The 131,519-nt window shown below is 46.9% G+C and overlaps 3 protein-coding genes across 20 annotated transcripts; 1 reads left to right on the plus strand and 2 right to left on the minus strand.

The window, feature by feature from the left end:
* Nucleotides 1–15,494: 15,494 nt before the first annotated feature.
* Tcf7 (transcription factor 7) lies at nucleotides 15,495–40,784 on the plus strand. Of its 17 annotated transcripts, none has more exons than XM_069993748.1 (13): nucleotides 15,495–15,853; nucleotides 15,935–16,001; nucleotides 16,523–16,647; nucleotides 31,510–31,618; nucleotides 32,506–32,593; nucleotides 34,141–34,233; nucleotides 35,158–35,277; nucleotides 36,062–36,224; nucleotides 36,334–36,441; nucleotides 36,882–36,930; nucleotides 37,622–37,694; nucleotides 39,291–39,311; nucleotides 39,880–39,942. In XM_069993748.1, exons 1-13 carry the CDS (start codon nucleotides 15,605–15,607, stop codon nucleotides 39,884–39,886), a joined length of 1,272 nt encoding a protein of 423 aa, XP_069849849.1. In that variant the 5' UTR covers nucleotides 15,495–15,604; the 3' UTR covers nucleotides 39,887–39,942. The 17 variants fall into 17 exon arrangements, with proteins under 17 accessions (XP_069849849.1, XP_069849846.1, XP_069849855.1 ...); XM_069993745.1 differs by lacking the exon at nucleotides 39,880–39,942 and adding an exon at nucleotides 39,947–40,784 and having other exon boundaries at nucleotides 15,496–15,853; XM_069993754.1 differs by lacking the exon at nucleotides 39,291–39,311 and having other exon boundaries at nucleotides 15,496–15,853; nucleotides 39,880–39,959.
* An 8,016-nt stretch (nucleotides 40,785–48,800) lies between these two features.
* Skp1 (S-phase kinase associated protein 1) lies at nucleotides 48,801–75,337 on the minus strand. 2 transcript variants are annotated; one of them, XM_069993762.1, is made up of 7 exons: nucleotides 75,157–75,337; nucleotides 73,276–73,355; nucleotides 63,024–63,120; nucleotides 57,819–57,892; nucleotides 52,187–52,330; nucleotides 50,595–50,735; nucleotides 48,801–49,079 (listed from the first exon to the last, which is right to left on the minus strand). In XM_069993762.1, the coding sequence occupies exons 3-7, from the start codon at nucleotides 63,118–63,120 to the stop codon at nucleotides 49,044–49,046; spliced, it is 492 nt and encodes a 163-aa protein (XP_069849863.1). In that variant the 5' UTR covers nucleotides 73,276–73,355; nucleotides 75,157–75,337; the 3' UTR covers nucleotides 48,801–49,043. The 2 variants fall into 2 exon arrangements, with proteins under 2 accessions (XP_069849863.1, XP_069849862.1); XM_069993761.1 differs by lacking the exons at nucleotides 73,276–73,355; nucleotides 75,157–75,337 and adding an exon at nucleotides 66,113–66,219.
* Nucleotides 75,338–86,177: 10,840 nt separating this feature from the next.
* Nucleotides 86,178–115,409, minus strand: Ppp2ca (protein phosphatase 2 catalytic subunit alpha). Its single transcript, XM_069993764.1, has 7 exons — nucleotides 115,055–115,409; nucleotides 100,355–100,564; nucleotides 96,102–96,275; nucleotides 94,498–94,587; nucleotides 93,835–93,996; nucleotides 89,938–90,056; nucleotides 86,178–87,670 (listed from the first exon to the last, which is right to left on the minus strand). Exons 1-7 carry the CDS (start codon nucleotides 115,154–115,156, stop codon nucleotides 87,598–87,600), a joined length of 930 nt encoding a protein of 309 aa, XP_069849865.1. The 5' UTR covers nucleotides 115,157–115,409; the 3' UTR covers nucleotides 86,178–87,597.
* Nucleotides 115,410–131,519: the final 16,110 nt, after the last annotated feature.

Consider the following 131,519-nt stretch of genomic DNA (forward strand, 5'->3'; position numbering starts at 1 on the left):
CTCCAGTCCATCACAGGCAAATGACTGTGTCCCAGCCCACTACAACTGAGGAACCCCCCATGCAAACCTGGGGTTGGGGGGGGTGTGGATTTCAGAAAGGGAGTTTTCAACCACAGAAGCCGTCCCACAATGAATCAGGACGAGCAGAGGACCCCAGCCTTCATCTTGTGTCTGCTGTGTGTACCACACTCAGCAGGTGTAGGATGCTAGAAGCTTCCCCCACCAGCAGTGAGACAGGGAGGGAGTTGAGAAGGAGATTGGAGTGCACCCACTTGGAGCAAGGGAAGAACCCCCAGTTTACCAAGGTGTGCTGTCTCCCTCAGATGTGCCAGGAACAGGGACAGGCAAACAAAGTAAGGCCTTTTTGTTGGTTGGTCGTTGAACTCACAGCCTGGACGCTGTCCCTGAGCTCCTTTTTGCTCAAGGCTAGTGCACCGCTTCTGGTTTTCTGATGGTGAATTGGAGATAATTGTCTCAGGGACTTTCCTGCCCGGGCTGGCTTTGAACCATGATCCTCAGATCTCAGCCAAGATTACAGGCATGAGCCACCAAGCAGCACCTGTCAAGTGAGGTCTTTTTGAAAAGCAGCTCCACCGTCTCTTTCCCAAACGATAGGTTCAGAGGTGGAAGAGGAGGAAATAGGGTGGGTGGGGTGGAGAGGACAGACCTTTAAAATCATTGAAACAAAAGGCAAGACTTGACCAGAAGGGGGAAAACCTTTCTTGCGTCAGTAACTAATGACTGAGCAGTGAACTGAGTGAAATGCATGCGGTGGTGCAGACGAGGAAAACCACACCGTCAGTGGAGGCCACCCGTGACCCCAAATGAAAGTGTCCCTTTCACCGTGAGAGCAAACACTGCTCTCGGGACCACTCCCCCGCCCCCCACCCCACCCCCAGACAGAGCCACCCGGAAACTGGAGGCTTGAGGGCCAGGAGAATAGGATGTGATCTCCCCAAAAATTGAAGTCCTGGAGGCTGAGACTCTGTGCCCCTAGCAGCCAAACACATCCCCTCCCCCAGAGAAGCCCTGGGTTGGGGGTCCCTCCACTGACTGAGGACCGCTGCCCCCCCCCCTTCATCTGCATACAAGGAAGGGAGACACTTCTGCAGGATATAGAGCCAGGGATGATTGGAAGCCCAAAAGACCAAGGTTCAAGCTGGATGACATCATCGGGGCAAGTTATTTCCTCTTTCGGAGCCGTGGTTTCCTCATCTGTAAAATGGGGTTAAAACTGTTCGTTCTGTAGGGATGAAGTGAGATCACAGACAGGAAGGCGATGGTAAACTTAAGTGGTGTGCGCACGTCTGGAGTCCTCCTTGGGACCAACAAATATTGACTGGCCATGTGTCCCCTGCTAGGTCCTGGTTCTGCTTAATGATGCAGACATTGAAGAGATGTAAGAACATACTGGAGAGGAATAGAAAACAGGGTGAGCAGGATCCCTTAGACCCACAGTCCAGAGAGACCAGGTAAGGAACCCAAGTCTCCTGTTTCCAAGTTCTGTTGGTGTTGGGACCCACAGCCAGTCCTCCATCCAGCCTTGGGACAGCCCAGCCCTGGAACTTTCTCTCTGCTGGTCCTCCTGGCTCCATCCTCACTGGGCAGGTAATTGTCACTCAGCAAGATTTCCCCAAACTGAAGCACTTGCTCCAGCCCAAGGGGAAAGAGAAGAGGGCTTGCCCTGACCCCTGGCTAGCTTCTGTGTCATCAGCCAATTCTGGGGGACACTTTACCTCCTTTCAGAGGCTGCCAAGCCCTGAAATACAGAACGAGGGTAAGGAGCAGGCACACGGCCCTTGGCTTAGAACTTAGCTCTGCTTTCTACCAGCTGTGTGACCTTGGGCAAAGAACTTGACCTTCCTGATTCACTGTTCCTAATCTTAGTCATTCGGACCTCATTAGGCTGTTATGAAGACGAAATAGATGATTGATGTCAAGTTTTGTATATCTACAGTACTGGGTCTAGCTGAGTTGTGTAATTAATTTTTATCTATTTAGCAAACACAAGACTACAAACTCTTCCAAGTAGTTACATAAAATAGCTCCTTTTTTTTTTTTTTTTTTCAGAAGGGAGGCAGTCACAGGGCTTGAACTCAGGGCCTGGGCACTGTCATGTTTATGTGGTACTGAAGAATGGAACCCAGGCCTTCCTGCATGCTAGGCAAGTGCTCTACCATTAAGCCACATTCCCAGCCCCATAAAATAACTTCCTAAACTGGGCCCCAGTGGCTCACACCTGTAATCCTTAACTCAGGAGGCTGAGATCTGAGAATCAGTTTGAAACCAGGCCAGGCAGGGAGACGCTTATATCCAAAAAAACTAGCAAAAGGTCAGAAGTAGAGCTGTGTCTCAAGTGGCATAATGCTAGCCTTAAGCAAAATAAAGAAGCTAAGGGACAGCACCCAAGGCCAGAGTTCAAGGCCTAGTACCACTCTCCTCCCCATTAGGAAAAAACAACAACAACAACAAACCTCTTTTTTTTTTTTTGTGGGTCATGGGGCCTGAACTCAGGGCCTGGGTATTTTCCCTGAGCTCTTTCACTCAAGGCTAGTGCTCTACCACTTTGAGCTACTGTGCCACCTCCGGTTTTCTTGTGGTTAATTGGAGATAAGAGTCTCATAAACATTTCTGCCTGGACTGATTTTGAATCACAGTCCTCGGATCTCAGCTTCCTGAGTAAGTAGGATTACAGGCGTGAGCCATGGGTGCCCAGCTCTCTCTTATTTTAATGCTCGAAAACCCAGGGTGGTCTGGGTGCCCGTGGCTCCCACCTGTCATCCTAGCTATTCAAGAGGCTGAGATCTGAGGATCACAGTTCAAAGCCAGTCTGGGTAGGAAAGTCTGTGAGACTCTTCTCACCAACTAAGCACCAGAAAACCAGAAGTGGCGCTGTGGCTCAAGTGGTAGAGCGCTAGCCTTGAGCTGAAGAGCTTGGGGACAGTGCCAGGCCCAGAGTTCAAGACCCATGACTGACCAAAAAAAAAAAAAAATGTGAGAGAGGCTGATTGAATGACTCTCCCTCCCCCCCCCCCCACTACTTTCTGCCCTCCCTGACTCCAGGAGGTCTGAGGGAGGTGGAGAGACTCAGGCTTCATGCTGTGGGACATTGCATTGAGCTCTTCTCCCTGAAAAGGTGCCATGACCCATTAAGCCCCCTTGTGGTCAGCCTCCTATCAGAACCACCCTCATGCCAGCCCCTGATTGGACACCTCCAGAGACTCCTACACTTTGGTGCTCACCTTCAGCTGGGAGCTAGACACTCCTAAGGCCAAAGAAAGGACAGAACCACCCAGAAAGTTTAAGGGACCACTGTAAGCCCTGGAGGGTCCGGTAGGGTAGAGACCCTCTCAGCAGCTTCCCTCCTTGAGCCGTGTCACACACCTCTGGGGACAGGTAACTAACTCACTGCCTCAGCCACAGTGGCGGGCCCCAGTGAGTCAGCCACCGCTGGCCAGCTCTGACTGGTCCACTGGCTTCCTCAAGCTTAGATGATGAAATCTCTCATGTAATTTCCTCCCATTAGCCCTGTCTCTGCCCTCGGGCCTTACAGGGCCTGTACTCTTCTAGTCGGTAAACATCTGGAGTTGACCATCCCTTGCTCTCGGCAGGTAGAGCCTCCAGTCAGCCCAACGTGCTGGAAGCCTTAGCCCTGGCTGCGCAAGCAGGGTTCCTGGTGCCTTTCCACCTGCTCTCCGTACCCTCCCCCAGGAGAGAGAAAGAAAAAAGATTCTACAAGGGAGTGACTTGCAATGAGAATCATACACAGGCTGGGATTTTCAAGCCCAGCTCTTGGGCTGGGAAGGTGGCTCAGTGGTAGAGTGCTTGCCTTGCATGCATGAGGCTCTGGGTTCGATTCCTCAGCACCACATAAGCAGAAAAAGCTGAAAGTGGCACTGTGGCTCAAGTGGTAGAGCGCTAGCCTTGAGCTGAAGAGCTGAGGGACAGCGCCCAGGCCCAGAGTTCAAGCCCCACGACCAACAACAATAACAAAAAAAGATATCAAGCCCAGCTTTTGACTACCAACAGACCAAAGACACAGCATCAAGGGACAAGTAGACTCAGGTACAGGACCAGCTCAGGAGAAGCTGTGTGGCTTTAGTGCTCAGGGCAGTGGAGCCTGGGAGGGAGGAAAGACCCTGTGGGTCCCAGGGAAAATCTTCTGGTTAGGGAGAGACCAGAGATGACCTTAGAAATACAAAGTCCCACAGGAATCTCCCACCCCAGTAGCTTACTGTACTGGGCTTTTATGCAACATCTGGGTGGCGAGCAGTTATTAAATGTCACTATGCCGAGTTCCTGCTCTACTCAGCTGGGGACTGATGATTGTTCCATGATCCCCAGAATCTAAGACCCTAGGAGAGAGAGAGAGAGAGTAAGACCCTAAGAGAGAGAGAGAGAGAGACAGACAGACAGACAGACAGACAAACAGACAGACAGACAGACAGACAGACAGACAGACAGACAGACAGAACTGTGACAAGCATTTTGCTGATTTCCTCCAGGTTCAGGATATCCATTAGCAGCATCTTCCCTGGGATGCCTGGGTATTTTGCATAAGGAGTGTGTCTCACCGCTCCAGGCAACTAGGGACCCCAGCACCCCTCCACCCCCAAAAGCCATATTGTTCATAATTGGAAAAAGAGTAGTGTGGTCAAAACAAAACAAAACAGAAACAGTAGAAGCAAGCCAGGTACAAGTAGCTCATTTCTGTAAATCCTAAAATCTGAGTTCAAAGCTAGCCTGGGCAGGAAAGTCTGTGAGGCTCTTATCTTCAGTCAGACGTGGAGGTGGGATTCAAGTGGTAGAGCTTTGAGCACAAAAGCTAAGGGATAGCCTCCAGGCCCTGAGTTCAAGGCCCAGTGTGCGCACACACACACACACACACACACACACACACACACACACACACACACACACACACACACACACACACACACACACACACACACACAGAGTGAGAGGACTTGGCTAATGGAGGCTCAATAGGAATCTCTGCTCCAGTAGGTCTCCTTGGCTGTGTGTCCCAGAACTGGTGGTACCTGGACATTTTTCTCTTTCCCCTAACATCCTAGCTGCCCTGGACCAAAGAGGTGAATCTCAGTGCTGTCCACTGGGCTCTAGGCTAGGAAAATCTTGAGGCTTTCTATGAGAAGCCAGGCTGGGCCATATAGCTGCGAGGTGGCCGTATTTGATAGGAGGTGGACTATTCCAAATGAGGGGTAAACATGAGAGAGCCAGTGTCCTGGGGAGAGGGTGTATGGAAGGATTTTCCCCCCATGGACACGGGCTGGGAACGCATGAGGGTCCAAGATCTGAGACTCAATGGAAGGCCAAATTCTACTCAAGGATTCTGATCACTGGTATCCTGGGGCACTGTGGAGTGAGAGTCTACCAGAAATCAGAGACTGGGCCACTGTCTCCCTTATAGAAATCCCTGTCCTCTTCATCCCACTTGCCTTCCGCCAAGATGTCTTCCTGGACTTCCACATTGTATAGCATGGTCTGAGTCCTCCAGGACTTCTGTTTGTCCTGGTATCTCTCACAAGATGGCAAGATCCTGACTGCAGGTACTGCACCTAAGTGATCCCTACCAAGAATGATCTATACGCCCATCTATCCCCCCCACCAAAAATTTCTGAGCGCTGCAGTTTGTCAGCTCTGGGGCCTAGGGAGAAGCAAAACTCTTTATAGGCCTGTGTCAAGAAAAGAGACCTAGCCGGGTGCTGGTGGCTCACGCCTGTAATCCTAGCTACTCAGGAGGCTGAGATCTGAGGATCACGGTTCAAAGCCAGCCCAGGCAGGAGAGACCGTGAGACTCCTATCTCCAATAAACCACCAGAAAACCGGAAGTGGCGCTGTAGCTCAAGTGGTAGAGCGCTCGCCTTGAGCTGAAGAGCTGAGGGACAGCGCCCAGGCCCAGAGTTCAAGCCCCACGACCGACAAAAAAAAAAAAAAAAAAAAAAAGAAAAGAGACCTAAGACAGGCAGAGTGGCTCATGTGCAGAATCCTAGTTACTCAGGAGGCTGAAATCAGAAGGATCAGAGTTTGAGGATAACCCAAGTGAATAGTTAGTGAGATGTCCCCATCTCAACAGAAAAGCTAGGTATGGTGGTATGACTGGTCATCCCAGCTGTGGTAGGAATTGTAAATAGAGGAATGATGGTACAAGTCAGCCCGGGGCCTGAAATATAAACAAGATCCTATCTCAAAAATAACCAGAACAGAGCTGGGAAGTTGGCTCAGTGGTAGAGTGCTTGCCTTGCATGCCTGAGGCCCTGGGTTCGATTCCCCAGCACCACATAAGCAAAAAGGAAAAAAAGCCGGAAGTAGTGCTCTGGCTCAAGTGGTAGAGCGCTAGCCTTGAGCTGAAGAGCTGAGGGACAGCACCCAGGCCCAGAGTTCAGGCCCCACGACCAGACTCCCCCCCCCAAAAAAAAAATAACCAGAACAGAGCTGGGAAGGTGGCTTAGTGGTAGAGTGCTTGTCTAGCATGCATGAAACCTGGGTTTGATTCCCAGAACCATATACACAGAAAAGACTGGAAGTGGTGCTGTGACTCAAGTGGTAGATGCTAGCCTTGAGCAAAAGAAGCTCAGGGACAGTGCCTAGGCCCTGTATTCAAGCCCCAGGACCAGCAAAAAACAAAACAAAACAAAAAATTACAACAGCTGAGAGATCTGAGAGGATTATGGTTCAAAGTCAGCCCAGGCAGCAGTCTGTGAGACTCTTTTTGCTTGTCTTGAGGCTTGAACTCTGGGCCTGGGAGCTGTTTCTGAGCTCTTTTGCTCAAGGCTAGTGCTCTACCACTTGAGCCATAGTGTACTTTCAGCTTTTTCTGTGATTAAATGGCAGTGAGAGTCTCACAAACTTTCTTGCCTTGGTTGGCTTTGAACTGCAGTCCTCAGATCTCAGCCTCCTGAGTAGCTAGGATTACAGGCATGAGCCACGGGTGGCAGGCCATGAAACTCATACCTCCAATTAATCACCAGAAAACTGGAAGTGGCACTGTGACTTAAAGTGGTAGAGTGCTAGCCTTGAGCAAAAGAGCTCAGAAACAGCCCCCAGGCCACATGTTCAAGTCCCACAATCGACAAAAATCAACCAAAAAAAAAACAACCCAGAGCAAAAAGGACTTGGGGGTGTGGCTTAGCAGTAGAGCACCTGTTTAGCAAAGATGAAGCTCTGAGTTCAAATCCCAGTGCACGAAGTAGAGATCTAATGACATTTCTTTCTTAGACATTTCTACCTCAAGAGCCCTGGGCAGCCAAACCGGGGTTAATGTGGGCCACATTCTTCTGTGAAGCTGCAGGCAGATCCCACATCAAGGCTGGCACTTGGCGCACCCCACCTACTTTTGTGTTTGTGATGTCTCTTGGCATGAGCTCCCCATTGCACCCCATATGGAAATACCTAGAGTTAGCCGGGTGCCGGTAGCTCACACTGTAATCCTAGCAACTCAGAAGGCTGAGATGTGAGGATCACAGTTTCTGCCAGTCCAGGCAGGAAAGCCCATGAGACTCTTATCTCCGCTTAACCACCAGAAAAACCAGAAGTGGTGCTGTGGCTCAAAGTGGCAGAGTGTTCACAAAGAGGCTCAGGGACAGGCTCCCAGGCCCTGAGTTCAAGCCCCATGACTGACTAAAAAAAAGAAAAGAAGAAAGAAAGAAAGAAAGAAAGAAAGAAAGAAAGAAAGAAAGAAAGAAAAGAAAGAAAGAAAAGAAATACCTAGAACCTAGAGTTTCTAGATGATTCAGGCCCAGAGAATTCAGAGGATTTACTTGAGTTTGTTCAACAAGCCAATGGTGGCGGAGTAGGGATGGAGACATGGAGCAGGTCTACAAGCTCAAGAGTAACCAAGCACATTGAATACTGAGTGACACTGCTGAAGTCACCGTGGTGTGGCAGACTCCAGACTCTTCCTCTAGAGAACCAGGGTGAAGTTTTTCTTCTGACAAGCCAGTCCTAGCTTTAGCCATTGGGAACTCATACATCACCAATCCTCCGAACCCACAGGACAGAGCTGCTCTATAAGAACACAAGCCAGGGGGCTGGGAAGGTGGCTCAGTGGTAGAGTGCTTGCCTTGCATGCCTGAGGCCCTGGGTTCGATTCCTCAGCACCACATAAGCAAAAAGAAAAAAAAGCTGGAAGTGGCGCTGTGGCTCAAGTGGTAGAGCGCTAGCCTTGAGCTGAAGAGCTGAGGGACAGCGCCCAGGCCCAGAGTTCAGGCCCCACGACCGGACCAAAAAAAACACAAAAAAAAACAATAAAAGAACACAAGCCAACCTGGCCAAACTTCCTTTGGGTTTCATCAAGAAACAATAAATGTTAGCTTTGTTTTTCAGTTTTTAATCTTGATAATAATTCTTGGTATTGCATAAAATCTGAGAGATGGGGAGGAAGAGGAAAACCTACAGAAGATTCTTTGCTTTTCTTTGGGGTGGGCGAGCAGGGCTAGTGGTGGTAGTAGAATGAATTCAAGGTTTCATGCTTGCTAAGGAATTGCCCAGCCACCTGAGTCAGACTCTCAGCCCTTTTCACATTGGCTATTTGGTTTTTGGGTTTTTTTGAATAGGATCTCACACTTTTTTTTTTTTTAGAGTCGTTCATGGGGCTTGAACTCAGGGCCTAGACAGTCACTGAGCTTTTATGCTTAAAGCTAGCACTCTATCACTTTGAGCCACATCTCCACTTTGGGTTTTCCCATGCTTAATTCGAGATAAGAGTCTCAAGGAGCCAGGCGCTGGTGGCTCACACCTGTAATCCTAACTATTCAGGAGGTTGAGATCTGAGGATCACGGTTCAAAGCCAGCCCCAGCAGTGAAGAACATGAGACTCTGATCTCCAATAAACCACTAGAAAACTGGAAGTGGCGCTTTGGCTCAAGTGGTAGAGCACTCGCCTTGAGCTGAAGAGCTGAGGGACAGCGCCCAGGCTGAGTTCAAGCCTCATGACTGAAATTTAAAAAAAAAAAAAAAAAAGTCTCACAGACTTTCTCTTTTTTTGGGTCCAGTCGTGGGGCCTGAACTCTGGGCCTGGGCGCTGTCCCTCAGCTCTTCAGCTCAAGGCTAGCGCTCTACCACTTGAGCCACAGCGCCACTTCTGGCTTTTTTTTTCTTTTTGCTTATGTGGTGCTGAGGAATCGAACCCAGGGCCTCATGCATGCAAGGCAAGCGCTTTACCACTGAGCCACCTTCCCAGCCCCTCTCACAGACTTTCCTACGGAGGCTGGCTTCAAACCACAATCTTCACAGCTCAGCCTCCTGAGTAGCTAGGATTAGTGGTGTGAAACACTAGGGCCCGACAGGACTCACACTTTTTACCTGGCCTGGTCTTAGACTGTGACTTTCCAACCTATTCCTCTTACACAGTTAGGACGATAGGCGCACATCACCACAGCTGGCTTGTTGATTGCCATGGGAATCTCATTACCCTTTCACCTTTTGACCTGGCCTGGAACCCCATTCCTCTCACTTCTGGAGTGGCTGGGGTTACAGATGTGAGCCACCAACCGTGTGGATCCGGCCTCCTTCCCTGTGTATGAAGGAAGAAATGACTCCTAAACCCTTCTTGCTTCCTTTCCAGGAAGCCACCTCATGGCCATTTTACGTTTTGATCATGATGCAGGGTCACAACCCACCCTGACCACCCTCCCCTCCCCTGCAGACACCCAAGCTTGGACGCACTGTGCAACTACAATTTCCCAAGTGGGTTTTTGTTTTTTTCTAGGAACAAGCTACAGTCTGCCTTGGGGACATGTGACCCAGCTCTGCCCTGAGCAGACCCTCCGGGGCAGGCCCTGCTGCTGGAGAAGGTTCCAGGAGCCCGCAGCCAGCCCGCCTGCAAGCAGCTTTTTGGCAAGTCCTAACAGGATGCCAGGCGGGCTGGGGGCAGGAAGGGAGCTGCCGGCTGCTGGCTGTGGAACCTCTCCCTGCTGTAATTTACTAAATCCATCTGGGACTCCTTTGAGACATTTTCTGGAAATACCACATTTCAAGGGTCTCCCTGTTAAGAAAGGTCAGAGGGTTCACGCAGGCCTTTCATGTTAAAGGCACTTGAAAGGAAAGGAAAGGAAATGTATCTTTGCAGCTTTAGCTGTGATTAAGTAGGCTCAGGCCATGAGAACATTCAGATGATTTACATGACGTTACACGAAAAGCCAATTAGTCTAACAACTTCCGAAAAAAAAAAAATCTAGCTCAAGAGCACCCATTTATTAGAGCGCTTGGAATGCACCAGGCATTGTGCTAAGTTCTTTACTGGGGTAGTGATTTTTCCCTATCTCCCTGGCAGGCCCAGAGTTGGTACCCAGTTCACCCAACAGGAAGCTGCCACTCAAGGTTGTTTGCCTGGAATGCCAACGGCAGGTGGAAGGTCCAACAGGATGGAGATTCAGGTCTGCCCAAATCACTAAAGATTTTTTTTTTTGTTTTGGTTGATCATGGGGCTTGAACTTAGGACCTGGGTGCTGTCCCTGTCCCTTTTTGCTTAAGGCTAGCACTCTACCTCTTTGAACCTCAGCTCCACTTCCTTAAAAAGTTAAAAAAAATTGTATTGTCATTATAAATGTTTTGTATAGAGGAGTCAGGTAAATTAGCACATTTCTTGTTTTGGTAGGTTATGTAGGGCTTGAACTCAGGACCTGGGCACTGTCCCTTAAGCTCTTTCATTCAAGGCTAGTGCTTGAATGAAAGTACTTTGAACTAAAGCTCTACTTCCAGTTTGGAGAGGGTTATTTGGAGATAGGAGTCTCACAGAGTTTTCTACCCAGGCTGGCTTTGAACCATGTTTCTTAAATCTCAGCTTCCTGAGTAGCTAGGAATACAGGTGTAAGCCACCAGAGCCTGGCTCTTCTTCTTCTTTCTCCTTCTTTTTTGAGAGTGTCACCCCTTCCTTTGTTTTCCCAGTCCCCCCCCATTCCTGCCCACATGCATAGGTCATTTTCCACATAGTGTCTACTGCATAGCCTGAGCATGATTACATTTGTTCACCTTTCCTCTCTTCCTTTCTGTACTCCCTTCTTTGCCCCCCTAAAAAAGAAAAAAAAAAGCAGACATAAACATCACCACCACCATCAACAAGAACAAGGGGGAAAAAAACACCATGTTTCCCTTTCCTAGATGGAGATTTTTCTTGTATGTGTATATATATGTTAGTATTAGGACTTGAACTCAGGACCTTGTGTTCTTGCTTGCCTTTTTTGCTCATGGCTGGCACTCTACCACCTGAGCCATACTTCCACTTCTGGGTTGTTGGGGGGGGGGTTTGCTGGTTAATTGGGAAATTCATCTCATAGACTTTCATCTTAAGCTTTTTTTTTTTTTTTTTTTTTTTTTTTTGGTCTGTCATGGGGCTTGAACTCGGCCTGGCACTGTCCCTCAGCTCTTCAGCTCAAGGCAAGCGCTCTACCATTTGAGCCACAGCGCCACTTCTGGTTTTCTAGTGGTTTAATGGAGATAAGAGTCTCCTGGACTTTCCTACCTGGGCTGGCTTTAAACCACAATATCCTCAGACCTCAGCCTCTTGAGTAGCTATGATTACAGGCATGAACCACCAGTGCCCAGCTCAAGCTGACTTTTAACGGTGATCCTCAGCTCTCAGCCTCCTGAGTAGGATTATAGGCTGGAGATTTCTTGTTTTTAAGCCTCAAGTCTTGAGGTTCTTGACTTGGCCCTGACTGCATCAAGAATCTAAGGACAGGGGCTGGGAAGGTGGCTCAGTGGTAGAGTGCTTGCCTTGCATGCATGAGGCCCTGGGTTCGATTCCTCAGCACCACATAAGCAGAAAATGCTGGAAGTGGCTCTGTGGCTCAAGTGGTAGAGCGCTAGCCTTGAGCTGAAGAGCTGAGGGACAGCGCCCACGCCCCAAAGTTCAGGCCCATGACCAACAACAACAACAAAATCTAAGGACAATCAAATTCAGTTGCATGAAAGTGAAACCTAGTTGCCACTTCTAATTTGGCTGCATAAGTTCAGAAGATTCTGGGGCTCCCTGCGTTTGGTTCTATCCTGAGACTCATTAGGCCTCTCTAGAGTGGAGCAGGCACAATAGATCAACACTCCTTATCCCGTGGATGGGACCTCCAGAGCCCGAGGTTGTGGTACAGAATCTGAGTCAGAGCCTGACAGCTTACAGCAGGCTCAGGTCTGGCTGGCTCTAGGGAGAAGCTCTGAGTCTCCTATAGAGTGCCCAGCAAAGGGCTTGCACTACTTTATAAGGGCTATCTGGGGAGACGCCCCAGTCCTCTTAGTGGACCCTCTGTGCAACAAGAGCCACCCAGAAAGCCAGGACCCTGTCTTGTGACAGCTCATTCATTACCACCTAGCTGTAGGGCTCCTGATCATAATGGAACACTGGAATGTGCAGTTAGCATTCTGACACTCTCATTTTTAAGCTGTGAGACGTTGGGTGGCTTACTTAACCTCTCCGAGCTTTAGTTTCTTTATTAGTAAGATGTGGATAAGCCCCATGTCACAGGGTTGGTGTGATGATTAAATGAGATAATGTATGTGAAGCAGCTAACAAGGCTCTGGTATACAGTAATACTATGATGAGAGTCTCATTATATACCCCTGGGCTGGCCCTGAACTCATGATCTTCCTGCCTCAGCTTTCCCAGTGCTAGAATTATAGGCCTATACTACTCCCAGTACTTGCCTGCTAGTTGGAAAACTGATTCCTTTCTATTCCTTCAAGCCCTCCTTGGCATTTCCCAGGCTCACATGAAGTCCACTTCCTTCAGGAAGCCACCCTAAGTACTCGAAGGCTATTTGATCTCACTGTATCTGAGCTCCTTCTACCCACTGCCTATATATCTGGGCTCTAACAATTTCTCAGCTTCTCAAAGCAGTCCTACTGGGCAGGACACCTCTGCCCCTCCCACCTCCACAGAGCGAGCTAGGGGCCAGTCCCTGCATATGGCATGCCTCCAGCCTGGATTCAGTGTGGGTATGGAGGCTTGCCACTCAACTTCTCCCTCCTTCCCTCCCTCCATCGCTCCCTCCCTCCCTTCCTCTCTTTTTTTCTTTCTTTCTTTCCTTTTATTTTGTTTAGCCATGGGGCTTGAATTTAGGGCCTGGGTGCTACCCCTGAGCTCTTTTGCTCAAGGATAGTGCTCTACCACATGGAGCCACAGCTTCATTTCTGGTTTTCTGGTGGTTAATTGGAGATAAGAGTTTCCAGGACTTTCCTGCTCAGGCTGGATTTGAACTCTAATCCTCAGATCTCAGCCTCCTAGTGTAGTTAGAATTACAGGCGTGGCCACCAAGCCCCAGCTTCTCCTCCTTTTCCTGCCCCCTCTTCAAGCTCCTATTCTCTCCCCTCACCGCAAGGAGTTGACTGCATGGGGGATTTCACAGCCCTATAATAAATGTGGAAAGAAATGAGAGTGAATGAACCGATTAGACAAAATATCCTTATTTTCTTTTTACCAAATAAGGATACTTAAGAAAACAAAAAGATTCTCACCATTTGAATAAAGAAAGGTGACTTTCACACCAATAAAGACGAAGACCATAGTCTTTAATTAAAGGCTAATACCAATCTGGGAGGAAAAATTGAGAAAACAAAAGTGCATCTGAGTGTCCTGACTTTTCCCCTTCCTTCTTGGACTGGAGAAGACTTCAGCCTCTACTGGCCTGTGCCCCCCAAGACTTCATGGTCTTCCAACTGTTCCGAAGATGGTTGTCTGAGCTGAGTCACTGGTAAATATAGTAGGACATCTTCCCCGCCCCCCATGAATCCTCATGCTAGTTCAACTCTCAAGAGGAGGTTCATTCCAAAGTGCCAGACCCTCCAACCTCAGGGGCTGAGACTGGGGAGGCCCCTGGCCCTGGTCCAATTCTGGAAGGGCCACATTTGGCTGGACTCCCCCCCCCCCCCCAATCAAGAGGGAAGAGGAGGTGGGTGTCAAGGTCCCACTTCAGGGAAGGAGATGGGAGAGACCCAAGGACACTGGCCCTGGGAAGAGAGGAAAATCAGGCACCCTAGGCCGGAGGTGAGGGGCCGAGGCGCCCCGCTGGGCTGGCGCAGATAGGATCTGAACACACAGAAGCCCCGGCCCTGGCTCTTTGATCCGCGGCCAGCCAGGCTGAGCCTGGACCGGGAGGGGTGGCGCGGCTGTCTTCCGGCCGGCTTTGCGCTTCTGCCAAGGGGTCCTGTGGGGCCCAGGGCTGGAAAGGCATCCAATACCGCCCCCCATACCTTCTGTCCCAATTGCCCTCGGAGGAGGGGGGGACACCTACGGCAACCTGTTGCCCGGTGAGGAGTGGCAGGGGCAGGGGGCGGGGGGGGGGGGGAGTGGTGGGGGAGGATTGGAAGGTGAGGGAGGGAGACGACATTTGCACTGCCAACCAAAGGCCCACGGTGTCTTTTGTAGACGCCATGGCTTGGCTGGGGCCGAGGCCAAGTTTGTCCTGGAGGCCCGCGAGCCGACCAAGCAGATGCACGAGACGTGGCCTGCGCGAGCCATCGGAATCCACCCCCCTGGATGAAGTCGCTGCGGCCCCAGGACCCTGGCCTCGGAATTCCTAGCGGCCCACGTGGCTGCGCAGGCTCGCGCGTCCCGGGGCCGCGGGTTCCCAGGCTGGGGGCGGGGTGGAGGCGGGAGGCTGGAGGACCCGCAGGGGTGGATCCTCCTTCTCCCCGCCCGGGAGCTGCACAGCACTGGTCACGGTTGAGTGCTGGAGGGGCCGAGCGTGCAGAGCCTGCTCCGTGTGAGCCTCTTGTTACCACGTGGGCGGGCGGCCTGGAAGGGATGAAGGAGTGGGGCAGACAATGGGGGCATTGGGGAGTCCTTCACCCTGGGGCCCCAGGGCACCCAGTTCTTTTTAACGGGTGGCGGGGCTTGAACTCAGGTCCTGGGCACTGTCCCTGAGCGCTTTCGCCCACTTGGAGCCACAGCGCCACTTCCGGTTTTCTGGTGGACTGAACCTGCAGGGCCGGCTTTGAACCCTGCCCCTCAGATCTCAAGCCTCCTGAGAAGTTAGGGTTACACAGGCGTAAGCCACGGGTGCCTTTGAGTGCAGCTTTGAGTATAGCCTCGAACGCTAGTGAGACCCCAGGCGCGCTGGGCTTAGGAAGCAGACACACTTCCTCCTACGCTGCCCCTAAGTCCCATCAACAGGCTAGAGGAGAAGCCTAGGCCCAGGGTAGGAATGTCTCCTAGGTGAGGAAGCAGGGTCAGGACTTTCCTTGAGAGTTCCAGCATCTTGGGACGTGATGGCTGGCAGGTTTGTCAGCACCTCTCTCGCGCCGGCAGAGCGAGCCCTTTAAGACTCTGCCCAGTGAGCGCGTCCCAGACTCTCCCCCCCCGAAGAGGAGGGGCGGGCCCGGACCTCCCGGCCCCGCCCACCCGCACAGACCACGCCCACCCGCGACAGGCCCCGCCCCCGGCACTCCGCCGGCGGCGCCTTTGATGTTCCGCCCCGCCGGCTCCCGGAGCGGCCGAGCCCGGCGCCCTCGCCCCGCGCCCACCGCCCGCCCAGGCGGAGCCAGCCCGCGCTCCGCCCGCCGCGCTCCGGGCTCGGAGGTCCACACTCCGGGCTCGCCGCTTCCCGGGCCGGCTCCCCGCACGCCCCCACGTCCCGCGCGTCCGGAGCGCACCATGCCGCAGCTGGACGCCGGCGGAGGCGGCGCGGGTGGCGGCGGCGGCGGCGACGACCTCGGCGCGCCCGACGAGCTGCTGGCCTTCCAGGATGAGGGCGAGGAGCCGGACGACAAGAGCCGGGACAGCGCCGCGGGCCCCGAGCGGGACCTGGCCGAGCTCAAGTCGTCGCTCGTGAATGAGTCCGAGGGCGCGGGGGGCGCGGGCGCCGACGCCGGGGCCCGCGGCGAGGCGGAGGCCGGCGCCGAGGTGAGCGCGCCGCGGTGCGCGGGGTCCCCGCGCCCCCGCCCGGCCCCCGCCCCTCACCGCCCCGACGCCCTCTCCCCGCAGGCGCTCGGGCGGGAACACACTTCGCAGAGACTTTTCCCGGACAAACTTGGGGAGTCTCTGGAGGACGGTGAGTTCGTTCTGCGCGGCCCGGTACGGGGGGGTGCCTCCTTCCCCCCCTCCCTCTCCCTCCCTCCCCCTCCCCCAGCAGCTGCGGCTCCCTAACCCCGGGGGTGGGGGCGGGGGCGGGTTTCCCGGGCTCGGTGGGGCCCCAGTCACTTCCGGTGCCCTGACCTTTATAGGAGTAAACAGACCCCCGCCATCTCCGCCTCTCCCCTGCAGCCCAGGTGACTGACTGATTTCCCCCCCCCCATCGCCTCGGGGAGCCCGCGTTGTTCCTCCCCCCCCCACCTCCCCAGCCCTGCTCCCCAGCGGGAGGGCTGAGGTGGGGAGGCCTGGACACGCGGGGTTCTTCTCCCAACCACTTGGCACCTGGCAACACCCTCCGCCGGCTCCCTAGCCAGGCACGGACTTGAAGGGGATCCCTTGGCAATCCTCGTTTCGATGATGATTTTTCTTTCAAGAGCAGACCACAGCCTGCAGCTCCGCAGCTGCCCGGGCTGGTGTCTGACCCAGCTGTGGTTTTTCCAGGCCTGAAGGCCCCTGAGTGCTCCAGCGGCATGTACAAAGAGACCGTCTACTCCGCCTTCAATCTGCTCATGCACTACCCACCGCACTCGGGAGCCGGGCAGCCCCCCCAGCCGCAGCCCCCGCTGGTAAGTGACCACCCCCCCCCCCAGCAGCCTGCGCCCTGCTACAGGCCGAAACTTGGGCAAGAAAGTGACTTCTGCCTAAGAGGATGACAATTCCGTGCTGTTCCCCTCACCCCTCAGCTAAAAACCCAAAGAACGCTGTTACTGCGGGAAGGAGGGGCTCTGCCTGGGGTCATCACCTCTTGCTCACTGGCTGTTGGCTTTTGTCTTCCCAGCTTGCTCACAAGCAGGTTTGGGGCCCTGGGTTCTGGGGTGGACCCTCTCCGTCCTGAGAGGAAGGTTGTCTGTAGAGTTAGCTTTCTCAGCCTGGGTCTTGGAGGAAGAGGCAGGAGAGTTTGCTCCTCTGTTTGGTTCCTAGTTGTGTAGGAGTAGAGAGTTCCCCTTACCTGTGTCATTACTGGCTTGAGTGTGTCCTTGTGGCAGAAGGACCCAGAGTACCAAGTGGGTTCTGCGCAGGCTGGCTTGCTCTCATAGGCATCAGGAATGGGTCAGTCAATGCTGTCTATTGTCAAGGGCCATCTCATAGAACAGGAGTTGATTAATTTTTATTTTTATTTTTTGTCCATCATGGGGCTTGAACTCTGGGCCTGGGCGCTGCCCCCCAGCTCTTCAGCTCAAGATGAGTGCGCTACCACTTGAGCCACAACACCACTTCCAGTTTTCTGGTGGTTAATTAGAGATCAGAGTCTCATGGTCTTTTCTTCCCCAGGCTGGTGTTGAATCACAATCCTCAGATCTCAGCCTCCTGAGTAGCTAGGATTACAGGCGTGAGCCACCAGCGCCCGGCTAGTTGAATCTTTTTAACTACCCAGAACGTTGGGATCTTTGCACCATCACCACAAGTCAGGCCTCTTTGCTCCCGGGTGTAGATAAAGTGGGATGAGGCCGAGTGAGAACATCATAGCTGCACAGCATTTCAGACTGTCTAAAGGTGGCCCGAGTTAAGGGTGAGGGCAGGCTTGGAGGTTTCTGATGAGTAACTGCTGGTGTAATGTAAGCCCAGTACAGGTGGGGCCATGGGCAGCTCATGATGGGGTCCACCCAGACTGAGGAAAGGGGATCTGTGAGGCTGTTTCAGATGAGGAGTGAGCACTGTGGTGAGAGCCATTTCCTGCCAAAGCTGGTAGGAGGTAAGAAAGCAGACATAGGCTGCTCTCCAGAAGCCTGAGTGGAAAACCTGGTAGACAGCTGACTTAGCAGTGGACTCATCCTCTGGACCCCGTTTCTTCATCTGTTATCCAAGTACGTTGGTTGGCCTGACTTGCTGCCCTGGGGTGTCTGGGCTCATGAGGTGGTTCCCTTCTAAGCCTGTGGGGAGGGGGCTCCCCAACCCTGAGGCCTACCCCCTGCCCCAGCAGATGTTTCACAAGAGATTTTAGGGTCCCCTGTAAGGTCTAAACCCATAGATTTAGAGCCAGTTGACACAACTGTAAAATGCTGGCAGGTGTTGCTTGGACTGAGCGTAGGGTCACTGTGGTCATGGTAACTAGTTAAAAACCTAGGTCCAGCTGGGCACTGATGGCTTACGCCTATAATCCTAGCTACTCAGGAGGCTGAGATCCGAGGATCATGGTTCAAAGTCAGCCCAGGCAGGAAAGTCTGTGTGACTCTTATCTCCAGTTAACCACCAGAAAACTGGAAGTGGCACTGTGGCTCAAAGTGGTAGAGTGCTAGCCTTGAACAAAAGCTCAAGGACAGTGTCCAGGCCCTGAGTTCAAGCCCCACAACTGACAAAAACCCAAACAACTAGGCCCCAGGAGTTTCCTGGCAGGGGGCAGGCAGCAATTCAGAGTTCCTCTTACAGCCTTGGGCTAGCAGCAAGAGAATACCCAGAGACAGAGAGCCTCCTTCTGTTAAGGGTGTGGGTGATGGGACCATTCAGTATTCAGTCCAAGAGTGGGTGGACACTAGACTCCCACAGTCAGGATCAGCCCTATGGCCTGGCCGCCACCATGTAGAAAAACACAAGTTTCAGCAGTTCCTGGCTGTGTGTCACATGTGTCCTGCCTGGTGCTCCTCCCTGTGTCCCCTAGTTGCTGCTCCCACTACTGGCCTCGTCCTAGCCTCTGCTGCTCCGCGGGGCTGGGATGAAGACAGGCCTGTGGTAGGGGGACCCTGGGTAGGAGAGAGGTCCATGAATAGAGGGGCGCCTCTTTTGAGCAAACCCCATAGTTACATCGCATAGCAGGTAAAAGTAGCGTGGCCTGGTTTTTGTTTTGTCTTCTCTGCTTTGAGACCTGGGGGGGGGGGGGGGCGGCGCTATGCACTGGTCGTAGGCCGGACTTGGGGATTCTGGGGCCTGTAAGGCAATATTCCTTAGGGAGAAGCCGGCTGTTGCATGGGCAGCATTGCTCCTGTGTGGCTGGGGCTGAGCCTTTTGCCATTCACATGAAATGGCCAGGACAGACAAAGGCGGAAAGTCGATTAGTGATTGCCAGGGCTGCGAGGAGGAGGAGGAGGAGGAGGAGGAGGAGGAGGAGGAGGAGGAGGAGGAGGATGAAGACGACGACGATGATGTTGATGACGCCATCGTCATCAACCGTTAGTGGGCAATGGGGCTTCTTTTGGGGATTCCGAATTACAGAGATGGCAGTTATACAGCCTTAAACGAAAAGCCACTAAATGGTGCATTTTAACATGGCGTCTTTTGGGGGTATGAATTATACATTTCCTTGTCCCTGTGTTGGGGGGGGGGGCTTGTCAGGAGCAACAAGCAGCAGCCCCCATGTGGGGAGCCTGGGGGAGGCGGGGGCTCATGCTGGGGTCTCGCCTGTGCGTCGCTGCGGTGAGGTTCGGGTGAGGGCTGTGTGAAGGAGCCCTGGGCACGCAGGGGCTGAGGCCATGTGTGGCGCCCCTGTCCCCCAGAAGGGGTCTTGCTGGCAGGGAGCGGAGGCTGAGCACCACTCAGGGTGGAGTAGGCCTGTGAAGAAGGCATCTGGCAGCAGGCCATTCCCTAGATTTTGGGGAGTCTCCAGCTAAGTGGTGAGTAGACCCCAGCGAGGCGAACTATCAAAGAGGCTCGGCTGCAGGTGTCCCGCGCAGAGCTGGCTCCAGCCCCGGCTGTGAGGAAGGGTGACCTGAGCCGCACCGTCTAGGCTGCTGCTTGTCCAACAGGTGAAGATGATGAAGGTCTGGCACGGGCCTGAGCTTCCCTCCAGACAAATCTGTTGTTGTTATGGCTTGAACTCTGGGCCTGGGCCCGGGCCCTATCCCACAGCTCTTCAGCGCTCTACCACTTGAGCCACAGCGCCACTTCTGGTTTTCTGGTGGCTCATTGGAGATAATAGTCTCACGGGCTTTCCTACCCAGGCTGGCTTTGAACCATGATCCTCAGATCTCAGCCTCCTGAGTAGCTAGGATGACAGGCGGGAGCCACCAGCGCCCAGCCCCTCCAGACAAACCTTAAGGTTACCCCTCTAGTGCCTTCCGTTGTCCAAACCGTTCACCCCTGCCTGACCGTCCCCCTCTCTCTCCTGGTAGGTTTCTGACCTCAGGACCTTAGCCCCTTCTCTTTGAGCTTCCCACTGTCTTCCACAGCTCTTCACCAAAGTGCCACCTTTTCATTCCCCCTTTGGAGCTTTCTTCAGATGTCACCCTCCCAGGAAGCGTTCTGTGACCCCCTCCTGTGCCCCGCCCCGCGGGCCCCAGCTTGTCTTGCGCACCCCAGCAGCCCTTCAGGGCAAGGTAATCGCATCGCTTTACGAGACACTTACCATGCTGAGGGTGTCCAGGCCCTGGTTTCCTCGTCTGAGCAAATGGGCTACTGAGCCGCCCTCCTCTGCTTAAGCTTTGCCAGAGAGGCACCCTGGGGCCCTGAGCTGGGGTCCGGTTGGCTTTCTCCTGTGCTGTTTTGACTCTGCTGGCGCTGGCTTGGGGACAAGGCCCGCCTGGAATCCGTCTAGACGCTGTCGCTCTCCACGTTCTCAGAGACTGCGTGGCTGGACCTTGGGCTCAGGTGCACCAGCCCTCGCTTGCTGCCTGACCTCGCCCACAGATTCTTTTTTTAGTGATGAGGCAATACTAGGAGTTGAACTCAGGCCGTAACTTGCTAGCCCTTAAGCAGTGCCTCTAGGCCATTTTGCCTTAGGCTATTTTTCATCTCTGAAGCTTTTCCCCAGGCTGGCCTCAGTCTGTCATCCTCCTACCTATATGCCTCCTGCTTAGCTGGGATTACAGACCTGTACCACCACGTCCAGCTTGTTTACTGAGATAGGGTCTTGATAACTTTTTTTTTCCCCCCCAGGTTGGCTTTGAACTGAGACCCTCCAGATCTCTACTTCCCAAGTAGGTGGGATTATAAACTTGAGCCACTGTGCCTGTCCTTCACCCAGATGGTTGGGAAAAGTACTTATTCCTAAGCCACAGTGGGAGCCATAGCTGCTCCTCCATCCTGAGAATTCTTTCTCATCCCAAAGATTTATTTCAAAAGTAACTCCCCTTCCTCACCCACGTAAAACCCTTGTGCGGAATGTAAGGAAACGAGAGGGAGCCCGTCAGCAGGTGGCTCTTTTTGTAAGTTGAGATCTGAGGATCATGGTTCAAAGCCAGCCTGGGCAGGAAAGCCCGTGAGGTTCTTATCTCCAGTTAACCACCAGAAAACCGGAAGTGGGGCTGTGGTTCAAAGTGGTAGAGCGCTAGCCTTGAGCCAAAGAGCCTAGGAACAGTATCCAGGCCCTGAGTTCAAGCCCCACAACCAACAACAGCAATAACAATATAAAAGGCCTTAGACGTCTCTTAGGGCTTGCTCTGCTGGCCCTCTGGTGTCCAGTCAGGCTGTAATGCTTCTTGGTTTCCATTGAGGTGATTTTCCTGGAGCATAATGTGAGAGAATCGGGGCTGAGGAAGTGAGAGGAAGCAGGGCCAGAATTCTGCTGCCTCAATTGCCTGTGGGTTTGGGCCTGTGCGGTGGGCTCGCCCTGGCAGGGCCCTGGCAGCAGGGATGAGTCTTGGTTGCTCTTTACTCCTTAGCTTTGTGCTGCGTGATGGGACCTAAGGGATCTTATCTTTATTTATTTTTTTGCCAGTCCTGGGACTTGAACCCAGGGCCTGGGCACTGTCCCTGGGCTTCATTTGTTCAAGGCTAACACCCTCCCACTTGAGCCACAGTGCCATTTCTGGTCTTTTCTGTGTATGTGGTACTGAGGAATCGAACCCAGGGCTTCATGCATGCTAGGCAAGCACTCTACCACTTAGCCACCTTCCCAGAGCTCCTTAAGTGATCTTAAATGGCTCTTCTTTGTTGACTCGGGAAGCAGTGGCATTTGGGCAGTCTGCAGCCTTGCTCCCGAGTTGGGACTCTGCTTTGAGCTGGCTTCCTGCCCCGCTCCGTTCTGGGGATAGGGTGGCATGGCTGCAGTTTTGGGGTGCGCAGATGGGCATTCCTCAGGCCAACAAAGAGCCTGGTTGTGTTGGTCGGATCTGCTACGGTGTGTGTGCAGGTGCGCTTTTGCTTAAGATGAATTCTCTACCACTTGCGCTACGGCTCCACGCCTGGCTATTTGGTGGTTCGTTGGAGATGAGTCTCATGGCTTTCTTGCACTGGGCTGGTTTTGAGCTGCAATCCTTAGATCGCAGCCTCCTGTGCAGCTAGGATTACAGGCCTGAGCCGCCGGTGCCTGGCTCACTAGGACTTTGTATCTCAGCTCCACCAGGATTCCCTCAAGGTGGTTTCTCCAGCCAACACCTAAGGCATTCATTTCGGCTCGGCCTCTACCACGTCGAGCTGAGCCGTGGGTGTTAAAGGAGGGAGCCAGGGGTGAGGGGCCCTGTGGTCTCCTGAGGCCTCAGCCCACCCTCTGCCCCCTGCAGGAAGGGGGTGGCCGGGACTCCAGGGTACTGGTGCAAAGTCACATCACTGCTGAGGCCAGGGTGGGCCCAGAGCCCCCTGGGGGAGAAGGGGCAACATTGAGCCGCTGTCCCCCAGCCTCCTCCCTGCGGTCCCCTAGCCAGGGGCACACCCCACGCGCCTGAGACTGCGCTTCCTGTCCCTGTGTACAAACAAGGCCGTGCTGAAGGAAACAGGTGTTTTGTGGGGGTCACAGGAACGCCCTTCCCCTCCCGCAGTAAGGTGCTGTGCTCTCTGGGGCCCTCCTATCGATGGGGCCGGCCGGCCCAGAAGAGGCCCCTCCACTGCCGCAGCTGCCTGTGCGCGCGGCCCCACCTGCTCCCCACCAGAAGGTGAAGTGTCGCCCGCCCTCCCTGGCTGCCGGGGCGTGGAACGGCACAGTGGATGTGGGGTGTCTGGCTGGCGCCCACACTCTCCAAGCTGGGTTGGAGGCCTCCCATTGTACAGGCCTCTGGAAAGGAAGCTTAGGGCTGGACTGCTGTCCTTGGCACCTCACACCCCCCCCCCCCCCGCCTCGGAGGTGACCCTCAGAATCCCTCCTGTGTTCTCGGCCTGGTTTGGCCAAGCCAAACCTCTGCCCACCCAGAACTCGGCGCTAGCAAGGCAGAATGCTTCGGGGGTGGGGGAGAGAGAGGCTGGGGGACAGCTGGCGAGGCTTCTGGAAAGGAGCCTGGGGAAGGGGGAGCAGGAGGACGCTGGGGTGGGGTACAGCGCAGCCGAGGAGAGAGACGCCCCGAGGAGCGTGGGCTCTGACCCAAGCCCAGGGCACGAGGCGAGGCTGGAGAGTCGCCAGCACGCAGCCTTGGTGCCCAGGCAGCGCTGGTTCTAGAGCCCAGGAAGGCTGGCAGTATGTGGGGCGAGTTGGCAGCGGGGACGGCCAGGGCGGTGCCCACCGCAGATGGTTTGAGTTGGACATGCAGGGGCGGGGCGGGGCGGGCTGGAGGTGGGGAGGGCAGCTGGCTGGAGGAATGCGAGCAGACCAAGGGCCGAGGGCAGGCCTCGCGCTGGGGGGACCCTAGGGCGCTGGCCAGTGCGGGCCCAGGACCCACCCCAAGGTGGGCAGTGCTGGTTTCCTCTCACTGCAGCCCAAGCGCCCCTGGCCAGCCCTTCCTCTCCCGGGACCCCCAGGGCTGGCCTCTTCCTTAGGCAGTTCACCGCCTTCTGCCTCGGGGAGAGCAGCCCGGGGTGCAGACCCCCACAGCCCCAGCCCGGGGGCGCTTGCTCCCCCACACCTCTGGGCCCCAGTTGTGTCAGCTGGGGGGGGGGGGTCCCCGGCCTATTCTGCCTGCCTGGTCTGCACCCAGTGCCGCAGCCCGGAGGCAGCCTGGTGACACAGGCTTCACCCCGCAGCCGCGTCTCCCCAGCCAGCACGCCCCGGAGATCAGAGGAAGCGGCCTGGCTGCCAAATGCGCTTCCTCCCGGCCCGGCTCCCGGCGAGGAGCTGTCTGCCCCACACCGTCTGCTTCCAGATGACGTGTGCAGCCGAGGCCGCGGGCATGGGCGGGCAGACAGGGCCCTAGGAGCAGGGGGTGCGGGCTGGCCCCCCCCCACGTTGTCTGAGCTAGCCTGGGTGCCAGTGGTGGCAAATGGCCTCCTGCTAGAAAAGCCAGATTTCCCAGCAGGGGCTGGGGCTGGGGGTGGGGGAGAAGGAAGCGTCCCATGTGACCCTCTAGCAAATCTGTCACCAGTGATGGAGGGGGGGAGATGAGGGGGTGAGCTAGTTAAGGCTTGTGAGGTCCAGATTGGATAGACAGACCTGCCGGTTGGGTGGGCCTGGTGCGGGGGGGTGAGGGGGGGACTGGCTGGGTCTGGCTGCCGTCGAGTGGAAGGGTGGTCAGGAGTGGGGGGAGCAGGTGATGGAGCCCCGGCTTGGGACTCGGAGTAACTCTGCCTTGGCCGTGGTGGCTGCGGCCCAGCCTCCTGGTGTGCCGGGCCCGCCATCTGAGACGCATTACTGATGCTTTGTAAACTCCACATCATGCGGCCACATGAAAGCCTGGGAACCTAAAAATAGCCACGCCCGGAGCACGCCCCGCACTGGCGGGGCCCAGCTGACCTCTGCACGCACGCACACGCACGCATGCACACCCACCCACCGCCAGGCCGCCGCCGCCGCCGCCGCCTCTCCCGGGGAGCCAGGACTGGCAGTGCCACACCCACGCAGCAGCGTGGGCAGCCCCTGCCCCAGGCGCTATCTAGGCACAGATCTCCTGGCTGAGTCTGGGCTTCGGGCCTTGAGGCCTCACCAGAGGCAGAAGAATGTCAGCAGGAGCCAGGAAGCGGCCTGAGCGCGGAGCGTAGCCTCAGGGCCTCTGCCTGGAGTTGTCGGGGCAAGCTCCTAGCGAAGCCACCAAGCCCCAGCAAGGTGGAAGGGGACCCCGGAAGAGGCTCCCCCACCCCCCATTGACCACCGGCAGGGTGGGGGAGAAGGGCAGGTCTGCGGGGCCCTGGGCTTGGGTGAGGAGCAGGAGCCGCTCTCCTGCCCGGCTTTCTGTGCGTTCCCTATGGTCTCCGTGACCAACTGCAAAACCACTCTTTTCCCTAAAAATAAACATGCTTATGGGATCGGGAGCAGCTTTGTAGCTATCAAAGGAAATCATAGGGTGCTTAAGAAAATTACATTGTGTTTTCAGAAAGCAGCATGAAAGTCATTAAGTTGGAGGCTTCATTCAGATCAGATGGCTCTGTGGCCAGCCTGGTGGCCAGGCAGGCAGAGGGTGGGTGGCCTCAGATGCTGAGACACAGCCAGGGTCCAGGCGGGGCTGGCCTCCCGCGGCAGCCACCCCCGAGCCAGCTGGCTGGCTTTGAAGCAGTGTGCGGCCCTGGGAGCCGCCCAGCTGCCCGTGGCCAGCAGCCCTGCGCGAGGGGCTAGCGGAAGCAGCAAGGCCCGAGGCCGCGAATGCTGGAGGCCAGGTTGAGGTGTGGAAGCTTCCAGGGATGGTATGGTAGTTTGGATCCAAAAGGTCTAGTGAAGCTCTAGAAGGTCCAGGCCACATGTGGCCCTTTTCCACAGCTCGGAGTCCGGCCCAGAGTAAGTGCTCAGCGAACAGTTGTTGAAAGAACAGCAGCTACAACATATCTAGAGCTACCCCAGAGCCAGGCCTGTGCAGAAGCTGAGCAAGTAGGTGCTACTGTTGCCCCATTCTCCAGACGGGGAAAACTGAGGCTCAGACAGGTTGAAGAACATGCTAGCAGCCCACAAATCAGGAGCTGGAACCTCCTGCGCTCCTTGCTGTCCTGCCCGGTTTGTTCTAGAATGTGTGGGGCTGGATGCGGTGCAGGCCAGGAAGAGGGCCGAGTTGGTTGGGGGAACAGCACTTAGGCTCTGCGGAAGAAATGCCATGTGGGAAAGAGTCGCGAATGTCCTTGAAGGCTGGCTGGGAACGGTCCACAGCAAACGCTCTGAGCAGCTTGGTGTGGATCGCTGGGAGTGGCTCCCAGAGTGTCTGCAGCCTCACAGGGGGCGTCTACTGCCTCACTCTGGTCACCCCACTTCATGAGAGGTTCAGCAGTCTAGCCTGATGGTCCCAAGGAAGTGGACGGCCAGCATCTTGACTTGGCACAGAGCTGGCTTTCCTGGAAAGTCTTTGAGCAAGGACACACTTGCTTTGGGCTTTTTTTTCGGGTCGGTCGTGGGGCTTAACTCAGGTCCTGGGCGCTGTCCCCGAGCTCTTCAGCTCAAGGCAAGCGCTCTACCACTTGGAGCCACAGTGCCACTTCTGGTTTTCTGGTGGTTCATTGGCGATGAGTCTCACTCCTGCCTGGGCTGGCTTCAGCTCGTCCACAGTGCTCCCTTGCCCCCTGGGCAGCACGTGTTTGCTAGAGAGCTGCAGCCTCCTGGCTCCCTGTACCATCCCTTTCCCTCCTCAGCCCGCGGGAGTTGGGCTGCGCCCGCACTGTTATGCCCCACCTCAGCCTTGCTCAGGCCTCTGCTTCCAAGGGCCCTGCTGGCCGTGGGTGCAGCCCCGCCCCCTTCCCGTGCCACACTGGGGTGGGGGCGAGGGTGGGAGCCTCCAGCAGCTGTTGGCTGGGCCTCGTCTTGTTTGCTTGTGGATAAACGGCCAGACACAGACCGCACAGAGCCCAAGGCCTCGCCTGGCTGTCCATAGCTGGGAAGTGGAACCCGGGCAGAAAGGTTTCGCACCACCAGCTGTTGCCCGGCCCTCCTGGCCTTCCGGGGTAGTGTGTCCACCCTTCCAGCCCCGGCCCTCATGGAGGGTTCAGGCCAGACCTGTGTCACCGTGCACACGAGGGTGAGTTCAGGTGGGGAGGTCGAGGCACGCAGCCGGCCAGCTTGTTTCTAGGTTGGTTTTTGACAGCTGCTGCCAGCCACAGGGGTGCCTGTGAGGCCTGTGGCTGAAGTGGGGAGTCTGGTCAAGAACCCCAAAGGATGCTGCTGGACACCTGGCCCTCCTCGGCTAGGCCCTGCCTTCTTTTCCCGAAGCGCCACACCCTCGCCACGCTCCCTCCAGAGCCTGGCTCTCCTCTTCCGTCAGCCGGGCTCCGGAGGCCTTGTCCCGCCTGCCTTGGTCCACGGGGGAGCTGGGTGAGGAAGCACCAGGGCCTGGGCGAACGGGATGCCTGGCCAGGAGCAGCAGCTTGCTGATGTCAACCAGCAGCTTGCTGCAGCAGCTCCGGAAGCGTCTTATTTTCCTCCTAAAAACATCCTGTCCCAGGGGCGTCCCCACACGGGAGGAGGGGCTGTGCAAGTGAGCGAAGGCTGGCCCTCCGCAGGGGTGTGGCTTGCCAGGCTGCATGGGGGTGGGGGGACCTTTAGTCCCCACCAGTGCCCTGCAGGGCCTGTTATCTGATGTCAGGCCAGGTGCTGGGGGACTGCCGCAGGCAGTGGCGCAGTGGCTTTGTGGCCAGCAGGTGGGATGAAGCTCCTGGTCCACAAGGGTTGTGGCCCGGCCATTCCCAGCCTCTGGCCATGGCCAACACTCTAGGCCGGTCCTCTGGAGAGCACCGTGTCCTGGGCTGAGGATGAAGGGCCTGAGCAGGGCTCCGACTTGCCCTCTCTGTGTGTTGGGGCATGCGTACCTGCATGGATCAAGGCTGGCGCATCCTTAGGGAAAGCCCAGGAGCCGGCCTGTCCCTGGGCATTTCTTCCCCGGGGCTAGCCAAAGTCCTGAGCATCTGTGCAGTGCCACCCAGTGTCCCCCCCCAGGGCTGCCTGATGGGGCTCCCAGGGCTGATGAGGGCCAATATTGGCTCCTGCAAAGTGGGGGAAAGAAGACCCCCAAGGCGGCTTTTTTTTTTTTGGATGGTCTGGGGCTTGAACTCTGGGCCTGGGCGCTGTCCCTCAGCTCTTCAGCTCAAGGTGAGCGCTCTACCACTTGAGCCACAGAACCACTTCCAGTTTTCTGGTGGTTTATTGGAGATAAGAGTCTCATGGACTTTCCTTGCCCAGGCTGGCTTTGAACTGTGATGCTCAGATCTCAGCCTCCTGAGTAGCTAGGATGACAGGCGTGAGCCACCATTTCAGTTGTTCGGGGAGTTGTGCTGAGGGAGAAACCAGCTGGCACTCACTGTGTCCAATGTGGGCCTAGTGTTTTTCCAGAAAGGGTGAGTGGCAACCCAGATTTTCCCAAGCTGCTCCTCCTGACTCAGACCTGCAGGCAGGAGAGGGTGGGGGTGGGGGGAGGTGTCTCAGGTGGTAGGCAGGCTGACCCTGGATGCTCCAGGCTCTGGCTTGCTGCGACCCTGGGCCTGGCCCTCACTTGCTCCGGGCCTGCCATGTTCTCCCTGAGTCCCCACTTCGAGGGCCTGGTCTATGCAGTGAAAAGCAATTCAGGGCACAACCCCAGACACAGGAAGGGCGGGAGGCACACAGGCAACTATGGCATGTTGGGGTCAGTATATTGGGGTATCACCTTGGAGGGAACACAGGGTTTAAGGGGTGGCTCTGCCATTGTGCCCACAGGGAGCTCCTCATGTGAGGAGGGGTGCGGGTGGCAGCCGAGCCGGGTGGGCGTGCGGAGGCTCCGGGGAGTCTCTTTGGTGTGTGCTGAGGACAAAGATGACCACGAGAACCACACTCCCCCGGGGACCCCAAGCAGATCTGGCTGCTCTGTGGCCCATGACTTAATTTCACTGCCAGGCAGGCTCCTGCCAGGCAGAACCCCCTGGTCCTGGAGGTCCCAGAGGGGATCTGAGAAGCGCTGGCACAGATGAGCCAGGCTAGCGAAGGGAGAGACTGAGCTTAGGACTGGCACAGCCTTGCGCTGTTCTGCCCACGGGGCCCATAGGGTCTTGGTGGCATAGAGGGTGGCATCCCAGAGGAGCCGTGCCTCAGTCTCCCCATCTGTCAGTGGGGCTAGTAACTGCCCCTCACCGGTTGGGTTAAGGAATGTCTGATGCTCGGTGGCTGTTGGCAGACTTGCAGACATTCCTTGGCTGGTACTCGGCAGCTCGGTCACGCACCCCGATGGCTTGCGCCTGCTGGTGGACCCCGCCGTATTTTGCAGGGGGTGCTTATCCCCGGGAAGGCGTTCATATAGAAGGGCCTGGTTGGGCCTCACAGGCTCTCCCACGCTTCAGGCTGGAGCCGAGAGGAAGCAGCAACTTTCTTGGCTGGGAAAGTGTTGTGGGGCTCAGGCACTTGGGGGTTTTCAGAGTCAACTGTCAGCGGCGAGGGGGTTTCTCTGCTGGCGGCGGGGCGGGAACTGGGCGCTCACCGGCCGCTCTGCGTGGAGCACAGCAGCCCCTGTGGGTCTGCAGGGAAAATGCCCACTCTGTTCATTTTGCACCTGAGCCTGCATAAGTGGAGGGGGGAAGCCCGGCCCAACCTGAGGGCCAAGAAGCAGGAGACCTGTCAGGAGAGCCCCACGTTCACCTCCTGCTGCCTGCCTCCAGCCTGCCGAGAGGCCCCAGGGTGGGGAATTCTTAGCGGGGAGCTAGAGTTGGGGTCACGGACCTGGGTGAGTAGCGGCAGGAGGGGCCAGCCCTGCTGGGCAGGGCCTATCACCTGGCCACTGGGTGGAGTCTAGACAATAACTGACTAGAACAGCAGCGGCTCAGCCCTGGAGTCTGAATGAATCCTGGACCTGTCCTGGTGGGGCCACAGGCTGGTGGGAGAGCAGGGGTTTTGGGGTCTCCTGATCTGAACAGTCCACTAGGAGTCATCCACGCATCTGTGAGCACGCTGCATGCCCCACTCTGAGCTCACTCCTCTGCCCTGTTGAGGTGCTCGGGGCCTGGTGGGGACAGTCACCCCAGGCCTGCCTCCCCACCGTGTTGTCTGGGAGGTCCTGGAACAACCCTGCGCCGGAGCTCTGGAGCAGGACGTTCCGCCGGCTTCAGGGGGCCAGAGGTCCTATGCCAGACGGTTCCCCTGGCTACCACTACTAGGCATGGGGGGAGGGGGGGCTGGGCCAGGCCCAGCCACAGCCTGTGTGACCGTGGGAAGGACTGGCCAGGCCTCAGTGCCTTCCCCGGCGGCCTGGCCTCCCGAGGGCCTCGAGCTGCGGGTGGGTTCTCTGAATCCCCCGCCAGCACCCCTCCTGCGCTTGGTGGCAGACTCCCAGCCCACGGCTCGCCCTCAGCACCCACATAGCAGTCATGGGCACATAGCAGTCATGGGCTGAGCTGCACTGCAGCCTTGCCTCGGCCAGCCTGAGCCGTCCTGCACCCTGCATGAGTCGTGGGGTGCTTTCCCGCGGGTCACAAGGCCTGCTATCTGTCCAGCCGGCGATGGCCTGTGTCCTAGCAGATAACAAGGCCTTCAAGATTCCCAGTAAGTTCCCTACTTTTGTTGCCCCGCAGCAATCGATGGCTCCCCCAAACTCTAGCTGGACTTCCCACCTGTGCCCAGTGAGGTGGAGGGCACTGATATTCCCTCTCGGGGACGAGAGGCCCTGAGCTGAGGAAGACAGGGCCTGTATATGATATGAGCAGAAAGCTTAAGGGGGTTCTGGTTTGGCTCTGTTGAGTTTGAGGGGGGTCCACTGAGAGTGGAATCATTAGGTGAGCATGTTTGAACCCAGGGCCTGGAAGGGAAGTTGGGAAAGTGACAAAGGCCAAGAGTGGCTCAAGGAGGGAGCCAGCAACTGCCTGATGCCAGGGTGGGTAAAATGAAAACAATTGCCCACTGGGTCCAGGATGGTGGACATCGCTGGGAACCTTGACAAGTTGGCTGACGGCTGGGGAAGGATCCCAGACGGGAGAAATGGCAGCCTCTTGGTAGCCTAATGAATGGGGGTGAGATAGGCAAGATTCAGAAGGTGTTTGACGCAGCACGTGAAGGGCCTCAGGCGTCCACACTGCCTGTGCTTGCCAGCTGCAAGCGGCCTGGGAGCTGAGGGGAAGGCGCAGCTCACCACTGGAGGCAGGAACACAGAAGAGGATGGCAGACCAGGGCTGGCGCTTGAGGTGTGTGAGCTTTGTGTCCCGCCTCAAGTTGGGCTCGGACCCAACTTAACCTTTTTTCTCCTTGCCCGGAGCCCCCAGTAGCCAGGTTGCAATTTATTCTAGCTGGGAAGCAGAGCTTGATTGTAGTAGGTATATACGCCCTGAGCACTCGGGTCTGGCAGTGTCTCCCTGTGGCCAGGTTGTGTGTGGAGCCCTCCTCTTCCCAGCCTCTTTCCCCATCAACAGATGACTGACTCATCTCTTGACTGAGAACCAACCTCTCAACTGTGTGAAAAGTAAGAGTCCTGTGGTATTAAGAAAACCAGAAGAGTGGGGGCTGGGCAGCACCGGTGGTCCTGCAGGGAGCCGGGCCTCACACCTTCCAAGTGACAGGGCCCAGAGGTCCTTTCCTAGAGGAAAGAGTGCCAGGCGCTGCTGCCTGGGAATGGTGGCTGTGTGCAGTCTTGCAGATGATCCACTGGCCTCCCACATCGAGCACCCGGGACCTGGGTATGCCTGCTCAGGCAGAGTCGGGGCGGGGGCCAAGTGCACTGGAGAACACCACAACACAGGATGGAGTGGCGCCCTCCACCTTGAGCAGCCCACATCCTGCCTCCCGGCCCCCTTCCCCCTCCGCCTCTCCAGGCTCATTTCCCCTCCTTATTTTTCAGCACAAAGCCAGTCAGCCCCACCATGGAGTCCCCCAACTCTCTCCTCTCTACGAGCATTTCAGCAGTCCACACCCCACGCCCACCCCTACAGACATCAGCCAGAAGCAAGGTATGTTGGGCCTGGCGTGGGGAAGGGGGCCTGATGAGGCCCAAGGTCTGACTTCTGAGACTGGGTAGCTTGGCCCGCTTTGTAACTGGCCATGCAAACCCAGGGCCTGTCTTAAGAATGTGAAGGCTGGGGCTGGGAATGTGGCTTGGTGGTAGAGTGCTTGTCAAAAGAAAAAAGCCGGAAGTGGCGCTGTGGCTCAAGTGGCGCTGTGGCTCAAGTGGTAGAGTGCTAGCCTTGCGCTGATGAGCTGAGGGACAGCTCCCAGGCCCAGAGTTTAGGCCCCATGACCGGACCCCAAAAAAAAGAATGCGAAGGCTTCAGCTGGGGTGGGAGGTTCGTGTGAGTGACCCCCAGCCATGCAGCATCTGAGCGGCCACCATCTGTGCACCTCTGATAACTCAGAGCTGCAGCCTCCTCCTCCCCCAGCAAGAAAATGGAAAGTGGTGGTTGTGATGGCTGATTCACCTCAGTCCCAGCCCAAGTCATTCTGAAATCTACCATTGTCAGCTGTGGGAAAGCTGCTGACTCAACCCCGGGGCTGGGTGGAGCCCTGGCTCCCCAGGCCAGGTTCCTGCAGGCCTTCTGCTCAGAAAGCCAGGCTGGAGCCTGCAGCAGGACACATCCAGCTGCAGATCAGCAGGGGGCCCAGGAGAGTGACACCTAGCCTCCCACTCTTGAGGGGTTCCATAGACAAGTCACCCCACTGCCTTGCCCTTGGTCCCCTTACCTCTTAGGCCACTGCCTGTGCGAGGATAGCCCTGAACAAATCATGATGTGTAAAGCCCTCGCAGAGAGAGGTGGGGTCTTAGAATGAGCCATCAGAAACTCTAGTATGCTGCTGAAATCACCACCAGCCAGGCTTAGCACTTACCTGGTTCTTTCTATAGTTCATAGGCCGCTGCAGACCCCTGACCTCTCTGGATTCTACTCTCTGACCTCAGGCAGCATGGGACAGCTCCCCCACACCGTGAGCTGGTGAGTGTGGGCCCCATGGGAAAGGAGCACTGCAGGCTGGATGGACTAGACCTGCCCTTCCGTGCCCATCCTTCTACACCAAGTGTGCTGCAGGTGTAGACAGCACAGGCTGGCCAGCAGCTCTGCTCCACCCAGCTCTGCGAGGGGCCTTGTGGTCCTCTCACCTCTGGGCATTCCCCAGTTGGCTTGGAGACCTCTAGAGCCGTGCAAGTTTGAGAGAAAATGAAGGTAGGCCAGAGCAGGGAGAGGACAGAATGGACAGCCATCAGAGGCTGGTGGTTCTGGAGTTGCTTGAGGCATCAGCCCTGTTTCTGTGGTGACCAGCCCCTTTGGCTCCTATTACAAGGCCAGGACAAAGGAGCCTAACCCCCCCCCGTTGGGCCTGACTGGGCCCAAGGGTGTTTCTCAGCTGGAATCTGCCCTCTGCGAGCTACAGGGTCTTTAACTCCTTGGCCTGTGTGACCAAGGCAGATCTCTAACCACTCTCCTGGCCACGCAGTCACCCAAGGAGAACAGGAAAGACTGACTTCCCAGGAAGGCAGGGAAGGCCACAAGCGTGCCTGCCCCTTCCCACTTGCTTTTCATGATCGGCACACTGCTCCTTTGGACAGAGCTCCACTTTAAATACAAGGCAGGACTCTCTCCAAGCACCCTCGGGAGCACGATGGGGCAAGAGTGCTCAGCGCGCAAACGACCCCCCCCCCCAAAAAAAATCCTTGAGATTCGTCAATTAACCATCAGAAAACTGGAAGTGGCACTGTGGCTCAAGTGGTAGAACGCTAGCTTTACGCTGCGCCCAGGCCCAGAGTTCAAGACCCACAACTGACAAAACAAAAACCAAGAGCCTTGAGCCTGCAGAGGAAGTTTAGCCACTAAAGCTTTAAGCACAGGAGGAGCAGCCCTGTGTCCTGGGGTCCCGCTGGGCAGCCCTTGGCTGCCAGGCGAGGAGTGGGTTAGCTCTCTCTGCAGTGAGCCTTGCAGTAGGCCACACAGGGTTCTGGATGCAAAGAAGCACTACTTAAAGCTGATTGATACTTAGGTTTCTGCCTGCTCAGAACTGGTTTGCCAGGTGGGTGACCCAGGCAAGAAGCCAGACAATGACAGGGCACTGTTAGTATTGCTTTGCCAGGGATGATAGGGACCCAGAGGGGTCTCATTCCACTTGGGATGGATGGATGACCAGGAGTGGAGCAGGCAAGTTGGGGGTGGAAAAGCAGTTCAGACATCTGCAAAGGCTCTGGCATAGGTTATCAGCCTAAACTGTCAAGGAAACTTAGGAAGGCAGCTGGGAGGCCCAGGAAGTCTGTGGAACTGGCTCCTGGGAGGAGACTAACAGGCTAATCCAAGGCTGGGAACGCTAGTACAGCTGGTAGGAAGAAATAGGTGCCGCGGAAGTTTCCCACTGGTGGCAGAGGTTTGAAGGGCATCTGAGGAAGGAGGTCCATTTGTCTTGAAGACTGTATTGGTCAGGCCCAGTAAGGTGTGAAAGTCCCTCCTCATGGCTGGCTGGCTGCCAGGCTCCTAACAGCTGTCTCTCCCAAACACAGGCCCAGCCCTCCTCTCTACCCCCTGTCCCCTTCCTGCGGATATAGACAGCACTTCCCTGCCCCTCCCGCAGCCCCTGGCGCCCCCTACCCCAGGTGAGTTCCCTGCTGGTAGCCAGGCTCCTGCTTCCTGTCTCCCAGGCTTCAGTGCCCACACAGGGCTGTGCTTACCCTGTGTCCATCTGTCCGTCTGCTACTCTGTGCCTGAAAACAAAGGTAGTGGGAGTCTGAGGCCTCTGCAGAGCCAGGCAACAGTGCACGCACACGATTAACTTCACTAGAGTTCTGTACCCTGACTGGGGCAATGCCTTTTACACCCCCCCCCCCCAGTGCTGCCCTTCAAGGGATCGCACACCTGTGCAAGCAGCAAGGGACAGGACAGTTCTCCCCCACAGCACAGTGAGGTGAGGGGGAGTGGGCTCAGACAAGGAATGGCAGCTGCCACTTGCAGCTCAGCGCAGGGAGCAAAGTGCGGACACACGCTGCTGGGGAACACTCAGAGACCCCAGCCCTGCAGTCCAGTTTGGGAAAGGATCATGGGAATGGTGGTTTCCTTAGAGAGGCAGGGAGAATTACACTAGCTGGAGCTGGCTGGGAGTGAAAGGAAGCAGCAGATGGAGAGATCTCAGCAAGGAGCTCAGGCAGGATTTGAGTCTGGGTTTGATTCTGTGAACGGTGGGGGAAAGTTCAGCAGGAGTGAGCCAGGAACATTCTAGGCCATGAGGAGAGGGGCTTAGGGTTAGAGCGTGGAGGCCCATGGGACCACTGTAGGCTCCCGAACCCCATCCATGGGGGCAAGTGGCAAGGAGGGGACAGACTCAGTGCTGTTTGGGACTCAGCAACTCTGAACAGCAGCCGTACAGTTTTGCAGCGTCTGCAGTGTGTCGAGAGCAGGGTTTGTGTATCGCCTGTGTGTCAAGCCAGCGGGGTGGGTATCTGTTCACCTGTGTCTTCGGACACTGTGCAGGACCTTGGTATGCCCGAAGTCTGGCTCAGTGTTAACCCCCCTCCTGCCGCCAGGTTCACTCACCCATCCCTGATGCTGGGCTCAGGTGTTCCGGGTCATCCGGCAGCCATCCCTCACCCGGCCATTGTGCCACCCTCAGGGAAGCAGGAGCTGCAGCCCTATGACCGAACTCTGTGAGTAAGAACACCCCAGGATGTGTGTGTGTGGGGGGGGGGAGGTGTGGACAGGCAGTCAGCAGATCTATTTGATCACTCAATATCTATGCCTTCACGCCCAAGACGGACTTCCTGGCAGCTACCAACAGGCCCCTGGCTCTGCCATCTTGTGGCATGAGCTACTGCCAGGCTGGTTTTTTTTTCTTCCCTATGATGATCACGGCCTTATACTAGTGCTCTTCCACTTGAGCCATAGCCTCACGTACAGCTTTTTGCTGGTTTAATAAAAAGAATCCTCACAGATGTTCCTGCCCTGGACTGGCTTCCTAGGATGACAAGACACGCACTGGGACTGGGGCTTTCAGTAGCGGGAAAGGATGGATAGGAGGAGAGGGGCTAGCTGCAGTGGTGGCTCACACCTAGAATCCTAGTTATTCAGGAGGCTGAGATGAGAGGATCCTTCATTTGAGAACTTGGTCAGGAAAATCCCATGAGACTCCTCTCCAATTAACTACCAAAAAAGCCAGAAATGGAGATGTGCAGCTCAAGTGGTGGAGCGCTAGCCTTGAGCATAAAAGCTCAGGGATGGCATCCAGGCCCTTAAATTCAAGCCCCAGGACCAGTACAAAAGAAAACAGATGGGTGAAGTCTATATGCCTGCTTCTCCCTGGCTATAGTCTCTGTGGCACCTTAGTGCTGTCATTTGTAAACCTTGGTACACACTTCACACCAGAGGAGGGTGAGGCGCTATGGGATGGCCACCAGGGGCAGAGGGCAGCTCTTCAGCAATCTGTATCCTCAGGAAAACACAGGCAGAGTCTAAGGCAGAGAAGGAGGCTAAGAAGCCAACCATCAAGAAGCCCTTGAACGCCTTCATGCTGTACATGAAGGAGATGCGAGCCAAGGTCATTGCAGAATGCACACTCAAGGAGAGTGCCGCCATCAATCAGATCCTGGGCCGCAGGGTGAGGCCATGGGCAGGTGGGCTGGCAAGGATGACCCCCGAATCCCTTCACCATGGTGTAGCCTGGACTCCCTGATGTACCCCCATCTTGCCCCTCTTTCCTACTGCAGTGGCATGCACTGTCTCGAGAAGAGCAAGCTAAGTATTATGAGCTGGCCCGCAAGGAAAGGCAGCTTCACATGCAGCTATACCCAGGATGGTCGGCACGGGACAATTATGTGAGTGACTAAAGATAGGCCACAGGCTGGGTTGGGGAGCCTTCTGAGATACTGTATGCCAGGCTGTACAATCAAGAGAGCAGAACTGCTGTCCTAATGAGACACATGAGGTAGAGCACCCAGGGGCTCCATGGTTTTACTGGAAGAGGCACAGCAGCGGCTGCGAAGGCAAGCCCACACATCCTGTCCCCTGCGTGGGGTTGGGCCACATGGGCAGATGAGGGAACATCTGGAGCTCGTTTGCTCCAACTTGATCAGATTGGGAGAGGAAGAATTCTCCAAGTGTAACCCCCACAACAGCCTGGCAAGAGCCACAATCAGAAAAACACGGAGGCCTCAAGATAGGCGGGACTCTGCCCAAGTTCCAGGAGCAGCTGGCTAAGCAGCAGGCCGGGGCACTTTCTCCATCCCACATCTGAGCATCTTTTCATTCCCTTCAGGGAAAGAAGAAGAGGCGGTCAAGAGAAAAGCATCAAGAGTCCAACACAGGTGAGGTCTTGCCGCAGCAACAGAATGTCCTCCCCATGTCCCCCTTTCCAAAGAACCATGAGGGGAGGGGCAGAGCACCCAGCCTCGAGCCTTCTGGACACAGGTCCTTGTAGCCAAGTGCACCTTCAAGTCTCCATGCCCCAGGGATCACCAGCAGAAGCAATGTGTGTAAGCAGGTGGTGCGCTGAGAGGCAGGGAGCCCTCCCAAAGCCCTTTGGTGACAGGAATGGCCCTGATGTCCATCTCAAGTGTGGAGTGCAGGCACAGCAAATGGCCTTATCCCTCCAGGGAATGTGGGTGGCAGTAACAAATGGATAAAGTGGGCAGGTAGTTGCGGTGGATGGACTTCCCCACAGGCATTTTCTGGGCTCTTGTGGAGCCTCCATGCTGCAAGGGGCCCTGGAAGCCTGCTTGAGTAGACCACCTTGCCACTTCATTCTTCCCACTGACTTTTCTGCCCAGCTGGGTGATACCTTTTCTGTATCTTGCTCTAGGCCCCCCAGATCCCCACTGAGGCTAGCTGTGCCATGGAAATGTCCATTCTTTCTGTGGGGGCTCTGGGGTATCTGTAACTGGCTAACACTGATATTACCTCTTCGTTCTGGGCCCTGCTCTGCCCTGCTGCCTGCCTGCTCGCCCTCTGCTCTGCCCTGCCCTGCCCCGCCCGCCCCTCTGCCATGGCTGTGAGCAGACCCTGGCTCGCCTAAGAAGTGTCGTGCTCGCTTTGGCCTCAACCAGCAGATGGATTGGTGTGGCCCCTGCAGGTGGGTTTGTCCCCACCGTCACTCTCCCTTTGCTTCAAGCTGCTTCCCCAACTGCCTATGTTCTGCTGGGCCTGCAGTTCCCTCCTTTGGCCCCTCAGGCCCCTCCCCAGGCACCCCCAATGAATGAGACCACCACACACCTTGTGGAGATCACATGGATCTAGATCTTACAAGTGGAGGGACAAAATATTCTAAACAGTGGAGGGACAAAATATTCTAAACAGAAGGAAAGGCAGGTGGCTCTGGTGCCAGCCAGATCTAGCAAGTCCTTAGCAAATACACAACTCAGGTGGCATGGGCCTCTGAAAAGGGATCCCTGCTGATAAAGTGCGCTAAGAAAAGCAAGGCAAGAACACTAAGACTGTCCAAATAACCTGGCTGCCTGTCATGTGACTTGCTATCTTAGACCAGAGGGCTAAGTGGGGAGCAGCGGTATCCCTGGGCTGTTGTAACTAATGGGTCCCATGGTGCCCAACTTGTATGCTTTAAGAAATAACGTGGAGTCAGGCACCAGTGGCTCATGCCTATCATCCTAGCTACTTAGGAGGCTGAGATCTGAGGATCACGGTTCAAAGCCAGCCCGGGCAGGAAAGTCCGTGAGACTCTCATCTCCAATAAACCACTAGAAAACTGGAAGTGGCGCTGTGGCTCAAGCAATAGAGCGCTTGCTTTGAGCTGGAGAGTGCAAGGATGGTGCCCAAGCCCAGAGTTCAAGCCCCATGACTGACAAAAAGAAAAAGAAAAGGTACTGTGGGTATGAAAAATACCCACTAAGTGCATAGTTATCACATTTAGGTCAGGCAAGGCCTAGCAGGACTGAGACCAGAGGCAGTCAACCATGTAGTGAACTAAGCCAAGTAAGGGCTAGACCTTGAGTTCAAACCACAGCACTTGAGGAAAAAACAAACAAAGCCAGGCACCCCGGGCTCAGGCTTATAATCCTAACCACTCAGGAGACAGATCTGAGGATCATGGTTTGAAGCCAGCCCAGGCAGAAAAATCTGTGAGACTTCTCTCCAATTAACCACCAGAAAACCAGAAGTGGTGCTAGGGCTCAAAGTGATAGAGTGCTAACCTTGAGTCAAAAACTCAGGAACAGCACTAGACTTGAGTTCAAGCTTTGCAACCAACTAAACCAGTTTATGCTTAAAGACAAACTGGCCTAGAGAATTCTTAAGTTGGCAACAGGCGAGAGCCATTACCCATTTCTAATTCTCTTAAGCCTAGTTCTAGGGACTGGAGACTAGTCAGCCAAGAAGCCACAGGCACTGCAGATCAGAATCCCACAAACACATGAAGCAGATGCTAGAAAGATCTATACTAGGGGATGCTCTCTGGAAAAGCAGAGACAGTTAGCATGCGGGCCCATTCAAGTTCCCTCTGCCACCTAGTGGTGGTCATGAGAATTGCACATGCCCTGGGTCAGTCCATGAGGTAGATGCAAGTCTGAGGGTACGAGCATGTCACTCAAGCCATGGGGGAGGGCAGACAAAAGAGCAGCAGCCAGACCTGAGCAAGATCAGCAATTTTTTTGGTTGTGGTGTATGACTATGAATTCACCCTCTATTTACAGATAACTCTCTTCACTATTCCTAGGAGGAAAAAGAAATGCATTCGGTACTTACCCGGAGAAGGCCGCTACCCCAGCCCCGTTCCTTCCGATGACAGTGCTCTAGGCTGCCCCGGGTCCCCCGTTCCCCAGGACTCACCCTCATACCTTCTGCTGCCCCGCTTCCCCACAGAACTGCTTGCTGGCCCTATGGAGTCAGCACCAACATCCTCAGGCCTCTCTGCTGCTCTCAGCCTCCCAGGCCCCGAGCCCTCCCAGGTCCCCAGCCACAGCACCTTTCCGTGTACACAAGTACAGCAGCAGGAGTCTCTGAGACAGGCGGCTTAGTATGCACAGAGTGCACCCCAAACCTGGGAGGAAGCTGCAGAGATCCAAATCACATGGAAACCAGACAAGGACTTGTCAGGTTCCAGCTCGGAAGCTTTCAGAAGCTTCACATCTGCCTGAACCTGACCTGGGCTATCAATTCAAACTGCTCAAGCAGTTGGGATCAGATCTGTGTTGTCATCTCATTCAGGGCATTCTGGGGCCTATAGCAGCCCACATCTCTTCTTATCACCCGCTATGCTAGCCAGATGCCCTTGCCTCCCCCCCCCTTTTTTTTTTTTGCTGTAGGACATAGATGGGCTGGACCTTCTCTACAAATGACTCATGTCCCTTCTGCCACACCCTCCTATGCCAGACACTTCATGGACCAAGAATGACCTGTTAATAGCAAACACATGCAGTGTCAACCACAAAGCTCAAGATGACAATGCTTCTCATGGGGATTGAGAAGCTGTTTACAACAAACCAGCTGCTACTCCTAAGCTGGACCAGAAGAAGCCTCTCACCGTGTTCTCAAGCTTACAAGAAGTGGAGCAAATGGAATTAGGCCTATGAGTCCAGGCAACAGGAATAACCCCCCCCCTCCCCCAGCAAGCAAATGTGGGTATAGAGGGTGTCTGGTTTTATTTCAAATTACACATCTCCGCTTACTAATCTTTTCACTTCCACGTCCACCTCATCCCCATCAGTTAGTTGAGCCAGCTTCTGGGCAGCTATGAGCAAACAAACACTGGCCCTACGCCTGCAAGGCCTATCCAGCATGCAGACTAGGCCAGCTTGCATTTCCTTACGGGGCTGCAGGAAGAACCAGCACAACTAAAACCAAGGAGCCCAGAAACCTCTAGTGGTGGACATGATTTTCACCACAAGCCACTTTAACATTTTTGAGCCAAGCTTCAATCCTGAGCCTTAAATTTTTTTTGTTGCATTTTTCACTGTACCTAGTCTGAATCCAAAGAAAACTGGCTGTCTATTCCAAACGCCCCTCAAGAAAAAACTTTTAGTTCCTACTTTAGCCACTGGTTTTTCAGAATCCAAAGATCACATATTCTAGCGTAGTGTTACAAGAAGTCTTGGGGGGGAAGAAGACCAATGTAGTATTCAAAGTATTTTTGTATTATTAATGTGTCATCATAGAGAAACTTTTTTAAACATAATAAAGATACTTTTTACTGGGTTTTTTCAAAGCCTGACACTGAGGACTAAGCTATTTTGGGTAACAGAACTGAACACTTCCCTCTTAACAATAAAACTTGGGTGGTTCTGTATAATTACTAAGGCTCCGGCCTATAGACTCACTCTCCCACTCAGGGGTTACTCTCATCTTGTTTCACCCTGAGAACAAAGATCATACTAGCTGTTAAGTTCCCTTTCCACAGGGTGCTGTTAAGCCCAAGCCAGCCTGCTTCCCAGTGTTTTTAGGAAATTTAGTTGGAACTGCCATCCATAGACACATGACATTACTCCAGGCAGACAAAAGACATGCTTCACAAGAACACATTTAAAGCAAAGATCAAGAGGGTTGTTGCTTTTTTGGTACCAGGGTTTGGTTCTGGACCTGGCATTGTTCAGCTTGCTTGCTCTACTTGAGTCACGCTTCCAGGTGGCTTTCTCCGCTTTTTATTTTGGAATGCTGCTCTTACAGATTTATGCCTGGCCAGTTTTTTATCACTTGATGTCATCTTACATGATTTTAATGTCATTCTTTCCTTCCAAAGGCCTGTGTTAAAGACATAATTTTTCCTATTTTTATTTAAGACCTATAAGGTGAGTGATAATTTACTCTTTACATGGCAGACATGCAAAGTATACTGCTACTGGGTGCCTGGTGGCTCATGCCTTTTTTTTTTTTTTTTTTTGGGGGGGGGGGTCCGGTCGTGGGGCCTGAACTCTGGGCCTGGGCACTGTCCCTCAGCTTTTCAGCTCAAGGCTAGCGCTCTACCACTTGAGCCACAGCGCCATTTCTGGCTTTTTTTCTTTTTGCTTATGTGGTGCTGGGGAATCGAACCCAGAGCCTCATGCATGCAAGGCAAGTGCTCTACCACTGAGCCACCTTCCCAGCCCGTCATGCCTTTAATTCTTGGCACTCAGGAGACTCAGACCTGAAGACTACATTTGAAAGCCAGCCCAGGCAAAAAAGTCTGAAGACTCATCTGCAATTAATTACCAAAACAAAGAGCCAAAAGTGGAGCTATGGCTCCTGTAGTAAACACTGCTCTCATAAACGTGAAAGATACCATAAAGCCACCAGTAGGTTAATCAGCCATTAAATAACGTTAAGAAATGTGTCACAAAGGACTGCGTACCAAGCCACCATCATGTACTTTATCTTCGCCCCCAGATTTGACTTTTTTGAAAATACAAAAATCATCTTTATGAATAAAGGCCACTAGACTGGGCCAGAAGTATACATCTGTAATCCTAGCAGTTGAGAAGCTGAAGCAGGAGGATCTCAAGTTCAAGGTCAGGCAGGGCCACACAGTGAGAGTGTCTCAAAAAAGTAGGCCACTTGTAATCCCAGACCTGCTTCTTCCTGGGAACGTGGTAGAGGACACCAGCCATTCTCTGGACATCTGTCCCATTTTAAAGAATTCCACTCTAGCTACTGGCCTACTTGTTTCCAAAAACTACATCCCAATAGGGCTTGTGCAAGGCTGGGTGGTTTCATCTGATCTGGAGTCATTTACAGCACAATGGTTACAGGAACAAAGTGCCCTTTGTATAGTTGGTACAGGGCAGTCTTTGGCAACTTTGTTAGACCAGATCTCTAAGGAGAAAAAAAATAAGCCCTTGCCCTTCACTTCAAAAACAAAATCTGAATCCTCCCAAATCACACCACAACACTCCTATGAGGCCAGAAGGTGACGAGGTTATAAACACAAATTGAACTTCAAAAGCTATTCCAGTCCCCAATCATAGGCAGCCAAGAACCAACCCAGTTTTCTGAGCACAGAAACAGGATCCTGGTCTGATGTTCTAATTCTAGATATCAGACTGTATTTACTACCCTTCTACAACAGCTGCACTCCATCCTGTGCAGAGGGAATACGGTAGAGGTTCAGTCTGGCAAGTCTTCCAATTAGAACTTGTTTTCCTTTTCTAAGAAGAGGTCTAGAACTGATTTCTGAATGGCTCCCATGGTCTCAAGTTTCTTTTGACTGTAACAAGTAGGGTCAGACATACTGCTTCCTAAATCTGTTTCATGCACAAGGAACCACACTAATAACAAATCCACTTAATAACAGAAGAATGCTTCTTTACATGGGAGGCAGGAAGAACAGGAGTTCCTGCAACCATCTCCAGAACAGAAAAGAACCGAACAGAGGGGGCAATAATGACAAGGCTATACTTGCAAGACTAACAAAGCAAAGCAGAACTTAAAACCAGTTACACAAAAAGCTCAACTGGCTTTGGTGTTAGGAAGGCTACATTAGCTGACTGGTCTCCTAAAGTTCCTCATCTGAAATTTTAATAGGTTAATAAGGAGTCCACCTGAGCAGACTATGGTTCCTAAACTGTGTTAATTCCCCCAATCTATTAGAATTGCCTTGTTGAAGATCTCCTGTCCTCTGGTGGAGAGCTTTGTGAATCTTTCAAAAGACTTAGAAATCATAAAATGAAATCAATATTAAAGAAATACTTGTGAAAGTGAGCTAGTAAAATGCAATGACGCGCTGGGCACCGGTGGCTCATGCCTGTAATCCTAGCTACTCAGGAGGCTGAGATATGAGAATCGTGGCTCAAAGCCAGCCTGGGCAGGAAAGGCTGTGAAACACGTTTCCAATAAACCACCAGAGAACCAGAAGTGTTGCTGTGACTCAAGGGGGTAGAGCATTAGCCTTGAGCCGAAGAGCCAGCTCAAGCCCTATAACCGACCAAAACCAAAAGCAGTAACACTTCGAAAGATAAAGTTCAAAAGACAGTTCTACAATAATCAGAATTAGCAATCTATTGGAAGAGGCTTATTTTTAGCCTAATAGGGGTGGGGGGTGGGGGTGGGGAAACTAACATTCAGGAAAGGTTTGGTTTGGTTTTTAAATTTCAAGTGACATTCACCATGTAAAACCAGCAAGCCAGACAACTGAGTTACCAGAGTCCTTACCATTCACTAAGATGGACAGCGCTGTAGATGGCAGCTGTGCATTTTCTTTGGGTGCACAGAAAATCGGCAAATGTTCTTCACCTTAGCTATCAATCACCCCAAAATGACAAACACTTTGATTATTATCCTGGCAAAATAAAGGGTACTTCCTAATTAAGCACTTAGGTTAGAGGAGGCTTCTCTCCTGAGTAGCAGTAATTGGAGAATTGTCTTCATGATTTATCACTAGTAACTAATTTGTAAGCCAAGTCCACCACCACCATTACCTCATTTCATAGGAACTAGTTGTTTTCATACCCAAACCTGTACTTCAGAGACTGTTCACTTCCATTTTCTATACATAAATTCAGAGTACACTTAAACAGAGGCAACTCTGCCACCAAGTAGCCTCTAATTCAGTCTCAAAAGGCCTATTCCACAAGACAATCTCAACAGCTACTGTTTTCAACCTGCCAAAGGCCATGCAAGCACTAAGAAGGAAAGTCTAATCTCAAGGTATAACATACCACATCTGCATGAAGAGCTGAGAGGTAAGGTGGTTAAAAATGAGGATACCTTCCAAAAGTAAGGCCTAGCTGCTATGGTAATAGGAAAGGCCTACTACTTATCAGGAAACAGGGAGAAAAGTATAGCAAAATATAACAGCCAAAGTGAGAACTTCCTTATCTGGTAAACAGCTGCAAACAGCCCATTTTCTCAAAGGAGCTTTTGAGATATATTATCAGCATGAATTTAAGATTATCAGAAACAGCCGGGCACTGGTGGCTCATGCCTATAACCCTAGCTACTCAGGAGGCTGAGATTTGAGAATCACAGTTCAAAGCCAGCCCGGGCAGGAAACTTGTGAGACCCTTATCTCCAATAAACCACTAGAAAACCGCTGTGGCTGAAGTGGTAGAGCACTCGCCTTGAGCTACAGAGCACAGGGACAGCACCCAAGCCCAGAGTTCAAGCCCCACAACCGACCAAAAAAAAAAAAAGATTATCAGAAACAAAGTATTGATCATTAGCTACTTGTAGGTAAGGGAAGTTTAAGACCAGCCTGAGCAACATAACAAGACCCCATCTCAAAAAGACAAGTGCTACGGGGCTGGGAAGGTGGCTCGGTGGTACAGTGCTTGCCTTGCATGCATGAGGCCCTGGGTTCGATTCCTCAGCACCACATAAGCAAAAAGAAAAAGCCGTGGCGCTGTGGCTCAAGTGGTAAAGTGCTAGCCTTGAGCTAAAAGAGCTGAGAGGCAGTGCCCAGGCCCAGAGTTCAGGCCCCACGACTGGACCCAAAAAAAAAAAAAAAAAGACAAGGGCTATAGTCTACAAAAAGAGGACACCTGTGGCACATGCCACTCAAAAGAGCTACTCAAAGGTTGAGATCTGAGAATCACAGTTTGAAACCAGTCTAGGCAGGAAAGTCTATGAGACTCACCTCTATAACCACCAAAAAGCTGGAAATGGAGCTGTGCCTCAGGTGGTACAGTGCTAGCCTTGAGGGAAAAATGCTCAGGGACAATGTCTAGGCCCTGAGTTCAAGCCTTAGAACTGGCACACACACAAAAAATCACTCTAGTCTCTAATCTAAAAGATGCAATGAACTTTTATGAATAATGGTGTTTCTTGCTTGTCCTTCTGGTCAAGGGATTACCCAACCAGGTTTGGTGGTATAAACCTAGATAGAACACCAGTCACTTGCAAGGCTGAGGAGGAAAGAAAAAGAAAAGTCCCGGGGCCACATGGCCAGATCCTCTCTCAAAAAATGTGTGAGGACTCATAATAGGTTCCTCTTTCCTAAAAGCTTTTACTTAGCTAGCAATCCTGGACCTTCAGTGAAGATCTGGGGTTGGCAGGACATTAATAGGCTAGAGGAATTAATATAGTATGAACTATAGACAAAAAAAAAACCTCACCTAGAACTGGATTGTTACCTTCCCAAGTGAATCACCACAAACAGAAAACAAGCTTAGGGACCAGCAAACTTTCTGTAAAATGCCAGATAGCAGAAGTATTTTAAAGCCTTTTTTGTAAGTTATAGTCTCTTATTTTTGGCCAGTCCAATGGCTTGAACTCAGGGCTTGGGCATTGTCCGAGCTTCTTTTGCTCACGACTAGTACTCTACCACTTGAGCCACAGCACTACTTGTGGCTTTTTCTGTTTATGTGGAATTGAGAAATTGAACCCAGGGCCTAATGCATGGTAGGCAAACACTCTACCACTAAGCCACATTCCCAGCCCTTGCTTTTTGTTTTTTTGGGTTTTCTTCTTTGTTCCAAATCCTGGGTTTGAACTCAGGGTTGGGTGTTGTCCCTGAACTTTTGCTCGAAGCTAGTGCACTACCACTTGAGCCACCACTTGAGCCACCCCTCTAGATCTGGCTTTTTTGCTGGTTAATTGGAAATAATAGCCTCATGAACTTTCCTGCCCAGGCTAACTTCAAACCACGATCCTAAGAATCTCAGCCTGGGAAGTGGCACGCGCAGTGGCTTAGCCTTGAGCTGAAGAGCTGAGGGACAGTGTTCGGGCCCAGAGTTCAAGCCCCACAACAGACAAAACAAAACAACCTCATTATTAGGCCGGGCGCCAGTGGCTCATGCCTGTAAACCTAGCTACTCAGGAGGCTGAGATCTGAGGATCTCGGTTCAAAGCCAGCCTAGGCAGGAAAGTCTGTAAGACTCTTATCTCCAATAAAACCACTAGAAAACCGGAAGTGGCGCTGTGGCTCAAGCAGTAGAGTGCTCACCTTGAGCTGAAGAGCTGAGGGACAACACCCAAGCCCAGAGTTCAAGCCCCACGACCGATCAAAAGGAAAAAAAAAAAATCTCAGCCTAGGTAGCTAGTATTACTAGTGTGAGGCCACTGGTGCCCGTTTTGTTTTTAAAACAATGCTTACTGTTTTAGGATTAAAAACATCACGGTCCAAATATGACCCACATATGTTTACTATCTTTGGCAAGAAAAGAGGCATGATGGTACATGTCTGCAGCACTTGGAAGGCTAAGGCAAAAGCAATCATGAATTTGAAGCCAGCCTGTGCTATGTAATAAGACCTTAAAGTTATAGTGTACTGCTATCGTAAGTTTAAAAGGCATTATAAAGCTACCTTAATAGATCAAGCAACCATGAGGATAGCAAACATTAAGCAAGTAATGTGTGACAAGAATATAGGGCAATTAGATAAGGCAAACTAGGCAAAATAATAGGTTTTACATAATCAACCAAAGACAAGATATCTCACAATAAACATGAAAAATACAGGAAAAAGGGGGCTGGGAATGTGGCTTCATGGTAGAACACTTGCCTACCAGGCATGAAGCCCCAGGTTCAATTCCTCAGTACCCCACACACAGAAAAAGCTGGAAGTGGTACTGTGGCTTAAGTGGTAGAGTACTAGCCTTGAGCAAAAGCTGCTCAGGGACAGTGTCTGGGCCTGAGTTCAAACCCCAAGACTGGCAAAAAAAAAAAAAAAAAGAAAGAAAATGTGAACTAGGAAAGAGGAAAAAAGGAATAAAGGGGGAGGGGGAAGATAGGAGGAAAGAGTAAGTCCATTTAACTTTGTGAATCATCTCAAGCCATCAAAACATTTTTCAACCTTAATGGAGAAGCCAGAAACAATACCAGACAATACCAATGCAATTACAAACTGAAGCAGTGATTCCAGTTAATATATGAAGAGGAATTAGAAGCCAGGCACTAGTGACTCAGGCCTGTAAAATCCTAACTACTCAGGAGGCTGAGATATGAGAATCACGGTTCAAAGCCAGGCCGGGCAAAAAAGGCTTGAGACTCTTATCTCCAATTAACCAGAAAACTGACAAGTGGCAGAGCACTAGCCTTCAGCAAAAAGCTCAGGGACAGCACCCAGACCCCTATCACCAACAAAAATCAATAAATTAAAAAATTGAAGAAACAAACAAAAAGCAACCACAAGAAGCTGGGAACCAACTCAGGAGGCTGAGATCTGAGATCTCAGTTCAAAGCCAGTCCAGGCAGGAAAGTCTGTGAGACTCGTCTCCAATTAACTACCAGAAAACCACAAGTGGAGCTGTGGTTCAAGTGGTAGAATGCTCACCTTGAGCTCAAAAGCTCAAGGACAGTGCCCAGGCCCAGAGCTCAAGCCCCACGGCCGACAAAACAACAACAACAAAAAAAAAAAAAACAACAGGAATTAGGGGACAAAAGCCTATCAGTACATTCAGGTTCTACCAGCAATCTCATAATTTAGTGAACAAGACAAATCTGCTTAAGAATTTTTCAAACTAGGGGCTGGGAAGGTGGCTCAGTGGTAGAGCCTTGCATGCCTGAGGCCCTGGGTTCGATTCCTCAGCACCCCATAAGCAAAAAGAAAAAAAGCTGGAAGTGGCACTGTGGCTCAAGTGGTAGAGTGCTAGCCTTGAGCTGAAGAGCTGAGGGACAGCACCCAAGCCCAGAGTTCAGGCCCCACGACCAGACCCAAAAAGAAAAAAAAAAGAATTTTTCAAACTAATATACGAATTTAACCCACTTAAGTGAGGAGACACATTTAAGCCACAAAAGCAAACTGTTACCTACTCTGCAACTTACTTTTTATTGAAAGAATCTTATGAAGGATTTTTTAAATTTAGCCACCTATTCAATGGCAAAGGTTTAATTGCTTTTTTACATGCAACTAATATGAACTGTTTTCTCCACAAGGAAACCCTGGATCAGAAAAAGATGACGTACCACATAAATTAAGTGCTTTTAATTAAAAAGCTAACGAGTTGTCTAGTTACATTTCTCCCCCCAAAACACTAAACTTGATAGTAACAATCTCTAGGCAACGTATTCAAAGTTGAGATTAAAAATTAGGTGAAAAAAAAAGAGTCCTCAGATCCAACTAAAAGCCCTACTTCATACATACCAATGGTCCTGGCTAGACTCTAGACAATATACTAAAAACCCCTCTAAGAACATTAACTTCAAGTAGCCTTTTTCTAGTTTCCAATTTGTGAATAAAGATATATTCTGTTAATTCTATCAGAAACCTTGTTGCAACTTGTTTTATTTACAATGCCAACTTCTGCAAGCTTAACTAAAGTTAACTAGACAATAAACTAGGCAGAAATTGCTCTTACAGAAAGAAATCCTAAAATGCCACTTTCCACAGAGAACCCACAATTGTTTTATTCAGAAAAGAGAAGCTTTCACTCAGACTAGAAGAAACTCAGCCAAAGTTTGGGATGTGTATTCAAACTACACATGCAATGAGGACAATATTACGCTAATACAATTGATGTGCTGTTGCATTTGTCTACTGTTTGTCTAATATTAACAATTATAAACAGAGCAGTGCAACTAGTATTTGGAACAATCCTTGTAATGTTACAGTGTCAGGCACATTTCACTTCTCTTCACACCACTGGTTCTCTTTGCGTACCTAGAAGGAGAGACAAACATTGAAAGACTTGAAAGTACTAGGTTCTACTAGACCTAGAGGCTAGACTCCAGAAGCTAAAAATCCCCATAGTCTTCAATAGTCTGAGTCAGAAGGGCAGATGAAAAGCTGGAAAAATATTAGAGGTTTATTTTCTAGTCAGGCACTAGTGGCTCATATCTATAATTCTAACTACTCAGGAGTCTGAGATCTGAGGGTCACATTTAAAAGCCAGCCTGCTTTTTTTTGGTGCTGCTGCAGGCTTCCTGCCATCATGGTTAACTTCCTAAAACCCGTCATTCTTTTTGTAAGAAGTGTGGCAAGCACCAACCTCACAAAGTAACAGTACAAGAAGAGCAAGGATTCTCTGTATGCCTAGGGAAAGCATCGCTATGACAGGAAGCAGAGTGGCTATGGCAGTCAGACTAAGCCAATTTTCTGGAAAAAAGCTAAGACTACAAAGAAGATTGTGCTGAGACTTGAATATGTTGAGCCCAACTGTAGATCTAAGAGAATGCTAGCTATTAAGAGATGCAAACATTTTTGAACTGGGCGGAGATAAAAAGAGAAAGGGGCGGGGCTGGGAAGGTGGCTCAGTGGTAGAGTGCTTGCCTTGCATGCCTGAGGCCCTGGGTTCGATTCCACAGCACCACATAAGCAAAAAGAAAAAAAGCTGGAAGTGGCGCTGTGGCTCAAGTGGTAGAGCACTAGCCTTGAGCTGAAGAGCTGAGGGACAGCGCCCAGGCCCAGAGTTCAGTCCCCATGACCGGACCCCCCAAAAAAAAGGGGGCAAGGGATCCAGTTCTAAGCTCCAACTTTTGTTATGAAGACAATAAAATTGTGAGGTCAAATTCAAAAAATAAAAATAAATAAAAATAAAAGCCAGACTGGACAGAAAAGCCCATGAGATTCTTACATCCATTTAAGCACCAAAAACGCCAGAAGTGGAGCTGTGGCTCAAAATGGTAGAGCACTGGCCTTGAGGAAAAAAACTTAGTGACAGTGAATAGGCCTTGAGTTTAAGCCTCAGGAGATAGAGATAGAGATAGAGAGATAGAGACAGAGATAGAGATAGATATATATATATATATATAGAGAGAGAGAGAGAGAGAGACACACACACACACACACACACACACACACACAGTTTATTTCCTGATTCCTTTTTTCTTTGCTTCTCCAGGTTTGTATTCTGCCTTGCTGAAATTATCAAAAAAGCAAAGGCAATAGGCGATTAAGTTTGTCCTTTTGGCCTCTTTTTTAAAATCAAATAATGTTAAACCTATGACAAAATGTCCCAAGTACTGAAACTAGAAATTGTTACTGAATATGGAAGAATCTCTCTAGATCAAAACCCATTTTTTCTTATGTTTATAAAAGAGCAGTGTTATTTAAGTGTTTATAGATTCAGACACATAACGTGTGTATGCAGGACGCAGGGCACACACTAATTCCTCAAGTATCAACACTCCTTGATAGGAAAACTCTTTAAGACAAACAATGTGATACCTAACCTACCTGGGCTTCCTCCTCTTCAGTAAAGTCATTCTTAATGTTGAAAGTTTTGCGAATCTCCTCAGGAGTTTTCCCCTTAATCATATTGGCAACAGTCTTGCATGTGACATCAAGCAAACCTTTGATGTCTAAGTAGTTTGCAGCCTGTAAAATGACAGCTGTTCACTGAAGTATACTAGACTAAATCCAAAGTTAGCAACTAAACAACCTATAGCTAATTAACTTTGAAGTGCTATTTTTCTCATTTTTTCAGATTTCTTCTTTCATCTGTTGAAAACATGCTACTCTTTAAATATTTCCATATTTGCCTAGATATCTGATAACTTTTAATTCCACTGAAGTAAAATAATATACTTTTTTTGGTGCTAGTCCTTGAGTTTGAATGCAGAGTGTAGACACTGTACCTGAGCTTCTTTAGCTCAAGGCTAGTGCTCTACCACCTGGAGTCACAACCCGGAGCCACAGTGCCACTGTGAGTTCACTGGAGATGAGTCTCACGGACTTTCCTGCCCAGGTTGGCTTCCAACCACAATTCTCAGATCTCAGCCTCCTGAGTAGCTAGAATTGGGGTATGAGCCACTAGCCCTTAGCTAGATTAATTTTTTTTTTTTTTTTTGTCGGCCGTGGGGCTTGAACTCTGGGCCTGGGCGCTGTCCCTCAGCTCTTCAGCTCAAGGTGAGCGCTCTACCACTTGAGCTACAGCGCCACTTCCGGTTTTCTGGTGGTTTATTGGAGATAGGAGTCTCACGGTCTCTCCTGCCCGGGCTGGCTTTGAACCGCGATCCTCAGATCTCAGCCTCCTGAGTAGCTAGGATTACAGGCATGAGCCACCAGCGCCCGGCTAGATTAAATTTTTATGACTTGAATTCTTGACAGTTTATGGCTCAGAACATGTCTATCTTAAGAATTCTACTGTCACTGGATATAAATGTTCTGTGCGTGTCAATTAAGACAAGTTAATCAGTCATATTGTTCAGTGTATACTGATTTTATCTACTTGTTCCATTAATTATTAGTAAACAAATACTGGGATATCTATGACTAGAGATTTGCCTATTTCTCATCTGACTTCCACTGGTTATTGTTTCACTTTCTGGAAGTTCTCCTTCTTATATCCTCTTGATGAATTGATTTTTTTTTAACTGTATTTTTTTTTGTCTTTTCTTTTTTGGTACTGGGGATCGAACCCAGGATGTTGCACTTGCTAGGCAAGCGCTTTGCCACTGAGCTACATCCCAGCCCTGATTCCTCTTATTCTGTTAACATTCTGTTACAAAATCTACTCTGATACAAAATCTACTTTGATATAGTCACTGTAGCCTTCTTAGTGTTGGCATATACTTATTTTCCCATTTTACACTCAATTGTGAGTTTACATTTAAAGCACAGCTGAATCCTATATTTCTATGCAATCTGCCATCTTTGCCTTTTAACTGGTATTTGGATCACTTATATTAACTGTAATTGTTAATATAGAGCTTTAAATATAACATTACATTTGTGCTCAGAGGATATTACAGCTCACTAGTGATGCATTTATCAAATTCAGCTACCACATACATACGCTGGAATAGAACTATCTTATAAAGACATACCAGAATAAGTTCAAAAAGTGTTCCTTGGTCAACTTTCAGGAATTCTTGGTCCCAAACAGGAATATCATCTGTACGCTTTTCTTTGTTCTCATCATCCTCAGGAGGAGGAGGATCATCCTTGTGGTGGGTGCACCACTGAATGACCTGAAACAACAGAAGAACAAATCCCTCTGTGGTCTTTGTTACAACATATTCATTCCCCTGCTGGAACATCCCTTATTCTTGGGATAAGAAGAGGTTGTTGACTTGAGCAAGGGGATAAACTTCAGGAAAGACTAGTTTGAAAAGCAAAAATGAAGTTTGAAGAATCTTTAAAAATACTTAACAGGTGCCGGGCGCTGGTGGCTCACGCCTGTAATCCTAGCTACTCAGGAGGCTGAGATCTGAGGATTGCGGTTCAAAGCCAGCTCGGGCAGGAGAGACTGTGAGACTCCAAACCACCAGAAAACCGGAAGTGGCGCTGTAGCTCAAGTGGTAGAGTGCTCGCCTTGAGCTGAAGAGCTGAGGGATAACACCCAGGCCCAGAGTTCAAGCCCACTACCGACCAAAAAAAAAAAAAATACTTAACAGGTGAAAGATCTTAGCAGATAAAAGCAAGCCATGCAGACAGGGTAATATACTTGATAGTGCATTAAAAACTTCTGCAGGCTGGTCATGATGGTACAGGCCAGTAACAAACCAGCCTGGTGAGATTCTTATCTCCAAATAACCACTAAAAAAAAGGTGCAACTGTAGCTCGAGTGGTAGGGTGCTACCTTTGTGCAAAAAAAACCCAGGCCCTGAGTTCAAGCCCCAGGACCAGCACCAAAGAAATCCTATGAGTCTATCTCATCTCATTCAGAATAATTACCAAGAAACAGCAACAACAACAACAAAAAGGGAAACCTTTATACAATATTGATGGAACTGTAAACTACTACAGCCACTGTGGAAATTAATAGACATTCATCAAAAACCTAAGAATAAGCCGGGCATCAGAAAGAAAGAAAAAAGGAAAAGCCAGTAAGATGCAGTGGCTTTCACCTACAATCACCTACAATCCCAGCCATTAAGGAGGCAGAAATAGGACTGAGGTTTGAGCCCAGCCTAAGCAAGTTAACAAGGCCCTATCAGTTCATATCTGTAATCCCATCAATGAAATAGCAAAGGGGTTTGGGGTTGGCTTAGGCAAAGAGCACAATACACTATCTGAAAAAAATAAGACAAAAGGGCTTGAGGTTATTAATAAGTTTAAAACTCCAGTACCATAAAAAGAGAGGAGAAACTTTAATAGCTTTGGAAAGGAGGAACCTAGTTATGGAAGAAGACAGAAACAGCAATTAGCACTTGCCTATAGGTATTGTTTTTGTCGGTCATGGGGCTTGAACTCTGGGCCTGGGTGCTGTCCCTCAGCTCTTCGGCTCAAGGCAAGCGCTCTACCACTTGAGCCACATCACCACTTCTGGTTTTCTGGTAGTTAATTGAAGATAGAGTCTCATAGACTTTCCTGCCGGGCTGGCTTTGAACTGCGATCCTCAGATCTCAGCCTCCTGTGTAGCTAGGATTACAGGCAAAAGCCACCGGTGCCCCAGCAAGAGATTTTTTTTTTTTTTAATGTAGCTCAGGGCTGTAACCCGTGCACTTAGGAGGCTGTAGCCAGAAGATCCTGAGTTCAAACCTGGACTCAAGTAAGACCTTATCTCAATGAAAAGAAACCAGGCATTAGTGGCTCAAGCCACTCAAGCTAGTAAGTATCTCTACTTGAAGCCAGCCAAGGCAGAAAATTAATCATCAAAAAGTGGGAAGTAGAGATGTGGCTCAACTGGTATTGTGCCAGACTTGAGTGAAAAAACTGAGGGAAAGCAAGGGAACTGGAATTCAAGCCCAAGTTCCAACACATAAACAAATAGGCACACGTGCGTGCAAATTATATAAGATTGTTATTGGTCAGATGAGAAAACAAGTATGGAAAATCTACTATAGTACTTTCAGTTTGGAATCATGCAAATCGGTTAAAAACTTCAAATCCTCAGAAGCAGCCTGAGATCACCACATCTACTATCTCCATGTTTGGTCACTATATTCTAGCTCCCACACTAGCATACTCTTGTCTTCCAGTCAAGCACTAGGACCCAAATCCAAAATTTTTTCTCCTCAATCTTTTTTCCCCCCACCTGGTCGTAGGGCTTTAACTCTGGGCCTGAGTGCTGTCCCTATGCACTTCTTCAGCTCAAAGCGAGCACTCTACCGCTTGAGCCACAGCACCCCTTCCTCTCCTCAATCTTCAAGTCTTTAAGATCATCTTCTTGGAAAAGCATTTCCTAACCATTTTTTATTCTAAAAATACTTAAATCTTTCACCAATCAACTCAATATGCCTTCTCTTTTTTATTCTCCATAGCTTTTCTTTCCCATCTGACTTATTTCTCACATTGACATAGCTATACCCTTCTAGAATGTACAGTGTTTATTTCTTTAGTTCATAGCTGTACACAACTCTGAATGACTACAAATAACTGACAACAAACAAATGTACTTTCACTGGCTGGGAATGTAGCATAGTGATAGAGTGCTTCTCCAGCATGCACAAAGCCCTGGGTTCAATTCCTTAGTACCACATAAACAGAAAAGACTGGAAGTAGCTCCAGTGTTTGAGTGTTAGCCTTGAGCAAAAGACGCTCAGGGACAGTTCAAGCCCCAGGACTGGCAAAAAAAAAAAAAAAAAAAAAAAAAAGTTCTTTCAAAAGCATTTTACATTAATACAGAGAATATTAATTATAAGGCAGTAGTAATTATAAGGCAGTATGTAGAGGGTTGGGGATTTAGCTCAGTGGAAGAGCACTTGCCTAGCAAGTACAAGGCAAAGAAAAAAAAAAGAATATGTAGAATTCAGGGAAAAAATGAAATCCAATAAGATAACAGTTTATAGCTTCTAAACCATAAAATATTATGTATTACATAATAAGCACACTGGTAAGAAAAATTCTTGGTTAAGGAATGGTGGGCCACATCTGTAATCTCAGCCATTGAGGCAGCAAAAATTGGGAAGATCAATACCAGCTCCACACAAGTAAGACTCCCCATTCCTCCAATCTCAACAATTATCCCAGCTATGTGGGAGTCGTAGTAGGTTGGACTGAGAATGGCCCCAGGTATAATACACCTATCTGAAAAATAACTGAAGCAAAAGAGATGGGGGTGTGGCTCAAGTGGTAGAGGGCTAGCCTTGAGATGAAGAGCTGAGGGACTACTCTGGGCCCAGGCCCAGAGTTCAGGCCCCACAATCGACAAAAAAAAAAAAAAACCTGGGCTGAGAAGGTGGCTCAGTGGTAGAGGGCTTGCCTCGAATGCATGAGGCCCTGGGTTCGATTCCTCAGCACCACATTAAGAGAGGGGGAAAAAAACCTCTGTATTTGTTAAACTAAAAAAAAAAGTTTTGTACTTCTTAAGACCATTAAAAAAGGATGGTTAAATGAAAACAGACAACACTGAACATAGACGTGGCCAATAAGTGAAAAAGTATCCAACCATTTACCAAAAAAAAAAAAAAAAAATCACTTTTTTGTGCCAGTCCTGAGGCTTGCACTCAGGGAGTCTAGGTACTGTCTCTGAGCTTTTGTGCTCAAGTCTAGTGCTCTACTTGAGCCACAGCTCCACTTCTGGCTTTGTGGTGCTTAAATGGAGACAAGAGTCTTAAGGACTTTCCTATCCAAGCTGTCTTGTAACTGTGATCCTCAGATCTCAGCCTCCCGAGTAGCTAATTACCAGCATGAGCCACTGGAAGACTAATAGTCAGTGTTGGTAAGAGTATGAAAAAATAGACAATGTAGCTCCAACTAATGCAGGAGTCAAGTTCTTAAGAGAAAGCCTAAGATGAAACTGCATAAATTTCAAGTCAGTGACCTTCGAAGTCTTCAACAGGCAAAAGCCAACTGGAGCTGAACAGTCTTTTCTCTACATTTGGCCACTTTTTATCCCAATGGATATTCCTAAAGGTTATTTTTCTTTACAATGTGTTAGTAAGCCCTTTGTCCTAAAATCCTATACAATATGGGGACTCTTCATACTTAGACACAAGGGTAATCAATAACAAAACAAAAACCCCACAGGTTATTTTCAAGTTCTCATTGTTTGCAACAAATACATTTTTTTCCCTAAGCACATATGCTATTTGTTGTATTTCACCAAATGTTCGTGGTACAAAAGACTAGACAATTCAAATATTCACAATGTCTGCAACAACAAGCTACTGTAAATTATCCAGTTACAAACCTTACCACCTAACACTTAAAAAAGGGATGCTATCTGCTTGCAGTGGCTCAAACTTGTGATCTTAACTTCTCAGGAGGCTGAGATCTGAAGATCACAGTTCAAAATCAGCCAGGACAACAAAATCCATTGGGCTTTTTTCTTTGGTCAGTTGTAGGGCTTCAATTCAGGGCCCGGGCTCTGTTCCTGACCCACAGCGCCACTTCAATTTTTTTATGGTTAAATGGAGGTAAGACTCTCACAGACTTTCCTGCCCAGGCTGGCTTCAAATTACAACCATCAGATCTCAACCTCCTGAGTGGCTAGGACCACAGCCACCACCACCCAGCTAAAACTCTTATCTCCAATGAATTTCCAAAAGTCGGAAGTGGAACGGTAGCTCAAGTAGTAGAGTGCTAGCCTTGAGTGAAAAAGCTCAGAGACAGCACCCAGGCCCCAAGTTCTATCCCCAATACTGGCAAAAATAATTATTTTTAAAAAAATTATAAGTTAGCCGGGCACCAGTGGCTAACGCCTATAATCCTACTCAGGAGGCCAAGATCTGAGGATCGTAGTTCAAAACCAGCCTGGGAAGGAAAGTCTGTGAGACTTGCTCCAGTAAACCACCAGAAAAACAGAAGTGGTGCTGTGGCTTAAGTGGTAGAGCGCTAGCCTTTGAAGAGCTGAGGGACAGCACCCAGGCCCAGAGTTCAAGTCTCACAACCAATCAAAAAAAAAATAATTTTGGTCTTAAAAAGCTATCTACATTTCCCTATGAGGGAAGTGGATTTAGGATTATGATCATCATATCCTAGATTTACTCATACTCATTTACTCAAGCCACACTGGAAGTATGTAAAACCTTCTAAACTAAGTTCATTAAAAAGTCTAGAGTAGATGGGCGCCGATGGCTCATGCCTGTAATCCTAGCTACTCAGGAGGCTGAGATCTGAGGATCACTGTTCAAAGCCAGCCCAGGCAGGAAAGTCTATGAGACTATTACCTCCAATAATCACTCAGAAAAACGGAAGTAGTGCTATGCTCAAGTGGTGGAGTGCTAGCCTTGAGCTGAAGAGCTGAGGGACAGAGTCCAGGCCCAGAGTTTAAGCCCCAAGCCAACCAAAAAAAAAGTTTAGAGTGTGGTGGTAACAAGCCAGTACTTGGGGCACTGAGGAAAGAGGATCTTAAAGTGTTCAGGGTAGGTCAGAGCTACAATGCAAGAACTTGTCTCAAAACAAAACTAAATAAAGTCCAAGTGACCCAATTCTAAAAATTAAACCCTTTAAAGACCTTACCTGAGGTTGGCAATATATCTCAGTGGTGGCTGAATATGTGTAACATGCTCAAACTTCTGGGTTGATTGCCAGCACACCAAAAAAAAAAAAAAGGAAAAATAAAGACTTTACCTTTTTTAATATTGCTGCATTAACATTTGGTAGAGGAACTGGGTCGTCATCTCCTTCATCATCCATTCCCAAATCTAAGAACACCAGAGAAGAGTAGCCATTATTTCCTAACTCCACTATAATACTTACACCAAGTAACTTGCAAAACAAGTTGTTTCAATGAAAATTAAGAGGTATTTTACTAAGAACATTAGAAACAGAAATGACAAATGACATGTGTTTTACTCCAAGTAATCGCGTGAGTAAATACAGGCACGGTAAAGTTCTTCATTAGAAGCAAAGTATTTAGGATGGGTGCCGGTGGCTCCTCCCTGTAATCCTAGCTACTCAGGAGGCTGAGATGTGAGGATCACGGTTCAAAGCAAGCCTGGGAAGGAAAGTCAGTGAGACTTTTTTTTTTTTTTTTTGGGTCCAGTCGTGGGGCCTGAACTCTGGGCCTGGGCACTGTCCCTCAGCTCTTTTAGCTCAAGGCTAGCGCTCTACCACTTGAGCCACAGCGCCACTTCCGGCTTTTTTCTTTTTGGTTATGTGGTACTGGTGAATCAAACCCAGGGCCTCATGCATGCAAGGCAAGCGCTCTACCACTGAGCCACCTCCCGAGCCCCTCAGTGAGACTCTTATCTCCAATAAACCACTCAGAAAACCCTAAGTGGCCCTGTGGCTCAACTGGTGGAGTGCTAACCTTGAGCAGGAAGAGCTGAGGAACAGTGCCCAGGCCAAGCTCAGGCCCCACGACCGACCAAAAAAAGAAAGAGGAGAGGAGGGGACTCTTCCAGTTTTTCCCTCCTGTCCCTACCCACAAATTAGTTCATTTTCTACACAGTATCTAGTAAGTACCACTGCCACATTTGTTCACCCTTTGTTCCTCCATTTCTGTGCCCTTCCTTACCCTCCCAAAAACATATAAAGGAACAAACAAGACAAAAAAGAAAACAAAAACAGCAACAAAGAAACCTCTTGTTTCAAGACAAGTTTTTAAAAACTAAGTATAAGCTGGGTGTCAGTGACTCATGGCTGTAATCCTAGCTACTGAACAGGGTGAAATCTGAGGACCATGGTTCAAAGCTAACCTGGGTAAAAAATGCATGAACATACTCATCTCCAATTAACCACCAAAGTGCCTGCCTGAAGTAGGGTTATGTTTCAAGTGGCAGAGCCTTGAGTGAAAATGCTGAGACAGCACTAAGGTCCTGAATTCAAGCCCCAGGACCAGCACAAAAATGAATTAGTAAAGCTAGGTATAAAAGGGTAAAAGTTGAGCTCAGTGCAGTGGCTCATGCATGTATGAGATCTGATATTCAAGGTTAAAAACCAGCCCAAGCAGAAAAGTCTGGAAGACTCTTAGCTCTAATAAATTACCAAAAAGCTGAAGTAGGGCTGTGGCTCAAGTGGTAGAGTGCTAACCTTGAGCAAAAAAAGCTCAGGGACAGCACTCAGGCACTGAGTTCAAGCCCCAAGACCAGCAAAAATAAAAAATAAAAAAAAGATAAATATTATCTAATAAAAATAGGACATGCTATTATATTTACCTAAAAATGTCTCAGGACACTGAGGGAAAAATTAATATTATGACTAGGGAAGTTAAAGAGAATGTGGGGTAAGGTACTTCTTTGGTTAGCAGGGTCTTGCTATATGTAGTCCAGGATGGCCTGTTAACCCACTAGGCTGTATCCTTAGCCTGTAAGAGCTAGAATCACAGGCAGGTATGTACCTATGCCCAGCTGAGGTACTGATTTTCAACATATACTCTGGGGCATTATACTTATTACTTGTAACTATGAAACAAAGTTTCTCTAGTAAAAAGTTAGCTTTCAAATTCTCAGAAAGGTTGGTGAATTGTCAAGAGAAAAAAATCTATAGAGTTAAAATCATGTTAAAGATTCTGAATAAAAATAGGTTAAAGCCCAGTGCTAGTAGCGCACATCTGTACTCCTAGGTACTCAGGAGGCTGGGATCTACAAAACCAGCCCAAGCAGTGAAGTCCATGAGACTCATCTCCAATTACCACCTAATAACCATAAGTGGAACTGTGGTTAAGTGGTAGAACACCCAAGCCCTGAATTCAAGCCCCATGATTGACCAAAAAAAAAAAAGTTAAACCAAATGCCTCTACCCTTCAGCTTCTAGGTACCTAAAGATCTAACAAAGTTATTTAGTAACTGTCAAGTGCCAAAATTAGAAGCCAAAGTTGTGCACTCGAGGTCACTCAGCTTTATAAATTTCAGTAAAGTGGTAGAGTAGATTCAGAGGGCTGGAAATGTGGCTTAGTGGTAGCTGCTTGCCTTGCATGCAAGAATCCCTGGGTTCAATTCCTCAGTACCACATAAACAGAAAAAGCTGGAATTGGCTCTGTAGCTCAAGTACAGTGCCCAGGCCCTGAGTTCAAGTCCCATGACTAGCCAAAAAAAAAATTTTTTTTGTTTTGTTTAGGGAATATATTGGTAAAGAACACAGATCAGCTGGCTTATATTTCAACTTACACGGAAATAGTCTATGATTACAAAGGAATGTACTAAGTTCCTTGTGGTTATAAAGAACACTTCTCTACCATTTAAGTGTGTAATGTTTTCTTTTTGTTTTTAAGACCTAATGCACAAGTAGCAACATTCATTCCTTTATGCTATTTAGTTTCAAGGACTTCTGAAAGACACCTGTATTCTGATATCACATTCTGATCCAAAACAAATAAGCCAATCCACATACACATGCCAAGATCTTCACTTCTGATTGTCCTTTTTTTTAAAAAAAAAAAAAAAAAGGTACTGTTTTCTAAGTCACATGAAACTAACCAGAGATACTGAAGATGCAAAACAAGAAAAGCACCGAAGTTGCCAAATTCCAGTCTCCCAAATAGAATCCTATATAAGACCATTGGTACTTAAACCATTTCCCTTTGATCTCAAAGGATACATACATAGGGAAGGCAAGTTCACTTGCTTCAGTGATCAAAGGAGCTCTATGTTCTTAAAATTGGCAAATGCTTCTGTAAAGCAGCCCAAGACATATTAGTGTATCAAAAATCAACTAAGATGAGCCAGGTGCTGGTGGCTCATGCCTGCAATACTTAGCTACTCAGGAAGCTGAATCTGAATCCCAGTTCAAAGCCAGCCCAGGCAGGAAAATCAGTGAGACTCTTATCTCTAATTAACCACCGGAAAACCACAAGTGGTGTTATAGCTCAAGTGGTAGAGCACTGACCTTAAGCTGAGGAGCTGAAGATAGCACCCAGGCCCAGAGTTCAAGCTCCAAGACCAATCAAAAAAACTATACAGGCATCAATTTTGCTATCAGTTTCTCATCTTTTAGAAAAAGCCTACTCATGTACCTTTAGGGACACTTGGGATTGTTTTTACACTATTAGTGAGCAAACCATGCTTTTTCACAACAGATACTTGATGAACAGGTCCGTGGGATGTTCCAATGGTTTTACAAACTTAATAGAAGAAATCTGTGTGTGTGTTAACAGGATATAGGACTCCAAGTCCTGGTACCAATTACTTAAAAGAATGCATTTTGCTTTTATCAAAAAACAGAAGTCACTAACTTAGAAAACTGAAGAAACACCCTGCAATTCAACTTCTAGAAGATGGAGTTAGGGCAAGGCTGGGGTGTTAAGAATATAGAAGCCAGAGCCCAACTCATGTCCTAAGTCCTAGCTACTTGAGGGGCAGAGATTGAGAACCTTGACTTAAGGCCTAGATCCTAGGCAAAAAGGGGAAACTTCCTTTCAAGTAATGGGAGATGACTGGGCATGGTAGTATGGGAAGCACAATATGGGCACAGTGGTGTCTTCACTTGTCAGTCCAGTGACACAAGAAAATATAAGTAGGAGGACCCAGGCTGGTCTGGGCATAAAGTGAGACTATACATGTCTATCTTTAGCAAGCTAGAACTCAGGCCAACATCCATACTCAATTGCCTCGTACATTGCTACACTGATCTTTTCAAAGAATCTCAGTTCAAATCTCAAAGTCATTCTTTTCAATTCCTCTCAAAACTCATTTACAACTCTGCCAACCACAGTATTAAAAGCCTACCCTGTTCCCAACAAATCAGCTAAAAGATCCCTGAATTTTACTTTTTCTTAATTTATCCTGTATTCCTAAGCATGATCTCCCAAAACATCCTAATTATTACTCACCAGGATTACATTATAAGTGTTTCCAAAACCTGAAATAACACCAGCCAAGATGCTCCCACAGCACCACTTGGCACTTAACTAATGCACTAATTACACCAAGTGACAGTTTGCTTTTAGTGTCTGGCTCTACTCCCTAGTTTCTAAATTCTTCAAGAGCAAAGATGACATCTCCTTTACCTTCTTTTCACTATAGTTAGTACAACACATAACCCTTCCTCTTCTCCAAGCCTTGCTTTATGTAGAGCACACACTCATGATCCACTTGCCCACCCTCCCAAGTACTGGAATTATAAAGGTTGCTACCATGCCATTTCTCTCTCTTCATTTACTTATAAGCTGTATATCGTTGTATATAAAAACTTCTGACATCTGAGTACTAAAGTGCTGCATATGTTCTGTACCAGTTTCTAAAAGATGACAAGAAACAAAAGGGAAAGCTTATTTCGGAATAAAAAGAAAGACATGTACACGTCTTTCCACACATAATCCACACTTTCTCTGAGACAGCATGCTCCACTTAGCTGCTATATAGCAAGACAACTTTTCTCCAATTTTTGCCTTAAGAACTTGTGACTCCCAACTTACTTGGAACAGAAATAAGCTAGTCTGAAGCTTGAGGATCATTTCGATCTTTAACAAGGTTATGGTTTTATCCATTTACAAAGGGGAAAAACCTATTAATTCAAACAATGCAGAAAGGACTGCCTAAATCAGAACAATGCACTTTATACATCTAAAACCAAAATGTAATTCTGTGCGTGTGCCCCCCTGGGGCTTGAACTCAGAGCATGGACGCTGTTTCTGTTACTCAAGGCTAGAACTCTACCACTTGAGCCACAGCTCCACTTCTGGCTTTTTGGCAAAGGCTGGGGTGTCTTTGAACCTCAATTCTCAGATCTCAGTCTCCTGAGCAGCCAAGAGTATGAGCCACCAGCACTCAACTCAGAATGTAAATTTTATCCTTCCATATTCTTTGATCTATCACTCATGTAAATTCAATATTTATCTCAAATTACCCATTTTTTTTCTACTTTCCTCCCACTCAAATTTTCTAATAAACTTACCTTCCAACATGGTCTTGATGGTCACAGATTGTTTGGCAATTTCTACATCAACTTCAAATATTTCTCCATCAGAACTCTGTAACTTAATTGAAGGCATCTACAAAAGGTATAGTGAATGTGAAATTTAAAAGATATTAAGTCATAGTAGCCATTTTACTAACTATAGTCAAGAAGCCTCTTAACATTAAGGCTGAGGACTTATAGTATGTAACCCTATAAAACAATTTTGTAAGTAATTCTTTAGAGACTAGCTTACAAGTGTTTCAAAGTATGTTTTTAAAGTGTTACCTACAAGGACCAAAAACTTTTTAAGGTCTGAATTTCTACTAACCAGCATTTATTTTTCTTTATTTTTTTTATTGTGAAAATACTGTACAGAGAGGTTACAATTACATGAGCAGGGTAATGAGTACATTTCTTATCAAGCATTGTTGCCTCCTCCTTTATTTCCCCTTGCCATCCCTTCCCATCTCCCCCTTCTCACCCCCCCCCACCAATAACCAGCATTTCTATAAAATGTTCAATAAAATTATGGAATATTTTTTTTGTGTGTGGTGGTGAGGCTTGAACTCTGGGCCTGGGTGCTGTCCCTCAGCTCTTCAGCTCAAGAGTAGAGCTCCACCACTTGAGCCATAGCACCACTTCCGGTTTTCTGGGTGGTTTATTGGAGGTAATAGTGTCACAGACTTCCCTGCCTGGGCTGGCTTTGAACAGTGATCCTCAGATCTCAGCCTCCTGAGTAGCTAGGATTACAGGCATGAGCCACTAATGCCCGGCAGTTCTGAAATATTCTGCTACTGAACTCCTTATTGATAGGAATCTATGTTTTTTTAGTTTTGATGCAAAATGTTTAAATTCTTATTATTCAAATAGTCATTTGAATAACTACCCATCACAATTCACTGACAGACCAGAAGGAAATTAGCCCAAAATAAAAGATACCAAATAAGATAGCAATTTTTTTTCAGTGAGATCTACCAGTGAAAAATGAGTTCAGGTCTCATGCCACAGTATTAAAATCCTAGTACCATACCCCCCCTCCCCAAAAAAAGGAAAAAAAATGAGGTCAAGTTCAGAGTAGATCCCAATATGCTCATTTATGCCTGAAACACACAAGACCACATACAAGAGAATAAAGGACTTTGATAAGCAGATGTCAAAATAGCTCAAAAAGGGCTTAAATTTCAAAGAGCTTTTTGTCTTTCATTACTCACTGTCCAGGTGTCTTAAATTGGAGATCTTCTGGTAAAATCCTTGTAATTGCCTATTACTTGCTTCAAAAATGCACTTATTAACTCAGATAAATTATAAGCCATTTGGAGAAAGAGATCTCTTACATAAAATTAAGCAATTAACTTCAGAGGACAAGGTACTGAAGGAGAAAAAAATACAAATTCAAGTTCTAAACCAGCAATTTATTATCTTCAGATTCTACCTCTACACTAGAACAGCATGTCTGGTTGTAAAAACTAACAAGATCTCTTTAAAACTCACTATCCCATATAGCTCCCAGGCTTGTGCTTCTGAGGTAATTCACAATCCCATGATGTTACTATCTTAGAGGGCTAACACCCTCTAAGTGGATTTGTATTAACTAGTGAGTTAATTTTCACAAAAATGTAGTTTGACAATTTTAGGTTCGAAGACTGAGGACTAATATTACTAAAATCACTTAAAACACTCATTAAGCTTTCCTGAAACAAATTTTCTCATCCCAGAAACAAGCTGCTGGAAGGAAACAGGTTTTACAATCAGCCATCAAAATATCCAGCTCTCACTTATCCGTGGTTGGACAGAATCGGATTTCACTTTTCACCTCACAAACATGTTTGCCAATAATGCAACTGTGCTGCTGAATGGATAAAGGAAACGTGTGATAAGGCAACATAAGAGAGCTTCAAAAGAAAATATTCTAAAATGTGCTCAATTTTTAATTAAAAAACTTATGTTCTGTTTCTATACCATAGTTCTGTTATGAACACTCCAGAATCACAAGTCTAATGCTGCAGCTGATAAAATTACTTTGTCAACCATTTCTTAATTTCCTTGGAATAATTCACAATAAATAAAGATGTGCTTAGTCATAATCAAATTCAGGTGTTGGGTTACTCGTAAAGAAGCCAGAATCTTATTAAATAACACAAGCAAATCGGTTAATCTGTAATTTGATGCACTTTGTAATTCTAGATAAAACAGAAAACTGTTAGTGTTACAGTAGAATTCAAGTGCATATTTTTAAAGGAAAAATGGATGGGATTTTTAATCTGACATCCTTCAAAAACATTTATTCAAGCCTTCAAAACTCCTGTACTTAAGAAATTAACCCTTAAGGTTGGCACACATCAAGTGCTATCACATGACACAATTTTAAAAAAAACAAACACGGTTTAAGTGACCTGGAATTTTGACTGCTCTCCTCTGCAAGGTAGACACTTGTTCTACGCCACAGATATGTTCTCACTGTGATTAGAAAACCCCAAACCTCAAGTTTACATTAAAAAGTGAGCCAAAAGCAGGTGAAGGGGGGGGGGGGTGTCGCACTATTATGACTACTGGTACAGTGATCATTTCATGGGCTCCAGGCTGAGGCAAAACAATGCAGAGCGTATAGTAGGGAAGAGCAGGGAGTTAGCTGCAGAAATGCGGCCGACAGTTAGGCAGGACTGTAACTAGTGACGCCGGGGAGAGGGGAGAGAAAGGAAAGGGGGTTGAGAGAACCCAGACGACTGACTACCCCAGGCCTGGGGTCGAGGCCCACGCCCCTACCCCGCGGGTCTGAGACAGCGAGCCCGACGCCGAGGCAGGCCCAGGCCGCAGCGTAGGCCTTGCAGCCGAGCCCAGCCTGCCCGGGAGCCCGGCTCTCATGCCCGGAGAGCTACGCCAACGCGCGGTCAGGCCCAAGCAGGCGCCGAAAAGACGGCCCGGGCCTGACAGACCCCCCGAGGTAAGAGGCCGAGCGGAGGCTCCCGCGCGCCTCAGGCGAGGCGAGAGAGGAGGCTGGGCCCAGCGGCCGCCCGCCTCACGCTGCCGCCGCTCAGCCCGCAATGCCGGCGCCACGGCTCCTTCCCGCTCCGTGAGCGGCTACTCACGGTGTTTGGTCTCGAAAAGACGGCGGACCAGGAGTCTGCCGGGAGCGAGGCGACGTCCGCGCAAGCAGAAGAGAAAGACGAAGACAAGGCCACTAGAGCGACGCCGCGCGGCGTCTCCTTTTATAGGAGCGGGGGGGTGAGGGGGTGGGGAGGGCCAGCGCCGAGGACCCCGGGCTCCGTGACGTCACACAGACAACGGGGCTGGCCGCCGAGAACGCCTGACGGCAGGCCGCGAAGGGGGGGGGGTGGTGAAGGCGGGCCCTGGGTTCTTGACCATGGGGTTCACCAGTGGGAGGCGGCAGGGCGGTGGAACGGCGGGCTTGAGAAGGATTTCTGCCTTACCCACGCCCTGGAGAGCGTGATCTCTTCCCTCACAGAGGCCCGGCACCGGTTAGGGAACAACACGGCCCCGGAAAGGTCTTTCAGGCAAGGGCTGTCCTGAGCGGAGTGAAAGACCCCAGTCCAGAAAGGCCTGGAAACAACAACAGGAGGTGGGGCGTGGGGGTGGGGGTGGGGTTCGCGGGTTGGGGGTATTTCACGGCCGTCTTCTGCCCTCACTCCCCATGATCACCGAGAGGGACCGCGTTGCTGAATGGCTGAGCAGCAGAGGCAGGCTGGGCACTGCCTCCACAGGTGGTGGTGGTTGATTTCTATCTATGTATTTGCGGCCCTGGGGTTTGAATCCTGGGCCTGGCGAGGCAGGTAGAACACCTGCGAGCCCCAGCTCCGCAGGATGCTCTTCCTAACCCTTATTTCCCACACCAACTTCTCAAGTGGCTTTGAAGGCCTCAGGTGGTCACTGTTGCAGGGAAAACCGAAACCTAGAGAGAGGGTGTGTTTGTAGCAGTGAGGATCTATGCCTTAGATAAACCGGCCCAGGGCCCTAAGTGGGAGTATTGGGGTGGGGGGTCCAGGCGTGACTGCTAGACCCAGCCTGGCCAGAATTCGGTTCTATTGAGCGGTTCCCAGAAGGCGGTGTTAGGATGAAGCAGCTCAAAGGAAAAGGGAGAAGTCTGAAAAGCATCCGCCTCACCTCACCCCATTGGGGGTTGTGCATCTGCCCAACCCCACTCCACCCCCCAACCCTACCCAGCCTAGGAGCATTACATCCCTCCCCAGGAGGCGAAGGCGCCTGGCTCACCTTGCCAACGGGGCACGTGATGGTATTCCTGACTCCAGGAAGACAAAAGACACTGCCACACAGGGCCCCCTAAAGAAACCAGAGACCAACAGCTCCTCTGGGATGGGACTGGGCAGGGAGGCCAAGCAGCTACTTGGGTTACCAGGTCTTTGTCTGCAAGCTGTGGTGTCCAGTGTCTGCCAGGTGCCACAGCTGATGACTGAAGATGAAAGGCCCACAGGTCTCATGCTTTTTCTCTGCAGCTCCACTTTCAAGCCCACAAGAGTGCCTTTGCTAGCCTGCCCGTCTATAAACTGGCACCTTATAAAATTGTTGAACTTCCTAAGTAGGACTGGGCTGTACCATAGCACACTGCTAATCCTGAGGACCCAACACAGGACTTTGCACAAAATAGATGTTTTTCCAAATACCTTCACCCCTCAGTGTTAGAAATATCAACAGAGGCTTGTTTTTTTTGGGGGGGGGGTCCGGTCATGGGGCCTGAACTCTGGGCCTGGGCGCTGTCCCTCATCTCTTCAGCTCAAGGCTAGCGCTCTTCCACTTGAGCCACAGCACCACTTCCAGCTTTTTTTCTTTTTTTGCTTATGTGGTACTGAGGAATCGAACCTAGGGCCTCAGGCATGCAAGGCAAGTGCTCTACCACTGAGCCACCTTCCCAGCCCCAACAGAGGCTTGTTTTAATAATAGAGATTTGGAGGTTGGGAATGTAGTTCAGTGGGAATTCATGTGTTTAGTATGCAACAGGCCCTGGTTCAAATCTCACTCCTCCCTGTCATTTGCTTGTGTAGACTAAAGTATAGATTATATACTGTTTAAGGTACAGAGTATGGCAGGAAAGATACACACAAAAAGTTAAGTATCTTGGGATGGGATTTGGGGTGGTTTTTCACTTTTTTATCCTTTTCTGTCTTTGAATATCAATCCAGAGGAATGCATTACATAGTAATTTTCTTAGTTGTTGCTAGTGGTGGTCATAGTGCTTGAACCCAGGGCCTGGACACTGTCCCTGAGTTCTTTTTGCTTAAGACTAGTGCTTTAAAACCACTTTGAGGCACAGCGCCACTTCTGGTTTTCTTGTGGTTTATTGGAGATAAGAGTCTCATGGACTTTCCTGCCTGGGCTGGCTTTGAACCACCATCCTCAGGTCTCAGCTAGGATAACAGGCATAAGCCACCACAGTGCCCAGCTGAAAAATAAATTTTACTTCATTGTCCAAAAAGAAATGTACTCATTCCCTGACTTATGAAATGAACCTCTGAGTACAACACCTTTATAATAATTTTTTTTAAAAACGGAAATCAATTTGACATAACAAACTTTTACTCTAATCTAGTGAAAGACAGTCCCCAATTATATTTTACACAAAATCTGGTAAAATGAAATTTTAAAATGAATTGGTCTCAAATGAATCCACTCAATCTAATTAATCTGATTCCATGGGGACAGGTTTTTCTGCCTCTTACACAAGTCCAGTGATTCTTAGACAAGGGGCAAGTTGAGAAACCTTAGTAAGAGTTCAGTGATGAAACACCGCCAAGAAGGAGCCAGCAGTGTTTTATCTGAGGTGACTGGTTTATCACTATACTTGCCCTCCCTGTAATTTTCCACTCAAGGACCCAGGGTAGTTACAGAACTATGGGGTACAGGCTGGAGATGATCTTTTCTTATCCACAATTTGAAACCCATGTCAGAAAGGACTGGCCCCACAATTTCTTTAGTTCGTGTGTGTGAGAGAGAAGGGAGGTACCTTTGGTTCCAGGGCTGGCCCTGAGGAGGCCAAGAGAGGCCTCATCTGTACTTCAGGCACTCTGTAATCAGAATCCCTGTTCTACTGAGGAAGGAAACAAACCCAAATACTGCCCCATACCAGATAGCGACTGAAGAGCAGAGCTGAGGCTCCAATGCCATTACAACCATTTACTGAAGCTTGACCCCAGGATCATTTTCTAGTTCACATCTGTTCCCAGCATATTATCTTCAGAGAAACTAAAAGTCCTGGAGTTCTAGCAGTCTGGATGGGAAAGTCTAGTGATTATAAGGAATCCATTTCCAGAAACGAATCCCCTTTGTAAATGGAGTCATTGCTTTCATATATTCATTGAACTCCTTAAAGATGATGCCTTCATAGTACATCAAAAATGGGTTTTTGGGGCTGGGAAGTTGGCTCAGTGGTAGAGCGCTTGCCTTGCATGCCTGAGGCCCTGGGTTCGATTCCTCAGCACCACATAAGCAAAAAGAAAAAAGCCAGAAGTGGCGCTGTGGCTCAAGTGGTAGGGCACTAGCCTTGAGCTAAAGAGCTGAGGGACAGCGCCCAGGCCCAGAGTTCAGGCCCCACAACCGGACCAAAAAAAAAAAAAAAAAAAAAATGGGTTTTTGCTGGGTGCTAGTGGCTCATGCCTGTAATCCTAGCTACTCAAGAGGCTGTGATCTGAGGATCACTGTTCAAAGCCAGCCCTGGCAGGAAAGTCCTTTTTTTTTTTTTTTTTTTTTTGGTTGGTTGTGGGGCCTGAACTCTGGGTCTGGGCACTGTCCCTCAGCTCTTCAGTCAAGGCTAGCGCTCTACCACTTGAGCCACAGCACCACTTCTGGATTTTTCTGCGTATGTGGTGCTGAGGAATCGACCCCAGGGCCTCATGCATGCAAGGCAAGCACTCTACCACTGAGCCATCTCCCCAGCCCTCCATGAGGATTCTTATCTCCAATAAACCACCAAAAAACCAGGAGTGGCACTGTGGCTCAAGTGGCAGAGGGCTAGCCCTGAGCTGAAGAGCTGAGGGACAGTGCCCTGGGCCAGAGTTTAAGCTGCATGACTGACAAAAAACAGGGGGAAGGAGGGTAGTTGCCAGGCACTGGTGGCTCATGCCTATAATCCCAGCTACTTACACGAGGCTGAGATCTGAGGATCGTGGTTCAAAGCCAGCCCTAGCAGGAAAGTCCATAAGACTCAACTCCAATAAACCACCAGAAAACCAGAAGTGGAGCTGTGGCTCAAAGTGGTAGAGCACTAATCTTAAGCAGAAAAGCTCAGGGACAGTGCCCAGACCCTGAGTTCATGCCCGATGACTGACAAAACATAAAAATGGAGTTTTGCAGCTCAGAAATGAATTCATGTTCCCATTATCAGGCACTTGTCCATGGGACAGACTCTGGACCCTCGACCACACAGGAGCTCAGAAACCAGTTGCCTTGGTCAAAGGTCTTCCAGCTGCAGCCTGATGCTATGTCACCTCTGTCCTGTTTCCCTGATAGCCACTTGGTAGCCACACTTCTTACCTTTGTTCTATGATCTTGGCTGAGTCACTTCACCTTGCTAAGGTTCCGCTTCTATGGTGGTGGTCGTGGGGCCTGGGTGCTGTCCTGAGCTCTTCAGCTCAAGGCTAGCACTCTACCAATTGAGCCACAGCGCCACTTCCGGCTTTTTCTGCTTATGTGGTGCTGAGGAATCAAACCCAGGGCCTCATGCATGCAAGGCAAGTGCTCTACCACTAAGCCACCTTCCCAGCCCCTCAGCTTCCTTTGTTGGAAGAGTTGGGAAGAAGGACGTAGGATAACACCAGAATCATTTTTCCAAAAGTCTGGAGTTGGAGAAATAATTAAGCCAGAGGAAATCAGTGTGGGGTTCTGAGAAGAGCCCCACTCTCCTTCCTCACAATAACAGAGAGAAATGAGGACACCTCATGTAAGTTTATCAAGAGAACTATCCTTTGGACTCTAGTAAAATCTAGTTTTCCCGTGGTGGGTATGGTAGTTCACACCTATAATCCCAGCACTCAGGAGGTGGAGACAGGAGAATGAAGAGTTTCAGGCCAGCCCAGGCTGGCCTCAGAATAAAACTATATAACTGAGTGGTAGTGCCTAGCATGTGTGAAGCCCTGGATTCAATCCCTGCACTGGGACAGTAGGCGAAAGAGGGGACGGGAAGGAAGCAATAAAGAAAATAAGAGTGTGCCATTTTGGTATACCCATGTGATCTGGAACAGATGTCTTCCCCTTGATGAGTTAGTGTTCTCTGTAAATCAGAGCTTTACAACAATAAGACATCACAAGAAAGGAAGGTACTGGTTTGGTTTGGTTTTGGTGAGTCCTCCGGCTTGAACTCTGGGATTAGACTCTGTCCCTGAGCTTCTTTTTGTCAAAGCTAGCGTTCTCCACTTGAACCACAGAGCCACCACTTCCAGCCTTTTCTGAGTAGTTTATTGAAGACAGGACTTTCCTGCCTGGGCTGGCATTGAACTGCAAATCTGCAGAGCTCAGGCTCCTGAGTAGCTAGAATTACAGGCATGAGCCACCAGCGCCTGGCCAAGAAATGTGCTCTTTATCTGACTTAAAACAACTATCCAAATGAATTCAGGGAAATGGGGGAAAAAGTTATCACAGGAGTTTTGTGAAAACTAATAATTCTAGTTACCAAAATGGCCAACCTTAAAAGAATGTTATTGTCAAGTGATAAGGATATGGAACTTTCCATCTGGTAGCTGAAGGACACAACAGCATGATACAGGCCCAATTCCTATGATTGTCTCAAACCATGGCAGAGAAGAAAGGGGTCTCATTATGTGTGGTCTTCCTTCAGGAAAAGATGCTGTGTCAAGACAATTCACTCCACAAGGCCAGTGTTAGTCCCTTCCAAGGGAGGTTGTACCCCATGCAAATTACCTTGTACTAGGTCATTGAAGAGGTAAGGAGCCTCTTAAAGTTGTTTCTGGTTGTTTTTTTTTTTTTTTTTTCCAATTCTACATTGCCATGCTGGGGAATCAGACATCTAGGACACAAGCTTACAGGATATAGTCAAACTATACCCAAATCCTAGCAGCAGTTTTATTCATAAGGGTCAAAAAATAAAAACTGGGGCTGGGAATGTGGCTTAGTGGTAGCGTGCTTGCCTAGCATGCATGAAGCCCTGGGTTCCATTCCTCAGTAAAAAAGCCAGAAGTGGTGCTGTGGCTCAACTGGTAGAATGCTAGCCTTGAGCAAAGGCAGCTCAGGGATAGTGCCCTAGCTCTGAGTTCAAGCCCCAGGACACGTGAACACACACACACACACACACACACACACACACACACACACACACACACACACACACACACACACACACACACACACACACCCCTGAGCCCTGGCCCTGAGTTCAAGCCCCAGGGCGGGTGAACACACCCACACACACCCACACACCCCTGAGCCCTGGCCCTGAGTTCAAGCCCCAGGACGGGTGAACATACACGCGCGTGCGAGCGCGCGCACACACACACACACACACACACACACACACACACACACACCCCTCAGCCCTGGCCCTGAGTTCAAGCCCCAGGGCGGGTGAACACACACACACACACCCACACACCCCTGAGCCCTGGCCCTGAGTTCAAGTCCCAGGACGGGTGAACACACACGCGCGTGCGAGCGCGCGCGCGCACACACACACACACACCCTGAGTTCAAGCCCCAGGACGGGTGAACACACGCGCGTGCGAGCGCGCGCACACACGCACACGCACACACACACACACCCTGAGCCCTGGCTCTGAGTTCAAGCCCCAGGACTGGCACACACACACACACCCTGAGCCAGGCAGTAGTGGCTCATATCTCCGGAGGAGGCAGAGATCTGAGAATCATGGTTCAAAGCCAGTCTGGGCAGGAAATTCCATGAGACTGTTACCTCCAATACACTTCCCAAAAGCCAGAAGTGGTGCTGTGGCTCAACTTGTAGAGCACTAGCCTTGTAAACCAAGGAATCTCAGCACCTAGGGATAGCACCCAGGCTTCAAGTTCAAGTCCCAGGACTGGCACAAAAACAAATAAAATGAAATAAAAACTGTAAAAATAAATACTAATCTGTAATGTATTTGTGTGATGGAATACAAAACAACAGTGAAAAAGAAACTGATACAAAAAACAAGAATCTCACAAAATTAAATGAGAGAAATTAGGTACAAGTATTTTCTACACAGAAGCGTTAAGTAGACACAAAACAGATAAAACCATGTAAGAGGAGGGAAGACAAGAAGGATTACATTACCTTTTCGCAGGTGGTAGGTATTGATGAGGGAGGTCTCTAGGAAATTTCTAGCATGATCCAGATAGGGGTTTCAGATATGCCTGCAGTGTAAAAAAGTACAGGTGCTGGTAGCTCAACCTGTAATCTACTCAGAAGCCTGAGATCTGAAGGTAGGAAAATGTGAAAGTCTTATCTCAAATTAACTACCAAAAAAGCTAGAAGTAGAGCTGTGGCTCAAGGGGTTAGGGTGCTAACTTCAAACAAAAAAGCTCAGGGACAATACCCGGGCCTTTAAGCCCCAGAACTGGTACCAAAACAAACAAACAAAAAATCATTAAGGCCGGGCGCTGGTGGCTCACGCCTGTAATCCTAGCTACTCAGGAGGCTGAGATCTGAGGATCGCTGTTCAAAGCCAGCCAGGGCAGGAGAAACTGTGAGACTCCTAGCTCCAATAAACCACCAGAAAACCGGAAGTGGCGCTGTAGCTCAAGTGGTAGAGCGCTCGCCTTGAGCTGAAGAGCTGAGGAACAGCACTCAGGCCCAGAGTTCAAGCCCCACGACCGACAAAAAAAAAATCATTAAGTTCAACCAGGCACTAGTGGCTTATACCTGAGGAGGAGACTTGGAGGATTAAGATATAAAGGCATCCCAGGCAGAAAAATCTGTAAGACTCAATCTCCAAATTACCAGCAAAATATTAAACTAGAAATGTGGCTCAAATAGTACAACGCCAGCTGTGAGCGAGCAAGCCAAGTAGAAGCTTTTTTTGGTGGTGGTTGGTGGTCATGGATCTTGAACTCTGGGCCTGGGCGCTGTCCCTGAGCTCTTCAGCTCAAGGCTGTTTTTTTTTTTTTGTGGTTTATTGAAGTTAACAATCTCACAAACTTTCCTGCCTGGGCTGGCTTTGAACCGTGATCCTCAGATCTCAACCTCCTGAGTAGCTAGGATTACAGGCGTGAGCCACCAGTAGTAGCTTCTGAGTTCAAACCTGGAGTATGAAAAATTAACAGAGCCTCAGTTCTATCTGTGTGCTTTACTGCATATAAATCACAACACAAAAAGAGGGAAATACGGGCTGGGATGTAGCTCAGTGGCAAAGCGCTTGCCTAGCAAGTGCAATGTCCTGGGTTCGATTCCCAGTACCAAAAAAGACAAAAAAAAAAAAAAAAAAAGAGGGAAATGTAACCACGTGGTAATGCCTGCAGCATGCTAGGCATGGTGCCAGTCCAGTTCTGAAGGACCTCATATAGCTTCCCCGCACAGCCACCCAATCAGTCACTGTCAAGGCTGAAGAAGCAGTGGGAGGTGCTAGGAGGGGAGCCAGGAAATGTCTGCAAGATCCCTGAACCCATAATTTAGTTGCCCCCAGCCTCAGAGTCTATCTAACTTGGTATCTTGATGGTGTACAAAAGTACAGAAGAAGCTGTTCATGGATTTCCTTGCCTCCACTTGGGCTGGTAGAGGTCTCCTTTGGAAATTTGCTGTGGCAGCTTTGAGGCAAAAGTGCTGATCACCCCTAAGTGGTAAAGGAGAAAACCTCTTGGCTGTCGGTACCCCATGCTATCACAAGCCCAGGTGGGATTGGAAGTTCTTGCAAAGCTCAAGTGGGCTTACCTATGAGATGGGGGTCTGCCTAAATCAATCTGCCTGGAAGCTTGCTATTGCCAGGAACTAAGGGAAACATATATTACGCTCATAGCAACCCTATGAGCTGTTTAATATATAATTTTCTTTTACAAGCTGCCAAGGACTAGGTGACCTGCCCCAGGCCACCTGTCAGTGATCAGTGGAATTTGAACCCAGGCCTAGTTAATTCACTGCAGATAATTCAGAACATATTATAATGGCTACACTCTATTCCACTCATGCTCGAAAGGAGCCGCCCACTCCTACACCTCATACCTATTTAGAGTGGCAACACCCAGCGCAGAGAAGGCAGGCAGCGGAACTGCATGATTGGTCTGGCCAGCAGGTGGTGCCAGGGGACCACGTTGGCTGTCTCAGGCGTTCATCCCTCTCCCAGGCTGCCCTCCTGGGCCTTGGAAGTTCAGAGCTTCTCCAGATGTCCCCTGGCAGCAACCTCACGCCATCTAGGCTACAGTGTCCCTCTATGAAATGAGTTCACCAGGGCTGGAGTCAGGGATAGGTCAGGGAAGTGCAGCTAGAGCTTTCTGATGACAGAACAATGCAGTTCTGATTATCACCAGTTATGACCCCCACCCCCCCTCCCCCCACCCCCCTGCTCTGTACCCTTTGGCTCCTACAGAGCCCCAACAAGAGTTTTGGAATCAGTAAACTGGGCAGACACCAGAGAGGTCAGTCTCTGCAGTAAGCAGCTCAGCAGCCAGTGGCTGGCTGCACACAGAGTTCTAGGCTGGCCCCAAGTTGCATTTTAGGAAGCTGAGTAGGGTGACATCAGCGAGGCGAAGCCAAGTGTGACTGGCACTCTACCACTTTATCCACAGATCCATTTCTGGTTGTTTTTTGTTGTTTATTGTAGCTAGATTTCATTGGCTTTCCCCCCTGGGCTACTATGCTAGCATGCTACAGGCATTACCACGTGGTTACATTCCCCTTTTTTTGTGTTTACATGCAGTAAAGCACACAAACATAGACTTTCCTGCCAGGGCTGAGATCCTCAGATCTTAAGTCTCCCAAGTAGCTAGCATTAGAGACATAAGCCACTTGCACCCAGCAGAGCCTCACTCTTGCTAGGCAGGTGTTCTACCATTTGAGCCATCACTCCAGCCCTGCTTTTGCTGATATGTGCATTACTAGGGCTTAAACTTGGCCTCATGCTCTCATTTGTCTTTTTCACTCCTAGCTGGCGCACAATCTTTAGGGCCAAGTCTCCAGTTCTGGCTTTTCTGCTAGTTAATTGGAGACATGAGTCTTTCAGACTTGTCTGCCTGGGCTGATGCGATCCTCAGATCTCAGATTCCTGAGTGCCTAGGATTATAGGCATCAGCCACCTGTGCCTGGCATACCCTTCTTCAAAAAAGTAGTTAGCTTTTCTTCCTGTCTCCAGCATCGCACAGGATCAAGGTGAAAAGGAGAATCCCATGTGGGAGCTTCGAATCCACAAACTCTGCCTAAACATCTGTGTCTGGGAGAGTAGAGACAGACTGCACTGGCAGGTGTTGGAGCAGCTCACAGGGCAGAGACCTCAGTGTTTTCCAAAGCTAGATCCACTGTCAGACCCTTTGGCATCAGGAGAAATAAAAAAAAGATTGCTGTCCACTGCAGTCCGTGGGGCTAAGGCGAAAGAAATCCTGGAGAAAGGCTGAAGGTGCGTGAGTATAAATTAGGGGGAAGGCCGGGCGCTGGTGGCTCACGCCTATAATCCTATTCAGGAGGCTGAGATCTGAGGATCGCGGTTCAAAGCCAGCCCGGGCAGGAGAGACCGTGAGACTCCTATCTCCAATAAACCACCAGAAAACCGGAAGTGGCGCTGTAGCTCAAGTGGTAGAGCGCTCGCCTTGAGCTGAAGAGCTGAGGGACAGCGCCCAGGCCCAGAGTTCAAGCCCCACGACCGACCAAAAAAAATAAATAAATTAGGGGGAAAAAGCCGGGCACCGGTGGCTCACGCGTGTAATCCTAGCTACTCAGGAGGCTGAGATCTGAGAATCGTGATTCAAAGCCAGCCCGGGCAGGAAAGACCCTGAGACACCTATCTCCAATAAACCACTAGAAAACCGGAAGTGGCGCTGTAGCTCAAGTGGTAGAGTGCTCTCCTTGAGCTGAAGAGCTGAGGGACAGCGCCCAGGCCCAGAGTTCAAGCCCCATGACCCACAAAAAAAAAAAAAAAAAAAAATTAGGGGGAAAAAATAACTTCTCAGATACTGTATTATTTTTGGCTAGTCCTGGGGCTTGAACTCAGGGCCTGGCCACTGTCCCTGAGCTTCTTTGGCTCAAGGCTAGCACTCAACCACTAAACCACATTCCCAGCCCTGGAAACGTTAGTTTTGGGGACCCAAGAACACACTGATTTGGGTATAAAACATGACCCAAGCAAACCAGTGCTTCGACAGCCTAGACTTCTATGTGGTGCTCAAGGTTTTAGCATTGCAGACAAGAAGTGCAAGACAGGCTGCCATGGGGCCAAACACAGAACCAGTAAAGAGGCAGCTGTGCGCTGGTTCCAGCATTAGTATGATGGGATCATCCTACCTGGCAAATAAATGCAAGGGAGGGACTGGGAGACAGTGAGGGAACAGAAGACTTTCAAGGCTGCGATGTAGCTCAGTGGTAAAGCACTTGTCTAGCAAGTACAACATCCTAGGTTCGATCCTTAGTACTGGGAGGGGGGGGAAAGACAGAGTATGAAAGGAAATGTATTCATTGCTTGTCTCGTGTAAATGTAAACCCTATATACATCACCTATATAATAACAAAGCAAATGACTGAAAAAAAAAAAGTAGCTCAGTAATGGGGGGGGGGGGTCCGGAAATGAGAAGACAAAGCAAAGCTGGGTGCTGGTAGCTAGCTCATGCCTGTAACCCTAGCTACTCAGGAGGCTGAGACCTGAGGATTATGGAAAACCCTAAAGATTCCCATCTCCAATTAACCAGCAAAATTCCAGAAGTGGGCTGGGCAATGGTGGCTCATGCCTATAAACCTAGCTAATCAGGAGACTGAGATTTGAGGATGGAGTTAGAAGCCAGCCTCAGGATTAAAGTCCCCATACAAATCTCCAGTTAACTACTCAAAAACTAGAAGTGTCTCTGTGGATCAAGTGGTAGAGCACTGTCCTCAAGCACAAAGAGGCTCAGGAATGCAAAGAGGGACATGCTGTGTGCCCTCTGTAGCCTTAGGCTGCTGAATGCGGACAGTGGGGACAGTGGAGCGCAGCTTCCCCACGATGTCCCACAGTCCTTATGCTTTGCATTTCTACTGTGCTCTCATCTCCTCACTCACCCATTCATTAAAATCTAGTGTTGACCTGGATAATCTGGAACACACCAAGCTTCTCCTTAGAGCCTTCCGCACATACTGTACATTCTCACATTTCTTTCCATCATTGGTGCCTTGTGGTTTCCGCTTTAATGTACTGCTGTCTATCCTTCCCTTCCTTCCTCCCTCTCCTTCCTTTTTTCTTTCTTCCTTTCTTTCTTCTCCTCCTCCCCCCCTTCTCTCCTAGCAATCCTTAGATCTCAACTTCCCTCATAGGTAGTATTATAGGCATGAGGAAAAACTTAAGAGGGTTTGGAGTATGCCAGAGACAATGGACAAAAAGAAAAAGGTGTGTTTGCAGGTGTGGCTACTGGATTACTGGATTACTTGTAGTGGGTGAGAGAAATGCATGCCAAGAACTGAGAAAGGTAATACCTGATTGGCTGGAAGACCAGGAACTGTTCCAGATGTTGTTAAGTCCTGTGAGTCACCAGTAGGTAGCTGGATGCATAACTGGAGAGCTCAAGGGAGAAACTGGCCTAAAAACACAAATTGAAGCTCTTCTGCAAATGGACGGGATTTCAGATGAGCCAGGTAGACTAGTAGGGAGGTCTGGAACACAGGTGTCAAAAAGGTAGAAGGAAGCCGGGCACTAATGGCTCACGCCTGTAATCCTATCTACTCAGGAGGCTGAGATCTGAGGATCACTGTTCAAAGCCAGCCTGGGCAGGAAAGTCCATGAGACTCTTATCTCCAATAAAACACCAGAAAACCGGAAGTGGTGCTGTGGCTCAAGTGGTAGAATGCTCACCTTGAGCTGAAGAGCTCAGGGACAGTGCCTAGGCCCAGAGTTCAAGCACCACCACCACCACCACCACAACAAAAGGTTGTGAAGGAACTAGGTGCTGGTGGCCCATGCTTCTAAAAAAGCAAAACAACAAAAACAAAAACTAACCTGAGCAGTTAGTTCTAAGAGAGACAAGTAATTGACAGCAAATTATCCAAAACATTAATAGTAATTGTCTTAGGAGTAATGTTGGAGATGTTTATGCTTTTGTAGCAATTTACTGCAAAGGTTTTTTTTGTTGTTTTTGTCAGTTGTGGGGCTTGAACTCTAGGCTTGGGCACTGTCCCTCAGCTCTTCGGCTCAAGGCGAGAGCGTGAGCCACAGCACCACTTCCAGTTTTCTAATGGTTTTTATTGGAGATAAGAGTCTCACAAGCTGGGTTCTGGTGGCTCACGCCTGTAATCCCTAGCTACTCAGGAGGCTGAGATCTGAGGATGGCGGTTCAAAGCCAGCCCGGGCAGGAAAGTCCGTGAGTTCAGGCCCCACGATGGACAAAAAAAGAAAAAGAAAAAAGATGAGAGAACAGTGCGGTGTCACCAGCCTCATACCATGGTCTTTCCAGTCGTGAGCCTTCTGCACTGACAGCCCAAAAGTCTCACTTATCTCAATTGCCTACCTTTCTATTCAGCCTCCTCAGTAGCGAGGATTTCAGGCATAAGCCACCAGCACCAGGGTCCCTATCCCTTTACCTTACAATAATTTCCAGTGAGGCTATCAAGAAGAGGGCTGGGTGCAGACAGGAGGGAGTAACGAAGAGAACAAGGAAAGGGACACATTGTCCCAAAAAGAAACGTACTCATTACCTGACTTATGTAACTGTAACTCCTTTGTACCTCACTTTTATAACTTAAAAAAATAAAGTGGCTGGGCCTTTAGTTTTACAGAACATTGGAAGGATCAAAATTAAAACAGTAGTTTCATTCCCCTAGGAACAGAGGTCTATGTATTTCTGGGACACAAAAACCACCTTTCTTACCTCTTCTGCCCACTGGTTTTAGTGCATACTCCATACTTACTGACCAGAATCAAGCTAGAATCAAGAACGTGTTCTAAATTTTACACCTGTAATATCTCACTAAACCTTATTCCCAAGGCAAAGTTGATCTTAAGCCTCACACTTGACTAGGACTACAGAACCTGGTTAGCAAGCCATCACCAGTCCATCAGGTTCCATTGCCACAGTGGAGCAATTCCACAATCACTGCAAACGCCTCAAACAAATAAGAGCTAGATCGGAAGATATACCTTGAGCACTCTCAATAGCTGTCCATGAGACTGTTCACGGTGGTCTTCCCAAGTGCTCCACAAATCAAGGAACAGTTGAACCTACTTCCTTTTCTATCAAATCTTGGTCCTAGACTTCCACTAATATGAATTTCATTTACTGACAGTGCAGCCTAAAACTGCACTAAAGAGATTTTGGTAGGCCAGGGTGGTAGTTAAGTAGTAAAGTACTTGCCTGCCATGTTTTAAGACCATGGGTTCAATCCTCAGCACCATAAACAAAACAATTGAGAAGTGTTTGCTAAATCATATGGTATAGTCCAATAAAGTCTTTCTCCCTTGACAATACTATGGATGTGTTGAGATGGTACACCATGGCTGTTATCTCTAGAATGATCCCCAGAGAAAGGGCTGAAAGCCTGGCTCAGGTGACGAAGCACATGCCTAGCAAGTAAAGTCCCTGAGTTCAAATTCAGTATCAGAAGAAAAGAGTGATTGCTATAGTCTAAGAGCAGCAAAAGCAGCCAGAGTGAGCTGCTGTGTTAACAGTGGTGTAGGTAGAGAAAACACTTCTCTCGATCCGGTAAAGATACCAATAGCTTACAACCCATATGTAATGAGGGTTTGGATTTGCCATTCAAAGCAAAAAGGTGGTCTTTTCCAGCACTGAATCACTGGCTATAATTTTCTAGCTTCTGGGAGTGAACAATTCTGGCCCACACATGATAAGATCTTGTATTTGTAGCATATTCCACTCAGTTATTACATCTTTGTTACACTAAACACACAATCCATGTTTCTTTCCTTCAAATGTATATACCAATTAATAAACCTTTAAAACTATTTATAATTATTTATAACAACGTACCATTTACCTCTACACAGCAGTATTTGTGCAATCACTACCACGTAACAAAAAGCAAAAATTCAGGGGCTAGGAAGGTGGCTCAGTGTAGACCGCTTGCCTTGCATGCTCAAGGCCCAGGGTTCGATTCCTCAGCACTGCATAAGCAGGGGGAAAAAAGCCAGAAATGGTGCTGTGGCTCAAGTGGTAGAGTGCTAGCCTTGAGCTGAAGAGCTGAGGGACAGCACCCAGGCCCAGAGTTCAGGCCCCACTACTGGACCCAAAAATAAAAATAAATTTTAAAAAAGCAAAAATTTAAAGAGCTACAATAGTGAATCAGAAGTTAGTTATGCCTTCTTTCTCTAATTCAGAATTGAAAACAGCCAGAAAACAAGCTTCCCAGCCAGGTGGGTGACTGATAGGGATATGAGGAAATTTAATACTGGACAGACTTGGAGGGATCTAGACTGGAGTTGATAGAAACAAGCCAATACCACTGGGCTCACAGCAGGATGGCATGTGGTAGTAACAGGAAATACATGGGAAAAAGAACTGGCATAGACAGACACAGGCTGAACTCAGCTGCTCTAGGAGCTATACGGTATCCTGGCACTCAACATAAAGGATTGGGATGCCGGGCGCCCTCCAATAAGCCATTAGAAAACCGGAAGTGGCACTGTGGCTCAAGTGGTAGAGCGCCCGCCTGAGCTGGAGAGCACAAGGGCAGTGCCCAAACCCAGAGTTCAAACCCCACGGCCTACCCAAAAAAAAAAAAAAAAAAAAAGGATGGGATATTTCTGCCAAGGATCATTTGGGTATTTACAATTATTGAGCCACATAAAATGACCAATACAGGTTGCAGGCAGCCAACAAGAAGCACGCAAGAAATATGCCATGTCTGGCTCATCATCTACCAAATGGTTTCAGCAGCTTTTATGGCTCACCATTTGGACATCCTTCGTCTAGCTCCTGGGGAGGCTGAAATGGGGAAGACCCCAGTTGGGAGGCCAGTTAAGGCAAAAAAGTTTGAGACCCCCTTCCTCAACAGAGGTGTACATCTTTTATCTTAGCTATGTGGGAGACTGAGGAAGAATCCTGGTTCCAGCCCAGGAAGACTGCATTCCAGTGGAAAGAAAATGGGGTGTGTCTAACATTCTAAGAAGTGAAAAGCATTAAGTTTGAAGTTCAGGGAGGAAGACACTACCTAAAAAATAACCAGCATAAAAAAAAAAGCCTGGAGAAAGAGCTGGGGGCATGACTCAGTAGACTTGGCTGCATAGCAAAGACAAGGCCAAGTTCAAACCTGTCCTCATCATGGAGCAAGAATGTAAAGACTGGGTCAGGACCTCACATGGTCATGAGAGGATCTGCTGTGCCCCTTAGCCAGCAGTTTGTTGCCCTGACCTCTGTGTGGGCTTCCTGGGATAACCTGGGATCCAGATGCTCAGCAGAACTCAAGCCAGCTGAGTCTTGGAGATTGGTCAAGCAAACGTTCAGTTTGCTGATCAAGCAAACGCTAGCCAAGGGAACTTTGGCTCTTATAGAACCAAAACACCAAATGCTATTCCTGGCCAGGTGCCAGTGGCTCATGGTTATGATCCTACGCAGTAAACTGAGATCTCAGGATCACAGTACCAAGCCAGCCCAGGCAGGAAAGCCTGTGAGACTCTTGCCTCAAACTAAGCACCAAAAAGCCAGAAATGGACTTGTGGCTCAAGGAGTGGAGTGTAGCCTTGAGGGGAGTGGAGGGAAGGCTCAGGGAAGCACCTAAACCCTAAGTTTGAATCTTAGGACCAGCACAAAAAAGAAAATGTAAAAAAAGGGGAAGACTTTAGATGAACAGATACAAAAGGAAACATACACAGACGACAATGTCATATTTCACAGTGAGCTGGTGGCTCACGCCTGTAATCCTAGCTACTCAGAAGGCTGAAATCTGAGGATCACGGTTCAAAGCCAGCCCCAGCAAGAAAGTCCATGAAACTCTTATCTCCAATAAGCCACTTCAGAAAACCGAAGTGGCACTGTGGCTCAAGCTCCTCAGCCTTGAGCTGAAGAGCTGAGGGACAGCGCCCAGGCCCAGAGTTCAAGCCCCATGACCAACAAAACATAAACAAAAAAACAAAAAAAGATGAGAATGTCACAATAAAACACACTATACTGTGCAATTAAAAATGCTAATAAAAAATGTTTTAAGCTGAGCACCGGTGGCTCAAGCCTGTATTCAGTAGGCTGAGATCTGGGGATCATGGTTTGAATTCAGTCTGGGCAAGACTTTTACCTCCAATCAACTATTCAGGAAGAGCTTGGAAGAGGCACTGTGGCTGGCTCCAGTGGTAGAGTGCTAGCCTTGAGCTCAAAGAGGCTCGGGACAGTGCCCAGGCCCCAAGTTCAAGCCTCAGAACTGGGAAAAAAAAGTAGAAATAAAATGTACTTACAATCCTAAGACATAAAGCTTAATTGAAGCAGATATGAAGATTACCAGGCATGCCCAAATACATTATCACTTTGATAAAGGTTATTTATTACAATACTGATACAATTCTTAAGTTATAAAGTTTATAAAGGCTAAAAATATTCAAAGAATGTGTAAGAACTGATTAAGGCATTAATGAAAACAGTGTTAGCCCTTGGGAACAGAACCAACCTCCAAACAACAGTTGATTACTTAAGGTCCATTCCTAGGAACAGTTTTATGGTTGAAGGTAAGAAAATACTTATACAGGACAAGTAAAGCACAGATACATTTATTACCAAAACTAATGAACCACCATCCATTACCACATAACCCAGTTTTCTTTAAGTTTGTTGAGAGTAAATCTTATCCCTAGGTATAAGTGAGAATTAGTTGAAAATCTTCAAATTATTTTGAGGACTTTGGTTCTTAAAGAAATTTGGTACAAAACCAAAGGCTGGAATTTGCCCAGGCCCTCCTCCAAATAATTTAAATCAAGATCTCCACACATACCAAGATAGAAAACCACATAAGTAACTTGTTTTTCCCTACTAAGCAAAGTCTGAAAGAGAAATCTAATACTGTTATACTTCCACTTAAACAAACATACTACAACCACAAATTTAATATGTAGCCAAGAAAAGGGGAAAAGAACCATCTGTGTAGGGGTAGCGAATAAGTAGAAAGGATGAAAAGTGGGTCAATACTCAACAGTTTAAACAAAAGTAGTTCTGGCGTGGTGCTGTGCAGTAGGGTAACTAAAGATGGCAATAAAGTACTATACATTTCAAGCCAGAAGGATTTTAAGTTTTTACCATAGATGACAATGCTCAAGAAAATCGTTGGTTAACCTGGTTTAAACATTACACAATATATGCACCAAAACAGTATAGTACCTTATTAATCTGTACATTTTGCCATTATTACCAGTTAAAAAATTTTTAAATGACATAATTCTTAAAAATCTTGTTTGGCAATCTGAGGATGGAGATTTGAAGCCAGCCTGCATGGGAAAGGCCATTATCTCCAATTAACCACCAGAAAGCCAGAAATGGAGATATGGCTCAAGTGGTAGAGCAAGCAGTAGGCTTGAGCAAAAAAAGATCACTAACTGCACACAGGCTGAGTTCAAGCCGCAAGACCACTTTACACATAAAAAGTTTGCTGAAGATAACCCAAGCAAAAAGTGTATCATTTTGCAAATTCATTCAGTTTCAAGCAAGCTTCTGCGAACACTCAGTATTCAGAACACCCAGTCTTTGTTCTATGGTACTGGAGATAAAACCCAGGGACATTTGTGTTAGGCAAGTGCTTTATTGGTGAGCTATACAACTAGCTCACAACACTATTCTTGACAAACTTTTGGTCTTTGAGAAGTTTTTGTATTTCTGAGTGGCACTGAAGTTTGAACTCAAAGCTTTATACTTGAACTATCCTGTAATACTTGATCCATGCCAGGAAAGTTTTTGTTGTTGTTATTGTTGTTTTGTTTGGTTTGGTTCTGGCTTGAACTCTGGGTATCCCTCAGCTCTTCAGCTGAAGGTGAGCACTCTACCACTTAAGCCACAGTGCCACTTCGGTTTTCTGGTGGTTTCCTGGAGATAAGAGTCTCACAGACTTTCCTGCCCGGGCTGGCTTTGAACTGCGATCCTCAGATCTCAGCCTCCTGAGTAGCTAGGATTACAAGCATGAGCCACTGGCACCCAGCTCCAGGAAAGTTTTAAAATTGTGTGTGTGTGTACTGGGACCCAAACTCAGTACCGGATGATTTTGTTCACTGGCTCTATCAACTGAGCCATGCCTCCAACCCCACTTTCAACCAAAAAATCAAGGGGGTTTTTCCCCCCCTAGTGGTAGGGACTCCATCAAACACCTTTCACATGCTAGACCAATGCTGAATGGTCAATCTACTTCCTCTAGCCCAGCTTAAAAAAAAAATCTTATTTGGGAAATCATCATCACCCAACTTAATGATTGATTCCTATCTAACTATAGTTAAGTTTCAGAAGAAAGCACTACACTTACCAACACATTTTCCTTCATCTCATAAGCAGGTAGGGCACTAGCTTTCTACTTTGAAATGGAAAAACCCAGTTATTCTAACTGGACAACTCTTTAAGAACCAAGCAGTTTTTGCCACAAGTCCCATATTCTGCTAACCAAGATATATTGCTAATCAAGATTTTTAGAAAATATAAATTCTTTTAAAGTTAATTGTTACCACAGGACCTGAAAAATAGCTGTTAGGGGTCTACACCACTTACATGTTACTCAGTCAAGAAAAAAAGATTTAACAAAGTAGAGAAGGGAAAGGAAGGAAAGAAGGGAAAAATAAAAATTATTATTATTATTTTTTACCAAAAGGCTTTTGTAAAGGTCAGAGACCAGGATTTGAACTTGGTACCTGCCCCTTCACCCATTGCCTAGCACTCTGCCAACTGAGCCATGCCTTCAAACTCTACAAAGGACTTTTTGATTTGGACAATTAACTTCATAAGCCAACAGATAAAAGTATTAAATGAGATCAGAGGAGAGAGAATAAAGTGGAACAGTAAAGAAAATTTACTCCAACTATGAATACACACTTCCAAATTGTGTATATATTTCATTTGAGCTTAAGGGAAATGTAATTTCTGTTAGTTTCAAACTTAACACAGTACAAAGTGAGGAAACATTTATTTATCACACCCACACAGTAATGGTTAAGCATCCTGAAGTGAACCCAGGTAGCTTAATATATCAAATATTAATTCCCACAGAACTATCAACTTTTAATCCTATTCAGAGGATAAGAGAGAAATTCACTGGCACTCATTCAAGTGCCACTTTTGTCTTCAGACAACACACTAAGCCATGATCCAACAAGTTTTCTATGTGGTTTCATTAATTACCACTTAAAGAACTTAACAGAGACTAATGCTGTTAACAGCTTTCTTACTGAGATAAATTTAACCCTAAGATCCCGTCTCAACAGGTAATGTACAAATATTTGTTAAGAGCTTACCAATCTGTCAATCATTTTAAAGAATTCATGTAACATACATAGCAATATATTTATAACCAGAAACTGTACTAAGTAGACACATCATTTGTCAAGCTCTATCTGAAACATGCCATTTTAAACAGAACCCTAAAAACTTAACTCGCAAGTCATATGGTTTAACATTAAGTCTTACTGAAGCAGCACAGATATCCTTTCTTACAGACAAGAGCATACCACCAATCTCACAAATCATATTATGCTTTAACAAACAAATCCTCAAGGTCTTCTGAAGAATGCCAGAGGTCATGTAGTGGCCTTGATCTTTATTTTTCTTTACCTAGAATTCTACAAATTCCGTATTATCAATTGATTTTTTTTTTTCAAAAACAGCACCAGTCTTGCCCACTGATACAATTAAAATTTGACTTTCTCAGTTCTTAGTTCACAAGTTTATTATGAAAAACACTGCAGTGCTCTTGTGCAGTAACATCTTACAGGAGGGGGAAAACAGCTGTTCAAAACAACTCACCAGGTTCTGACAGTAACAAAGAACAACATGGGGCTGAGATTTGAGAAGGGAATAAACTGAGTGCAGACAAATCATACAATTAAATTAAATGGTATCCCTGAAAATAAACAAAACAATTTCAAAACTCACAAGTAAAGGGGTACTTATTTTTAAAAATGTTCATTAAGCTCCAATGATTGTTTGCTGCTATCCTTATCTACAGTCATGCTGAGTAAAGCTATAGCTAAATGGAAGTTAAACTGTATTCACGAGGTGTTAATGTTTACATCTTATTATCTGCAGTCTCTCAGAGAAAGCAAAAGTAACTACAAATAGCTCTATGCCAGAAACTGGTTTCTTGACCAACAATGTCGCTTCAGCATGCAATGAACTGGTTCATTCTAAAGTGGTCACGGCTGTTGATGACAAGAAGCTTTGTATTTTTATATGGCACATCTTTTGGTCCGTGTGAAAACAAGTTTTTTTGAATGTTAACTATTTTCTGACACTTTGGAGTTACTGTTGCTCTTCCCATTTCCATTAGGTCAATATATGGTTCATGGCAATACTGTACAAGTTTAAAATTTCATTACAGGAAGTAGTCTGGGGTACGACGAGTCACATGTGGCTCGCCTCTACGAGGTGCTGGATCAAACTGCAAGCTGAAAAAGAAGAAAAGATTCACTATTTCCATTCCAGAACACGCTCATATCAACAATCACAAAAACAAGACCTTCAGTCTTTCCAATTTCCAACTTCACACATCTTTTCCAGTTAATAAGGTTTTTTTTGTTGTTGTTGTTTTTCTATTAGAATCATAGCAACTACCGTCAGAAAAGCTATGCTTTATATAATGGAGTCCTAAAGTCATGTAGATTTTAAAGTATGACTATGGTACATGGGTGTAACCCCAGTTTCCACATAGGAATATGTAGGTAGACTGTAGGCCCTAACTGAAAACAAAGCATAAAGGGCTGGAATGGGATTCAACTGTTCTAATGTTTCTCTTACACTTTCAAGGACCTGAATTCAAAATCCTAGTATTGATTGCAATCCTGTTTACTTGGCAATCAAACATGGGGAGGATTAAAACTTGAGGTCAGTCCAGTGGGGGAAAAATTCACCCAACTCACTCAACTCATCCAATAGCTGGACAAAGTAGTGTGTACCTGTCACCCCAGTTACTCAGGAGGCTAAGATCAGAAGGACTGTGGTCCAGATCAGATCAGACAAAAAAATGTTCACAAGACTTCCATTTCCAACAGAAAAGAATAAGAATGGTGATCTACCACGTATTATTTTAGCTACGGTGGGAAGCATAAAACAGGACTGCAGTCCAGGCACAGGCCTGGGCCCAGATAAAAACTAACTCAGCCAGGTGCTGGTAGCTCACACCTGTAATCCTAGATAATCCGTAGGCTGAGATCTAAGGATTGAAGTTCAGAGCCAGCACAGGCAGGAAAGTCTGTGTGACTGTTTTTTGTTGTTTTTTTTTTGGGTCCGGTAGTGGGGCCTAAACTCTGGGCCTGGGCGCTGTCCCTCAGCTCTTCAGCTCAAGGCTAGCACTCTACCACTTGAGCCACAGTGCCACTTCCGGCTTTTTTCTTTTTGTTTATGTGGTGCTGAGGAATTGAACCCAGGGCCTCATGCATGCAAGACAAGCACTCTACCACTGAGCCACCTTCCCAGCCCATGTGCGACTGTTATCTTCAGTAAATGACTCAGAAAAAGCCAGAAGTAGTGATGTGGCTCAAGTAATAGAATGCTAGCCTTGTAATATAGAATCTCAGGCACAGCGCTGAGACTGAGTTTAGGCCTCAAGACTAGCAAAAGCAAAACAAACAGCTGCTCATGCAGTAGTTCTTGCGTACCAAGCACAAAGCTGAGTTCAAACCCCAAACTACCAAAAAAGAAAATACACACATGGAACAACTATATATGTTCACGTGTACACACACAACCCTCTTACACGTGTGTCTTAACTACATTAACAATGGAGAACCTGCAAGGTGCAATGGCTCACATCTGTAATCCTAGCTAGTTGGGAAATAAGAGATTTGAAGGATCATGGTTCAAGGCCAGCCAGCCAAAAAGTTCTCAAGACTCCATAAATAACTAAGCCTAATGGCATATGTCTGTCATTACAGCTATGCAAGAAACCAAAAATAAGGGGCTGGGAAGGTGGCTCAGTGGTAGAGTGCTTGACTTGCATGCTCAAGGCCCTGGGTTCGATTCCTCAGCACCACATAAGCAAAAAGAAAAAAGCCAGAAGTGGCGCTGTGGCTCAAGTGGTAGAGCGCTAGCCTTGAGCTGAAGAGCTGAGGGACAGTGCCCAGGCCCAGAGTTCAGGCCCCACGACCGGAACCAAAAAAAAAAAAAAAAAAAAAAAAGAAACCAAAAATAAGAAAAAAATTGTGGTTCAGGGACATGTTGGGGGGGAAAAATGGGGGTAGGGGTAGGAGAGAAGGCCTATTTCTTTTTTTTCTTTTCTCTCTCTCTCTCTCTTTTTTTTTTTTTTGCCAGTCTTGGAAATTGAGCTCAGGGCCTGGGCACTGTCCCGGAGACACTTTGTGGTCAAGGCTAGTGCTCTACCACTTGAGCCAGTACCACTTCCAGCTTTTTCTGTGTATGCAGTACCGAGGAATCAAATCCAGGGAATGATGAAGCTCTTGCGTGGCAAATACCAGTCCCGGAGATCAAACATTAGGACCACACAAACATACAAAGCCCATACCTAATAAACATTAGGGTATACAAGGTAAATTATATTTTTATCAATGTGTTTCAACACAGCATAGGGACATTTCAAAAGAAATGTAATAAAAATTAAAGTCAGAATCTGATTTAGCATGAGCTTATAAACAAGCACACCTCCATCAGAACATAATGCACAAAGGTGGCAACCAAATGCTCAAGTGTGAATACTTACAAAGAATATTTTAGAGTGTCATCAAGCTCCATGATTGCAGCTTGGTTACCACAACGATAACAATAGTTAGGAGCGCTGAAAATCGTTACTACATTCCGGTCATGGCACCAGTTATATCCCTACAAAGAAAAGAAATAAAAACGTATTCTCTCTTTTACATAAGTAAATATGAATCCACTCAAGACAGACAATAATAATTACAACTTCCAAGCAAGTATTCCTACTCTTTGAACATTAAAATACACACGCATTTACTTTCTCACAAATATAAAATTTGGATATTTTTAGTCCAGAATGGGGACTTGGACTCAGTACCTAATACTCTCACTCACTGGCTAGCACTTTACCAAGTGAGCCAAGCATCTGATCCCCGAGTTGTTTTTTTTATTTAAACTACAACAACCTTAGCCACATGTGTGGTACACATCAATTTAGTTCCTTCCAGTTACATAGAGGCTCTAGTTAGAAGATTATGGTCCAAGGCCAGTGCTAGGGGGGGAAAAAAGAAGAAAAAAAGACCCTCTCTAAGGAAAGGAGGAACAAAAAAAGGCCTGACCACTAATTACCAAAGAATTCAGGCTTCTTATAAAGATTGTCAGTGTCTCATCATTTTATCATTGGCATGACTAGTTTTCTGACCATTCTTTGTGGAAGCAAATACACACTGCTATACTTTGAATGTTGACTGACCACCCCCAATGCTCTTGTATTAAAACACTGTTCCCAGTGTAGCACTGCAGGTGAGAGGCCCTTAAGGAACTGAGGGAGCATCCTTGGAGAGGACAATGGGCCAGTTTCTTCTCCTTTGGCTTATTGGCTTGAGATGTGACCACTTACTCTGACACATATTCCTGCCATGATAGGATGCTCTAATGAGAAGCCTAAACTCAAATGGGATCCCAAATCTCTATCACTTGTAAGCTAAAATAAAACTCTGAATTTTACAATTAGCCCAAACGAGGTATTTTGTTGTGCTGATAAAAGCTGACACACAAACTTCTAGAGAGCAGAATCCTATTAGTTTTCTTCTCAGTCTTAGGGGAAGGGCCTCTAAGCTGCTTCTAGGATATGTTTTCCTAGGATCCCGTTTCATACCCTGAAAGTCCAGCTGAACACATGACATACTTTGCCACGCCGACCCCAGTAGAGTCTGCTTAGCATGGGAAACCATCTATCAGACCATGATAGGGGCCTCGAGACCTATCTCTGAGTTTTGGGACTTCACCGAAGTCTACCTGGGAGAATCGGGCTTCTAAGAGGCCTACTCCTGGGAAAAGGCTGGAAAAACCCCTGGGAAAAGATGTGTTTCTGTCTTTCTTCTCCTCATAAGAGTGCCTATCAATCTTTTACTGTTTCTGCTGTTCATTGTACTTACTCATTGTCAACGTTCCCTTATTCAAAGCTCTTTCTTAAGAGTGTTGATGACTCCAATATCTGATGAGTGTCTTAAAAATATGACTAACTCACCAGAGTTAAGTGCTACCCTGAAACCCCTCTTATGGAGGCTAGTAGACAAATATAAGTAAATATAAAAGTATTGGAGGTTTCACAAAGTCACTCCAGCAGAAGGAATTGTAAGAAATTTACAAGAAGCTGTAGGCGCGGCTAGAACAGAAGGAATGTATGGCAGTTGCTGAGATAACTACTTAGGAGAAAGAACTTCCTGGTACTCTCATTTACTAAGAGACTTGCTAGATCTAGGCCTCCGTAACCTTATAATTAAGGCCTCTATAGAAATAAGGTAATGGTGAGATGGTGACAAACGTCGAAACCCATTATATTTCTTAGAGATAAGCCGGACACAAGTGCCTTTCAGGCGACCAGCTGGTGACCACCTAAGAATGAAGCCCTGCAGCAAGATTGTGTAAACTTTTGCCCTTTCAGGCGACCAGCTGGTGACCATCCAAGAACGAAGCCTTGCAGCAAGATTGTGTAACCTTTTGCCCCTTTTCTTATGAAGACTTCTGTTATAAAAGTTTGTTATCCTCTGCATTAAATCGCACTCAGCACTCAGCATCCACTCCTAATGTGTGTGAGTTGTCTGTTTGCCATCTCCCCATCCTACTCCAGGTTCCTCCCCTAGGTATCCTCCGTCGTCCCGACAGAACCCGGTCCGCGGCAATACTTTAGCTACTTTTTGTATTTAGTATTATTTACCAACTTCTTCCCTTAACCTTAGGAAAGTCAGATTTTATTGACAACAACCATAAAGTTCTATTGATTAAATAGGATCTTAGTGCTAAAATATGCTGAGGTTAGCCAAGAACTTTAGGCCTGTTTCCCTCTAATTTCTTTTTCTAAATCACCTATAGTCCTATCACTTCAACATTTTCATGTTTCCCCAGTCTCTCTTACATATACATACTTGCTAAACACATAAATAAAAACAAGATCATAAGCCGGGCGCTGGTGGCTCACGCCTGTAATCCTAGCTACTCAGGAGGCTGAGATCTGAGGATCGCGGTTCAAAGCCAGCCCGGGCAGGAGAGACCGTGAGACTCCTATCTCCAATAAACCACCAGAAAACCGGAAGTGGCGCTGTAGCTCAAGTGGTAGAGCGCTCGCCTTGAGCTGAAGAGCTGAAGGACAGCGCCCAGGCCCAGAGTTCAAGCCCCACGACGGACAAAAAAAAAAAAAAAAAACAACAAGATCATAAAATATTTTACTGGACTGGGAATGTAGCTTAGTGGTAGAATGCTTGTCTAGCATGCACAAAGCCCTGGGTTTGATTCCTTATAAAAAGAAAAAGCTACAAGTGGCGCAGTGGTTCAAGTGGTGTGCTAGCCTTGAGCAAAAAAGGCTCCAGGTCCAGGCACTCCTGGCCCATGCATAATCCTAGCTACTGAGGATTGTGGTTCAAAGCCAGCCCAGGAAACTCATCTCCAATAAACCACCAGAAAACCAGAAGTGGCGCTGTGGCTCAAGTGGTAGAGCACTCGCCTTGAGCTGAAGAGCTGAGGGACAGTGCCCAGGCCAAAAGTTCAAGCCCCACAATTGACGAGAGAGAGAGAAAAAAAAAAAAGAAGCCCTCCAGGACCATGCCCAGGTTCTGAGTTCAAGTCCCAGGACTAGCAAAATAAATAAACAAACTAAACTTAGTTATCAACAGTATCTCAATTTTAAAAAACTCTAGTGTAATGGCGGGCACTGCCAAGAGGCTGAGATCTGAGGATCATGGTTTGAAGCTACCCTTGCAAGAAAGTGTGTGAAACTCTTATCTCCATTTAACCATCAGAAAACCAAATGTGGGAGGCTGGGAAGGTGGCTCAGTGGTAGAGCACTTGCCTTGCATGCCTGAGGCCCTGAGTTCGATTCCTCAGCACCACATAAGAAAAAAACCGGAAGTGGCGCTGTGGCTCAAATGGTAGAGCGCTAGCCTTGAGCTGAAGAGCTGAGGGACAGCGCCCAGGCCCAGAGTTCAGGCTCCACGACCGGACCCCCCAAAAAAACAAAAACAAAAAAAATGTGGTGGTCTGGGAAGGTGGCTCAGTGGTAGAGTGCTTGCCTTGCATGCATGAGGCCCTGGGTTCGATTCCTCAGCACCACGTAAAGAAAAAAACCGGAAGTGGTGCTGTGGCTCAAGTGGTAGAGCGCTAGCCTTGAGCTGAAGAGCTGAGGAACAGCGCCCAGACCCAGAGTTCAGGCCCCACGACTGGACCCCCAAAAAAAAAATAAAAAAAAAAATGTGGTGCTGTGGCTCAAAGTGGTAGAGAACCAGCCTTGAGCAAAAGCGCTTAGGGACAGTACGTAGGCCCTGAGTTCAAGTCCCACAACCATCTCTCTCCCCCACCAAAAATTCTAGTGGGCATATCCTCAAGACTTAGGCTAAATGGCAAATTACACAGAATTCCTTTTAGTTATGAAAAGGTAAATTATGTTTCAAAGAACAGAACATACCTCCATTACCAACTGATGAGCTCTAGACACCAATGTGAGGCCATTTGCATGATTAAATGTCTCAGAAATATCCTGACCAAAGGTATAACCAGCTCCTCGAGGAGATATACCCCAACCACCACGATCATCCGGATCTGACCACAGCAAGTCACACATTGGACCCTAAAAATCAAGTACAAATTATAAACTGCTCTTTACAAAAATGATAAATTCATTATTTGAGTAATTTATCACTAGCAGTATTCTACTAAGTTACTTATGGAGTGGTGTTGGCTGAAAAGAGCAGATTTTGTCTAAAATGTCCTTCTTGAAGGAGAGCATTTTCCAAGTCTTTATACGGCACCACTAACAGCAGTGGTGAGCCCCGCAGCAACATCCCCTCATCTGCCTATAGTATGCAAATTCAACATAGGCAATAGGGGCTGGTAGCTAAGACAGAATTTAAGATGGAAAATGTACATTCTAGTAAAGTTCAATCCCAAAGCTGTTTTGATACTGGAAGTTTTCTAAGCTGCTTCTAAACAGTGAGGTTAGCAAGCGTGCACAGACTTTACAGGGTTGAGAATTAAAAATGTATATACAATGAATTGAGTGACATTTAAATTTTTCTTTTTTCCTAGAAAGTTTTCTGAGAAGTAATTTATTACCAAATAAAAAACATACCTCATGGGGAACTTCCTGTAGGCGATCAAGTGCTCTGATGTGATCCAGTGTATCTATGGATGGTGAAAGACCACCATGTAGACAAAAGATCTGAAAAGATTGGTTTAAAATGTTAAGTTTGGCTGGGCACCAGTGGCTCACGCCTGTAATCCTAGCTACTCAGGAGGCTGAGATCTGAGGATCGCGGTTCAAAGCCAGCCCGGGCAGGAAAGACCGTGAGACTCCTATTTCCAATAAACCACCAGAAAACCGGAAGTGGCGCTGTAGCTCAAGTGGTAGAGCGCTCACCTTGAGCTGAAGAGCTGAAGGACAGTGCTCAGGCCCAGAGTTCAAGCCCCACAACCGACAAAAAATAAATAAATAAATAAAATGTTAAGTTTGGCTGGGCACCAGTGGCTCACGCCTGTAATCCTAGCTACTCAGGAGGCTGAGGTCTGAGGATCACGATTCAAAGCCAGTGCGGGCAGGAAAGTGCATGAGAGTCTTGTCTCCAATAAACAACCAGAAAACCGGAAGTGGTGTTGTAACTCAAGTGGTAGAGTACTAGCCTTGAGCTGAAGAGCTCAGGGACAGCTCCCAGGCCCAGGGTTCAAGTCAAAAAAGAAGAAAAAAAAATGTTTAAGTTTGGGCTGGGAATGTGGATTAGTGGTAGAGTGCTTGTCTAGCATACATAAAGCCCTGGGTAGATACCACAATACCACATAAACAGAAGTGGCGCTGTTCTCAAATGATAGAATGAATACTCGTCTTGAACAAAAGAAGCTCAAGGGACAGTGCTCTGGGCCTGAGTTCAAAGCTCAGGACTGACAAAATAAATAGATAAATCGTTAAGTTCACTGAATGTGGCTCAGTGGTATAGTGCTTGCCTTGCATGTATGAAGCCCTGGACTCCTCAGCACCACATAAGCAAAAAAAGCCTGAAGTGGCGTGGCTCAAGTGGTAGAGTGCTATCCTTGAGCTGAAGAGCTGAGGCACAGTGCCCAATCCCAGAATTCAGGCCCCATGACCCCATGACCGACCCCCTCCCCTCCCTCAAAGAATAACAAAAGTTTAAATGAATGCCATCAAGCCAGGAAAAATATGATAGGACCCCTATAATGTCAGCTCCTAAGGCAAATGCAGAAGTAGAATTGTGTGAAGCCAACAATGGTCAAAGTTAGCAAGTCTATCTCAAAAACAAAACAAAGAGCCGGGCACCAGTGGCTCATGCCTGTAATTCTAACTACTCAGGAGGCTGAAATCTGAGGATCACGGTTCAAAGCCAGCCAGGGCAGGAAAGTCCGTGAGATTCTTTATCTCCAATTAACCACCAGAAAACTGGAAGCTCAAGTGGTAGAGCGCTTGCCTTGAAGAACTTAGGGACAGTGCCAGGCCCAGAGTTCAAGCCCCATGACTGACCCCCCCCCCACCCTCACCAAAAACGCCATTCACTGGTGGCTCAAATGGTATGCTTGCCTAGCAAATCCAAGGCTTTGGGTTCAATCCTAAGTTTTAAGGCAAAATAAGTAAACACAAATGCTGTCACTATAGAAAATAAATCCCTAAAAGGATGGAAAGAAACCATATTCCTAAAGATAATCAGCAATATTTTAAGGAGTACAAACCTGCCCATCCACCAAGGCAGTGAGAGGAAGATAGTCAAAAAGATCTGTAAAGTATTTCCAAACATTTGCATTTCCGTATTTCCTTAAACACTCATCATAGAAACCATAAACTTGTGTGATCTGTCTGCTCTCATGATTCCCTCGAAGAATGGTGATGCGTTCACGATAACGAACCTAAAACAAAACAGTAAACATAAAACAAGTTCTTTAAATCACTTTCTCACCTTACAATGAAATGAAATCACAGATTTTTAAAAAATTGTTACCATAAAAATGATGAAGAGAGGTGTTACCATTTTTAAAGTCAGGATATGAGTACATTTCTTTTTGGACAATGTCGCTCTTTCCTTCACTCTCTCCCAGTTGAAATCACAGATGTTGAAACATTTTCAGTACTCTTTAGGTGTCTGGCAACCCTATCTCAATAAAAATCAAATGTGTGCTACCACCAACTTTATACCAAGTGTTATGAGATTTTTACAACTTCATAATAAATACAATTAGGATCAAGATTATAATAATAATTATTAGTTGTTGTTTTTTTGCCAGTTCTGGGGCTTGAGCTCAGGGCTTGGGCACTGTCCCTGAGCTCTTTTGCCAAGGCTAGCACTCTACCACTTGAGCCACTGGAAGCATCACTTCCAGCTTTTTCTGTTTATGTGGTACTAAGGAATTGAACCCAGGGCTTCATGCATGCTAGGCAAGCACTCTCCCACTAAGCTACATTCCCAACCCAGAATCAAGATTTTTAATGAACTTCAAATTACGCAACAATCCTCACAACCCAATTTTAGAACATTCCCATTATCTCAAAAAGATCCCTTTGCTGGGTGTTAGTGGCTCATGTCTGTTATCCTATCTACTCAGGCTGAGAACTAAGGATCACTGTTTAAAGCCAGCCCAGGCAAAAAAATCCCTGTGAGACTCCAAATAACAATTCAAAACCAGAAGTGGCATTATGGCTCAAAATGTAGAGCACTAGCCTTGAGCAAAAGCTCAGGGACAGCGCCTTGACGTAAGCCCCAGGACTGACTCAAAAGCAAAAAAGTATCTTTGAGATGAAGACCTGGCTCAGATACTGAGTTTGATTCTCAGTCTTGGAGGTGGGGGGAGGGGAGGAAGAAGAGGGAAAAAAAAAGATCCCTTACGCCTGACTGCACCCTACTCCTACTCTCAATCCTGGCTCTTGGCAACCACTGATTTATTTTCTGTCTCCTGAGATTGCCTTTTCTAGAAATTTCATAGAAATAGAAATGGAGATACCAAATGTAGCCTTTTGTGTAAGTATCACTTGGAGTATTTTTAAAAGCTCACTCGATGTACATGCAGATAATAGTTGTTCCTTTTCTTAGATGCACACTATCTTTTCTATGTGTGTTAGTCCTAGGGCTTGAGTGCTATCCCTATACTTTTTTTTTTCCCCTCAAGGCTAGTACTCTACCACTCGAGCCACAGCTCCATGTCTGACTTTTTGGTGGTCAACTGGAGATAAGTCTTATGGACTTAACTTCCCCAGGGTAGCCTCAAACTGTGATCCTCACTCTTAGCCTCTGGTGTAGCTAGGACTACAGGTGTGGGCCACTAGCACGTGGTTAAGCTGCACACTATCTTACTGTGTGGCTATAGGATATTTCATCATTGCTCTACTCATAGGATGAATAGGATAACTGTTGCTTGTGGAGTTATATGCTTTCATTTCTCTCGGACAGATTTCCTAGGCATATATTTAATTGTCCCAAGAAACTGTGCAAGTTTTTCAAAGTGGCTGGACCATTTCACATTCCGACCAGCAATGCAAGAGGATAAACACTAAACACTTACCCACACTTGGTATCAGCTTTACGCTGTATTAGTCATCCTAATAGATGTGAAGTGGTTCACTGTAATTTTAATTTGCTTTTTCCTAATGACTAATGACATCAGTATCTTTTCAAGTGACTGATTCTGTATCTTCTTTGTCCATTTTGTTTTTTTCATGCTAGTCTTGGGGTTTGAACTCAAGGCCTGGATGATGTCCTTGAACTCTTTTGCTCAAGGCTATGCTCTAACCCACTTGAGCCATAGCTCTACTTCTGGCATTATGGTATTTGATTCAATGTAAGAGTCTCAAAGCCTAGGGCTGGGAAGGTGGCTCAGTGGTAGAGCACTTGCCTTGCATGCTCGAGGCCCTAGGTTCGATTCCTCAGCACCACATAAGCAAAAAGAAAAAAGCCGGAAGTGGCGCTGTGGCTCAAGTGGTAGAGCGCTACCCTTGAGTTGAAGAGCTGAGGGACAGCGCCCAGACCCAGAGTTCAGGCCCCACGACCGGACCCAAAAAAAACAAAACAAAACAAAACAAAAAGAGTCTCAAAGCCTTTCTTGCTCCAGCTGGCTTCAAACAGCAACCCTTAGATATCAGCTTCCTGAGTAGCTAGGATTATAGGTATGAGCCACCAGCAGCCAGCTGCATTTCTTCCACTTAAATTATCTGTCTTAGCCAAGCACAGTGCCTTGTGCCTGTAATCCTAGCTACTCAGGAGGCTGAGATGTGAGATGTGAGGTTTGAGGCCAGCCAGGGAAGTCCATGAGATTCTTATTTCCAATTTCTCCAATTAATCACCAAAAGCCTGAAGTAGGGCTGTGGCTCAAGTGGTAGAGGGCTAGCCTTAAGCAAAAATAAAAGTTCAGCCCAGGCCCAGTTCAAGCCCCAGGACCAGCATGTACACATATGCACCACACCAAAAAAGATGAAATCCAATGTTCTTTTATTTATGAATCATTTTTCTTAACACCTCCAAGGTTCTAAATATTTTCTTTTAGAAGTTACGACTTTTTGCTGTCTGATCCAGGTATACTATTCAGACACCATTTGTGATAGGGCCATCATTTCCCTACAATATCATTGTTAAGGGAATAAGGGAGAAGTATTTTTCCACACAGTTCTGGAGGCAGAAGTCAAAGATCAAATTATCAGCAGTTTAGTGTCTTCTCTCTCACCCTCCCATCCATCTTTTTGAGTAGCTAGCATTAAAGGCGTGAGCCACCAGCACCCAGCTACCATCACTTTTTGAGGTACTGGGAGTTAGCATGTGAACTATGAGGCATTCCGTCTAGCACATTCTCCTGCATGAATTTTTAACGGTAACACATCCATTTCTCTTCTGTGGACTAGGATTGACGCTGTGACTGACATAAGCTACTTTCATAGAATCTACAGTCACAATAGAAACCTTCCACTATCTAACCAAATTAAGATGATGGAAGGTTTACAAAGTTTTCATTTTGCAAATGCAGAATGTGACCTCCAAAATGTTTGCAGCATTTTACAAAACTCAGCTATTAAGCACCTAAAATTCAGTTCTCGATGAAACCATGTCTCACTGCTTCTAATATTAGAAATGTCTGTGACAGCAGCAACCTTATCATTCTGTAATAAGGCTGCCTATGAGAAGTGGGGGAAAAAAAACTCCCCAAAAGGGAAAGTAAAAATTTTCATAAGCGAATGGCAAAAGCATTTTATCCTAAGAGTAGTAACATTTTGTGCTTACAATCTGATCTCTACCTATATACTTGACCAAGCTGTAACTGGTTTACATAAAGTTTTGCAAGCTGCTCCTTCATTTATCTTATTTTCCTTCTTTAGCTGACTTTTCTTTTTTCACTTAGAGACTGCTATGCAGCTCAGGCTGACTTTGCACTTGATCTTTCTGTCCCAGCTTCCTTCTTAGTACTAGGTGTATTATCACTACACTGGCTTTATCACTAATGTTCTAAATTATTAGGTTATCTTTAATGGCTTTAAACTATTCTGCTTAGATAAAACATATCTTAGACTTTTTCTGATACTCAAGATAATACTATGATAATGTATTTTCACTCAAAAAGGCTTCTCTTTCCAAATTCTTTCTCAGCCTTATGGTTTGAGAGGATTTAAATATTTCAATATTTGATGTTTGTGTCTTTTTTAACATTTCTAAAGTCTCAAGCAATGTAATCATAATTCCACTTTACAGTCAATTTACTAAAACTAACATTTCTATTTGAGAACTAATAATCTGAGATATTCCTTCTTAAAAAAATTCTGAGCCATCCCCTCCCAAGAAGATGACCACAATTGTTAAGCCCAAAGTTTGAGTCCCTAAGATGGAGAATTTAACATCTGTATGAAAAAAATCACAAGTTACTGATGGGGGGAAAAAACCTACAACAATATTCAATAAAAGTCTTACACTGTTCAAAAATCCCAAAACTGGAAGGCATAAAAGTGAAATTACCTTAAGAGCTACAAGCAGTGTGACTGTTTCAACTGAATAATATCCTCTGTCAACATAATCACCCATAAACAAGTAATTTGTATCTGGTGATTTTCCACCAATTCTAAACAGTTCCATGAGATCGTGAAATTGCCCGTGCACATCTCCACAGACAGTGACTGGACATCGAACCTCTTGTACATTGGATTCTTTTGTCAGAATTTCTTTAGCCTACAGATGGAAAAAACAAATAAGTAAATACATACATATATTTGGTATTAAACAGCAATAGCAAAAATATGTTTACTCACAACATACATTAAGGGGCATACCTGTTATAAGTAAAATGATAAGACATTTATTATGATATTAAAGGCAATATATGGCTAGGTGCTTTCCAGTGGCTATTCTATCCTGTTAGACCAAGAGAAAATGTGTCTCAAGGTACAAAGCCTCATTTCTATCACCAATATTAGGAGCCTATAAAGCCGATCAAATTGCCATCTAATTAAAATACTAAGGAGCTCATTATCATCCACATAAGAACAATAAAAATACAGTAGATAGAGATGTACAGATACCTATTTCCCTCATCCTTAAAAGTTTATTTATTCCAGGTTTCCAAGGCACTGAGGTTTCTTGTTCTTCTTCTTTTTTTTTTTGAAAAACATTAAATTTTGTCTGTTTCTCTGATTTTTATACACCTTATACAAGCTGCTTCTTTCAGAACTGGATTATCTAAGTACATGCCTTTTATGTAGCATATGGGTTCTCTCACATAATCACAAGTTCATTCATTCAATAAACATTTACTGATCCTTTACTATATGCTAGAAAAAGTACAGTATACCCAGAGATGATTTCTTTCTCTATTATTTGAATAACTACTTGCCCAGACTATGGAAGCCACTGGACATATACAGATCACTCTAACTGCCATAGAGTAGAGAAATGCCACAAACAACCAAGCAACAACATACAGACTATGCTGAGTGTCATGAAGGAAAGAGGCTAAGATGGGAATATTGCCATAGGGAAATACTGCTAATGAGCCAGCCCTCATGACTACTATTTCTCTCTTTGTAACATTGGTGGCATTCAACCTATAGCCTCACACCTGCTAGGTAAGCACCCTACCACTGAGCTACATATACTCCTAGCCCCTGCTAAATACACTGTGTGACAACCAAGGATCACAAGTTTAAAGCAGAGATAGGCAACTATGGCTGCAGATTAAAAATCTCAATATTCATGTTCCTCCAACTAAACTGCTCATTGGAATCTAAATATCACTAATTTTAAGCCCTTCCCCGTCACTAAAAATATAACACAAAATATAACTTTATTTTTGGCCACAGTGGCACTTTCAGTTTTCTGGGTTCATTGGAGATAAGAGTCTCATGCACTTTCCTGCCTAGGCTGGGCTGGCTTTGAACCACAAACCTCAGATCTCAGCTTCCTGAGTAGTTACAAATGAACACTTTAGTTTATATTGTTTCCTATTCTCCATTTTTAGGAAGCCTACTTCGAAATAGTCACCAAAAATGACTGGAGCTGTGGTACAAACAGATATTCCATGACTGTTACATGCTGGAATCATGTATTTCTGTGGAAGAGTCTATCTCAGTGTGCGCACCTTAGACTACAGCACCAGAAGTGTTCTTTGAGACAAAGTTGTGTCCCAATTACTCTGGATAAGGGCAGAAATGGTTCACATTTCATTATTTGTAATGTTACCTGCTGTTTGCTCTCATTATTTTTGCTACACATTTTATTTGTATTTAAATGTTTTAGGCAACCTACGAACAAATGTAAAAGTAAAGATGCAGTGAAAATGAAAAAAAAAAAAAATCGCCAACCATCCCAAAATTTGATTTAACATTTCAAAGTTTAGGAAAAATGTATACATTTAAAAAAGATATTCCTAGGAAATAACTAGTTAAATTAAATATATATATTTAATTTTTTTATTGTGAAAATACTGTACAGAGGGGTTACAATTACATGGGCAAGATAATGAGTACATTTCTTATCAAGCATTGTAGCCTCCTCCTTTGTTTCCTCTTCCCATCCATTCCCCTCCTCCCCACACCTCCCCCAAATTATATTTTATTAAGAACATTTTCTCAAAATGAAAAGCTTCTGCACAGCTAAAGAAATAGCAACCAAACTAGAAGGACAGCCAACTAATTAGTAAAAAATGTTTATCAGCAATATTTCAGACAAAGGCCTAATATCCATTATATCCAGGGAACTCAAGAAACTAACCCCTCCCAAATCTAACAAACTAATCATTAAATGGACAAGGGAGCTAAAGAAGACTTCTCAGAAGAGATAAAAATGGCAAAAAAAAAAAAAAAACACCTGGGCACCAGGGGCTCAGACCTGTAATCCTATAATCCTAGCTACTCAGGAGGCTGAGATCTGAGGATCATGGTTCAAAGACGGCCGGGGCAGGAAGAGAAACTCATCTTCAATAAGCCACCAGAAAACCGGAAGTGGCACTGTAGCTCAAGTGGTAGAACACTTGCCTTGAGCTGAAGAGCTGAGGAACAGTGCTCAGGCCCAGAGTTAAAGCCCCAAGACAGACCAAAAAAAAAAAAAAAAAAAAAAAAAAAAAAAAGGCGGGGCTGGGAAAGTGACTCAGTGGTAGAGGGCTTGCCTTGCATGCATGAGGCCCTGAGAGTTCGATTCCTTAGCACCACATAAGCAGAAAAAGCCAGAAGTGGTGCTGTGGCTCAAGTGGTAGAGTGCTAGCTTTGAGCTGAAGAGCTGAGGGACAGCGCCCAGGTCCAGAGCTTGGGCCCCATGACTGGCAAAAAAAAAAGAAAAGAAAAAAGAAAAAAAAAAGGCAAAGAAACACATGAGAAAATGTTCATAATCCCTTGCTGCAAAGAAAATGCAAATAAAAACACTGAAATACTACCTTATCCCAGTCAGAATGGCCTACATCCTAAACTCAGCCAATGACAAATGCTGGAGGGGATGCTGAGAAAGAGGAACCCTACAATGCAGATGTGGGAACGTACACTAATACAACCACTTTGGAAAGCAGTCTGGAGGTACCTCAGAAAGCTAAATATAGACCTCCCCTATGACCCAGACATACCACTCCTAGGCATCTACCCTAAGCAACAGGAACCAGGATACAAGGACACATGCAACCCCTATGTTCACTGGAGCACTGTTCACAATAGCTAAGACGCTGGAAACAATCCAGATGTCCCACTACAGATGTATGGATCCAAAAACTCTGGTACCTATATACAATGGAATATTACATAGCCATTAGAAAGGACAAAATAATGGCATTTGCAGGGTAATGTATGGAACTAGAACAAATCATTTTGAGCTAGGTAAGCCAAGAGCAAAGAGACAAATGGCACATAGACTTCCTGATATGTGGATGCTAAAGCCAAAATGCAAGGAGATATGACAAAGTAAACAGGACTGGAGAAACAAAGGACTTCCACGCATTTTGTTGTATCACTGCTAAATGACTCCATGTTTTTTTTTTTTTTTTGGGGGTCCGGTCGTGGGGCCTGAACTCTGGGCCTGGGCGCTGTCCCTCAGCTCTTCAGCTCAAGGCTAGCGCTCTACCACTTGAGCCACAGCGCCACTTCCGGCTTTTTTCTTTTTGCTTATGTGGTGCTGAGGAATCGAACCCAGGGCCTCAGGCATGCAAGGCAAGCGTTCTACCACTGAGCCACCTTCCCAGCCCTGACTCCATGTTCTTGACCACATATATGGTATCTATATGTGCGCAACTGGGGGAAGCTAGGAGGAGGACACAGAATCAGAGGGAAACAGGAAAAGTGCTGCACCGGACACTAATGAAAATGAACTAAGCAACTCAAAGGCAGTGGTGGGAGGGAGGGAAAGAGGGAACAGCTTATACTAAGCAAAAGGAAAGAAATGTAAATATCACCTGATGTAGAAGAAATAAGAGTATTGTCAAAGCTCATAGCATTCACAAATTTTATACACCATGATAATGACAATGTGCCTTGCGAAGGTTAAAATGTGTTTGTGACTTTTAACTAAGTTTCATTATCCCACAATACTGTGAAATATGTGCAATTTATGTAACCACCTAATCCCAATAAAGTTTTTTTTTAAAAAAAAGAACATTTTCTCTTGAAGGTAATTTCAATTTTCCTAGGCTTATCCAGTTTTAAAAAGCAAACATTAGCTAGGCTCATGCGTGTAAATCTTGGCTACCCAGGAGGCTGAGAACTGAAAATTACTGTTCACCCAGGCAAGAAAACCTTTGACAATTTTAAAAGCTGGAAATGGAACTGTGGTTCAAGTGGTAGAGCAATAGCCTTGAGCACAAAAGCTCAGGTAGAGCTCTGAGTTCAAGGCCAAGGACCAGCAAATAAAAAGAAAAGCAAACATCATTAGGTCCATTACCAAGTTTCTCTGAAATTAACACATGAGGGGCTGGGAAGGTGGCACTTGCCTTGCATGCCTGAGGCCCTGGGTTCGATTCCTCAGCACCCCATAAGCAAAAAGAAAAGCCGGAAGTGGTGCTGTGGCTCAAGTGGTAGAGTGCTAGCCTTGAGCTGAAGAGCTGAGGGACAGTGCCCAGGCCCAGAGGTAGAGAGCTTGCCTTACATGCCTGAGGCCCTGGGTTTGATTCCTCAGCACCATATAAGTAAAAAGAAAAAAGCCGGAAGTGGCACTGTGGCTCAAGTGGTAGAGCGCTAGCCTTGAGCTGAAGAGCTGAGGGACAGCACCCAGGCCCAGAGTTCAGTCCCCACGACCGGACCCAAAAAAAAAAAAAATGAAATTAACACATGATTTTAACTCCCAGTATATGCTAATGAATAGCTGTGAGCCAAGTGCTGACAGTTCATGCCTATAGTACTAGCTATTCTAGAAGATCAAAGTTCAAAGCCAACTTATGCAGAAAATTCACTACATTTAACAGCTAATTTGATCAGAAACAAATTATCAAAGAACTTATCTGGAGATGTTTACCTGCAAAGCTTTTTGTTTGTTTTGAGGCAGGGCAGGATCTCCCTGGGCACTAAATGTGGACTGAACACTCTTTTTTTTTTTTTTTTTTTTTGGGTCCGGTCGTGGGGCCTGAACTCTGGGCCTGGGCGCTGTCCCTCAGCTCTTCAGCTAAGGCTAGCACTCTACCACTTGAGCCACAGCACCACTTCCGGCTTTTTTCTTTTTGCTTATGTGGTGCTGAGGAATCGAACCCAGGGCCTCAGGCATGCAAGACAAGTGCTCTACCACTGAGCCACCTTCCCAGCCTGAGCACTCTTAAAATAAAGGCAAGCTAATAAATCATCCATGCCAAGATTTTTAAGGGCAAAGTACATTATATATGCATATATGAAAGTATCACAATTTAAAAACCACACCTTGGGGCTGGGAAGGCAGCTCAGTGGTAGAGCTCTTGCCTTGCATGCCTGAGGCCCTGGGTTCGATTCCTCAGCACCACATAAGCAAAAAGAAAAAAAAGCCAGAAGTGGCACTGTGGCTCAAGTGGTAGAGCGCTAGCCTTGAGCTGAAGAGCTGAGGGACAGCGTCCAGGCCCAGAGTTCAGGCCCCACAACCGATTTAACAATAAATAAATAAATAAAAATTAAAAAACCACACCTTTGTACAATATATGGTAGAAAAAAACTCTGGTAAGATTTTATCTCCAAAATAACTAGCCAAAAGTGAAACTACAAGAATGGCTCAAGTGGTAGAGCACCAGCCCAGCAAGGAAGCTGAGAAAAATGTGAAGCCTTGAGTTCCAAACTAGGCAAAGGAAAACAAAACAAAGCAAAACACCTGAATTAAAGAAGACTAGGGGAAAAAACCCACTAAAATAAAATGTTAAGAGTAAAAGAACGGGCTGGGGGTTTAGCCCAGCGGAAGGGCGCCCGCCTGGCGTGCCCAAGGCCCTGGGTTCGGTTCTCAGCCCTAGTTTAAAAAAAAAAAAAGAGTAAAAGAACATGACCTTTTTTGTTGTTTCATATGTACTTCAAAATCGAGTCCAGGTACAGCAGCTGAGAGCTATAATCCCAGCTTCTTCGGAGCAGAGATTGGCAAGACTAAAATTCAAAGTTCACAGTTAGCGTGAGCAAGAATCTCAAAGATCCCATCTGTACCAATAAAAGCTGGACATGGGCTGGGAAGGTGGCTCAGTGGTAGAGAGCTTGCCTTGTATGCATGAGGCCCTGGGTTCGATTCCCAGCACCACATAAGCAAAAAGAAAAAAGCCGGAAGTGGCGTTGTGGCTCAAGTGGTAGAGCGCTAGCCTTGAGCTGAAGAGCTGAGGGACAGCGCCCAGGCCCAGAGTTCAGGCCTCACGACCGGACCCAAAAAAAAAAAAAAAAAAAAAAAAGCTGGGCATGATGGTATGTGCCTGTCACTCACTGTTACAAGGATTCTAAGTACAGAAAGGCTTGGGCAAAAATTACAACGGAATTTGTAAATAAACAAAATTGTATTCAATGTAACTATGGGATTCATTCTTTTCTATTTTTGCCTCTATCCAAAAGGAATAAGCATTCAATAAAAAATGTCTTATACTACAAAATTCACCTTATTTTTTTACATATATGTGCATGAGTTAATCATTGATTACTGTTCCCATACAGAAAAGAATCTAAGAGACTGAAAGCTTGAAGTGGCGCTGTGGCTCAAATGGTAAAGCTGAAGAGTTCGGAGACAGTGCCCAGGCTCAGAGTTCAAGCCCCACAACCGACCAAAAAAAAAAAAAAAGCCAGGCGCCAGTGGCTCACGCCTGTAATCCTAGCTACTCAAGAGGCTGAGATCTGAGGATCTCGGTTCAAAGCCAGCCTGGGCAGGAAAGACCGTGAGACTCCTATCTCCAATAAACCACTAGAAAACCAGAAGTGGCGCTGTAGTGGTAGAATGCTCGCCTTGAGCTGAAGAGCTGAGGGACAGCACCCAGGCCCAGAGTTCAAGCCCCACGACCGACAAAAAAAAAAAGACTGAAATCTTTGCAATATTTGTAATTGTATCAATATTCTCACCATGTTAACTATCATGAAAAAAATTCATCCACACCCTAGGTCTGTTTCTTCCTACCATGTGGATAACATACCCTAACTAGTCCTTAAGGCTCCATTCTAAAGCACTTCTTTTTTTTGGGGTCCGGTCATGGGGTCTGAACTCTGGGTCTGGGCGCTGTCCCTCAGTTCTTCAGCTCAAGGCTAGCACTCTACCACTTGAGCCACAGTGCCACTTCCGGCTTTTTCTTTTTGCTTATGTGGTGCTGAGGAATCGAACCCAGGGCCTCAGGCATGCAAGGCAAGCTCAAAGCTATCTGGTCACCACCTGCACAAACATTCTAGGATATTTTCTTTTCTTTTTTTTTTTTTTGCCAGTCCTGGGGCTTGAACTCAAGATCTGAGCTTCTTTTGCTCAAGGGTAGCACCACCACTTGAGCCACAGTGCCACTTCCAGCTTTTTCTGTGTATGTGGTACTGAGGAACCGAACCTAGGGCTTCATGCACTCTACCACTAAGCCACATTCTCAGCCCTATTGTTGTTTTAGAGTCACTTTTCTTTTTGCCTAGCTGTAGAATAAGCTAAAAGGAGGTTTCCAACTGCCAGTTAATGGATAAAAGGTAGCGTCTGGAAAATTGGTGGAAGACAACATGGAAGTAATTGTTCAGCTTTTTCATAAGGCAATTTTATTACCTGTTTATATATTATTGGGACTGTATGTTGGAATGAATGAACATGGCAGTAAGAGATGTATGTTTTCAAATCTGGGTATTTTTCTTAAAGTATACTAGCTATAGTCTGTTGCTCCTGTGCTCTTTCTCCAACTGTGCCTTAGCTCTTGTGGTTTCTACTACACATGGTAATTTTCACTCTTGTGCTAGACTGACCCTGCAAGACAAACATTTTACATGGCTACAAGACATGCAAAGTTTAGTTCACAAAGATTATATATGAACTTATCAGTGATACTATTAACCATATGACAGGGTACACATATTTTTAGAATTCAGTATTAAGGCCCTCCTCCCTCTATACACACACTACATATTATATATTATGTAATATATATTATGTATATATTGGTTCATTATTAGCTTTCGTCTATATAAAAATTTGTTTCTTTGGGTTGTTTTTTTTCTTCTACAATTAATTGTAGTGTCAGATTAATTAGGTTGGCCACTGTAGTTAATTCTTTGTTCTGTTTTGTTTTCTGTTTCATAAGACCACGGTATCACTATGGAGCTAGACTGGCCTGGGATTCTCAGTCCTCCTGCTGAAGCCTGCATTATACCCAGCCCTGTAGTTAACTCTTGATAGAACATATTCTAGGGCTAGAAATGTGGCTTGAGCAAAAGAGGCTCAGAGACAGTGACCAGACCCTAAGTTCAAGCCCCAGGACTGGCAAAAACAAACAAAAACCTTCCCCTTTCCTAGTACCAGACCAATTCAGTTCTTGCTTGGGTATGAGAGTACTTTAAACAAGGATAGGAATGAAAAAATAAAGAAAAAGTTAAAATGAGAGAAATAAATCAAAGTAGAACAGTGAGGGGTTTACTATCTCACGTGGTTTTTCCTCAGCACCTTCAGAAAGACCTCAGCACTGCACCTCAACCCAAACTCACTGGTTCCTGGTTTTCCTTGCACATCTACCTACTCCAAGGATAGTAATCTACTAAGGTTACCACTAACCTTCTAAGGATACTGACAAATGGGACTTACAATGAGAAAGGGAAAACATTTGCGGTGTTAAAACAGTTAACAAGCCAGGTGTGGTGGCTCATACCCTAGCTACTCAGGAGGCTGAAATCTGAGGATCGCAGTTCAAAGCCAGTCTAGGCAGGAAGGTTCATTAGCCTCTGATCTCCAATTAACCACCCAAAAACTCAATGTGGTACTACTGTGCTAGCACCTTAAGCAAAAGAGCCCAGAGACAGCACCGAGGCCCTCAGTTCAAGCCCCATGACCAACCAAAAAAACAAAACCACAGGGCCTGGGTTGTGGCTTAGTGGTAGAGTGCTTGCCTAGTATGCATGAAGCCCTGGGTTTGATTCCTTTAACATATACTTCCCACATATTTACTCCCAATATGCAAATTATTTCTATGGATATGAGCTAAACAAGCCTTTTAAATTAAATATACATATACACTCACAGATGTTTTACTCACTGCAAGTAAGAACTCAATCTTGCTCAAACAGAAAAAGCCAGAAGTGGTACTGTGGCTCAAGTAACTGGTAGAGTGCTAGCCTTGAGCAAGATATAGAACTGCCTTCTTGCTTGGGAAAAGAGCAAACATACCCTTCACACACATGAACATTTGACTCTGGAAGCTATGAGGATATAAAGAAAGACATTTTATAAGCTCAATAACAATATTATAAAATCAATTATACTTTAATAGAGCATTTTATAGCTCAGTCTCTGGGACATGATTTATAATATCCTAGAAGAGACAGAAAAATGACCTAGGATTTTCATTTCACCAATCCTATATGAAGGCCAAAAGTAGTTTGGTCACAACTAAAATGCAAAAATAATTACTGTTATCCAAGAAAGTTGGATAATAAGATATGAATGGACGTCTTCAGTCAATAATAACTGCTTCACTTAACAGAACTGATGATTCTACCACTCAGTCTTTCCCCAACTTATCTGCACCTTACATTATTACTACTACTTCAGAAAAGACAGCAGATCTGCTAAGCAAGACCAAAACACTGGGATTAGAATTCATAACCTAGGCAAATCTCAATTTTAGCTCCTATGGCAAAGTCATTTTATTTTAGCTGAGTGTTTATTTTACATCTATAACCAAAACAGTAACTCTGTGAAACATGATGAAAATATTCTGTAACATGTTTCCCACCTATTTACTCCCAATATCCAAATTATTTTTATGGGTGTAAGTCAAACAAGCCTTTTAAATTAAACATACATACACGATCACAAATGTTTTACTCACTTCAGGTAAAAACTTAATCTTGCTCAAATAATTTTCAGTTCAGCTAATTAGAAAGAAGCACTCTGCTTTTTTTAGATGCATGTAACAAATGCTAAAACTAAATGAAGCCTTATTGACTACATTTTATTTATAGTGATTCTAGAGCATTGGAAAACTGCATGCCTAGTTAGGTAATGAACTCTTTTGGAAAGAAAAAAAGAAAAAAGAAACAACATTCTCATGTTTGCTAAGACCTTAAAGCACAAAGCCAAAAATCAAACAAGTCACTGCTTAAGTCATTTAACAGATGTTTTCTGTAGTTAAGGCAAAAGCCACTTGATGGTATTTACTTCTTCCAATTTGTAGATGCAAATATACCTGGCCAATTATATAGATGTAGTATGTTACTGTTAACTAAAAAATTTAAGCAATGCATTATGACTCTCCAAACTTGGATTTGATGCAAACTTTAATCATATCCCTTAATAAATCTTTTTTTAACTGGTCAGGAACATAAAAACTGTGTATACATCCTTTTATATGAGTATATGCTTGGGTTTTCTCCATTTTGAACATCTAACACTTAATTGCCAGTGAAATACAATAATGATCTCAGGAAGTTGTTTTCCTTTTTGTTTTTGTTGGTTGTGGGACTTGAACTCTGGGGCTTGGGGGCTGTCCCTCAGCTCTTCAGCTCAAGGTGAGTGCTCTACCAATTGAGCGACAGCTCTGCTTCTGGCTTTTTGGTGGATAATTGGAGATAAGAGTGTCTCACAGACTTTCCTGCCCGGGCTGGCTTTGAACCATTATCCTCAGATCTCAGCCTCCTGAGTAGCTAGGATTACAGATGTAAGCCACAGGCACTCAGCATTCTCAGGAAGTTTTGGTCACTATGACCTCTTCTGATATATTCCTATACCATATTCCTATCTTTTACTATTTAACTTGCATTTCTTTCTTTCTTTCTTTTTTTTTTTTGGGGGGGGTCCGGTTGTGGGGCCTGAACTCTGGGCCTGGGCGCTGTTCCTCAGCTCTTCAGCTCAAGGCTAGCGCTCTACCACTTGAGCCACAGCGACACCTCTGGCTTTTCTTTTTGCTTATGTGGCGCTGAGGAATCGAACCCAGGGCCTCATGGATGCAAGGCAAGTGCTCTACCACTGAGCCACCTTCCCAGCCCCCTTAACTTGCATTTCATTGAGACCAGTATCTGCATATAGAAGACCTTTATATTATCATTCTTTCTTATAAAAAATTACTAAATTATCCCTAACAAGTGTTTTTAAAGATTATTAGATTAATGAAAAAAACTAACTCAGCATTTTTGAAATTACTGTTCACGCCAGATACAACTGATGGTGCACACCTGTAATCCCAGCACCTAGGAAGCTGAGGCAGGATGATTAAGAGTTGTAAGTTAGCCTGAGTTACAAAGAAACCATGTCCCAAAAACACCCCCAAAGCACAAACTTATGTTTTACTAGACGAACTTATACAAAACACTGAGCTGGGTGCAGGTGACTCATGTCTGTAATCCTAGCTACTTAGGAGGCTGAGATCTGAGGATCACAGTTCAAAGCCAGCCAGGGCAGGAAAGTTTGTAAGACTCTTATCTCCAATGAACCACCAGAAAACCTAAGTGGTGCTGAGGCTCAAGTGGTGGAGCCTCTCCTTGAGCTGAAGAGCTCACTGACAGTGCTCAGGCCCAGAGTTCAAGCCCCATGACTGACCAAAATAATAAAAGTCATGCATCCCACGAATTACCAAAACAAAACAAAAAACTATTTTACATTTCACGAAAACTTCTCTGTATTATTTCATTTTCTGGCTCAGAACTAAAATCTGGACAGAGAGAAACAGAGACTTAAAGGTGAACTTCATTACATCCTAGTTTTACAAAAACTGAAAACAATGTACCCTGGCTCTAGTAAGATTCAGCCACCATTCCTCCACCTTAGCATCTAACACTATCTTATACAGTCTCCAAAATGAATCTTCCATAGTCCATCTCCACGCATACTCATTATCACACCAAGCTTGTCTTTCAAACGAGATTCAAAGCTCCATATGAGAACACATATAATTATTCATTGTTGTCTTTTCATTACTTTGGTAAGAGTAGGCAACCATGGACAATCAAGACATATTCAGCATCTAAATATAAACTACTGTAATTGCAGAAATTACCCCTGAGTACCAGAGTCTCATCATTTAGCCTAGGTTGACCTTGAACTCATGAAGGATCCCTCTGCCTCAACCTTCTTAGTGCTGAGATTTCATCACCAATCCTGGCTTTCAGAGTTTTTTTATTTTTTCTTTTAAACTCTAGTTTATAGTCAAAATGGTCAAGTGAAGTGGCTGCCCCAAAGTTAGTCACAATTATTCACTAAGGAACAGAAAGGACTAATGTCCAAGTCTAACTAGCTGTTCAGTTTGTAGTCTTTCAATCATATCTTTTTTTCAATGTTTTTATTTACAAATAACTAGTAGATCTAGGTAACCGCTCAAATAAACCACTGAAGCCTAAATGTCAGTATAAATGGCCATTTATAGTACCTAAAAATTGAGATCTGGTAGCATAGTGTAACTTGCATGTGCCCTTCCCATTCCTGGGGCTTGAGCTCAGCAATTGTGCAATGTCCTCCCTAAGCTCAAGGCAAGGGCTTTATCACTGGAGCCATCCCTCTAATTCTGGCTTTTTGCTGGTAAACTGGAGATAGAATTTCACATATTTCCCTGTCCTGGTTGGCCTCAAACTTCGATCCTCGGATCTCAGCCTCTTTGAGTAGCTAGGATTACAGGCATGAGCCATCAATTCTAGCTACATTGAGTAATTTTTAATGGCCTATTTCTTCATCTCTCCCCACCTTTTTTTTTTTTTAAAGCAGTACTGGGGAACTGGACAAGAGCTACAGACACAGACACACACGCTCCCTGATCCTAAGGAGCTATTTCTAAACCTTTAACCACCTCATTTGAGAGGGAGAGAGAGAATTAAAGGTCAATAAATAGGAAATTCGGGCTGGGAAGATGGCTCTGTGGTAGAGTGCCTGCCTTGCATGCATGAGGTCCTGGGTTCAATTCCTCAGCACCACATAAGCAGAAAAAGCCAGAAGTGGTGCTGTGGCTCAAGTGGTAGAGAGCTAGCCTTGAATTGAAGAGCTGAGGGACAGCGCCCAAGCCCAGAGTTCAGGCTCCAAAACCGACAAAAAAATAAAAATTTAAAAAAACATAGAAGATTCAATACATTGCTACTATTAAATTTCAACTTCCTCAAACTAGTAACAGGATTTTGTGCAGTCCTGGGATAAAACAATCTAAATCCCCCTTAAATTCCAATTGTCTCTGGCAGTTTCTACAAAAGCATTATCTTGAGTACCTAGTAAACTTCTTAACCTAATTACCACATTAAACCACAGGCTAGTGGGCAGTCATTTCCACTAGTGAAAAGAGCAAAAACTCAACATTAATACGAAATACGAATATTCTTCCAATTCTGCACTAAAATAAAATGCTAGTTAATTGTACAAAAGGAAGCTAAGTTGTTCACGGAGATGAACATTTTAGATATTTAGAAAATTAAGTTACAAAGCTTTTAACACTACAACACAGCTGACAGCTAAATAGTGTGCTTCCCCAACATCTAGGGAAATACAAACAGGCTCAGGTTAATGTAGAGCTCAGTTTTATTAGATGGATTGGAACAACCCATTCTGGGTTATCTGTGAAGACATTAAACATTCAGCACAATGCCTCGAGTTTAGAAAGACCGATTATTACACTACTAGCAGCCACAAAAACACAATCAAGTCACTTTTCCAACAAAGAGCGAGGATACAAAGCTTGACACTCTTCCAAGTGTGTGGCTCATACAAAAAAAAAAATAATAATGGCAAAATGCCAAGTATGTTAAGCTCAGAGAAGGGTTTCACACTACCCACTTTGAGTCAGCATTGTAAATCACAGATTAAACACTTGATTTCCAATCCAAAAGCTCCTTCTGTAGTATGACTCACCAAATCCTCCATTTCTTCCAACTATGAAAAATAAAGTTACTCTTCCTTTATAACTACCACCATGACCTTCGTTTAAAGAAAAACATGATTAGGTTAACCGTATCTTTTCATTATGCTTACAACAGACTAAAAGCCCTTACACAGGGCTCCGAAGAGGACAGCTTTTGGTGAGTGTAACCACCAGACACTTAAAAGGTGGGCAAGAAAGCTTGGGGTGACCTTTTTACCACAGGACCTGGAATCTGGATGAACCACCTGCCCTTTGGGGAGGGGGGGGACCCCACGGGGCAGCCTCGTATCTCGAGGAGTAGGCCTGAGTAACACAAACCCCTTTTTGCCTACCCTACCACCCTCGAGACACGGGGTTCCCCCCCCCAATACCCGTTCCCGGGCGTCCGAACACGGGGGATCCGCGGATCCGGTTCTCAGAAACCCCTCTCCCCAAACCTGGGACCTCCCCCACCACCCCACAGGCTCTGGGACTCCTCATCCGCCCCGCCCGGCGCCATCCCGGGAGGCTCCGAAAGCCCCGGAGTCGGGCGAGAAAGGCGCCATTTTAGGCGGCGGTGGCGGCGACAACCAATCCGCGCGCGGAAGGCAGGGGGCGCCGGGTCGCTCGGGAGCCGCGACGGGCCGGGCCCGGCGCCGGTCAGTCAGGCTCCGGGCGAGGGGGGGGGGGGTAGGCCCGGGCCGGCGGCTCCGCCATATTGCACCCGCCTCACGGTTCCCTCCCCGGCGGCCCCGGCCCACAGCGCCTCCCGCCAACCCCCGGCAGCGCCTCACCTTCTCACAGAGACTCTTGACCTGGGACTCGGACAGCTGCTTGCACTCGTTCAGCTGTTCGATCCACTGGTCCAGCTCCTTGGTGAACACCTTCTCGTCCATGATGCCACACGCCCGAACCGGCTGCCGCTCCGCGCTGCTCCCGCGCCGCCGCCCGCACACGGGCCACACGCACACGCCGCCGCCGGTTCCCGGGGTACCTTCTGGGGGGGGGGTGGGCCTGGCGACTGCTGGGCGCTGACGCTAACCCCCGCCGGCTCTCTCCGCAATGCTCGGCCGCCGGCCGCTGTGCCTCCTCCTCCGTTCGCCCTAGCTCCGGAGCTTGGCTCTCTGTAATGGCGGCCGCCCGGCGTGGTGACGTCACACGCCGGCGTCAGGGGGCGGTGTGGAGCGGAGAAGTCGAGGTGGGGACTCGAGCTGCGCAGCTGCAGAGCGGGCCGCGGTCGGGCGCGAGGGGCAGGGAGGGGGCGGGAAAGACGCACGTTGGGGGGCCACAGCGCAGGCGCAGCGTAGCTGGCTGACTGAGATCGAGGGGGGCGGGGGAGGGGACGCCGGAGCCTGCGCGCTTTTGGGGCGTGGTCCCTTCGAGGGAGGGGGAGGGAGGGGGCCGGGGCCGACCCGAGATGGAGCATGCGCAGTGCTAGAAAAAATGCAAAAGGGGGCTGATCCCGGAATTCGACGCGCCTCGAACGCCGGCGCAGGCGCAGTGCAGGTGTGCGGGGGTGTGGGAGGGTGTTCCTGGCTGCCCCGCGACCTGTTCCCTTGGGAAACCGGCAGCCTGGGGGACAGGCCTCGGCTCCTCCTCTGTAGACTGGCTGTGTTAGCGAGGAAATAAGGATTGAGGACCCCCCCACACCCCCCCCCCCCGCACACACTACTGTTCTGTAGTGCATCAGCTGCTGGAATTGCGCAGGATCCCGCATCTTTGACCTCCCTTATCACCCCTTAATTAGGTCACCCGTGGGTGGAGGTTGTGGACCTGAATCCTGACTCCCTCAGCACACACCTTGTGGGTCACGATGGCCAGGCTGAGGTTTGGCCTTTTCTTCTAGTCTCCGATCTTGCCTCTCGTGGGGGGTGGAGGGGGGGGAACGGCCTAGCTCACTCTTCCTCCAAGTCCAGTTTCTCACCACCTCCTTCCCCCAGAATGGGAGGCTCCCCTCCCCGGGTCGGGCCAGCCTGCTTTCTAGGGAGTAAACCTGTAGGACCAGGGCACACCCGTCCTCCCCTTGTCCAGGTGGTGCTATGGTGGTAACCACCGATACCCTGCGGATCCGACCTGAGTCTGGTTATACTATCTCCTTGGGGTTTGCGAAACGTTTTCACATTACACTGTCCCTGCCTTTACAGAAATAGTTGGCTCCGCAGAGCGCCAACTCTGTGCCAGATCCCTGGCCTGGAGGGTAGAGGGGGTCATCCAAACAGATGAAGGCTCTTGTTCTGGTGGAGCTTGTGTTTCCCTTTTTGGAAGAGTCAGAGATCATGATGTTCCCAGATATCCAAAGGAGGTTTAACCATAAAGGACAAGACCATAAAAGACAAGACCAGAACTTAATCTCTTCTTCTTCTTCTTCTTCTTCTTCTTCTTCTTCTTCTTCTTCTTCTTCTTCTTCTTCTTCTTCTTCTTCTTCTTCTTCTTCTTCTTCTTCTTCTTCTTCTTCTTCTTCTTCTTCTTCTTCTTCTTCTTCTTCTTCTCCTCCCCCTCCTCCTCCCCCTCCTCCTCCTCCCCCTCCTCCTCCTCCCCCTCCTCCTCCCCCTCCTCCTCCCCCTCCTCCTCCTCCTCCTCCTCCCCCTCCTCCTCCTCCTCCTCCTCCTCCTCCGTCTTTAACTCAGGGCTTGGACACTGTCCTTTGAGTTTATTAGTTTATTTGCTCACAGCTAGTGCTCTACCACTTGAGTCACAGCTCCACTTCCGGCTTTAGGTTTTTTTTTTTTTTGATAGTTGGAGATAAGAGTCTCATGGACTTTTCAGTCTGAGCTGGCTCTGAATTGTAATCCTCAGAGCTCAGCCTCCTGACTAGCTAGAGATTACAGGCTTTAGCTACTGGCCCTGGCTATAAACTTGTCTTTTCTACTCAGGCTACTCTCAGTCTGTCAATCCTGCCACACCCAAGCTTTCCCGATGCATCCGACGATATTGCCGCGATCCACAGGTCTCCCAGCTACCCTTCATCACAGACAACCTGCTTGGCAAGGCAGACTGGCTTGGCTTCCGTGGACTGGAAACTGCAATTCTGCTTCCCCTTCATGCCTCCCATTAGTGTGCCCAGTAGAAAGTACTGACATCTATTATATTTCAGATTTACCACATATTTTACCAGATTTGGAGAAAGTCCTGTTTTGCAGTTAACATCCCCACATAGTAGAAGAGTAAGCGGAATGAATGGGGGGGAAAACTGTCACTTGGATGGGTGACAATGTTGTCTGACACCTTGTGTTCATATACTGTTTTGTGGAATGGGAACTTCTTTGTACAACTACTTAAAGATAATAATAATAAAAAATGATAATGCCGGGCGTCGGTGGCTCACACCTGTCATCCTAGCTACTCAGGAGGCTGAGATCTGAGGATCACGGTTCAAAGCCAGCGTAGGCAGGAAAGTTCATGAAACTCTTATCTCCAATAAACCACCAGAAAACCGATGGAAGTGGCGCTGTGGCTCAAGTAATAGAGCACTCACCTTGAGCTGAAGAGCTAAGGGAGTTCAAGTCCCACGACCGACAAAAAATAATAATAATAATAATAAAGTGATCCACAAAAAAAACCACAAATGTACTTATTGCCTTGCCTATGTATATGACCCCCAGCTCATCACCCTTTCAGTAAAAAAAAAAAAGAATTAAAAAAAAAAAACTATCACTTGGTGCTCATGATTATAAAGCCATGCCCAGATTGCTAGTTTAGTCTTCAGTATTACCTGTATTTATGAGAACTAGACCTGTGCAAGAAACAGACACTCTGAAGAGAAGGGACTTGCCCAAGGGACTTGCCACGACCTTCCAAGGACTGAAATATGGAACAAGGTCAGTGTCATTTCCCTTTGCCTGAGTTACCTTACATATGAAGATAGTATTGATAGCTGGGTGCCCATGACTCATGCCTGTAATCCAAACTACTCAGGAGGCTAAGATCTGCTCAAAGCCAGGCTAGGTAGAAAAGTCCTTGAGTCCTATTCCCAATTAACCAGCATAAAGCTGGAAGTAGAGGTGTGTCTCAAGGGAAGAGTACCAGACTTGAGCAAAAGTTGCTAAGGGACAGTGTCCAGGCCCTGAGTTCAAGCACAGGGTGGGCACCAAAAAAGAAGAAAAGAAACATGAGTGGAGCACCAGTGGCTCACACCTGTAATCCTAACAACTTAGGAGTCAGATTTGAGGATCTCAGTTTTAAGGGAAGTCCATGAGACTCTTATTTCCACTAAACCTACCCCCAAAAAGCCAGAAGTAGAGCTGTAGCTCAAATGATAGAGTTCTAGCCTTGAGCACAAAAGTTCAGGGCAGTGCCCAGGCCCAGAGTTCAAGCCCCAGGATTAGCAACAATAACAATAAAAAATTGGTGATACTTGTTTGGCAGATTAAGAAGAATTGAACACTGACTATGTGTTAAGATTATGAGAAAGGTTTTCCAAATATGGCAGATGCTTGGTTGGTGGCATTACTATAGGTGTTATTTTCCCTTGATGCAGATTACTTGGCTTGCCACCATTACAAAATGGAGGGAAGATATAATTATATGTAATTAAAACATACTGCCAAATAATTAGATGCCATGACTTAAATTCTTAAGGAATGAATTCTAGGGAGCTCTTATTAGCATTCAGTCCGTGAAAGCAAGGCAGACATGATTATACAGAACTATGTTAATCAGAGTAGCTTTGCCTTTAGAAAAAAGTCTAGAATGTTTCTCTTCCTCTGAACCACTCAAAATGGATTTGAAAGTTCAGCTTGATTAATCTAGCCTTAGCTAGTTTGATCTGACTGACTCAATTCAACAGCTGAGGAAGACTTGGAACAAAAATTTTAAAGTAAGCCAAAAAGAATTGTCCATTTTTTTAAATTGTCAAGGTGATGTATAGAGGGGTTACAGTTACATAAGTAAGGTAATAAATACATTTCTTTTTTTTCTTTTTCCTTTGTCGGTTGTGGGGCTTGAACTCTGGGCTTGGGCACTGTCCTTGCAATCTTCAACTCAAGGCAAGTGCTCTACCACTTGAGCCACAGCCCCATTTCTGGTTTTCTAGTTGTTTATTGGAGATGAGTCTCATGGACTTTCCTGCCCTGGCTGGCTTTGAACCATGATCCTCAGATCTCAGCCTCCTGAGTAGCTAGAATTACAGGTGTGAACCATTGGCGCCCAGCTCGAATGAGTACATTTCTTGTGAAACTTGTTACCCCTTCCCTCATTTTTCTCCTACTTTCCTTCTCCCTATCACCCCCCCCAAGTTGTTCGATCATTTCCAACATATTGTCTTCTGTGTCCATTTTTTTTTTTTTTAGAGAAAGAAGAAATTCCAGGAGGAAAGCAGAGCATGAACAAAGCAAATTTGCTTGGAGAAAGAACTTTTGCTCAGATGACAAATTCAGTATACAGCGAGTCTGAGTGTGGCCCATCATGTTTAAACGTGGCTATAAATAAAATCATCTGATGATGGGGGTGGGGTAGAAGGATGATAACCTTGAGCCAATAGCTTTATGATAGACGCTCTTAGCCAAGATATAAAAATTGACATTAAACATGAAGAAGGAATGAGGAGGATCAAATTTGTCAGCAATTCTCTGGGCCTTACGTTAGCTTTATTTTGTTGTTGCTGTTGTTCTTTCTGGTCCCTAACTTCTAAACTTACTGAGACACAAAGAAAGGTAGAGTAAGAACCTGGATTTCAATTCTTGGTACATTTTCTGAGTCTCCATTGTCTCGTCTATAAAGGAGGAATCGTTATGCTAGCTCAGTAAGTTTCTTCTGAGGATTAAATGAAATTATAACTGTGAAATACAAAGAAGTAGATAATAAATATTCAACAAGTGTTATATACTACTACTTTTATGTTTTTTTTTAAATTTTTGGTGATGCTGGTTTTTGAACTCAGGACCTTGTACTTGCCAGGCAAGTGTTCTAACATTTGAGCCATGCTCTTTTAGCTTTAGTTATTTTTTAGATAGGCTCACATTTTTGCCTGAGGACAGCCTTAGATCATGATCTTCCTATCTACTGCCTTCTAGAAGCTGGGATAACAGGCTCATGCAACCCTGGCCCAACTTACTGATTGAGATGGGTGTTTCTCTCACTTTTTGCCTTAGACTGCAATCCTCCTGATCTCAAGTAGCTGGGATTACAAGGACAAACCACAGTACCCAACTATCTCTATAGTATTTCTCAGTGGGTTCTGATTTTAAATACCCTCTGATGCCAATTGGAGTCCTTTAGCATTTGCCATGAAATACATGGTAGTGTTTGGATAGAATCTACAGAGCATAGAAATATCAAGAACATCAGGTAGGCCAGGTGTTGGTGTTACACACCTATAATCCTAGCTACTTAGGAGGCTGAGATCTGAGGGTCACAGTTTGAAACCAGTATGGGCAGGAAAATTCATGAGACTCTTCTTTTTTTTTTGGCAGTCATGGAGCTTGAATTCTGGACCTGGGCGCTGTCCCTCAGCTCTTCAGCTCAAGACTAGCGCTCTACCACTTAAGTCACAGCACCAACTTCCAGCTTTTTCTGCTTATATGGTGCTGAGGAATCGAACCCAGGGCTTCATACATGTGAGGCAAGCACTCTACCACTGAGCCACCTTCCCAGTCCTCATGAGACTTTATCTTCAATTAACTGGCAAAAAGCCAGAAGTGGAGAGCTGTGGCTCAAGTTGAAGTTCTAATTCTGAAAAAAGAAGACATTAGTTAGTCTTATGATTCTATTAGATCAGAATCTTGTATCTGAAAAGGCTGTCATACCTGAAAAAAATACTATTTTCTTTATTTGTAGGCCTTCTATGCTCACAGAAGTCTCCAAATAAAGTCCTAAGCAGTCATCATGTTAATGGCTGTGCCCTTGGAAAACCTGACATGTTCTGGCTAACTAGACTTTCCTTGTCCCCTTAACCAGGTTTTTGTACACAGCATCCCCAATTTTTCCTGAAAGTCAAGGTCTGTCTCTGTGTCTCACCTTTGAAGTTTTCAGAAAAACCTCAATTTATACTGCCCTTTCACCTGGAATTAGATGTGGCCAATGTTTTGTGGCAGGAACCTTGCCACAGATTCAGACCTTCCTTTTAATGCCTGTAGTTTGGCTAAAGAAAAAAGGGGAAGAGAAATGATCACGTCAGAGGTTTCTTCCTGTGACATCCAGACAGCATTCTCAGTTACAGAAGGAAATGTTTTCCTGTCACAGGGGAGAAAAAAAAACTCAAGCTGGAATGGAAGGCAAAGTTCAACACTCCAAAAGGCGGGGTAAATGCTTTATGAAGGCTATTAAAAGCACTGCAGCTCTTAAAAATCCTATTGTAGGGGGCTGGGAAGGTGGCTCAGTGGTAGAGCACTTGCCTTGCATGCCTGAGGCCCTGGGTTCGATTCCTCAGCACCACATAAGCAAAACAAAACAAAACAAAAAAAAAGCCAGAAGTGGCACTGTGGCTCAAGTGGTAGAGCGCTAGCCTTGAGCTGAAGAGCTGAGGGACAGTGCCCAGGCCCAGAGTTCAGGCCCCACAACCAGACCCCCCCCAAAAAAATACTATTGTAGGGGCTGGGAAGGTGGCTCATTGGTAGAGTGCTTGCCTTGCATTCATGAGGCCCTGGGTTCAATTCCTCAGCACCGCATAAGCAGAAAAAGCCAGAAGTGGTGCTGTGGCTCAAGTGGTAGGGAGCTAGCCTTGATCTGAAGAGCTGAGAGACAGTGTCCAAGCCCAGAGTTCAGGCCCCATGACCGGGGGGAAAAAAAGAAAACAAAGAAAACACAAAAATACTATTGTAGAGCTGGGAATGTGGCTTAGTGGTAGAGTGCTTGCCAAGCATGCATGAAGCCCTGGGTTTGATTCCTTGGTACCATATAAACAGAAAAAAACAGAAGTGATACTGTGGCTCAAGTGGTAGAGTGCTAGCTCAGGGACAGTGACTAGGCCATGAGTTCAAGCCCCAGGACTGGGAAAAAAATCCTATTGTAGCTGAGTGCTGGTGGCTTATACCTGTAATCCTAGCTATTCAGGAGGCTGAGATCTGAGCATCAAGGTTTAAAGCCAGCGGGGGCCAGAAAGTCCATGAGACTCCTATCTCCAATTTAACCATCAGAAAACCAGAAGTAGTGCTGTGGCTCAAAGTGATACGAGTGCTAGTCTTGAGCAAAAGAGCTTAAACCCTGAGTTCAGGTCCCATGGCCCACCAAAAAATAAAATAGAACCCCCTGTAATCATGGCTAGGCAGGAGAATGAGATCTGAGGATCATGATTCAGCCTGAAGCCAGCCTGCACAGAAAAGTCTCAGACTCCTTTTAACTCCAGTTAGCCACCAAAAAGCCAGAAGTGGAGCTATGGCTCAAATGGTAGAACACGAACCTTTGGCAAAAATGCTCAAGGACAGCGACCAGGTTTTGAAATCAAGTTCCAGGACTCGTATGCACGTGCGTGCACACATACACACACACTACACAAAATAGTACCATAAACATATGCTGCAAATGTGCTTATAAGAGACTTTAGAAAGCAATATCATTAGGTACTAATAGTAGTCACTTCTTGTAAGTGGGATCTTTTTAAAAAAATGTTCTTTCTGTAATGAATCCATATTATCCTTTATAACTGAAATAGGAAATATCTAGACTATTTGAGTAAATGTGACATCTCTTGGGAGAATCACAGGCCCCAAATACATGTAGCCAATAGTCCAGCTAAATATTCTGCTCTGCCCCCATTTTCTTTTTCTTTTCTTTTTCTTTTTTGTCAGTCATGGGGCTCGAACTCTGAGCCTGGGTGCTGTCCTTGTGCTCTTCAGCTCAAGGTGAGTGCTCTACTGCTAGAGCCACAGCACCACTTCCGGTTTTCTTGCGGTTTATTGGAGATAAGAGTCTCTTGAACTTTCCTGCCCGGGCTGGCTTTGAACTGTGATCCTCAGATCTCAGCCTCCTGAGTAGCTAGGATTATAGGTGTGAGCCACCGGTGCCGGCTCCCCATTTTCTTAGGGAAAGGAATCTCAGTTCTTCTGTGGCTGTCTCACATAGCTTCATCATGAAGCAGCTCAATTAGCCTTTTCTGTGCTTTCCCTTTCTTTTCTTTTTCTTTCTTTGTGGGGCTTGAACTCAGGGCCTGGGCTCTGTCCCTGAGCCTCTCTGTGCTCAAGGTTAGCATTCTACCACTTAAGCCACAGGACCATTTCTGGCTTTTTTGAGTAGTTTATTAGAGATAAGAGTCTCACATTGTAGCTGGACATCGGTGACTCACGCCTGCAATCCTAGCTACTCAGGAGGCTGAGATGTGAGGATCCCTGCTCAAAGCCAGGCTAGGCAGGAAACTCCATGAGACTCTTATCTCTAGTTAACCATCAGAAAACAGAAGAGCTCAGGGACAGCACCCAGGCCCAGAGTTCAAGCCCCATGACCGACAAAACAACAACAACAACAACAAAAAACAACCTTGATCCTCAAATCTCAGCCTCTTGAGTAGCTAGGATTACAGGTGTAAGCCACCAGCACCCAGCTTTCTAGGTACCTCTTGGAGGTATCTGCTAGATTACAAGGAGACTCTCAGAGGGTATGGAACAGTGAAGAGACTGGTACCTGTCAGAGTAGAGTGTGAAAGGAGATGAACTTGCACCTGAGCCTAAGTATAATATAGTTCCTTAAAAACTCCCAGTAGCTGGCACCAGTGGCTCACATCTGTAATCCTAGCTACTTAGGAGGCGGAGATCTGAGGATCATGGCTCAAAGCCAGCCCAGGCATGAAAGTCAGTGAGATTCTTATCTCCAGTAAACCACTAGAAAACCAGAAGTGGTGCTGTGGCTCAAGCGGTAGAGCACTCACCTTGAGCTGAAGAGCTGAGGGACAGCGCCCAGAGCCAGAGTTCAATCCCCACAACCTACAAAAAAAAAAAAAAAAAAAAAAAAAGACTCCCAGAAACCCTATTGAGGAGTAGGCTCCTTTGCAGGTAGCCAGAGGAGGAAATCTGCTCAGATTGTAGCTCACTAGGGTTCTACCTTGACTCTGGACAACATTTAAACATTAGATTCTCCAAAGCAGGTGAATTTACTAGGGTGGAAGTATTTGAACAGTACTGTGAAATTCATTTCCAAGTATAGAAATACAGGTCCACATTGCTCTTCTGTCTGATGGAAATTCTACTCACAGGAGTGTTTGTTTCACAAGCCAATAAATGGAATTTCAGGCAGGAGTGTTTATGTGCTTGTCTTTAGATGACAATTGAGCTAGGTCCTCAAACAGAAGGAACAGACTGTGCACAGGAAAAAGTGATGAGTAATATGGTGCTTACAAGTTGATGGTTGGCTTGTAGAGAAAGGATGTCTTGTCTTTGGAGGTGTAGGTGAGATAGAAAGAGCCGCTGTCAATTGAAAACACCAATAAAAGGGTTGGAGGCGTGGCTTAGTTGGTAGAGCACTAGTTAATGAGTGAAAGTGGCATGTACTGATTTCGAGTCCCAATCTTGGACCTAAAAAAAAAAAAAAAACACCCAAAAACAGGAAATAAGGAAGCCAGATGCTGGTGTCTCACATCTATAATTCTAGCTACTCAGGAGGCTGAGATCTAAGGATTAGGGATCAAAACCAGCCTAGACAGAAAAGTCCCTGAGACTCTTATCCCTAATTAACCACCAAAAAAGCCAAAAGTGGAGCTATAGCTTAAGTGGTAGCATGCTAGCCTTGAGTGAAAAAGCTAAAGGACAGTGCCTAGGCCCTGAATTCAAGCCCTAGGACTGGCACATATGCAAAAAGAAAACTAGAGAGATCTGTTTCCCATTGATGACCCATTACTGTAGTGTGGTACCACAACTTGGATATTAATATTGATTTAATCCATCTTTTTTTTTGTCTGTTATGGGGCTTGAATTCTGGGCTTGGGCACTGTCCCTATGCTCTTCAGCTCAAGGCCAGTGCTCTACTGCTTGAGCCACAGCACCACTTCCCCATCTTCTTTTTTTTAGATTTCCTCAGTTTTTTTTTGTATTAGTGCTACACTATTGAGAATTTTCTTTTGTATATACTTTCTTCCAGGGAAAATTTCTTAGCTTTTATCAGATTCTCTCAGGAACCAGAGTCCCCAAAATGATTTTGATTCCTAACTCTAGGAACTCTATAAAGTCATACCCTAAACCTCTATAAATCTCTGTTCCAGCAAGAGGCTTTGTTATTTTGAGATAGGATGGCCCAGGCTGACTTTGAACTTGAGCTTTTCCACAATAGCCTTTTTTTTTTTTTTTTTGGTCCGGTCGTGGGGCCTGAACTCTGGGTCTGGGCACTGTCCCTCAGCTCTTCAGCTCAAGGCTAGCGCTCTACCACTTGAGCCACAACGCCACTTCTGGCTTTTTCCTTTTTGCTTATGTGGTGCTTAGGAATCGAACCCAGGGCCTCCGGCATGCAAGACAAGCACTCTACCACTGAGCCACCTTCCCAGCCCCCACAATAGCCTTTTGAATGCTGAGATTACAGGTGTATACCACCATGCCCCACTACAAAAATCAACATTTAAGCTGATGGTGGCACCGGTGGCTCACACCTGTAATCCTAGCTACTAAGGAGGTTGAGAGCTGAGGATCACAGTTCAAAGCCAGCCTGAGCAAGAAAGGCTGTGAGACTATCTCCAATAAACCACTAGAAAACTGGAAATGACGCTGTGGCTCAAGTAGTAGAAGGCTTGCCTTGAGCTGAAGAGCGCAGGGACAGTGCCCAAGCCCAGAGTTTAAGCCCCACAACTGACAATAAATAAATATATGTATAAATAAATCAACATTTAGTTAGCACTTACCACACAGCAAGCATAGGGATACGTGTAAATAAGAGGCAATGCAGAGGGATACAAGGAAAAGAGGTGCATAATACGTAGTATAACAAGTTTCTACTGCAGCAATAGCCAACTCATTTTATTAATTCTGTATCAAAGAACCCTGTTTCTTGGAGACACTGGGGAAGTATTTCCACAGAAGCTATTCCTATATCTTGAAGAACAATCCAGAAGTCTTCAGCTGGAAAGAAAAGAGACTGTTAAAATCAATCTCTCTTAAATCATATCTATTCTCAATGCTTGGAGAAAACATCGGAAAACATGCCCGCATTTGTTTATTCTACAACATTAAGGTGTTAAATTCTTGAGTTCCCAAGTGCAGGTGCTGAAGCCAAGAGATTTTTTCCCCTTGAGTCTGTTTTCCACTATCTTGTCCAAACTGGATACCAGATCCTGCCTGCTTAGGCTTTGAGAAAGGCATGTTATCTGTGACTCCTTGATCCCATCAGAGCTTATATTTAAAGCATGAGTGATGAGAAGAGACCACAGCTGAGTCTCTGGCTCTGTCTCATCCCTAGAGCACCCTCCTTCTCTCCATTGAGACTCTGCAAGCTCATTTTTCAATAGCTAGTGGGAGTCAGAACTGGCTAAGCTACAACTAAAACAGCTCAACTGTCCAACCAATGGGATTTCTTTTTCTATAAGAGGCTCATCAGAAACCTACAGGTGTTCAGCTCCCATAGACCCCTTATGACCACCCTCCCTAAGTTCTCTGGTTAGCTGCCTTGTGTAGGCCCTGGCTCAGACATGCCAGATGACCTCTTTCTCTGAGTGAATTTAAGGTTCTAGGTTCCCTAGTACTATTTTTCAAGGGGATCTCTGGAAGACAAATATTACCACCAAGTCAACGCTTTGAAGGGCTTCTAAGAAGCTGCATACATGGCACCATTTCTTATGCTTTTAATGTTCACCTCATGCAAGTTATTTTTGGGGGGAGTCCGGTCGTGGGGCCTGAACTCTGGGCCTGGGCGCTGTCCCTCAGCTCTTCAGCTCAAGGCTAGTGCTCTACCACTTGAGCCACAGTGCCACTTCCGGCTTTTTTCTTTTTGCTTATGTGGTGCTGAGGAATTGAGCCCAGGGCCTCAGGCATGCAAGGCAAGCGCTCTACCAACTGAGCCACCTTCCCAGCCCCTCATGCAATTTATTTAACTCACTAAACTTTGACATTTTCACATGTACTATAGTATAAACTATAATAATACTGTCCTCATATGGTTATCTTAAGCATTAAATAAGTTATCTCATCTGAAGTTCTGAACATGTAACAAGAATACCTTCTACATGAGTTATTAGCATCTTTTTTTTTTTTTTTGTCAGATGTGGGGCTCGCACTAAGGCCCTACACGCTGTTCCTGAGCTCTATCACTCAAGGATAGTGCTCCAGCACTTTGAGCCACAGCTCCACTTCTGGTTTTCTGGGGATTAATTAAAGTCTCCTAGACTTTCCTGCTGGCTTTGAATTACAATCCTCAGATCTTAGCTCCTGAGTAGGTAGGACTACAGGTGTGAGCCATCAGTGTCCAGGTTCGCATCTATTTTTATAATAAAATGATGTACCTACTTTATAATAAAAAATTATTTGTGATTTTGTGAATTCATGAATTTTTTTTTTTTTTTTTTTTTTTTTTTTTTTGCCGGTAGTGGGGCTTGGGCGCTGTCCCTGTGTTCTTCAGCTCAAGGCGAGCGCTCTACCGCTTGAGCCACAGCACCACTTCTGGTTTTCTAGTGGTTTATTGGACATAAGAGTCTCATGGAGTTTCCTGCCCGGGCTGGCTTTGAACCATGATCCTCAGATCTCAGCCTCCTGAGTAGGTAGGATTTGTTGTAGAAAAAATTTAATTACTTCAAGGTTAAGGAGGAAACAATTATAGCATCCAGAGATGAGATGTGCATCATTTAGATGTGCATATCTTCCAGCTTTCGTGTGTGTGTTGTGTGTGTGTGTGTGTGTGTGTGTGTGTGTGTGTGTGTACATGGTCCCACATATGTACTCAGGGAAATTTAAAAGAAAACTGGGTTCATGTTGTGGAACTTCTTTTATTCAACTGATATATCCTGAGCATTTTCACATATGTTTAGACACTATTAGAAAATAACATTTTTCAAATACTACCTAGTTTTCTTATATATTAATATAGCCCAATGAATACAACTAATCCATTAGTTTGATTCTAAAAGTTGAGTTTGTGTGTATAGCATGAACTCAGCACATGTGTGTGTGTGTATGTGTGTGTGTGTGTGCATGCACACGTGTACATATGGGTCTGCACACACTCGTGTTCAGGGGTTTGAACTCAGGGCCCATGCTCCCATTCAGCTTTTTTGCTCATTACAAGGGCTTTACTACTTACATTACCCTTCAATTCTGGCTTTTTGCTAGTTAATTGGTGATAAGAGTCCTGAAGATTTGTCTGCCCAGGCTGGATTCAACCACAGTTCTCAAATCTCAGCTTCCTTAGTAGGTAGGATTTTAGGCATGAGCCACCAGCACCCTGCTACCCTGTATGTATCCCTGTTTACTTCTTTAAGATAAATGCTTAACAGTAGAATGACTGCACCAAAGTCTAGACTCTGCTTTTGTTTTGTTCATGTTCACAGAATGGCTGAACCCTAATCTTTGGTTCATGACACATGCTCATAATTGGTATGTGAATGGTCTGGTTTTTGTTAATTTAGGTGGAAAATTCATTAATTTAATCATGTCATTATTACCCATGAACCAATTATCCAAAACAAAAGCTAGAACCATGACAATAACCAAACTCTAACCATAGCTCCCTCCTAGTTTTTGTAGTTCCCCAGGGAACCACCCTGAATCTTCTGCTCATTCCTTTGCCTTCTTTCCTGTTGTTTTATTTTATCTCTATTCATAAAGAGTAATTAAAAAATTATGTCTGCTGTTACAGGTAATCTTTCAGCATGGCACCATACTTCACTGTAGTTAATTCATTTTGACTGCTACAGAATAATCTCAAGAGTTTATCATCCAAAATAATAATACACAGGCTTACCATCTACTCTTTCACTGAATGGGCAACTGCATTGTTTCCAAAATTTTTGTTCTTATGCACATTGCTATTCTGACATTATTACAAATGTCTCCTGTTGCACACACACAGGTATTTCTCTAGATAATTTATACTTCTAGAGTCAAAAAGAGAGCTCTTCTGGATCCTCATCTTTTGGTCCATGTTTCCATAGTTTAGGCTTCATGTCCTTAGATCAGTTTACTTCCCATCCAGTTGAGGGTGTTTATTCCCTGCCCCCAAAACTCCTTCCAGCAATGGGGATCCTTTAAATCATTAGTTTTGTGTATGTGCTGGTCCTGGGGCTTGAATTCAGGGCCTAGGTGCTGTCCCTAAGCTTTTGTGCTTGAGACTAGCTCTCTACCATTTGAGCCACAGCTCCACTTTCAGCTTTTGTGATAGTTAATTGGAGCGCTCCAAGGACTTTCTTGTCTAGGCTGGCTTTGAACTGTGATCTTTAGATCCCAGTCTTCTGAGTAGCTCGGATTACAGGTGTGAGCCACTGGCACCTGGCTAAATCTTTTTGTCATTCAAGAGGAGAAAAGTCTGACTTCCTGCCACTCAGCTCTGTAGCAAGGTACTGACTCCTCCAAAAGCTTTTGACTCAGAGAATTGTTCCTTGTCTGATAATTGACATTTCTGGAACAGATTCCCCAGTGGCCCAGCTGCTTTCCCATGTCCTGAAAGAGGTGACAGTGTTGGAAGGAGGCTGTGATGGCAGTCAGGATGGGAAACAAGCCCAGTTCACTACAGTGAAAGCTTGTCCCCTGGTTTTATGCCTGCCAGTGTCAGATCAATCCTTCTACTGAAACAGGCATTATCTCTCTCTATTCACTACCTAAGAAATGCCAGTATAATGTCACCCTTTGTTGTTTGCATTGATAAATTTAAACCTCCTTCCCTGCTCTGCAGTAAAAACAACTTTCTATTTTGGGCTTAGTGACATAGCCAAAACCAAGCAGAGAGCATCAGGCTGCAGAGTGAGCTAATAGTTTTTCTTTAAGGAAGAGAGAGGATCCACAAGCAAACACAAAGACCTTCCAAAAGACATCTGCATAGCAACACACAGCCCATGACGTGCCTGCCTTTCTGCTGACAGATAGGTTTCAAGGCTGAAAACTGAACACTACTTAACCTTCAGAGCAAGTGAATTCATCTGGAACTATCGGGTTTCTTAAAATCAATTTGCCAAGAATTTACTGATGCCCCCGTGCACCTAGCACCAGACTTTTAGCCAACCAGGAATTTATACTGATTTAAGGAGTGCCCTAAATATTTGCCTAAGAATACAACTTCTTCTGCTAGTCTGTTTCTATGGGAGAATTCCTAAACATTTAGGGTAGGGTCCTGGGTCTTAGGAAAGCCTCAGACATACCGAGAGGGCATGTTCGTATCTGTTTTAACCTCTGGTATGTGACCACAAATCCTGGCTTGGAAGAATGGGCCAAAGGAGAGTTAAGTCCTCCCACCGCTGTTAAAAACTCTCTTGTTTTCAAATATGCACAAAAGCAGAGCTCAGAATGTAATTAACTCCTGCCACCAGCACCTGGTTTCAATGGTTATCAACATGTAGCAATTTTGTTTAATTGATATCCCAGACCTCCCTCATCTCCATTGGCTTTTGTTACTGTGAATACTTTGTATGAATTATTTGGCTGTAGATGCTGAGGGTCAAACTCAGGCTAAGGTAAATCTCCGATCATGGAACTACACTACCCAACCACAGTAAGCTTAATACTGTGTGTGTGTGTGTGTGTGTGTGTGTGTGTGTGTGTGTGTTTCAGTCAATAAGTATATCACTTTTTTATGACCTACTCTCAGAAATTGCAAGGTCACTTCTGCTGTGCTCTGCTAGGTAAAAGTCAGAAACCCACTCAGGTGGCTAATAAGAAATCAGCCTCACAGACTTTCCTGCCTGGGCTGATTTTAAACCACAATCCTCATATCTCAGCCTCCTGAGTAGTTAAGATAACAGGTGTGAGCCACCAGCACCTGGCCAGACTCTACCTCTAGATTGGCAAGATTTCAGAAGAGTTTGGGGGATTAGGATGACCATAGCGATTAGGATAGGGTGAGCCTGCCTTTCCTGAACCAATCAGAACAGATGTTGTTAACAATGGAAACCTGGTGGAAGAAAGCAGGGAGTTGGTTGGCAAGGTCACATCCTTCAGTCCAAGGTACCTCAACTGAGGAATTGAACTGAGATGAAACCCAGAGAGACTTGCTCAACCTGTGTCTTAGAGTGGGGCTGCACCTCCAGTAAGACAAAGAACCTTTTCTTTTTCTTTTTCTTTTTTTTTTTTTTTTGGGGGGGGTCTGGTTGTGGGGCCTGAACTCTGGGCCTGGGCGCTGTCCCTCAGCTCTTCAGCTCAAGGCTAGCGCTCTACCACTTGAGCCACAGCGCTACTTCCGGCTTTTTTCTTTTTGCTTATGTGGTGCTGAGGA

This window comes from Dipodomys merriami, unplaced genomic scaffold (genome assembly GCF_024711535.1).
Source record: "Dipodomys merriami isolate MVZ:Mamm:240054 unplaced genomic scaffold, mDipMer1.0.p SCAF_44, whole genome shotgun sequence".
In the NCBI taxonomy this organism is placed as follows: domain Eukaryota; kingdom Metazoa; phylum Chordata; class Mammalia; order Rodentia; family Heteromyidae; genus Dipodomys; species Dipodomys merriami.

Coding starts and splice junctions, on each gene's coding strand:
- Tcf7 (XM_069993743.1), top strand. CDS start 15,605: ATGCCGCAGCTGGACGCCGGCGGAGGCGGCGCGGGTGGCGGCGGCGGC. Junction 16,002..16,522: donor TGGGGAGTCTCTGGAGGACG/GTGAGTTCGTTC, acceptor TGGTTTTTCCAG/GCCTGAAGGCCCCTGAGTGC. Junction 37,695..39,290: donor GATTGGTGTGGCCCCTGCAG/GTGGGTTTGTCC, acceptor CACTATTCCTAG/GAGGAAAAAGAAATGCATTC.
- Skp1 (XM_069993762.1), bottom strand. CDS start 63,120: ATGCCTTCAATTAAGTTACAGAGTTCTGATGGAGAAATATTTGAAGTT. Junction 50,736..52,186: donor CACTTTTTGAACTTATTCTG/GTATGTCTTTAT, acceptor GTCATTTTACAG/GCTGCAAACTACTTAGACAT. Junction 49,080..50,594: donor CTGAAGAGGAGGAAGCCCAG/GTAGGTTAGGTA, acceptor CTCTCCTTCTAG/GTACGCAAAGAGAACCAGTG.
- Ppp2ca (XM_069993764.1), bottom strand. CDS start 115,156: ATGGACGAGAAGGTGTTCACCAAGGAGCTGGACCAGTGGATCGAACAG. Junction 90,057..93,834: donor CTCATCAGTTGGTAATGGAG/GTATGTTCTGTT, acceptor TTTTCTTTGTAG/GGATATAACTGGTGCCATGA. Junction 87,671..89,937: donor GACACTCTAAAATATTCTTT/GTAAGTATTCAC, acceptor CTTCTTTTTCAG/CTTGCAGTTTGATCCAGCAC.